At 41.5% G+C, this 144179-nt stretch overlaps 6 protein-coding genes across 12 annotated transcripts; 2 read left to right on the forward strand and 4 right to left on the reverse strand.

Moving 5' to 3' along the window:
- The first annotated feature begins 13820 nt into the window (after window positions 1-13820).
- Window positions 13821-63126, forward strand: gramd1a (GRAM domain containing 1A). 5 transcript variants are annotated; one of them, XM_066719146.1, is made up of 20 exons: window positions 14212-14357; window positions 21472-21733; window positions 46143-46353; window positions 46850-46870; window positions 48502-48586; window positions 49030-49133; window positions 49738-49833; window positions 49982-50062; window positions 50590-50705; window positions 50880-51039; window positions 51445-51628; window positions 52102-52245; window positions 52353-52471; window positions 52803-52945; window positions 53218-53321; window positions 53441-53626; window positions 55644-55719; window positions 56735-56842; window positions 57664-57787; window positions 60042-63126. In XM_066719146.1, exons 1-20 carry the CDS (start codon window positions 14333-14335, stop codon window positions 60138-60140), a joined length of 2448 nt encoding a protein of 815 aa, XP_066575243.1. In that variant the 5' UTR covers window positions 14212-14332; the 3' UTR covers window positions 60141-63126. The 5 variants fall into 5 exon arrangements, with proteins under 5 accessions (XP_066575244.1, XP_066575243.1, XP_066575241.1 ...); XM_066719144.1 differs by having other exon boundaries at window positions 14218-14357; window positions 20155-21733; XM_066719145.1 differs by having other exon boundaries at window positions 14218-14357; window positions 20155-21733; window positions 57667-57787.
- Window positions 63127-65040: 1914 nt separating this feature from the next.
- LOC136764822 (sodium channel subunit beta-1) lies at window positions 65041-83739 on the reverse strand. Its single transcript, XM_066719149.1, has 6 exons — window positions 81902-83739; window positions 68294-68460; window positions 67804-68041; window positions 67236-67377; window positions 66335-66436; window positions 65041-65753 (listed from the first exon to the last, which is right to left on the reverse strand). The coding sequence occupies exons 1-5, from the start codon at window positions 81951-81953 to the stop codon at window positions 66370-66372; spliced, it is 666 nt and encodes a 221-aa protein (XP_066575246.1). The 5' UTR covers window positions 81954-83739; the 3' UTR covers window positions 65041-65753; window positions 66335-66369.
- A 17827-nt stretch (window positions 83740-101566) lies between these two features.
- LOC136764823 (sodium channel subunit beta-1) lies at window positions 101567-106773 on the forward strand. Its single transcript, XM_066719150.1, has 6 exons — window positions 101567-101896; window positions 102457-102623; window positions 103093-103330; window positions 103480-103621; window positions 104333-104401; window positions 106126-106773. The coding sequence occupies exons 1-5, from the start codon at window positions 101845-101847 to the stop codon at window positions 104382-104384; spliced, it is 651 nt and encodes a 216-aa protein (XP_066575247.1). The 5' UTR covers window positions 101567-101844; the 3' UTR covers window positions 104385-104401; window positions 106126-106773.
- Window positions 106774-108061: 1288 nt separating this feature from the next.
- LOC136764826 (apoptosis-associated speck-like protein containing a CARD) lies at window positions 108062-111689 on the reverse strand. 3 transcript variants are annotated; one of them, XM_066719155.1, is made up of 3 exons: window positions 111331-111689; window positions 108959-109066; window positions 108062-108643 (listed from the first exon to the last, which is right to left on the reverse strand). In XM_066719155.1, the coding sequence occupies exons 1-3, from the start codon at window positions 111596-111598 to the stop codon at window positions 108381-108383; spliced, it is 639 nt and encodes a 212-aa protein (XP_066575252.1). In that variant the 5' UTR covers window positions 111599-111689; the 3' UTR covers window positions 108062-108380. The 3 variants fall into 3 exon arrangements, with proteins under 3 accessions (XP_066575252.1, XP_066575253.1, XP_066575251.1); XM_066719156.1 differs by having other exon boundaries at window positions 109010-109066; window positions 111331-111688; XM_066719154.1 differs by having other exon boundaries at window positions 108956-109066; window positions 111331-111687.
- Window positions 111690-119499: 7810 nt separating this feature from the next.
- Window positions 119500-134695, reverse strand: LOC136764824 (lysozyme g). Its single transcript, XM_066719152.1, has 5 exons — window positions 134209-134695; window positions 128266-128349; window positions 121140-121336; window positions 120320-120458; window positions 119500-119835 (listed from the first exon to the last, which is right to left on the reverse strand). Exons 1-5 carry the CDS (start codon window positions 134474-134476, stop codon window positions 119702-119704), a joined length of 822 nt encoding a protein of 273 aa, XP_066575249.1. The 5' UTR covers window positions 134477-134695; the 3' UTR covers window positions 119500-119701.
- Window positions 134696-134828: 133 nt separating this feature from the next.
- LOC136764825 (uncharacterized) lies at window positions 134829-138129 on the reverse strand. Its single transcript, XM_066719153.1, has 3 exons — window positions 137779-138129; window positions 136504-136581; window positions 134829-136129 (listed from the first exon to the last, which is right to left on the reverse strand). The coding sequence occupies exons 1-3, from the start codon at window positions 138044-138046 to the stop codon at window positions 135681-135683; spliced, it is 795 nt and encodes a 264-aa protein (XP_066575250.1). The 5' UTR covers window positions 138047-138129; the 3' UTR covers window positions 134829-135680.
- Between the last annotated feature and the right edge of the window lie 6050 nt (window positions 138130-144179).

The following is a 144179-nucleotide window of genomic DNA, read 5'->3' on the forward strand; positions in this document are numbered from 1 at the left end:
TAAAGACACTGTACACTGTCTTTCCAGTGTGTGAGGACTGGGTTGCCCTCTGGTGCTGGCTGGAGAGGAAGAAAAGTGAATTTAATGAGGAAGCTGTATTGGGCCCGCAATTAATCAAACCGCATACAGATTAGACTTGGGTCCAGCGCTGTACCCAGGGAAGGAGGAACGTTGGAATGGGTGGTGAGAAGGAGGAGTGAATGAGGACCATATAATTGTCATGTAGCTGAGCTGGTTGATTTCCCCCAAGACTGCGCTGTACTCTTTCTCTCTCCAAGCTGGGGATTGCCCTGAAGAGACATTGCGATTTTGCACATTGCTTGGTGGAGGAACTGCTGTGTTAACTGTGATAAGTGGAGACTTTTCTTTCTGTACTCTGGTGGATTGCCGTACCTGTATTTTACTGTCTAAACTGTAATTTAGATTTTAGGGTTAGTTTTCTTTACTTGTTAAATTTATTAGCATTAGAGTTTTATTTGCCCATTTTAATAAAGGTGATTTTAGTGTTAGTTTTCCCTGGCTAATAGGATTGTGAAAGGTGCAGATTTCATGCCTTTGGAATATATGAATATCAATACTTACCACTTTACCCTTGTGCACTCCTTTTTAAACTCTATTGCCTCTTCCGGAGAAGTGAATCTGTTTTGACGTCACTTTCTTGTATTTCTTGTGTAATCGCTGAAGTCAAATATATTTTACTATGTACCCTACCTTTTTGTAATTCCTTCTGAAACAGTTGCATGCTCTTGTTTATTTTTTCAGCTGTTGTAAATGTTCATCATGTTTTTTATTTTTGTTTGCACCTCAGAGCCACCGTAGTTTTAGTATTTTGTCAGGTTTCATCTTTTCTGTGACCATTCCCAATACTGTTTTGGCTTATTATTCAGAGAGTGCAGCACACCTGATTAAAACTGCTCCTTCTGTGTAAAACCAGATGAGGGAGCTACTGCACAGCACTAACAGGAATCAACCGGAAATGCAAGGGAACAGACAAAAACACATCTGCAACCTGGTGCATCTGAATTGGATACATAGACTGTGATGTAAAATGGCAAGTGTTTAGTCTTGCTTGTTTGAAAGCTTGTTTTAAGGTCTTTTATGCGGACAAATCTATTACAAAAAGGCAAACAATTTACAGTTTACACACACACACACACACACACACACCTGGCAGCTTCATTTAATAGTACCCGCAAAACACCAGTTTCATCGTCAACAGTGAAGAGGCAACTCTGGGATGCTGGCCTTCTAGGCAGAGTTGCAAAGAAAAAGCCATATCTCAGACTGGCCAATAAAAAGAAAAGATTAAGATGGGCAAAAGAACACAGACACTGGACAGAGGAAGATTGGAAAAAAGTGTTATGGACAGACAAATCTAAGTTTGAGGTGTACGGATCACAGAAGAACATGCGTGAGACGCAGACGAAATGAAAATGCTGGAAGAGTGCTTGAAGCCATCTTTCAAGCATGGTGGAGGCAATGTGATGGTCTGGGGGTGCTTTGGTGGTGGTAAAGTGGGAGATTTGTACAGGGTAAAATGGATCTTGAAGAAGGAAGGCTATCACTCCATTTTGCAACACCATGCTATACCCTGTGGACGGCGCTTGATTAGAGCCAGTTTCCTCCCACAACAGGACAATGACCCAAAGCACAGCTCCAAACTATGCAAGAACTATTTATGGAAGAAGCAGTCAGCTGGTATTCTGTCTATAATTGAGTGGCCAGCACAGTCACCGGATCTCAACCCTATTGAGCTGTTGTGGGAGCAGCTTGACCATATAGTACATAAGAAGTGTTCATCAAGCCAATCCAACTTGTGGGAGGTGCTTCAGGAAGCATGGGGTGAAATCTCTTCGGATGGTGTGGTGGTTAGTGCTGCTGCCTTGCAGCTCCAGGGTCCTGGGTTCAAGTCCCAGCTGTGGGGTGCCTGTCTGTGTGGGTTTTCTCCGGGCACTCTGGTTTCCTCCCACTGTCCAAAGATATGCAGGTTAGGTTAATCTAAATCTAAATTGCCGTGTGTGTGTTGCACAGCAATGGACTGGTGTTCCTGCTGGGATTGGCTCTAGCTTCCCCACAACCCTTGCCAGGATAAGTGGTTTCAAAAATGTATGGACTTCTCAAAATTATGTTTTATCAGCAAGGCCTGCAGTATGGTTTTGTTTAGTTTTTGATAAGGGTTTTATTCCATGTTGATTCCAAGCAAACACGGACTGCATTAGGGACAAGAAAACCAATGAAACAGCATACAAATAAGGTGAATATTCATGGGTCACTGTTAATGCTGCAAGTGTTCACGTTGGCGACAGGAAATGGGGCGTCTTTGGTCAGGGTTTGTTGACGAGGCACCATTCCACATGACCTCAACAATGGGGTATCCCAGGAAACAGGAGAGATAAAACAAAACAAAAAAGACTCACTCAGTCGTCCTGGTTTCCATTTTGCTCCTGTTGTTTATATTGTCACCTGCATTCTCTGTTATCCCCTGCTTGATTAGTGGGATGAATGAATTAGATCAGCCTGTATAGTAGCTGAAGAAACTTTTTTCTCCATAATGCTGTCAAGCTTTCATGAAAATTATGGTCAACATATCACATGCACAAATGCACCTGCATTTTCTGTGGCAAAAAGACTGAACTCTTAAAGTAAACAACCCTCATTACCTGCACTGTGAATTTCATACACATTAATACATATGACATTTACAGAGATGCTAGTCAGGGAAGTGTACTATGAGAATCCAGTCAAATTTGTACTTCTGAACACACTTTAGTGACCCATATTACCTGCTTGTAGAGACAGAGCTTTGATGATATATACTTTAGATATACATTCCTCTTCCTTTTCTTGAGGAATGTATATCTATATATACACTCACCTAAAGGATTATTAGGAACACCATACTAATACTGTGTTTGACCCCCTTTCGCCTTCAGAACTGCCTTAATTCTACGTGGCATTGATTCAACAAGGTGCTGAAAGCATTCTTTAGAAATGTTGGCCCATATTGATAGGATAGCATCTTGCAGTTGATGGAGATTTGTGGGATGCACATCCAGGGCACAAAGCTCCCGTTCCACCACATCTCAAAGATGCTCTATTGGGTTGAGATCTGGTGACTGTGGGGGCCAGTTTAGTACAGTGAACTCATTGTCATGTTCAAGAAACCAATTTGAAATGATTCGACCTTTGTGACATGGTGCATTATCCTGCTGGAAGTAGCCATCAGAGGATGGGTACATGGTGGTCATAAAGGGATGGACATGGTCAGAAACAATGCTCAGGTAGGCCGTGGCATTTAAACGATGCCCAATTGGCACTAAGGGGCCTAAAGTGTGCCAAGAAAACATCCTCCACACCATTACACCACCACCACCAGCCTGCACAGTGGTAACAAGGCATGATGGATCCATGTTCTCATTCTGTTTACGCCAAATTCTGACTCTACCATCTGAATGTCTCAACAGAAATCGAGACTCATCAGACCAGGCAACATTTTTCCAGTCTTCAACTGTCCAATTTTGGTGAGCTTGTGCAAATTGTAGCCTCTTTTTCCTATTTGTAGTGGAGATGAGTGGTACCCGGTGGGGTCTTCTGCTGTTGTAGCCCATCCGCCTCAAGGTTGTACGTGTTGTGGCTTGGGAACTTGGGAACTTGGGAACATTTAAAAATAGACTGGATAGGATTCTTGGCTCACTTAGTTATTAATGGACACCAAACGAGCATGATGGGTCGAATGGCCTCCTCTCGCTTGTAAACTTTCTGATGTTCTCGTGTTCTTTAAAACCTTCATCCAACCAATTCCACTTCAAGGACACACTGTGGATGAAGATTAGTTGACCATCCTTCTTCCTGGTATATGCACGTTTGAATAAAAGGCTAGATCTTACATGATACTTGGCTGGATTAGTCTGTAGAATCAAAGCTTGACACACTGTTCACACGCCAATAGTGTACAGTTGTGCATGACCTGGGCACTGCTCAGATTGTGATTCAAGGAAGAATAGTTGTCAAAGCCCCAGAGCTGTTATTACGGGTTTTCTAGGGTGATGTAAACTTGCATTTGCATGAATTTGTGTTAGAGGGCTCAACGCAAGGTGTTATTTGACAATATGAAACTTTATAGTCCCTGACTCATTTGCTAACCAAATCCACCGTTGAAACAAACTGGGAGCTTACACACAGTCACCTTTATGTGTTGAAATTGGACATCGCAGTGGCGTTATTATTTTGATTTTCCAGCTGGTCAAGACACAGCAACAACAAGACAAAGTTCAGAACAAATATAATGGTTCGGATATTTAATTTGTGAATGTAAAGGATCTGTGATTTTTCTGTTCATTTCTGCCATATGATCTACTCTTACCACTTGTGGAGCCCTCTCCAAAGCCAGGGCAGCTGTCTAAATCCCACTTCAGGATTTCAGGACGTGGCGTCTCACCTCTTACCTGATACAGGACAGCTGGGCAGACACCTCCGAGAGTGGTTCAGTGGTGCCCTAGCATTAACACCAACACATCCATTCTTTTAGGAAACTGTGATAGTAATCTTTGCAAATACTGAACCTTTTTTCTTATTTGCAAAGTAGCATTATTTGGAAATATGTAAATTGGAGTAAACAATCAGTGAAAATGGCAAACACCATACAAGTACAGGGGGCTATTGTGTTTCATATGCAGGATCATGATCAAGTTTTAAATATTGTTTGTTGGAGTGAGATCTCTGATCACAAAGGATGGGAAATAATTCAGCAGTGTGTGTCCCAGGTCTTAACAAATGGCAAGTGCTTGTTTATGTAACACCACTGTTGTAACTCAGCCTCAGCCGTTGACACGCGTCACATAAAGCACAATATAGGGCATGGCTGAAAGTCACATGGAAACACAGTCGATATGGACAACTGACAGGTGTTTCAGCACTGTACACTCAGATGGCCATGTAGCTGTGAAGGCCTGAGTACTGTGCTCAAGGTGAAACCAGCAGGATTAATTCAAAGAATTTCCAGAGAGCCCAAGGCCGCAGCCATCCACAGAGCCAACAGACTCTGAAACAGCCATTTGTCACGTCTCTTTGTGGCTCTGGTCCAGTGGGCACCGTGCCCACTGCAGGGATTACTACTCAGACATCTTTCACCGACCAACCAGATTTACAGCCTCTAAAGCAACATACACTTCAGTCTTGGCATCATTAAATTGGAGCTGAAGCTCTACCCTCATGCAATGTACACTTTTAAAATGATTTTACCCCACTCTTACAATAAATGGTGCAATATAAAACCAGAATGGCTTCCATGGTTTGCTTCACGTATGGTCCTCAAAAGAGTTCCGTATTGAACCATTTTCGGAAGCTCTCTGGTAGGAACGCTAGAGGTTCCACAGCATGGAAACATGTATGATGCTATTTGTGAAACACCTTTTTCACCCATAAAAGCTGAATTAGAAAGTATATTAGTTTAATTGTACTGCATTATTTTTATGTTATAGTTATTATTGTTGTTGTATATACAACAGTATAAGCTCATAGCTTTAACTCATAGCATCTACAGTATGAAATGAGTGACTGTAAAATGGAAATTGAGAAACACACAAATGTGCGGAATAAAGCACATACAATGGCATATGGCAAGTCAGATTTGTATTGTACCCAATGTGACAGTGACAAATATACAGTGTATTGTTGTCATAAATATTTGATTTTCATTTATGAAATGTACTCCAAGTGATTATGATTGAGAACAAACAAAAATACATTTATAAGATTAACTTTAGCAGGGGCAGAGGATCTTCATCTCTTCAAGCATCAACAATTTGTGTAAATTGGAATTTGTAAATTGCATGCCTTGAACTGCACTGTATTATTGCACTTTGTACTGTTATATTTTGTAAGTCGCTCTGGACAAGGGCGTCTGCTAATAAATAAATAATAATAAAATAATAATAATGAACAACCAGAAAAGGAAGTTTGAAGACAAACAGCTTAATTAAGCAGCTATACACATGAAATATTGTCATTTTAATACAACTTACGACTGTTTTACAATGTCTGCTAATTAGTTCATTAATAATGGCTCCTTGAAGGTTCTTTTCTTCATTCATGGAACTTTTTTTCATAAATGGTTCCAAAAGAACCTTTATTTTGTAGAGTGTAGTTTCACTGTGGGCTCCTGTGGGTTCAGCTCTCATTGACTGTGCTTTACCACACTGAACTGAATACCACGATAAACCATGATAAATATTTGTAAGGCATGTTCACTACCATGGTTTGTTCATGGCCCTGGACCTACTTCATATCTCATATAGGCTATCCAGTAACTGCAACCAGTGTCATGTGGACTATAGTATTGGGCCCATATTGGAGCCAGGGCTGGCTGCAGTTTCGGGCCCAGGCTTGAACTTGCATTCTGGGCTGTAGGATTCAGATTGTAAGCCACACTGAGTGGGGGTCAGATTGGGACCAGCACTGGTCCAAGGGTACCAAGGGATTTGTTTTTGCATAGGACCTCCTTAACACCTCATCTGTAAGACAACCAGTCCCACTGCACAGATCTCAGCTGTCGGGATCCGTTTGTCTGAACAGAGAAAATAGAAACTGTTCATCAGTGTCACATCCCTCTTATCTCTCTCCTTTCAATGCTCTGACCTTGTCTCTGGCAGCCAATCAGCTCTGACGGTTCCAGCGAGCCTTGAAGTGGCACACAGCGGATCAGACAAACTAACCTTTCGCAGGTTTATCTTGATTTCCTTGATGTTGTTTTCTGTAACAAAATCATCTGGAGTTGCTACATTAGATGAATTGGCCAAACTGAATGTAACAAGAACAACAGCTCAACAAGTTTTTAAAATGTCTGATAAAAAACAATAAAAAAAAACACAAAATAGTTTTTGAAAGCATGTGGTATTAACCCCCACTCGCCAAGGGAAATACACGACTGTTTTCCCTGAACTCACAAACATATGATTCACGTCATACCTGTATATAGTATATAACATATGTTCTAATAATACCTATTGTACGCAAAGAATCTTTCAAATCCACAAATAAGTCACAAAGAATAGCATTTTCTTTTTCTGCCCAGGGAAATTAGATTCATTCAGCCTCACAGTTAATCGATTAGAGATCTTGAAAGGTGATTAGTGTTAGTAAGAATGAAAGACAGCAGCTGTTGCAGTCCTCTCTATAGTGACAGTGGCTCAAACAATGCACTCTCACCCACTCCTTGAACCTGCTCAAAGTCAGACAGAAATAGACTGCCCTGTGGAGCTCCTCTGGTGTGGAGGGGTTATTGCATGGGACTTGTTCATCCTAAGACACAGCTGTGCATTTTGGGAAACAATGGACTGGATAAAACATTATTCAATCTTCAGCACATGATTGGAGATGCAAGCTGATGGTATATTGCAGGTCGAAGTCAGCTTGTGTTCAGATTAAAGCATTTTCTCATGGGGTTTAATTGTAGTAGAGTCTGCTTACTGTGATCAGTCTGTATGTGTCAGTGCAGCTTTACTACGGAGGAGTGCAGTGAAGTGTGATAGCGGCACAATTTCATGTTTTAAATATGACCTTTTTGAATCCTGAATTGGCAATACTACACTGACTGTTACTACTTTACTCACCCAGGACGGTTTAAGTAAATGTGCAGAGTAAAATAGTCAGTAAACAACTACCAAATCATGCCTGTGATTTGATAATTTAATTAATGTGTTTTGTAAATATTTCTGTCCATCTCGTTAGCAACCAAACTACAGGAACTGATGTACAACAATGAAATGTTTATCAGCATTCTTCTGTAGACACCACACTTGTCTTCTGATGTTTACATTATTTTGCATATCTGATGAGTTAGCAATATCTCTGCATGGTTTTTGTATAGCAGTACCATGGCTTTTAGTCCGGGTAGGATTTGAATACACAAAGGTAGGCCTGTAGGCATTTTGTGACTCAGTATGTTGTGCAACACCCACTCAAAAACACAAGGTAAGACTTAAATGATACTTCAGGAAAGTTGTTTTCTGCAAGGCCCCTGAACTCAGTCTCAAAGAACACGTCTGGGATGAACTGGGAAGGTGAATCAAGAAGGAACCACATAGTCATAATAATAATAATAACTTTATTTTATAAAATGCCTTTAAAAACAGTATCTGAAAGGACTGTACAAGTTTCAAACACAGGGATATACAGGGAGGAATGCAGAGCACTATACCACAGAGCATGATATAGGCACACACAGACACACACACACGCACACAGTTAGAAGTATATCAGCTTAAAAATAAGCCAGTTTAAACAAATACGTTTTCAGACGAGAATTTAAAAGATGTGAGAACATAATGGCAAGCACTAATTTTCCCAGAGAGAACTGCACACAATTCATCTGCAGTGCCAGAGGTCGAGGATTATCAGGATGCTGAGAAGCCTTTCAAGAGTGTCTTTGCAACCCTGCAGAGATTTAGCTTTGGCCCCAATTTAATTTCCTGTATCTCCCCCCCAAAGCCTTCTGTTATTCAAGGAGTAGTTTGTGGGGCGCAGGAACAGAAAGTATCCCTCGTGGATGATCTCCTTCTTTATATCAATGACCCTGTCAGTGAGACACATGTAGTATTATTCTATATTCAGGTTTAAAAGCATGCTTTTAGGAAGCATTATTAATAGATTCATTATTTAGTGGTATATTTTGGGCCTACTCCCAAACCAACAATATGAACAGTCAAACCCCGTTGCTCATCTTCAAACCCACAGTCTTGGCTTTGGCCTTGTGTGTCTTTTGGTTGTAGGGCTTTGTGAGGCTGTGCAGAGCAGGGTGGCTACCAGATGTCCATGAGAAACAGCTGTCCCAATCCGAGCGGGGGCCCTGACACACGCCACACGAAGCCAAACTGTGTCAACAGGAGAAATGCCTCTTTTCTGTCATTGGCGATATCATTAGAAAGACAGTCTAACGATAATGAAGATCCCACAGATAAAGCAAGATAAAACGTGTTTGTGTGTGTGCGTGCCTGTTTGTAAGTGTGTGTGATACTGAAGTAACGCTGGTGCTGGAGAGCAGAGGCTATTTTTAGCTCCTTATCGGGTTACTCCCCGATCTGCTACAGACTTTTACAAAAAGCCAATCTGTCCTGCAGCCATAAGCACAGCGCCTCCGACACTGCACAATCCACCACTGCCTGCAGGTACCATTTCAATCTTTTAGGCCGGAATGAAAAAGTTGATCACAATGTGCATGTCCTATGATCGTGTATGTAAGTGTCAATGTGTGCTTTCTGTAATGGCTTGCTGTTTCCTGTCACCTGCTTAACTTTAACCAGGGAGGACATCTGTGAAAGTTGCAGAGAACCCCAGTGACACTACTGCTATCAGACATAGTGTCGAAATGGTGGCAAACATGCATTTAATATCATGGGTTGAATGATCAAATCTGGTTGCTCGTGGTTTAGACTGGGGTGCAAATGTGTGGGACCACATCGCTGTCACTTTGCTTTCAAAAAGACGTTTATAATAAGAAATGTTTTACATTATTGTTATTATCATCATTTGTGGACTCTGATGCATAACATTTTTTGGCAGATGACACAGATTATGGACTAAAAGACAACTAATCCAACAAATCCAAGGTTACCCAAACCAGACTTGTGAAATGCACCAGTGTCATTTTGTCATTTGTGTCTCTTTGTTTCCCAGTTTTAAATGAATATGGCATATTGAGGATATCAGCAATACTGAATGATCAGTAAAATAGCTAGAATATTTACAGTATATTGCTATTAATAATCATCATTAGCATAATCTTTTGGGGGTTTGTGGGTGTTCATTTGAATAATTTCTCTATTTTGTTGTTGTTGCTTTGATATGATGTATGTCAGATTCTGGGAAACTTACTTTTGATATAATGAAGTTAATATATATCAGGTATGAACTTGGATCTCAAACGGTATCATTTTTTTCATACATATTGATATCATTTTAAGTCATTGATGAGAAAAAACAATACCTCTAACAATCAGAGGTTAGTTTTAAGTCTAGCAAAATTTCTTAGACTTCACTGAAAATGTACCCCCCCTTCCCCCCCCCCCCCCCCACAGAATAAAAACAAGGCCCTACCCCACACAGTGTGCTGTCGGCTCACCGGGTGGCTGCTGGATGGTATTGTCAGCACTGCTGTCAGATGGGTGGTGTGGCTCCTAATGCGTCTCTCCACACAGCAAGGTGACCTCCCCCCCGCCGCCCCCCGGATTAGAGCCGGAGAGCCCGGAGCGCCGAGTTCCCTGTCCCGCAATGGGCGCAGGTAAGTGTGGATGGCCCGGGGCGGCACACTCAGTGTCCGGGCTGGGAAGCATTGCTCCTGTGGGGGTTTGTGATGGATGTTGGTGTCTGAAGACTTTAATGACTTGGCAGTAGCGGATAGCGATGGAGGCTGGAGACTGGTTTATTGCTAACTCATGGCACTGTTCTTATGCGGCTATGTAAGGGGATAGCAAAACACAGCACAGATGGCATACAGTAATCTATGATCAGAGTAAAGTGTAGAGCTGGCGCTTAGAGCTCTGCGTATATGATTATTATTATTATTATTATTATTATTATTATTATTATTATTATTAGTTCCTGGAGAATTAATAACCGTTTAAATGAAGCGCACAAAGCTATGATATCGGAATGCCAATTCAAATATATATGACGAGATTTGAGGGATCATAGGATGTATACCTGAAAAATAATAATATAAATCAAAACATTATATTCTGGCAATCCCGTATTCAAATCAAACAATCCAAACAATATTGTGATTTTAATAGCAGTTTCTAGGCCGTGGTAGTTTGTTGATTTAACTTAGTTGTTTTATCTCTGTCTGGACATAAATTGGCTCATTTTGCACTTTTTTGCCGTTGCAATCTCTATTCTTATTTATGTTGCTTCCTTTCTCCGTCTTTCCTGCTTGCTCGCTTGGCTTCCGCAATACTAATAGTGAGCTACACTTTATATCTTTTTTGCACATTATTATTATTATTATTATTATTATTATTATTATTATTATTATTATTATTATTATTGTTGCTGTTGTGGTGGTTGGTGTTGTAATGTAGGTTCTTAAGATTGAAGCAAAATCTACCTGTTTAAAATAAATGCATGATTAAAACTGCATATTGTAGAAGGGTCCTGATTGATTTCATTTTACATGAAAGCACTGATACAGCACGATTACATGTAAGCTATAATAATAATAATAATAATAATAATAATAATGAGACATTAACTTTCGTTAGAACACACATCTATTTGCTTAAAGGAACTGACTGTCTTATATGCAGTTCATGACGCTAGATGGCGCCACCACTTGGCATAGGGCAGTCAAAATATGACTAAAACGGTTGAGCTCTAGTTCTTTACATCGACTGGTAGTGCTTTATTGGCAAGCATGTCAATCATGATTGTAAAAACAGATATGTAAATATACATAAATCACATATTCGGTCTCAATTAATATCAAAAGCTAGGTTATCTGGAAAATGTATGGGGTTGTAAATAAAAAAGGATTAATTGGATGGCAGTATGTTTGTAGGGTGGTACATGAAACTGCGTACAATCTGGAGAGTAAGGCTTTGCATTGTACAAGCGTGTATTATTGTAATGTGTGAATGAGACATTTATAAAATACACTCTGATGTGAATATAAGGATCAATATAACGTGTCGCATGTCCGTTTTCAGGGTAATTCGGCGATTGTTCTCATCAATGACGTCAGGGGGCGCCAGAGCATAATTACACCTATACAACTGGTGGGTGTGAAAACTCAGCAACATACTGTATTGAAAGATTTACAGTTTAGTCATTGTATAAGATTTATAACGTCCTTCATGGTACTTTTGACCATAGGACTTGCAAGTTATTTCACAAAACCATAAATGTAATATACCCTTGGTAGGTGGAAATGCCTACATCACAAATGTTCATATCTTCCCGGTGTTGGGGGGTGGTATAAAAGTTCAGTGGGTTGACTGTCTCTTGTGATACAGGAATACAATACAGATAGCATGCAGTAAGGAACATATAATTATATAGTAAAGTGACATGGGTAGTCCAAGTCCAGTGTTAATCTTGATCTGTGAAACCAACCCTATGCTAAGTTATTATTATGAATAATGTTAATTATTGCTACAGCCTGGCCTGGCCAGGATTCAAACCTAAAACTTTCCAAATTAGAAAGCAGTGTCACACCCACTGAGCCTTTCTGATACCCTGTGGCATTAGGAAAGATGCTGACATGTCTATCTACATTCACGATTTTGTTCATCAACTTCCAAGTCCCATGGTCAAATGTAACAGGTCATTAAGGACAGCTTGATATTTAATATCAGTCAGTCCGCAAGCCTGGGAATGATTGTAATACATTTGTTTGCTGAGTTTCACACTACCTACCAACTATACAGTTAGGTCCATAAATATTTGCACAGTGACACAATTGTCATCATTTTGGCTCTGCACGCCACCACAATGGATTTGAAAGGAATCAAAACGCCCCAAGAACAAGCAGGAACTAAAGACGGCTGCAGTGCAGGCCCAGCAGAGCATCACCAGGGAAGAAACCCAGCATCTGGTGATGTCTATGGGTTCCAGACTTCAGGCAGTCATTGACTGCAAAGGATTTGCAACCAAGTATTGAAACTCACAATTGAATTCATGATTATGATAGTTTGTCCAAATACTTTTGAGCCCCTAAAGTTGGGGGGACCTCGTATAAAAATGGGAGTAATTCCTACACCGTTCACCCAATTTGGATGTAACTACCCTCAAATTAAAGATGAAAGTCTACACTTAAAGCACATCTCGTTTCCTTTCAAATCCATTGTGGCGCCGTACAGAGCCAAAATGATGCCAACTGTGTCACAGTCCAAATATTTATAAATATTATATTTATTTAATATTAATAGAATATTAGAAAAAATATTCAAATGTACATGTTTCTTTGTTTATGTTTAAGGGCCAGTGTAAGATCCCATTCAGTCTTAGGGCCTTATGGTGAAAATGGGCTGATCATTTTATAGTTACTAATGATTGCAGGCCTGACATTGACACACAGTCGGTGTCAGTAGCTCCTGCTGTGCAGAACAAGCCCAGATCCAATAGAGTAGCTGATGGTCCCAATCTGTCCACTTAACTAAGCATGTTGGTGCATTTATTTACGAATTGCCTGTTTTTTCAGACCCTGTATGAGATCCCAATTTGTTAGAGTCCATTTCAGGTGTTGAGTCCACCTATTCTTTTCTCAGCTTGGTTTGCACGTATTGGTAGCAACTGGAATATATATTACTTGGGGTGTTGTTATATAGGTAATAAGATCTTATCTTATCAGATAATACAACATTGGGGCTCTGATTAGTTCAGTTGCCTCTCAGTATGGTGGAAACCAAAGATACAGTTCACTGATAACAAAAAGTAACCTTGCGATACTATTCATCAAGGAGTATTTGAAAAAGTTTGATCATTGCTTTAACCCGGCTTGCATGATCCCAGTTCTCAACCAAATGTAGGTTTATGGCTTATCGTTATCTCGCTGAGAGCCTAACTAACACACCAGAAACACACCGCAGACAGCAGCTGAATAATTGTGTTTTCTTGAAAACAAGTAAATCGCCTATCTCGCCCAACAAACACATCAAATGTTATCGCTTCCCAAAATAGCAGGAGGAACACCCTCGCCCGGGCCGACGGCTCTCGCCTCATTGGCTCTCCCCACACCTGTGCCCCGCCCACATGCGAATCCGCGCCCGGGATTGGTGCTCCAGGTGGCCTGCCCGCAGTCCCCGTCCCCCGTTACTTTTTAAGGTTTTCCACGGGACGGGCGAGACCAAAAAGTTTTCGGGAAGGGGTGTGTCAAATGCCGCGGAGGTGGGAGATCCCATTCCCCCGACCCCCAGTCACCCCACTGACCGTGCTGGTCGTGCGCGTCCCGGCTCATTTCCTCACAGCTCCGGGTGGGCGGCGTTGGCGTTGATCGTTTCCCTCGGCGGACGTTTCGGGGGACATCCCCGGCCTGCGAAAGTTGTTCGCCGTCCCGCTTTTGTTGGCCGGGGGAGCGGGCCAGCTGGGAGAAGTGCGCTTTGTGTGGAGAGGCCAGATTTCCATATGAAAAACAAAGCGAGCGAGGGCGCCTGTAGGGGGGACTGCTATTCTCTGCGCGGCTGTGGGGGAGCCCGGCATCTCGACACCGTCCACGTACGGTTGCACGCCGCCAGCGGGAGCAGGACCGGGACGATGCTCATGTGTTCCTGCGACAAAACGGAGCTCATCACCTCCCGAACCGTCACCCGCTTAGTGTACGAGGCCGAGCAGGAGAGCCGCAATGGATGCACGTCTTCGGCCGGGAGGTAGGGCGCACAAAAACGGTTTTGCAAAGTTTTGCGACTGGGCTGTTACGCAAGCGATGACCGATATTGTAAACGCCGCTGTGTTGCAAACCGACACAAAGAGCTGCTTTGCTGCGGCTTTGCGCCTCTCCGTCCGCAGCGCAAGCTCTCTTTCCTCCCCGGGTTACATCAGTGCCCAGAAATGACACGTTTGGTCGCGTTCGTGCTGCGCAGACCTGCGGGTATCTGCGCGGCTCCACCAATGGGGTCGACGGGATTCTGTAGATCTGCGCAGAACTGCGGACGTCTGCGCTACAAAGAACGCGACCTTTTGTGTTTTGGGCCTCTGCCTGGGGAAAAACAGTATAATACTGTACACAGACGCACATTAATACAACTTTGGCTGCCGAGGCGTAATTATTTTAAGCAGCCCTTGAGGGAGCGATTGAGAGAGCCCTCGATTTGTATGCAGGAAAAATTCTAACAATTGGAATAAACCGTAAATAATGCTAATGGGGTAGTTTTTCCCCTTCACTAATAGAGACGGTACTTTCTTGTCTGTCATTCATACCGTCGGTCTTGTCCTTGTCCTGGGCTTCTGTGTATTATTCTGGGAGAGGGAACACTTTCTTTTGGGAAGATAAAGAGTTGTGTTTAGAGAGAGGAAAAAAAAGTCAATTTATGGTAAAGGGAGTTGCATCTGACATAAACCATTGTCTGTGGATATTAGATCATCGCAGATCTGCAGTTTGTTTTTTGGGCAGCCCATACTTCTCCGTGCAAGTCAATGCATGTCTACTGTCTGGCTTGTCTTGGCTTTGTGTCGGTTGTAGGCTGGTCTTGAAAACGTCCTTATTTCCATACAGTAGTTTGGTAGACACTGCTATTCTGAAATCAGTTTTAGCACTGTCTAGTTAAGGGTTAATCCTTTGTGCTGCTACGCAATGATAAAGGGTGGTTTGCAGCGGATGTGCAAACACAGTCTTGACCTTCATGTATACATTTAACCCCTCTGAGCTCTGAGGGAAATCTTTACCAAAAGGCCCAGATTGGTTATGCCTTTTATTTCATTTTGTTGTATTTTCGGGCAATTCTAATTTTACAGATCTGGCTTCCTCCCACAGGCTGTTTAGGGTGATTGGCCGCTGTAGTGTGTGTGAGAGTTGTGTACTTTTTAACATCTCTTGCAATATGCTTTTTAGTCTGTATACAGTATCGACAGAACTCTTTAGGGTGCTGAGAAATGTCTTTCATCCAATCCATCATTGTACGATAACATAAGTAGCTGGAAGAACAGTCATCTATTTAGGATGGACTTGCAGTTGACCCAAAACCACACTACTCCACTCCAGGTGAGACACGAGCTGCTTCTTCCAATTAAAAAAAAAAGCCGGGAGGGAGAGAAACACCTGACTGAAGTGTGCTTGACATGCTTTTATCTTTATTGAGCGGTTATTGGAGATAGAGAGTGCTGCTTTAAATAATCCTGGCTTGAAGAGATTGTGGCTGCTGTGCACTGAGCAAACATAGCTGTGCTCCGATTGCCTTGTTCAATGAGGCAGGGCAAATAAGAGGCCAGGGGGAAAATCAACAATGACAAAACAGGCTTGACCTATGGGTCTCGAACTGCCAGGGAAGGCCGGAAGTCAGAGTATTTGGACACTATGCCACCTGGCACCTGTTAAATTTATGATATTGATTATCTACTGCATTTGTTAAAGTAACTGTGTGCCAGAGGGAAGCAGGAGTAAAAATGGCTGACTGTGCTTTCCCCCACGTGCAGAGATGGACTCTGTTTGAGAAATCACTGGGGGAAAATAATAGGATTGAGGTGGTTTGAATGATGAAGCCAATCTCAGTGAGTTAAGTTGTTTTCTAAAATCCAGATGGTTGGGATGAGCTTTATAATAAATAAATTATTTGAAACCATTGAGTTTATACACCCACCTGTCATTTCTGAGGCTCTGGAAACCATTCCCCCCCTGAATAAAAATGAAAGTATTCCTGTAGTACAAAATCTATTAATATTCCTAGATGTCTGTGAGCACAATGGTTGTCTGTGCTAGAGCTCACAGAGTCCCTTCCTTTTATGCATTTGTTACGTTAAGGAAGAGTGAGTTTGGAAAGCATCTGAAATGACAGGCACATATTGACTTAATACACCGTTTAAAATTGCCCTCTGGGAGGCAAATTAAACAATCAAACCTTATTAAATCATTTGGGGTCCTGACAAGTAAGCAGAATTGTGTAATGTGTTGATAGATTTATATGAACCCTTTAAGGGCTAAGGGAATAGTTTGTCCTTTGCCTTTATCATCGAATCTATTTCTTGTGGTACATGGTCACATTTTCTCTTCATTCTTTCTTGCTGAAGAGAATTTCCACATTCAGAGGTGCGTGTCTATCATGGCATAACATCCTGTCACGAAACTGTGAGCAGTGTTTTTGGATGGTATTTGTTTCTGGAGTAGTACCTATACTAACTACTAACATAATGTAAGAGCAGAACACATGAACACGGCCGAGCTGGGGTAGCAACATGGTCCTGAAATCCAGCAATTCCCACTGGCAGCACAACATTTGGCATGCTGGACTCTCGCACATAATGTTCTCTCTTCAGTTTCAACAAAACATTGGACTTCATTTAAAACCCTTTCAGTTGTAAGCCAGTACCTAGATCTGGGTGAGGGGAATAAAGAAACAAGAAACAGCTGGAATTGTCTTGAAAAGTAAAGCCTCCTCTTCTTGGCAGTACCATCTGTCTCTTGCCCTTTGCCACCCTGCGCTCACAGTTGTGCAGTTGGCTGGCTGGGGGGTATCTGTGCTGGGGTGCCAAGGTGGCTAAGCTTTACACAGCATGGTTGCCTAGCTGGGAACATTGTTCTGCAGCTCTTTGGGATTCTCGGCAAACAGAAGCCACTGTTCCAGAGAGGGAAGTGACCTCATTGGCTTCCTGACAGGGCTTTCAATGGGAACTGGACGTGGGCCTGATCTCGCCATTTTCTCGCCCTCATCTGTGTGGCCTAACCCAGTCAAGGGTGTACCGGCTTTTAAACGGGACAGGGGCCCTTCCAGCAATTTACACAAGCTGTGTATCAGCCAAAGTATGATGCCTTAATCTTCAAGGTGACTGGGCCTTTTTGCTGTAAATAAAGGGAGACATAAAAAATGAAGGTATTTAGTAGCAGATAAAGTTTAGGGAGCTTGACTGAAAACTAGAACATAGATGGAACACAAAAAAAAGTCCATATATGGAATTAATAGAAATAATCAATGAATATATTTTAAATGCTGATTAATACCAGTAATTCTCACAACATGAAATGGGAAATGAAAATGCTTAAACCGTAACCTCTCCTATACTGACTAATTGGAAGTAGCTGAAACTTCACTGATTGGTCCGTTGCCAGCCAGGTGTGCTGCTGACAATCAAGATGTTAAATCTCTAAAAGGAATTTGAACTTACGCAGTATAAAAATATGCAATGTGTCTAGGGGGAGACAGATGGAAGACGTGGCAAAATGTGTGTGTGCATTTTACATAATTTAACAGTTGTGTGGACATCTTTTCAGGTCCTGATCTAGTAGAAAATGGAAACATTATTTTTGTTAACCTATTGGCAGATGCCCTTTTCTAGTGTGGTGTGCTGTTGTCTTACTGGTTTGTACGTGATAATGGGTTGTTTTGTGTAAATACACCTGCAGCTAATGTCTTAATTAGATTAGATCAAGTTTAATCACAGATGAAAATCCCCAGACCGTAGACTGGTAAGTCTCTTGTCCTGATTTTATTTATTAATAGATATTTATTTTACTTTATTTTTTGAGATTAGAATTTTTTTTTTTTGTCCCACTTGCTACTCAACCTCTCCAGAATGTTTTTGCCCTGAATGTAATCTCAATCGCATACCAGGGCAGGTTACAGAACTGCCAAACAGGCGAACAGTCTGATTATATTCCCCCCTGCCCCCCAGTCTGTGGTGAGGAGTGAAAGCACACACTAAGTCTGTCAGGATGAAGAGGCTTGTTCAGCTGTCTTGAAAAGACACTTGGAAACGCATGACCAGCTGCTGTGCTCGTCTGCTGCTTTCTCCTTGTTTCGCAGTCCTCGTGTGCATGTTGGCACTGTTCTCTAACAGCGTGGGCTTCTGGGTGCGCGCAGCAGGATCAGGCTCAATCTTGTACCTTCAGATTTCATTTATTTTGTTTCTGCTACTGCTTTTATATATTTAGTCCCCAAGGATCTGGCTCAATTTGTCTTTCTAACTTCCCCTGCCAGTTAAAAATGTCTTCTAACGGAAAACGCTGGGGCCTTATCGTTGGGGGGGGTGGCGGGAGGAGGAAGTGAACGTCTTACAGGTCAAAGCCGTGTCACTGAAGAGCTATGGACTTTGGTGCTGATTTAAGTTCTCTGTATTTCCTTTCATTCAGCGATCAAGTCCACTTTTTCAGTTCCAATTCCAGTTATTTCTGCCATTGGAATGGATGAATTGGAATGGAAAATCTGCAATTGAGCCCAACCCTGCAAGCAACACTTCAAAATGAGATTTACACTTAGACTGATTTTCCCAACTGAGTGCGGGCAGTATAGGTTACAGTAATTAATAAACATATCTGTGGCCTATTCAAACAAAACAACTACAAAATGTAAGTGATTACATATGTAAACTGCTGGCTTTAAGCTGGAGTAAATCTTTGACCAGCTATGGAAAATCGGGCCTGTTGTAGTGGTATCTGTTCCAAGCATAAGACGATAAAATGTCTGCAAAGCAGCAGTGTGTGGGAGTTTGATTTGTACTGAGATGCCTTTTTTATCAGGTTCTGCTGTGCATATATATATGTATGTATGTATATATATGTGTGTATGTATGTGTATGTATGTATGTGTATATATATATACATACATATATATACATACATACATATATATATATATATATATATATATATATATATATATACATATACATATACATACATATAATATATGTGTGTATGTATATTACTTATTTTGCATTGCCCTTGCATGGTCCTCAGATCTAAAACTCCATCTCTTTGATGTTGAAATTTGCGGAGCAATAACAGCACGCTATTTTGACATGTCAGATATTGAGCTCTCTGTGCTAATCAGATCTCATCTGTACTGGAAGTTACAATGCTTGACAATAATAATAATAATACTAATAATAATAATAATTTTTTTATTAATATTTATTTCTTGGCAGACACCCTTGTCCAAGACTATTTTACTGCACGGGCCAGGAGTGCATTGCAGGGAAGATAACATGTGTCTTGACGATGTTTAGCCCTATTAAATCGAGAAGGTCGCCTTTATTTCAGCATCAGGACAAACTGTTAAAGTTCTGCAGTGCAGAAATTTCCTGATGTTGAAACGGTCTTTCTCAAGGGTTAAGACACCACTGTTAAAAGTTGCGTGTATTGCAAGGCTCACAGATCAGTTTGCTGCAGGATCTGATAGCTGGGCAAGTGCCTTCCTGGACCGAGGCCATCTGATTGTGTTCAGTCGAACCCCTGAATGCATACCGGGTAAGAACAGTGCTGTGGCTTTTGAACTGAGTGTCATCCAAATTAGATATACTATATTGATTATCCAGTGCGTAGAGGTGGGCTGTCCTGTCTCCAAGTTCATGCTGTACTTGTGCAGGTTTGACTAAACATGCTTTGTAAAAATAAATGTATCTCTATAAACATCTGTCTATTTGTGGCCTGAGACATGAGCTGTAGTTGCTACGGAAAAACCAAAAAAACCACTGCTGTGAGCCCAGGCGCTGTCAACAGATCTGTCTTCCCTTTCGCAGTTTGGTGGTGCACCATGGTTCAAACCGTGCAGCTCTCCATACGGCTTTAAGAACAGGAGGATGTCGAGTTCTGCTTTTACAGTGATGAGGCAGCCGCTCAGACCGCCGCCCCACTGAGACACAATCGCAGGAACCTGGCTTGGGGATTCGCTGCACCTTAATGCAGAGTGACCGGAGTCCCCTGCGGGGGACTGGGGAGTGATCCACAGAGAGCTGACTGCCATTTCCGTGCTGGGGGTCTGATTTCTATCTCTGTGGATTTATTTTTTGGGCTGCATATTCCTTGACTTACTGGAACCCTTCTAGGAATGGAAACTTGGATTATGGGAATGAAGATGACAGAGCTGGGGTGGCAAACTCCTCTGTGTTCAGATCTCTCGCATTCCAACCTGGGGCACCAAGATGAAAAGGGTCTTGCTTTCACGTGTGACACTGCTGTGCTGAGAAACTGCTGGGTTCTCTAACACCAAACACAAGTGGAGTCTCGGCTATATGTAGTGCGGTTTTCACACTTGAGTCTTGTAGCTATTTGTGGGGGAAGGAAGCATGCAAAACTTAAAATTTTAAAAAACAAATTAACAACGACAATCTTTAATGTTTGCTCTCACCCTCTGTGCCACGCCAATAAGCAACTCATTGTTCTGGCATTTGTGAAACTGAGGAAAGACTTGGTTGCTTTTTCAACCCGCGAGGTGTTCGGAGGAAACTGCCCCCACCCCCTTCATTGTGGTTTTCCCTCTCGCTTGTGGCCTGGCCCAGGAAAAGCAGCCTGTTTCGCTAACGAAACTCAAGGGCTTGTGAAAGTAACAGTGTTGCGCCGCAGCTGCTGGGGCTCTCCAGATGCCATCTTGGACTGTGACGCTTTTGGTCAACGAGGAGATTTTTTGGAAAAAGGATGAGAAATGAAGCCAGCTCTCTGATAATGAAAACAGTCTCTGAATGAGTATAACAAGCATATCCTGGCGTCTAAAAAGGCAGGGTGGGAGGGGTACCTTGTGCATCCTGGTATTTAGGTCAGAGCTTTTGGAGATTTACCCGTTTGTACACCTGAGTTGCAGCAGAATATAACAGGCTTATCCTGGGAGTATGCAACGGCAAGATAGTGGGCTTTAACTTGGGAGTGATTTGAACTTCTGGAACTTAAATTGTTTGTATAACCTGGGCGTGAGATTTTTATTTATTTATTTATTTATTAGTTAAAAAAAATTATATATTGTTGGGGGAAAATGTCCCAAAAAGAGCTTCGCTTTGCCCATCCAGTGGCTGACTCCCTCCTCATCCCCACTCTCAACGTCCTGCCCCCTTCCTCCGACACAGACGCTTGGTCTCGCTCGCCCAGCCCCAGGCCCCGACGGCTCAGAAAGCCCCGCTCGCCCGCCCGGGATGGCCAGTCGGCCAACCTCCTGCAACTCCCAGTTGCCGACATGGGCCAATCCAGCGAAGAGGAGTCAGTCACCTGGTCCCGCTGCTCCTCCCCCAGCGGCTCCCCGCGACGACGGCGCTCCCTGCTGCGGAAATGGCTGCATCGGGAACGCAAGGAGCTGACCGCAGAAGGAGGAGGAGTTAGCGACGAATGCAGGTTGGTTCCTGGTAGTTGTGGGAGACTATACGTCGTATACAGTGGTATAATTTTAATCCTGAATAAAAATATTTGAATTGTTGGATTAAATAGTTCTTTATTGTTTTTCTCCACAAGCTGATGAATTAGAAATGAAGATCGTTGCAAAGTAGCAGCGCCTTTAAAGCCACGACCAAACAGGCTCGTAGTCCCATTGATTTTCGACGCTGTATGAACTGTAAACATGGGTGCTCTGGTGTAGCTGCAACGCGGAGTATGGCACAAACATTTCAGTTAAGTCATGAATATTGTTAGGCGTGTTCCTTGTTGTGTGTACTTATTGTAAGCTCTCTCTCCCTTGGTTATGATCCTGTTCGCTACTGATTCAGCAGCAGTGTCAATCCTCAGGTCTGTCCCAGGCTGCAGCTGGGTTGAAAACACAGAAAGCACAGGATTCCTGCAGGAGAATCCTGCATGGTTCAACATGCTGTCAGGACTAGGGGTAAGAGTGTACACAACTCATGCAGGTACTAATGTACTGAATAGTCTTGAAACTTTGTCTCCTGCTTTGTCGTGTCGCCGTTTTTATTGTGTTTTGTATCGGCAATCAGTCTTTTTCTTTGGGCTCCTGGTTCTTAAGGTGTGATGTGGCCTTTGTTAGAAGCTACCATCAAACCGGGCATATTGTAAGTTATGTACCCAACAAAATAGACTTGAAGGAAATGTGTCTGAGTGTCGGGAAAAGGAGCTGCTGCAACCTGCTCTCTTCAGTATGACTTCACCAGATCTCGCACCACTATGGCATCTACAGTTCCTCTGTGATCCTCCCCAGTTCTTATCAGTCTTCTCTGTGGTATGCGGTTTCCAAGTCTAGTTTTAGGGTAGCTTATTGATGTGTGCCGATGTATTTTAAGGATGTTGCCCCTTATATTAATAGGATTAATCGGCACCGTTTGGTTTTTTGTTGGTAGTTTCTTGGGCTAAGAAGCAAAGTTCGCTGTGTTTTTAGTGCTGGCCTCTCTGCGATGCGTCTCTGTGGCTTGAGACAAGGGCTGATGACATTTCTATGTTTAGAATGCAGAGGAGGCTGTGCAGAAATGTTATGCTTAGTCGAGTTTAGAGATATGAATCTTAACGGCAGATCGGATATTCTGGGCCTGCTTTTATTTTTGGGTACAATGTCAAGAGTAATTAACAAGGCAAGTTATCACCTGCAAAGTTTCCCAACTGAGTGCTTAACTGAGAAAAAATATTAAATGCGTGGAGTAACCGAGAGCTTCTGTGAATTTAAGGTGCATTTTTTCAGCCCCCCTTTAACTTTTTTATTTTTATTTTTTAAACGACATAGATTATTACCCATTCTACCAGTTGTAATTGGTACTAAATATGCAACCCCTACAGGGTTATTCCATGATATTACATCACAATAAAGACATGTTTATAGAACACTGGGATCACAGTCCTTACAGTTCTGGCAATAAAAATAAAACTTGTGGTGGGCTACTGTGCTAGTCAGTGAGTCCATGTCTCATTTAGAGGGACAGGCTGGTATGCCATTGCTCATGGTGTGATCTGCAGCAGTGACCCGGGTGACAGCAAGTGGCCTTGGAGGCAATAAAAGCACGAACTGTGTACAGTTGCCACTCGTAAAGTTGCCCTCGTGTGGAAAGGGCAGAATAGAAGGAATGTGGGGCCTGTCTAGGGAACAGTCACAGGACGGACAGGTGAATTTCCAAATCTTACAGTACAGTATTGGACAGTGCATTGGAACATCTTGAATCAGACATTTTAAATCACCCGTTTAATATTTAAAGCCCGTACTTCTAAACAGATGCATAACTCACTAAAAGTATGTTACTAACATGTGGTGGGCAGGAACTGTGGCATCTGTGATGAAAGTTTCACTTGCTTAGGAGACTTATGTATGGAAAAATATGAAGGGCTTCTTTATTGATTTGTACATACTGCACATTAGTGCTGTGCCTTTGCTATTGGTGTGTGACTGATCTTGTGTTATGCTTGCTTGATTTAAAGCTAATTAACTTTCCTGTGTTTAAAGCAGTTTGTGCTGTTAGTGCACTGCTTTTCTCCAGTAACTCACTCAGGCGTTTGTAAAGATTTTCTCTGCTAGCTGTTTCATTTATAAAAAACAACACTCAAACTCATTGCTCACTATCTTTTGTAGGGCTATGCCTTAGCAGAAGGTGTTTTATCATTTTTGTCATTTAAATCTGTGCCGGCTGTATTCAGCATTCCTTTGAGGCAGCTATTTGGCTCAGAGGTGCTTATAGAAAACGCAGTGCAATGTGTGTGTCATGCACTTGTCCAAATACTTCCAGAGCACTTTAAACAAACTCGTTCGCACACCGTTGTACACACACTCTCACACCTACACACATGCTCTCTCACACACTTGCACACAAATAAAGATTAGTTCAGTCTAGTTGGAGTACCGAGATGCAGTGATGAAACTTGCTGCCTTTTATAGTCAAGATGGGAGTTATCGATCCTAGAGGTCCGACTGCCCAGAGTTGAGACTCCTCAGCTGTCAGAGTATGCTTTGGGGACTCTTGTTAATTTAGTTCGGCAGCAATGGTCTCTGCATGCTTGGCACAATCAGTCACATCACACTGGGCAGCTCCATAGTGATTTACACGCTCCCATAAAAATTTGTGCCGTTGTTGCAGAACTTCAGTGCAAGCCGGCAAAACATAGGGTTCTGTGTGGAGCGGGCGTGCACTCAGGAACTAACTGAATATAGGAAGAGCCATGGTCTGTTGCTGTCTTGGCTTAGTCTAAAGAAGGTTTTGCAAAATGTGAATTGAAATGCAAGCTCCTCATTTGTTTTCAGCACTGCATACAGTGATTAAAATAAAAAGGTCTAAACACTAAGAGATTATGATATTAATAGGCTTCTGCTTTACAGTGAAATTTGGCATGTAGTTCCTTTTTTGTGACCAAGGTGTGTCCTTGAAAACCTGTCCTGTGCGAATAACAGTTGGAAGTGAATTCGGCGTATTTTCTTCGCTCCACTCCAATGCTTTTCAGCGTGTCTCGATCTCTTCAGCTTTTCACTGTACGAAGCAGTCACCCCCGGTCACTGTACTGCTCACGCACTTTTTCCACACCGGCCGTGAGAGCAGCTCTACAGGGGAGGAGGCCTGTGTGTCCTGGGGCTTATATCAGCCTCGTCAAACCCATACGTTGTGGTCTGAAAAGGGATATGGGATGAGTTCAGTGCTTCGCCTCTCTTGCCCCACTGCGTCCTTTGTTCATAGGAAGTCATCTGTGGAGCTATTCTTTCTATGCTGAAGCTCCCCCCTTTTAATAAGTAAGGATAGAAACATCAGGCAAACTGTGGACATTGTATTCCAAAGCCTCAGTTTCTTATATTAATAATATTTGCAATGTTATGAGTCCAGCTTTACTTAACAGAGGAAAAAGTCCTTCTTTCAATTGAAACATTTGAATTGAACATGATTCACAGTGAGATTTTCTTTGTGTAGTCTCCAGTGTGCTTTGTAATCAAATGAGATGACCGCAATTGTCCGGGGGGGTGGTGGGGAAACCTCATCTCTCTCCACCTTAAACTTTTCACCGAAAACCTGTCCTGGCAGGAATGGATCGACTGACAGATGCATCACAGTGTCCATAGCCTGAGTGTCAATCATGCCTTCAGAACCAGAAATCCATCAGAGATGCATTCCCTTGTTGTAGAACTATGCAGACTTTGTAAAGTGCTCTGAAAAGGCTGAAAAACAGCAATAGCCTACTGTGTTCATACTTGCAAATCTGTGTAGAGACCTCTGGAGCTACTGAGATGCCGACTTACAGACTTGAGCTACAGAGACAGACACAGCAACTATGCACTATTATTGATTGTAGTGCTAAACTGGAATTCGTCCTTGTCTGCTGATTAGGAATCGGTGTATTTTATTTTTGCAGACAGTCTGCTTGTCTTTAAAGCTGTAACTTATACTGGTTAAAAAGGCTGCGGTGTTAACCTTTCCAGACCCCATAAATGTATTATTTTCCCCGCTCTCCACCCCAGCCTCTCAGTCACATCGCAGGTGTGCATGTGTCATGTGAGATAAAAGCTTTCGCTAATGGCAAGAAAAAAAAATCCAGAAGCATTGATTCAGGTTCATCTATAAATCTAGGAGTGACAATCGGTGATCCCTGAGGATTACAGTGGTCTCTGGTTTATGTTGCCAAGTACTCAATTACCAAGTGACTTTAATAGTAGTCTCCATATGTCATCTTTAAGATATTTCTATTGTATTTTGCAGTGGATGGTGTAATATATTATTGCTGACTCAGGATTTGACGACAGACAGCCTGGGGAGAAGTGTACATTTGTACAGTTTTGTTAGCTGAGAGATTGGATTGGAGATGAAAACCACACAACATTTGCCTCCCCCCTCTTCTGGAACTGAGATGGACTCCCCCTGTAATCAGGCTACAAAGGATGAGATTAGGTCACAGATCCAGCTTCGTTCATGAAGTAACTTGGGGAGAGCACCAGACAGGGCGTTTTTCCCTGTTAGAAACCTGGGTGTGTTTTGGCCCCAGCGGATTTGCAAACCAGCCAAACATGCTAGGACCAGAGAGAGGAAACTGCAAAAGGTAGACGGAGAGACAGACGCACACATACAGACACAGAGAGAGAGAGAGAGCAGGGGGATGGGATGGTAATGGTAAGAGGGGAGGTGCTAGGGGGAGTGTCTCCAAGCTCCCTTATTGTGCTTTCTAAAGCATGTCGTCATCAACAGCCAATCAGTGTTCTCCCCACTTTTCTGCAGATGTCATCAGTGGCCTATCAGTGCCAAGTGTTCTGCTGCAGACCCCCCCCCCCCCAGACCCTCCCCCCTAAACTGGTGCAGTTGCTTACTGCTGGTTGAGAGAGAAGCTACCGAAACTCGATTGACTGATTAGGTAACCTTTCAGCCCTGGGTCTGAGGGGTTGCAATGGGATTACAAGTAACAAGAGCAGTAATTTTGGTAAAGCCCCCAGTGCAGGATTACAGCTGTAGGCACCACATTTCAATGCAGAACATTTTCGAGATACTGCATTTCAATGATAGTTAAGCCTGGGTCACTCGCTGTACAGTTCCCAAGCTCCTATGAGCATTAACCTTCAAATGAAAGCCATGCTTCCTTCTCTGTGGTCATGACTTGAAAGATATTAGTCCTCAGGCTTACGAGTATTCTATTGCTTTGTTTTGCAAGCATGTGTAGGGTTTTCTACCTCCATTGTTCAATACAGTATGACTAGAACTTAAATCTCAATTTCCTCATAGATTCTTGCCTGAAAACTTGTTGTTAAGATGCATGCATCCTAATTATGGGAACATTTTCATTTAGATTTCACAGACATTTTCAAAGCAGTACAAAGTGTAGTAAATACAATCTGTACAAAATAAGGATCCATCCATACAAATAAGTTAAGTGCAATGTAGTGGACCTCTGTCTGTGCTAAGGGGTGGGGTAGGCATAGGAGAAAAACAAAAACGACCTGGAGGGGTGACCGTGACCATGACATTTTACTGGTTAACTGTAGTGGCGAGACGAGATCAAAAGCCACATCGAAACACGTGAAGGACAAAGGAAACCAACCATTTATTTTTGTATTCCTGAGTTTTTGGATGATCTCCAAAAACAAAGAGACCTCGTGATCAAAAATAAGCGCCAAATTTGAGCCCTAAATTTAACCTCCTGCTACTTGAATATGAAAATGCCTGCTGTCAGATTATCCAGAATCACCTTTTTTTCCTTTCCTTCTATTCTTTAACCCAAAATTCGGAGAAACTGACTTCTGGGAACATGTCCCAGTTAGATACGTAATGAGCAGATCAGCTCCTGGAGGGAGAGTGGAGGCTGAACCCATGTGTGATTCCAGGTGGGGTCTATGGAGAACAGAGTGAGTTGTCTGTACAGCAGGCTCTCACAGTTGGCTCTCACTCCTGGGCCGAGAAGCCGTCAGTTCAGTTTCCTCGCAGAGCGCACATTGTCTAGAGCACACCTGCCTTGTCTCTTCTCCTCTGAATCCACACACCTGTACTGCATGCTAAGGACTGATGGAAGCAAAGACACATGGGACTCTCTTCGGGTCTTTCGTATTGTGGTGGAGGTCATAAGCTGTTCTCTCCCTTAACCATTGTCAAGCCTTGCCTCAAATGTACTACATCTGGTTTGGGAGCCCGTACTGTCAAGGGTTGAGATCTTTAATGCCTCGGATCACTGTGTGGGCAACATCCGCACAGCACTCACACGAAGGAAATTTTATTTTTTATTAAATTTCAATGGGGATCGACATAGTTTAGTTTTGTCTTTCGGTTTTGGCATAAACCACTGCAATTTTTATGCAAGACTTTCCATTATGGAATATTTGTATGCAAGATATTCTCTGTATTCTCAAGATATTCTCTTATGCAAGACATTGTTCAATCCTCTGGTCAAGCTCACTAGGTTAGGCTCTGGTAATCCTAATCTGCAGACAGTGTTTAACCATCTGTTCAGGTCCCAGGATTGAAAAGACATGCCCCTGCTTGCCTAGCATCCATCGAGTCCTGATACAAGTGGGCAGACCGACTCTTTAATTGCTGTGCCGAGCATATATGTTAAACAGGTTACCCCATAGCTTAGTGCTTGATATCCCAAACAAAAATATATTATCCAGCCAGGTTGCTTTGGCTTTCTAATGGCAGGGCGAGACTCCATGCCCTGGATTGGCCACTATGTTGACTCACTGAGCCTTACTGATTTGGCTAATCTAAAGCTATAGTATCAGAGCATGAAGCAATTAAGGGCCGACGGATGTGGACGTCCTCCGCTCCCTGGCAGACTGTGCTGCCTGACCCTGGTTTGAATACATTGTATATGGTTAGCCCCTTTCACTCTAGCATGCTCTACCTGGGTTGACCACACCAAGGTTATGACACAGTATCCACTGGGTTGGGTACATGCTCTCACAATACAGTTTCAATAAAAGGGTCATATCTATAGCCAATGAAGGAAGTCCAGTTTTATTTTTGGTTTCCAGTCTATTTTTGGTTTCAGTGAGTGTTGGTAAAAGATGTGATCTTTTGGTGCTCAGTCAAGTTCCACTGAATCTCTTGAACCAACCCAGTGCTTTTGCTTCAATCTCATACAGGACTGTAATCGTGTTTTAATGAAAATCTATAATTCTCTTCCACTTACTGGAGGTAGCTGTGCTACAGTTACTGCTGGCTGCCATCGCCACACAACTTTGGGAAGCTACAGTTGTCTTAAATATTTCTGCTCTTCCCCTCTGCTGGGAAGTGAATGATTTTGCTACTGCTTATACACCCTATATAATTAGAAAAAACTAAATCACCTTGTGCTTTGGCTATTCATGTAATCATTTCAGTTGCTTATATTTTCTGGACCGGTCTGGGTTTATTAGGACAAAGTGTGTGGATTAGGGTCGGACACAATTGATTTGAAAGAGGCAACCAAGCAAGAGGTGTATTCAGTCTCCACAGAAGCTTTGCCAGCTGTACTGCATAAATTCATTATTCAACTGGGACACTGCATCTCACAAAGAGGAGAACGTTTTCTAACGTGTTTTGCATTGAGGTCTGTATTTCCCAAATATAGTGCTACTCCTAGTAACAGCTATGTACCATTCAATTTCCTTTTAGGAGTAACTGAAATGGTTCAATGAATAAATAGAATAGTCTTGCATTTCATAATCCACATGAGTCAAAGTTTTCAAACCTGATTCTCAGGGATCCAAGTGTATTTCCATTCAAATGACATCTTAAAACTGAATTTCACTGAGCTAACCATTTCTAACTGCTAAATGTGCAGATTTCAAGTTGTTTTTTGTAGTTGTACAGCTGATGCAATCTGTAGCAATGGGGTGCTGTTCTGTATTACAAGGACTTCATAACTTACAAAATGAAATTTAAATGGAACAAAATGTGGAGTAGGTGTGGGAGATGTGTTCAGAGCTTTTACTCCACAGGTGTGACCTCAGTTTATCTGCAAGATCAGGTCAGACCCAAGAGCCTTTTTTTCCTGACACAAACAAGCATCTGATCTCTGTATCTGATCAGTGCAAGATGCTGTCCATGTAAGGACTTGGTCTCCCGTGGTTTGGAAGGTTCTGGATCTCTTTGAGTCTATAAAAATTGTAATCGAAAAAGGCCAGGGGTCTTTGGAATAAGGGAGCAGCAGTTCATAAGCACACAAAAAGAGATCAGCTCCAAATGGAAAAAAAATTGTACTCTTCTTTGCATAGTCCATTTAATGCAGGTGGAATAACATTAAGCAAACCCAAACGGAACAAAACCAAAGCATTAATCTGCTCAACCACTCTCAAACTCTTCACGTTTTGGATAATCCAATTGCGGGTAAGTATCTCCCCAACCCCCCACCTCTGTTGAAATTGGCAATATAAAATTGCTGCTCTGGATTGGGACAGATTTATAAATCCATTACACCCCCCCCCCCCCCCCTGGCAATTTCACCATTACCCACACAGACCCCCCCCCGACAGACTGAGTGCACTCTATTTTATTTCCTTGCAAAACCTCACCCTTAGATGTATTTTATTTTTGCATCTGCGGATTATTTGAAAATTCACACAGTGCCACTGTGGCTGTAAGGAGATTACATGCCATGTTTAGTGAGGGATCAGATGTGTTTTTGGATTATTGCAGACTAATCTCTGGAGCTGCTCTGGTCTTACTGGACATGTCGTAGTGGACCTGACACGCTAGTTTTCGTTCAGAACATTTTTTCCTTTCCGCCTCCTGAAGTTGAGTATCCCAGTGAACTCTGCAAATTTCCCAGACTCTAACCAGATTTTGGACTCCAACTTTTCCTCCCGTCCTGATACTTGGGGTATAAAATGCAACCAGTGTTTGTAACATTTGAGCATCAGTCTGTTATACATGTATATCATATATAAATAGACCTTCCTGTTCACAGAATTTGGATTTAAACAAACATTTTATTTCTATTTTCATATCTCTATCCTCCCTGCCCGTCTCAGTCACCCAGATCACTGATTGGTGAATAGAGCTTTGCTTACTCTAGCTAAAGCAGGGCTGATAATGATGTACAAAATATTACCACCCCCCTCCATACAGAAATCCATCTCCACTAACAATGTTTGGAGGTGAACCAGTTGGAGCACTTTTTTTCTTGTTTCTTGAGAGGTTGCGATCAAGGTGTTTTTTTCCTTTTGTGGTAGATATGGCCTAGTTCAAGTGTCTTGAGAGTGCAATGATTCCTTTGTACTCTGGCACCCCCTATAACTGTGGGTCCCAGCCCTGATCCTGGAGGACAACCCATGTCTAGTGGCTGGCATGCATTCCAACGCCAGCTGTCGCCTACCTTACGTGACTGATTGTCCACCTGTTTAAGAGCTGAGGACAACTGACAAGGTTGAAATAAGAGTTCAGTTGGAATGAAAACCAGCAGACACAAGCAGCCATGCAGGACCAGGTTTGGGATTAGAGTCTCCTTATCTTGTATGCAAAAAATAACAAGTCTGGCTGTCCATGCATCAATCCCAACCCTCCCCCCTTCCAAACATCCATTGTGGTTTGCCAGGGGGAGTCAGAGATAAGCCTGATACAGCTAGGCTGCAACCACATTGATTTACATTGGTATCTAATCAAGCACCTTACATTGCAATACCTATGTACATAAACTCTCACTCTTACTCACACAGAATTCAAGGAACCTGGAGAAAGTTGTGAACAGGAAGGGAATTTGCAATCCCTTGACTCGTCTGGTTTGTTTGTGGGCTGGTTTTAGAGACTTTTTCCGAGCTATTGTAGAATTGGCCGAAGACTTTCTTGAAAAACACGATATGCAAGACACTTACTGTGAAGAAGGATCACAGTCCCGGTTCATCTGGATTAGCATCTCTTAGCATCTCAAGTTTAGACTGCCAAGTCATAGAAAGTTAATATGTATGACTTAATGTTCTCTGCAATGTGAGGCTACAATAACTGTTTGCATTGCTGTTGTAACCCCTTGTGATGCAATGTGCAGTATAGTATGCATTAGTTTGACATGGGGGTCACCGTGGATAAATAACTCGGGTGCATTACGTTTATAGAGTTAATTTCCACTTGGCCTCCGTTCTTTGTTCAACTTGAAATTGAAATTATCCTTTGCATGAACTCTTTGTATATTTCAACCAAATGCTTTAGTGTGGTGAGAGTGTGAGATGGAGCGAGAGACTTGATAAGAACTGGAGTGGTAGAGAAGCTTTCTTGGAGACATTATTTTAATTCTTAATTCTAGATCTGTTTTATACCCCCTGACATACTCAGTCCACTGACTCGTGTTCAGCTTGAAATGGTTAATTTAAAAAACTGGTTTGTTTACAGTACATGGAGAGAACATGGTGCTGTGGCCAGTAAAAGAACAGCATGTAACATCATATAGCAAAAGGAAAGTGCCTGAAAATACCAATCCTTCAGTATTGTGGGTTGCAGTCATTATTTTAATATGCTGCAAATCTTAAAATATCATTATTGTATGTAATCTGAAAAGAACTAAAATGCTGTGATGTATATCTTTTCAATCTTATTCTAGGGGGTAGGGATAGGGAATTCAATAAAGATGGGATTTAATATAAATGTAATCCTTTTTTTTTTTTTTGGTTCCTTTTGGAATAGCGAGGAGAATGATGCAGAAAACCTGTTTTACATCAACATTCAATTATAAACCATTTGAGTTTTTTTGCTCTAATTAAATCCAGTGTTGTATAGCAGCTATTGTGCCTTGTGGAATCTCTCGGGGAAGCCACTTTGTCTTCCTGGTATGGCTTCCATTTAAGTGGAAAGTTACCACACAGACCAAATAGAAAGGAAACATTTGTATAGTAGCATAAATCCTTACTTTCTTGTAACGTTCACCTTCCACAATTGAAATGTCAAGCTCACTCATTGGGTTATATAAATATCAACACTCCCTGATCCTGGTGTTTGGGTCTGCTCTGCTTGGTGCTTGGCGTTTTATTGCATTGCCTTATAAACATCAAGGCGGCATCAGGGCAGGATATTTGATCGGATCCATCAAATAACTAGGCTGAAGGAGCAGAAGAAGTTGAAAATGTAACAGACGTTGTTACTAATAACTGCTCCGGGCATTATTTTATTTTTTTGTTCGTGTTGTGGTCCATGTTGTGAATCTCTGAACTGGCATTTCTCTTCTGGTTAGATAGGACCGAGATGTGTGCCAAGAGGCCAATGACTGAAGTCACTGACCTGGTCTTCCGCAGAGGGCAGCGAGGTGAACATGGCACAAGGATGGCACCCAGATTGTGATGTCTTAAGCTTTGCTTCTATGACCTGTCACTGATCATTCATTTCTATCAATGACCGCACCATATTAATACTGTCCAGCTCCGCCGTGTGGGGCTTGTTGAATACTAGCCATCTTCTATTCCACACACTAATAATACATTACATCAGTCACTTCATGTAGGAAGTGTGATTGTATAACTACCACGTGTAAAACTGACGCTGTGTATAGGGACGCACACGATATGATCATTTAATGTCAGAATTAAAACCACTCTGTCTCTAGTTGCAAGAGGGGCGACCGGCCGATAGATGGTGGATGAGAGACGTGTGTGTGACGGGGGAGCTGGATTGTAAAGGATGATTTGCTCTGAGACGGAGAAGCGACCGACTGCGCTCACTCGCTCCCCCCCCTCCTCCGTCTCTCTGTAGCGGCTGAAAACTGCCGTTGCTGAGGTCGACCGAAGCAGCCAACTTCTCCATTACCGTCTCCACAACACAAGCCGAAAGCCGGGCTCGCCGTGGGCCGAGCGATTCTCGGTGCCGGGTCGGAACCGGGACAGCGGCGATGCGGGTGTAGATGGTAACAGGCCTTGCGCGGATCGCCGGCTGTGTGAGACGAAGCATTCAGTGTAAGCGAGCTGTGCAAACGGGTTACATCGGAAGACCCCCATGCTATGTTTGAGTAAGTACCAATGGTCTCTCATGCAATTGTAGCTCGCTTGGGTGCTGCATGTCAATTGCTCCTTTCAATTAAAAAAACCGTGATGTGATCAGATTTAAGACTCGGGCTTGTCAAAATCCGTTTGTATTGCGCTGTGGTATAGATGCAGGATGCGTTGAATTTAGGAGACTGTCGATCTTTCTTTTTTGTGCTCGGAAACTGAAACCGACAGAGAAGCTGGCTGGCTTGGTATTTGCGTGTATGTATTTGGTGCATGTGTGATGATATTAATATAGCATGCCCACAGCGTGCAGCACATCCTAGCAGCCGTCCCTCGTGTGGGCACGTAGGCTGCTATATTGTAACGCATTGCTTTTATTGTTTGTATGCGTTTTGCACCACTGTGTCTCTGACAACAAGAAAGGACTTAACGGGAATCCGATCAGATGAATCAGGTCCAAGCTACTAAATGTAGAAATAAAGCCCCTTTTATTGTCTTGTTCCCCTTGCATTTCTGCTCGGGTTTAAATTTCAACACCGTCTCTGAACCGTAAAACATGAAATTCCCTTCCGCTTAATTCAACCGGTTCTCTTTCCGCCTGAGCCGAGAAGACGCGTCGCACAGTGTGCCAGTGTTGGGCGCAAACAAAGAGCGGTCAGACCACCGGGGTGCAGGGGCTGCAAACTCGGTGGCTGGTTTGTGTAACAGCAAATCGGCTGCACATCATATCCACCCCCGGCATTTTTAATCATTTTCGTTTTTAATTGTGTTTATTAGGCCGAATGGTGGAGGTGGTGGGCAGCCACTGCATGTTGCTTAAATGTTTTAGTGATGTCATCGTGTGTGGTTGTTTGCTACCGTTTAATTGAATTAGATTTTTTATACGTGCGTAATTAATGCATACTCTTACAATGACAGGAATCTACAGGATGCTATAGAAAGGTATATGGACTTTTTTTTTTTTTTAAAGTGGATTGTGATTTAATATGTTACGAGCTATAGTGGATTTGAGCTGTGGAGCAGTGCAGACACACCAGGAGGTTATGTAGCCTTGGCACTTAAAACGATGGTGATGATCGTTAACATGGTTTTCTCTCGGTTACTTTATATGATAAGCAGAACAAAGTGCACACGATTATTCAGTTCTGTTTTTTGGGTTTACCAGATATTTATTTGCGTGGCAGTGCTTATGGAGAGACATTAGCTTAAGTGATATTTCAAACTTTACTACAAGAAACATATTTTATTGTTGATTTCCAATGTATCATTTATTTACCCGAGTGGGCGCAGACAACGTGTGGGTTTTGTGTCTGGCGCAAAGTAAGTTATTGTATGACTTTCTTAACCCTGTACTGTCTAGAAAGTATTAGCCACTCTCAAGTCTGACCCTTAGGCACTCGTACAGCATGTTTCCAAAATCACCAACAAGGTGCCAATAATAATAATAATAAACTACCATTTATTACTGTTTAATGTTCCCAAAATTACAAAGGCTTGAGTTTTTCTCGGACATACCTTGTATCTCTGATGAATACAACAGTGTATTCTAGCTCTTGACAACCAATGCTTTAAAAGTCTATTAGAATATTATACGTTTTGTCTTGTTTTCAATGCTTTGTTTATAGGTCATCATTGGTGAAATAATGGCAGCTTCTATGACTGAGTTGCTGCATATCCCTTTGGTAGGGCCTAGGTACTCTAATAAGGGTTATACACTGTTCACTGAATTTTACTCATCTCCACAAGGAAATTACTGTGTTGGCCACAGCATAACATCAATAAAAAAATAAATACCCACAACCCATAAATGTAAAACAAACAAAACCTCAGATTAAAACATTAAAAACTAATGGCTGCAGGCAGGAACGAGCATCTAAATCTCTCAGTGGAGCACTTAAGTAAAATAAAACGTTTACCGAAACCGCTCTGTGCTGCAGTGATGTTTTGTGCAGTGGATGCATCCTTTATTCACGCGTATTATGACCCATCCTGCTCTATACTTGTAACAACATGCTATCGCACGACTTCAAGGACCTGTATTGTTCACTTCATCTGATTCATTGCATGCTTATTCACACCCGTCTCTCTCTCTGGATTTCTGCACTGTGTGGCCGCTTTATTAGGTGTAAGTTGCTGTTCCCTCACAACACTGCCTCAGTAATGGAGCCCTGTAGAAAGTGGGCACTTCTGGATAGCTTGGTTTCTGCAAGGGGCGCAAATGGAACAAGCAACCAGACTAATCCACACTGAACTCTTTAATTCACACACAGCAAAGACACCTCTTAATACAAAAATAAGGTAATCAACATACACTGTTTAGGAGACAGTCCACTGCAACAGACTAACACCTAATCATAGAGAAGAGTGAAGTGGCCATCTTTCTGCTGTAAATTCAGAGCCAGGGGTGTGGCCTTGGCCAGTGCTATGTGAGGGCTTGTATTCTGTGCCTGCTAAGAGCCATTGTGAAGGACTACTGTTTTACTGATGCACGTGACACTACGTCACCAAAGTCTAATCCTGCTTTGCTGACCTTGGAAAGCAGCAATTTTCAGGCAAGGCCAGAACTAGGTCACCGAGGGTCTTTAGGCTTGTTGAGGTCCAGCTGGATCCAGAACTTTGCACTTCCAACTTCCTGATCAGACATCTGTGGTTGTTCAGCTCTTGTCGTGAACCGGTCTCTATAGCCCTGTACTTGCTTTCTTCGGGAAGATTGTGGTGTTCGTGACTGGTTAGTAGGGAATCAAGGGGTGATTGATTTTGTTATCCGTATTCGTCGAGGTCTGGCGTTTCTTTTTGTTAATGATCAAACAAAGCAGACTTTCTCCCTTGTTGTCTTGAGTCACTCTACAGCTCTGGAAAAAATTGAGACCACTGCAATTTTTTCTTAAATCAACATCTCTACATGTATGGCAGCCATTCCATTCCATTCATATTTTTATTTGGCATTTGGGAGAAATGTTGTCAGTAGTTTATAGAATAAAACAATGTTCATTTTTCCCAAACGCGTACCTGTAAATAGTAAACCCAGAGAAACTGATAATTCTGCAGTGGTCTCTCAATTTTTTCCAGAGCTGTATTTTATCACCTTTGGAGTGGACCAATCCCCATTAATTGCTGCCCCTCACCCCTCCTCGTTCTGCGTCTGCTTTTAACACTGCATGTGACTGCTGATTTAAGATTGAATGAATAACATTTACAACTGATATTGATTCTAGCTGTCCATTTGTTATTTTTAGAATTCCACAGAGTTCCAGCTAGCTGCCAAGTACTTAATTTAACCATTTATTACATTCATAAGTTGCTTAATCAGAATTGTAATCGTTTATTATATATGGCACTAAACATTTGGGGGTGGGGGGAAAAACGAATTTAGTGAATGACTAATTCAGTTGGGAGCTTATTTGGAACAAAACCCAGCATAAAGGGCTAGACCTTATTTTATTTGTGTGACATTGTAAGAAAAGGCTCCATAATGGTAATAAGAATAGGTAAAGCAAAAAATAAAACAATCACACAACAAATACTTCAAACACCATATTAAACCTTTGCACTTGTACTAACACAAACCATAATATAGAGGGTTTAGTTTATATAGTGAAATGAAAACACTGCTGCTGGGGATGCCTGATGAGGCCCGTTTAGACAATCAGTGATGTCATTAAGTAACTGGCGGCTCTGGAGGAACAAGAAGTTTTGTAGGGGGGTGGGGAGGGGGGAGATATTTTCTTTACCTTGTTTATATCGTTAATGGATTAATGTTGTTGATTTCAGATTTGTCTACAAAACAATGACCAGTTTGTATTTGCTCCTTTCAGGGGTCTACTTTAATTATTAGTTTCCTGGAGTTGTATTATAGCTATTACCTTTACATCATTCAATCAGCTACTGCCTTCTAGGATATTCAGTCAGCTAAAACAGTATAAAGGTTGTTTGTTTGGGGGCACAGGTATTTGGTTGAGGACATAAAACAATGTATTTTGATAAACATCTGCTGCCTGAAGAATGCTGACCAGCACCAATCAAAACATCAAACAACAGCTACACAAAAACAAATTCAGGCCTGTGTTAATTATAATGCATGTTGTAAATCTCTTCTGTACAACTGTAGTTTAACAAGATGATGTAGTCACCACTGATATACAAAAATAGGTAGCAGTCTTATCTATCTGAAGATATAAAAAGGCTTCTCCAACTCGCATCCCTCCCTTCATGTGAGAGGACAGCTCTGGGTGAACCTGTATGTTATCTTTTTTTGTAATACACTGATGAAGTAGTAACAAGTTTATCATGAGAAGTTCTAAACCCATTACAGCTTCTTTAGCAGTGATCTGCTGCCGACTAGCTCTGTATTGCCCTGAACAAGTCCTCAATCATCCTTATGTCCCTTCAGCAAGCCAGTGTCTTCATTAAAGCAGATTAAATGACCTCTCCAGGACATAGACGACTTGCCACTGGTCTAGTAACCCAAGTAAAATCTGGTTTTCCTCTGTGGCTCTCAGCCCTGCTCCCGGGGGCCAATTCTGCACCAGCGCCACGATCTGTAAAACCACAGGGACGTGCTGTGCAGATAGGTGTATGTGTGGGCGGGGGTGGTCTGTGCAGCACATCTGCATTGCCTCTTTCCTCCAGTTCCACCTTAAATACACAGCCAGCAGCCCCAGGACTCTCTGTGCCCTTGTGAAGGACATCCTAATAGCAGGCGTGGGCTGTAGGGTGGTCCTGGGGAACTGGAGTCTGCCGATGAAAACACTCACTGGGTCTCTGTTGGCACTTATTCGAATGCCTGCTCTTCGCATTGTTGACCTTGACCGTTCTGTTCGCAGTCCCAGATCTAGCCTCTCTTCCCATTGTCGCTTTGTGTATTTGATTTATATTTTTTAGTTATTCAATTTATTTAATTTGGCACAGATCTGGTATAGAAATGCCTGGAGAGAAGTGAGTGTTTGCTTCCATGTGACACTGCATTAATGAGTATTAATCAAGTGCTCATTGATTCTGCCTGCAGGTTTTCAGTTTTGAGATGCATGCTTCACTGTGAAGAGCCATGGCCTGAAAATGAAAATCCTGTGGTTTGAGCTCAGAGTCTCAGCTGCCAAGATCAGATTCTTCAATTGCTTTTCAGACTGGGTTCACCCGTATTGATCAGGGCAAGAGATTTTCATGGCTCCTACCAAGTGCCCTCCCTCCCTCACACTCGCTCCATTCGCACTCACCTGCTCCCGATCTACTCCATCACTGCAGACCTGTCACCTTCACGGGTGGGGAACAAGTGAGCTTTGATAGGATTGAACGGGGATACTTGTGATTCAAAGGATTGCATTGCTGAAAAGGGGCGAACTAAGTCTTCAAAGCATTTGAAGACCATTGCCATTTGATCCCAAGTCTTTCTTTTGAGAGTGGAGGTAAAGGATATTTTAGTTTGGAGCTGTGAGGTGAAGGTTAACGAGAACTGTTGACTGCTGTGAGCTATAGTGCTTTTGAGATTTTGCATCTATCCAAACAGCTTAATTGATTGTGTTATTTTGGCTGCACTGGTCACCACTTCCATGTGTTCAGAGTATTCAGCGATTTGATGGTTTTAGAGAGATCATGAAAAACTGCAGGGTGGTGTCTCTCTCCAGGAATTGTGCTGGGTGCTGCTTACTACTGCTGAATTTCACTGCAATAAGGCTTTGATGGAGTGGAAAGGCCTTGGATTCCCTTGGTTTTGAGTAGTGTAGCTCATTCTGCTTCCCTGTGGAACAGTAGACCATGCAGCCTGGGCAGAGGAGAGTTCATTTTTTTTATAACCCGCTCTCAGAGAGCTGAACATACTGCCCAGTAGAAGGAGAGTGAGAACCTCTCGCCTATTTCAGGCTTTTGACTATAGACTCAGACTTGGTAAACATTGGTCTAATGTTTTCCCACGATGAGCCCCGTACATCTTTTGAGATGTATTACGAAAGCTTTGATTTATAGATCTCATCTGAGGTGATGTGTGTGAAGGTCTTGGCGGACTTGGTTTGCAGATGAGATTACAGTCTCTCTTGCACTTCCTGCCCTTAATATAGCTCAGCAGGCTGTAGCCAAAGAAACCGATCTGCGGTAGGTTTTCATGTCTTCAAATCAGTTTAATCAATCGATTGAGCCCTTCACAGTGTTGCCACGGAGTGCTTTACACACTGAAGCAACACAAGCTTGTGTTAGTAATAGGAAAAGTAAAGTAAACCATCGGGCATGGAGGAGAGAAAAACAAAACTATGCAATATGAAATACCTCTGGCTTGCTGCACAGGATCCCCCACCCCTGATATCTGCTTATGATGCAGTGTTTTTTACCCAGTTCTACTGGGCTATTTTGCATTATTATATTTATGTAAGAAAGCACCTATCATTTCAGTGACTGTTGACACTTGTTGAACAAAATGTTATAGAAAGTGAACCAATGCAATAATTTGGACGACGCTTTGCGTTCTTCCCAGTTCTTCTACACGTGCCGATGTAGGCAAGAAATTTGCATTCAGAAACACAAACATGGAGGAGAGTGAACTTGATACAGAATAACCAAAATAACCAAAAGATACTTTAATGCACAAGTGCACATGTTCCGCCCCGCTCTCGTCGCCCAACTAAACTCGATCTGCAGACACCCCCGACATTACGCCATCGCACCCTCCAGCCCCGCTAATTTAGATGTATTAGATTTTTATACATTTTAAGCAATGCAACCAGATGCAGAAAGTTTCATTTTCTTTTTATTAAGATGAAGTGGTACAACAGTTTTGTTATAATAATACAAAATAGTTGTTATTATTAACACATGCTGTACCAGTAAGTAGAATTGAAACGCGACAGTCAGATAGAAATGTCCCTGTCTAGCAGATGTTAATGCGCCACTATAAACCCGGATGTGGTAAATCTACCTGAATCTATACCATTTTATATTGCATGTTTTGCGTGATTACTTGTTTTATTGTTCTTATGTGGCAGTAAATCATACTGTGTGTTTGTGTGTAATATAGATATAGATGTATATATCTATATCTATATAGATATATATAGATATAGATCTATATCCCATAACAACATAACACACATAATAGTAATCACACAACACTTGCGCTGTAATGTGTTGCATTCTGCATTTTACCATGACAGCCTGCATTTGGTATTTGTTAGTTTTGCATATTTAATGATTAATGAAATACTTGTAGTTTGAATGTCTTTGGTCTTATTTTGTAGCTTGATTGGAAAAACACAAGATATATTGAGATATATATCGTGTATGGCCCAAACTTCTAAAAATAGAGATATTATGTCATAAGTCATATGGCCCAGCCCTAGTCCATAGTGACCGGCACGTGGACATCTATAAACCTTGTTTGTTCTTTGGTGAAATGAGTCCATAGGGGATGCATTGTGCTTTGGGTCTTCTGCAACATAAGTAATTTTAGAAAGTAAACTTTTCCACATGCTGGGCCGAGTTGCGGAGTCTACCTGTCAATCACCCAATACAGCACAGTCCCTCGCAGTCTTCCGAGTCAATCAGAGAAGCTGCAATTCAGTAGTTCATGAGCTTATATTGCCACTCCAGGCAGCAGATGCCATAGCAAAAATAACTAACTATTGGGTATTGGCTATAAACTAGCATTATAACATTGCCACGGATTGCTCATCACCCTGTGCAGTCCAACACACTTAAGTTTATTATTCAAGTTTAATCTCTAGTAAGAATTTAATTAACAGCCCTTCGCTCAACGGCTCAGAGGTAATCAGCTAGCTTATGGGAGTAGAGGATCCCAATCCACAGTTGATCGCCAGGATCCTTTGCCTCCTTACTCTCCCAGCTTGGATCTCCAGAGGTACTTGTTATTCCACAAAAACGAGGGTTTGGACTAGGTTTCGGTTTGTTTGAAAATATAGAAAAGGTAGTCTGTGTCCCATCTATTGGAACATTTTAGAAATAAGTTATTTTTGTTGTCTGGATGATGGATTTTGTTGATGTGAGTGTTCTTTTGGAGTTGGTTTATGTGAGTGTGTTTTCAGATACCTACACTTTTACAATGGATTGATTTCTATCTGGGTTTTTGTTATTGTTTGTGTGTTTTTTTTTTTTTTTTTTTTTTTTTTAATTCAGTGTTTCATGTTGGAAGGAATTTCCTGGACTTGCACCTTGTTTCATAGGATGTTTTGAAGTTTTAACATTAATATTTAAAGTGAGCTAATTCTGATCCCTGCCTTTGTCAATGGAACAGTTACCCAATCACATTAATGCTCCCCTCCACCCATTGTTTACTGGCATTTCATGCTTGGGCTTATCCTGATCTAGTTTCCGATGCATCTCATCTTATTGTTCTCACCTGCTACCTCCTAATTAGGTTGCAGGTGCATCTTAATGATAACGGATTGAAAGATCAAGCAGTGACAAGGATCAGAAAAACTGTTAAAATTCAAGCCTTATTGGCAGTCAGGGTGTTGCAAGTTTAGGTTCTGTGGGAGCTACTATTTATTGCTTGTCTCCTAAGTGCAGCCTAGATTGAATGCTAGTGCATTTCTAGCTGAGGTTATTATATAGGACTGTAGAGATTTGATGACCATTCAGTTCCAGTGAGTAGGGGCAAGAAGGGGGCAATCGTGAGTTTCAAAGTTGTGGGTGAACATGATCTACCCCTAACGTAAGCTGCCCTGACACTTCTGCCCCTCTGTCAGCATATCTGGGCTGGTGTGAAAATGCCCTAGGATAGTTTGCTACTGCAGCCTTGTGTGGATTTTGCTCACTTGGCAGCTCACCCGGTCTGTCTGCCTGCATACCCACCTGCCCAATCACAGCCAAACTTGTTTTATAGCCATACCTGTCCTGAAATGCATGGGGTTGAGCGATTTATACATTCAATAAACAATTTGGTCGTTTTGATCTTATAGTTGATCTATATTATGATGGTTTAAATCTGAAAAGGTTTATTCTTGGTAAGCCCTGCCAGGCTCTGACCGGGACAGCAAAGTTACATTAAATATGATGGGGGGGCATAAGATGAGCACTTCATTGAACTGAGAGACCACTTTCTGTTCACACAAGAACACCGGGGACTCATCCACCTCTGTCCCAGAGTAACCTGTGCGAGAGAGCACTATCCTGATGGCAGCAGAGCCCAGCTTTTAATGAAGCTGTGCCTGCCTCCCAATCCTATTAGCTCTTATCTGAGTGACTAAACGGCCTGTCAGGTCACTCCCTGATTCATTAATCTTCCTGCAGCGCTGAGAGAGACAAATAAGATGTGTGTTTCAAGTTACTGACACTCTTACCTGACCCTGTAGGAGGTTTCTGTGCTTACTCTGAAACTGATGCATCAAATCCCTAAATACCAGTTTGTTTGTAAATGTTGGGCAAACAGTGGGCAGTTTGTTTGTTGTGTTTGTTTTCCAGAAGTCTTCAATGGCTGTTTTTAAATGCTGGTAAATCGGTAATGTAGAGCCGCTGTCATGACTTATTTGAGGTAGTTCTGTCTGGTTACAGGTTTAAGCACTTTTGGTTTAAGTTTAAATGCATTAGGCAAATGTCAACACAACAAAACATAAAGCTCCAAAGCAGGAACTGTGACATGAATACTATTTGAATACCGTTTAAGGCTAATTTTAAATCCAAACCCCTTGAAGAGCTGAAAAGCGAATAAGTCAATTAAGTTTGGTTGTCCTAAGCCCTTAGGTGGGGCACTGGCGGACAGTTAAAATCCTTCTTGGCACTGTTGCTGCTGTGTGCCTTGTATTCCTCGGCCAGTAGCCAACCAGTCAGATGTGTGTGCCCGTTTCATTTCATTGAACGTTGTTATGGCTTTTAAGCTTGATTCCATTGCTTTATACAGCAGACCCCCCAAAAGTGTCTTCTGGAGTTGGGTTCATTTTCACTTGTTTGTAGGAGTAATAGATCCCAGCCTTGACCATGTAGCATTTATTTGTATATAGTAGGGCTGTATTTTTTTTTTATTTTTTATTTTTTTTAATTGACAATGTTTAGATACTAAACCACACTTCAGATGTCCCTCCTAGCCTAAAACATTTGATCTGTATAATGCCCATTACTTAAATAAAAATTGTAAACCGGTCATAAAAAAGCCCTTCAATTGCCACTGTCATTGTGTTAAACTGAAACACTGTATTTTGAATTACATTTTTCTTCTGAAAAGACCCCCTGACCCCCTCCTGCCAGCATGCATGTGGACTACTGTGTTATTCTGCATGGTTATTTCTTTATCCACCATCTTGTGTTGTGCAATATGGAAACATACAACAAAACAAATGTCTCAAACTTGGTATGCTATGTCACAGAGGAACAACGAACCTCTGGGATCATTTGATCAATGTAAGTTTGAATATTATTATTATTAATAATAAAATAATAATATTTATTATATACAGAAAAATATATAATTGACACGTCTGAACTGTTAAGGTTACTTGCGTCTTGTTTACTACTTTCAGTATACTTTTTTAATGTTAACTGAACACCAGGGTATATTCATAATATTTTTTACATGGAATTACTATTTCAGACTTTCTGAATAAAATACAAATTAAAGTTAACATGTTATGTATGTTCCACACAAGTAACCAAATACTTAAACCATGTGCTTGTAAAAAATAAATTAAAACATAACGGTTCGAGATAATGTATTTTAAACTACATGGTGATGTTTTGTTTTGTTTAAATGGATTACCTTAAAAACAATTTTTTTAATAATTCTGTCATCTGCAAATTATGCAAATTGACATCCCTAGTGTATAGAACCCTGGATCACTAGCATCAATAAGCAGATCTGGGCTCCATTATAATTATCAAGATTGATAATTACAGTAGTTTGTGGGAGTTCGGAGTTAGTCACAGTGCTGATGAGTTCAGTTATAGTTGTGATGCAGAAATGCATGGGTGTGAAAACTGACGGACGCAGCCATATAAAGAGGTATATTGTGTATTGTAATGCTTGTTGTTGATCAGAATTGCCCTGCGTAGAGTTTTTGACATTTTAAAATCTTCACCGTGAGAGTGATATTGCAGGACAGATCTGTATCTGATCGATTTATATGAATTCTAAATGAAATGGATGTACTTGCCTCAATGCCTATTGAAAAGCCAACAGGTCACAGATGTGCACAAGGAGATGTTTATAGTAGAAAGCACAGGTTTGGGGAACATCATGATTTGGGGGAAAAAAAAAAAAAAGTTAACTGACTAATCAAGGGCTGGAAGGTTAACAAACATGATGTGGATTTGTTGCGATTTTGATCTGTTTAGTCTAGCAGTGTGTGATTTAAAAAAAAAAAAAAGTCACCTCATTAATGTTTTAGCTTGTTTGAGTGTGGTGAAGCCTAACAAAATAGGGAAAAAGCAGCCAACCCCCCCCCCCCAACTCCCGGGAGCTCCTTGGGCCTGTTGTCAGTTCGAGAACACCTGACACTGGAAGGGGGCTTACTCGGCTCCGCAGCTGCTATGGGTGTGACAGACACGGGCAGACACTGATCGACAGACAGATGCGTAGAGAGAGACGCACAGACCAATCCATAGACACGGGCTCAACCTCAAACAATCACAAGAGTTTTATTTCATAATAATAATTAAAAATGCTAATTCAAACTAAAAATGTGTAGTCCATATTATATTCTTCTGGAAGACCTTTTTAAATTGTTCACAGTAAGAAAACCATGAACCCTTTAAAAATAAAGTTTGCTGCTTATACATGGGTAGGTTATTATTGGTCTTATTTAGAAATGTGATAAAGCACTACAGGATCTTAATAGTGACACGGAAATCGATTGGTTAATATATGTAGACTGCTTCTGCTTTCCTTCTGTGTTGCCCAGCTGTCTCCCTCCCCACCCCCAGCCCCCTCACTCTGCCCCCCCGAATTCAAATCTACTGTATCGATAGGCCAAGTTTCAGTCTCCTTCTCTCTGTAAATTGCTCTCTCGGATCAGTTCACATCAGATCTCAAATACTAGACTGTATCCCTGTGACAAATGTCTTTCCCTCCCTCTGTGAAACTCTTAATTCAAATTCAAATTTAAAATGAGCTTTGTTGCCATGACAAGTTTACACACATGATGCCACTGAATTTATAGACACGGTAAAGAGAGAAAAAATAAGATAGTGTTGAAGGGAAAACTGAAAACTTTAAATGGCTCCAAAGTTTTGCAAATGTATGCGGTGGTATTTGCTGGTGGTCTGGAGACATGGTTGTGTGGTTCCCTGGCCCTGTGGCAGGCTGTGATCACTGCCCACTGTGAGCCGGGCCTCTGTGCTAAGCTGGGGGAAGACGGGTACTCAGCTGGTGACTGGGGAAGGTGGCGCGTCTGACCCATACGTGCATCTCTGTCCGTCTCCCAAGCCCCACATTGGCCTCTCTGTCTTTGTCCTTTTTTCATTATACTGTATTGCCATGACGAATGTTCCTCTGCCTTTATTAAACTCAGATATAATTAACTTTCTCTCTTTCTCTTTCTCCAGTACGGCCAGTAACTCTCCTCGCAGCACCCCGAGCAGCTCTCCAGCAGTTCGACGGAGGCTCCTGGCAGCTGGTCTGTCTGCGCGCTCCTGCGAGGGAGACGGAGTGGGGGTGGCGGCCCAGGACCGGGGCTCTGACCCCAACCTGGCACCCTACCCCCAGGCAACCCCCAACTACCCCCTGTCAGCTCGCAACTTCGCCCGAAACGCAAAGGTCAGATTTGACAGACCCGGTTGTGCAAAAAATGTACTAACTACGAGCCTAACAAGGCACTTAACCAGGGTTGTCAGACTCCAGTCCTGGAGGACCTTGGTGTCTTCTGGTTTTTGCTCCAGCTGAGCTCTTGGCTCCTTAATTGGTCTTAATTGTTTTGTGGATCTGACATCTTTGAGTAAATCCACAGATTTTGAGTCATCGTGTGTAGAAAGTCAACGGTGAAGATGTCGAACGGGCCTAAACAGAACATGATTAAATTGAGTAAATGAGCTCCTGTTGCACCAGAACACTGAAGGCACTGGGACCGTCCTGGGCTATGCCCCCAAGGACTGTTTGAAGAACACTGTTATGTCGATCATGCTGATGCTAGAGAGAGGGTTGTAGCTGAAGGCTGTGTTGTAGGATTGTAGGAGAGAGAGAAATTGGGGGCAGGGTTTTCAATGTATGTTGCAAGAAAGGAACTAACATTTTTCTTCTTCCTCCCCCCCTGCAGAAAATGCAAAGCTGGTACAATGTAAGTATAGCCACATTTTGTTATCTAGTACACCATAATGATGTCTCTTCACCAGCCTTAACAGCAAAGCCTGTCCCGACACATGTACTGCGCTCTGTGGACTTCAAGCAGTGATACTGATGTATAATACGAAAATCTTGGTTGTCCTCAAGCTGTGTCTGCATCCTGTTTGTGAGATTTTGTTGTTGCAGTTGCAAAAACATACGGTGATGCCCCAAGGCAAATTAGGACAAGATCTAGATCAGAAATGTCCGTCTGAAATAGGATCAGGAGCGGAGAGGGGCAGCGATCGAATGTGATTGGCTCACAGAAATCTGCGGCTCAGTTGAGCCATGGAGGGGAGAGAACCCCCTTTTTCCCCAGGTTAATTAATTTAAAAATAAGAATTGCCTCATGCTAGGATCAAAGGGTCAGTGAGTGATCAGAAATAAAACCCAGCCCGCTTCAAAGCCTCTTTCTAATGCCACCTGCTGCGAATGGAGTTTAAGTCTTGGATCGTAATGCACTAGCAATCAGCTCTTACCCAGGGCGACTTAACAGTAGTCATGAAACGGAAGAATGGTTCTCACCCTATGTGGCACACGAAGAGCGATTTTATGTACAATGTGCAGCGCCAGTCTTGTGCTAGAGAAAAAGAACATCGATAGCAAGAGTGCAATGAAGTGCAGTGTACAGCATAGTTACTACTTAAAAGTGAACTATACAATCTGTTAAAACAACAAAACACTACAGATGTCATCGGTTGAAGTAGTCACAGCGTTTAGATCAAAAGATAGTGCTGCTTTAAGTAACTAGTTCACCACAAAGGTTTCAAATGCTTTCAGTTGTAACAGTTTGTGACGTTTGTAGGGGTTTTTATCCAGTTATTCAATGCAGAAGCATATTTTCACAGTGTATCATTATGAGAAGATATTATTAATAATAATATTAATAATTCTTAGCAGACACTAAGGACCATTTCAGTTACTCCAAATGAAGACAATCTGCGCACACCTCATTATTGATTTTACTAGATGTCCCGGTACATAGGGAGTACCTCATTGCAGAACATGTCCGAAAAGCTTTCCCTTTTGTGAAACAACTTGTTCAAAACAAAATCAACAGGATGACAGACTGTTGCAGGAGACTGACAAATCCTCCAGGCAGTGTAACCAAAAACAGGCAGCCAGAAGATCAGACCGTTCTTACATTGCTGCGCTCTGGTCTTCTCACTAGGATGTCCCGTCTGTCCTCAGGGGAGAGGTGCTTGTCTGTGGCTTGTCAGCTGCCTGGGGTTGGTGCCATTCATGCATGAGACCTATATAGAGATCTTGGAAGGTGATGAGAGACTTTCCAGTCCTCATGCAGGACAAAGTCTCGCAGCCACTTTGCCAGCTGTAACTGTGGAAAGTAATTTTTCCACTTGGACACGTCATTTCACAGTGGAGGATACATTGGACATGTTAGGCATTGCGGGCTGTTTTCCTGTAACTGGCACTTATAGTAAACCAATTTGGAGGCATGGTCCATTTTCATTTCACGAGTAGCCAAAATGGTTTCAGAACAACTGTATTGATGTATTTTAATTGTAGTATCTCTTAAAGATGTTCACTGTATCCTGTATTAAGATTTATTTCCATTCCCCTGCCCAGGTCCTCAGTCCCACATACAAGCAACGGAATGAGGACTTCAGGAAGATCTTCAAGAAGCTGCCCGACACAGAGCGTCTGATTGTGGGTGAGTGTTGTTTACATGCACAGTACCATCCCCTTATTGTTCACAAAACACTCAGATATTTGGAATGTCTTCTTCTTTTTACTGGATGAATTGCACCACTCGGCCAGGTAAGGGTAACGACACTAATGACTGCTTTAAAGACTGGCAGCAGACAATGACCAAGCCTACTTAGAAGTCTTTCAAATTCATCTTCACCTCAAACACGCAACCCAGATTCACAGCCCAGCTTTTCTCGGTCTCTGGTGTTATACCTGTGGTTTTCAAACATTAACTCGGTAGGCGTCATGTCCAGTAATCTTAAGCGTTTCCAAAATGTTCCTGACAGTTGCACGTAACGCACATTTAGGGCAGCAGAAGAGTGAAATTGGTTCATTTCAGTTCCCTGCATGATCCATCACTGAGTGTCTGAAATGGGCTGTTTGTCCGTGTGTCTGTCTCCCCAGATTACTCCTGCGCACTCCAGAAAGACATCCTCCTGCAGGGCAGACTGTACCTCTCGGAGAACTGGATCTGTTTCTATAGCAACATATTCCGCTGGGAGACTACAGTGAGTTGGCAGTCCTGGCTCTATACACTATAGGTGCACTGACACACACACACACGCACGCATTCCTACAGGCTCTTCTCATTCTGGTTCTCACATTTACTGTTCACACTCAGTGCTGCTAAATTTTATTTAACTTTGTTCTGCGTTTACTCTGCTAAATTTCTGTCATCTCAAGCTGTTTTATATATATATTTATTATATGTTCCCTGTAACGTGCAACTACATGTATTACTGTTACGCCTTCTAATACCTTGTGGGTATAGTCTAAATCGTATGCGAGAAACCAGCCAATCACAGAACAGCATTTCCAAACATTCCTATACCTCTTATGCAAGTTAATAGATTGTTATGAAAGGTCTCTTGTTGTATAAGAGAGGTTATTATGTGAAGAGGACAGTGAAGCTTACTGGTTCTGGCTGCACAAACTGAGCAAAACATGCAGTTCCGATATGCAGTTCCCAAATTTGGAGTGATTATCACCTGAGAGGAAAATAAGTGTACGTTTCCTTGTTAAGAGTAGTTAAGAACAATTTATTCTGATGCTTTTCTGCTCTGTTTGTGCTTGGTTGTGCTAGGCTGATATTGTTCTGTCCCCCCCTTTCAGATCACTATTCAGCTGAAAGATGTGACCTCTCTGACTAAAGAGAAGACCGCCAAACTCATCCCCAATGCCATTCAGATCAGCACTGAACAAGACAAGGTAAGAGAGATCGAGAGAGATCTCCTAGACCCAAAGAGAATAATCTAAAGAAGCCATATTGTTGAAGGCCGAGTACTTAGGATCACAAACTTTGCAAATCTCATTTAAAACAAAAAAAAGGTATAACTGTTGGTGCGTGTTTCTCCAGCACTTTTTCACTTCGTTCGGAGCGCGAGACCGAAGCTACATGATGGTCTTCAGACTGTGGCAGAACGCGCTCATGGAGAAGGTAAAACTACATGGGGTGCAGAACTATCTACTCGACTCACTATATATTTTCTGTTCCTAGTACAATGAGCGCAATACAGCCAAGCACTAGGGCTGCGCCAACTCCTGCTGTTGAGAGTAACTCCCCAAAATGTGTTTCTGACGCACTTTAGTTGACTAGCATCCATTCCAGCTTTTAAGTCACCCTGATTATTCTGCATAAAGTCTCCTGAGAACTTTATGCTCGGCGATCTGAACTGATTTATAAGTGTAAACATACGTCAGAAGGCGAGGGAGAAGTTGCTGTTCCTAAATGTACTGGAAGTGTCACAGGAAATGACCTTTGACAAGGCCTCTGCCATTCCAATTATACAGTCAGTTAGAATAATACACACTGTATTATTGTTAGCACAGGAATTGTAATTAAGCTAGGGAAATTAATTATATATCCATGGCTTCATTCAACTCCTTAAATGACTAGAGCTCAGCATGTCTGACCCAACTCCACCCCCACCAATCTCTCTCTCTCGCTGTCCGTCTCTCTCTCAGCCTCTATCCCCAAAGGAACTATGGCACATCGTACACCAGTGTTACGGCACAGAGCTGGGGCTGACCAGTGAGGACGACGACTACGTCTCTCCCACGGAGCACATCAATGGCCTCATGTGAGTACCCCGCGCTCTGCTCCTGCACTGCTCAGCAGGCTACTTTACTCCTGTTCACAGCACTGCTGCCGCAAAAGTCTGAATAATCGGAAAGGGCTGCAGTACAGTGTTGGTATTTTGAATGTGTAGTTTGTCCCCGTCCTGTTGTGATGTTGTGTTCTCTCATTGGTCCAGCCCGGGAGAGGACGCTGTGTCGGAGCTGCTGGAGCTCAGCGCTGAGCCCCCCTCCAGGAACAGTGTGGACTTAAAGCTGGACCCCAGCCCCCTGAGCGACCGGCAGCCCAGCAACCGCTCACACACCTCTGTGGAGAGCAGTGATGGAGGGGCGCCCTCGGTGAGGAACAGACACTGGAGAGAGAGAGAGAGAGAGGGGGGGGGGGAGGAGGAGGAGAGGAAGAGAAAGAGGGGCAGAGAGAGAGAGGGAGGGCAAAAAAGTTTAAAATTATAGAAAGGGAGGAGAAAGAAAGGGAAGGAGGGTAGGAAGGAGAAAGTAAGAGCCAGATGGGGAGAGTCAGTGAGAAGAGAGGGTGAAAGAGAGAGAGAGAGACTTAGCAAGCTCTTATTGCCAATGACAGACTTCTTGAATATGGAAATTGCACCTGAAGAACAGCTGGAAAAGGGGAGAGAGGGAGAGAGAGTTGCTTCCATCAGTGAGATTGACCTGCACTCTCTCAGAGGAGCAGATTCTACAATATTGTTTAGAAGCACCAATCCATATTTTTATTAATCTCTCTCTCAGTTCCTGGATGACATGGAGCCTCACTCTGACAGTCAGCTGGAGGGCTCCTCCAATCACACGCTGACGCCAGTCTCTGAGAGGGCCAAGGGGGGCATCGGCCTGGGAAACCTCTCCTCGTTGGACATCGCCAACGACGACGACCTGCCCACTGACCTCAGCAACTCCTCCGACACCCAGGAAGAGAGTAAGGATTGGCCACTCTGTCCATCACTTTTTCCAGTCTCTGTTTTTGTTACAATTTTATATAGACTGTCTGTCTCATTCAAGAAAGTGTTAAAATATTCCTTGTTGATGGGTTTATACTAGACCATTTTTTTGGTAAATTAATTGCGGTTTGTCCTGTGATTTGACCGTTCTGCTGGTCTGGGATTTGCCAGGAACTGTGAAAAAGACTTCATAATAACCTATTTAACAACATCCAACACCTTTGCATATGTGTCAGGATCCCCAAGTGACTGACTAGGATTTAATTTACAAAACAGTGTATTTGATGGGTGTCTATAAACCCTTTCATCTGGACTCCAGTAACAGATGCTCTAGTAGTCCATTTACCAACAACGTTACCTACGTTATTTGATGCGTCTCTGCTTAGCTGGAGTGTCTGACCTCCGTGGGCCGTGACAGTGATCGCTTGTGTGTCTGTGTGCCCGTGTTCAGGTGAAGTGGAGGCCTTTTGCGCCGACCTCAATGGCCGTCTGCACATCAACGCGGTGTACAGGATCGGCGTGGACAGGATGTACGAGCTTCTCTTCACCGACACCCACTTCATCCAGGACCTGTTTGAACAGCGCAGATTCACAGGTGAGAGTGAGAGCACCATTGACAGAGGTCATACTGCATCGCCCTCTTCCTCCGGGTCGGTCCAGTTTTGACGCTTCCTGACGCTCGTCTCTCTCTCCCTGCGTCAGATCTGACCGTGAATGAGTGGAATACGGAGAACAGCGGGAACTCATCCAGAGTGCTGTCCTACACGATCGCCATTAACAACCCCCTGGGACCAAAGACTGCCCCTGTGGTGGAGACGCAGGTGAGACTTCCCTCTGAGCCTCATCCTTTTATGAAGTACTGATTTGAGCCGATCAAAGTGGTTTAGTTCATTGTGGGCAGTGTGTGCACAGCAGGGGTCAGCACTACTGTGGACCACTTACCACTCATTAACCCCAGCCATGGTTACGTCTCCCTGGATACAATAACTGTGTCCATTAGTTAGTGGATTGCACTCCCGCCTCCCTTCTCTCCATTAGTCCAAACTGTAGTGCCCAACACTGCCCACTAGTGTTGTGACCTGCTGACCTGCTCTCTGGCCTGTGATGATGCTTCAGCCCGGTCTGTGTACTCTGTCCCCCTCCTTCCTGCAGACTCTGTACAAGAGCAGTCAGAAGAGCGAGTGCTATGTGGTGGACTCCGAGGTCCTCACCCAGGGCATCCCCTACCAGGACTATTTCTACACCGTGCACCGCTACTGTCTAACCAGCGTCACCCGCAACAAGTGTCGGCTCAGGTAAGCCTGCAGGAAGGCGGGGTTCTGTAAAACATCCATGTATACACCCACACACACACACACTTGCTGTATTTGTAGGCACTTCCCATGGACTCCTGCTACATTTTCGGTACAGTTTCGATTTGCTAGTTAACCAGACCTACACACAGGGTGAAAGTGGACCACCAACCAAATATTGATGTTTTAGTTTTAAGTGTTTTTAGTCCTTAAAATGCCATTTTGGTATTAATCTCTCCCCCTCATGTCCTCCTCCCTTCTCTCGTATCCTTCAGGGTGTCCTCAGACATCCGCTATCGAAAGCAGCCCTGGAGTTTAGTGAAGGCACTAATAGAGAAAAACACCTGGAGTGGCATTGAAGAGTACTACAGGCACCTAGGTAATCAAAACAGTCATGTTCCACCCACCCTGTGTATTTCTAAGAGCTTTCAGCAAGGTTGACTCTTGAATGCACTGGCACTAACAATTACAATGTCTGTGTGTCCATCTGTGTCTCAGAACTGGAGGTGTCTAAACTGGAGACGCTGCTGCAGACAGACGTGGTGGTCGGGGGGGACACTCCCAGCAAAGGTCCAGCGCTGCGCCGCCGGAAACGCAACTCTGGACGGCGGGTGGGGCACCACGAGGGCTTGGGGGTGGCTGGCACCCTCTCTGAAAAGGACCGGCCCTCCCGGGGTGGTACAGGTAAGGGGCACAGGGGTGGGTGGAGCACACTTTCTTCATCTGCGGTCTGTACCAGGTCGTCGTCCATTCCCATCAGTCTCTGCATCAGTCCTAGAAGTGTGACATTGAAGTGACACAGACAAGTCCTTGTCAGTTTTTGTCCCGATAGGGGTCATGTGCTGTTCATAGGACTGCACCGCTGCCACCTGCTCTGTACAGCAAGCCCATCTGGACAAAAACTGTAAGCCCTTGCCTTTGTCACACTGCAGGTGTGATTCAGCCTTTACCCATTTCAGTATGTCACTGAAAGCAGCACTGAAATGTACATAACACAGCCAGTGGCACCAGAAACTGCAGTTGTGGTTTTTGTTTTTATCTTCCCTGCAAATACACAACCCGATCCGCAGTGTACTCATGTCCATGTGTTGTGAAACACTGCCCTCTCCTTGTGAAAAAGGGTGTTGTAGGTCTCGCTTCAAGTTTAAATGGCCTAGGTCTTGATTAAATACAGTCCACCAATCCAAAGTGAGGTTTCCATTCTGCCTCAAGTTAAAGATTGTCCAATAAGGACTGGATTCATCACTTGTTTCAGGATGATCCAATTTCAGTTATATGGAATGAGTATCTGTCGATGCACGTGAGTGTCTGTTGATGGATCTTATAGATGAGTCATGAAGGACACTGCAGTGTTCCCAGGCTCCCTCCAGTAGAAACCAAACTTATAGTTGCCTCTCATCCCTGCTCATGGGGCCCCACTGTCCTGTTCCAACAGACACCCGTTTCTTAATTATCTCATATTTAGCCTGATCAGAGCTAATTAATAATTTTGAATGGTTGGGGATCACGGTTTGTAAAATGAGCCATTGAGATTAAATAATTAAGTATTAGGCCAATTAATGATTTAGTCCAGTAATTAAGAGCTCAGCTGGATCAAAATCCAGGAGGACTGCGAGTCCTCAGGGCCATGGTGGAGAACCACTGATTTAAATATTACATTTGGAATATATTTCAGGTTTCTATTTTTGCCTGCTATATAAACTAGTGTAAGCAAAAGCTCTGTATAAACTGTTGTTCTTAACCTGGCATCACATTTGTGTGTCTGTTCATGTTTTCAAGAAAACAGTTTTATCACATACCAGAGGTGGTGTGTAAACACTAGGATCTAGGGATAGTCAGGTTGACAAAACAGACACTGGCGCCTGGTGACACCGTGCACTGTTCAACCTCAACAAAACCTTTTCTGATTGGTCAAAATTTGTTGGGGGGCACCACCCATTTGGAACGTGAGTGACATAATCCTGTAGTTTGAATTTGATTCAATCCTTCAACTTTTGTGAGAAATTGTACATTTGTAATTAAATAGAGATGCATCTGGTGAAGTTTCTGATTCAAGTCCTTGTGATTGGAGCCTGCTCAGTACTAGACTAGACTTTCCTTTTAAATAAGGCTCTCTTCTCTATAGCAGTACCAAACAAAATGGGTAAAATTGGGCATGCATAGCAGTCCTTCTCAATTTTTCAATTCAGTTGCACTTAGACACTGACCCTTTGCAGAAATGGAGGACATCAGACCTTTACGGTTTCTAATTGCTGGGTTAGCATGAATTCCAGGTTGCATGTTGTGATTTTGGTGGCTGAACGGGCTGTTCTGATATCTTTGACACCATAGGCGTATGTTTGGGGCGGACAAGTCCCCCCTGTCCCCCACTAGTGTTGACAGCGTGCCCCCTGCGCGACGTGAATGTCCCCCCCCCCAATTCTGAAACTAAACCTATGCCCCAGTTTGACACTGTCCTTAGAGGATCTGACACTTTTTTTTCTCTCACTTTCTGCTTCTTTGTCTATCCTTCTCTCATTTTTAATCCTTCTCTACCCTTTATCTCACCTTTACAAAATCTCTCCCTTCTCTCTCCCCTCTTCTCCCTTCTGTCTCACCCCTCCTGTTCCCTCACTCTCTCTCCCTGCTTCCTGTTTCTCCCCCTTTTTGCTCGCTCTACTTGATTCACTGCACTTCACCTCTCTCTCTCTCTGTCCTGCAGGTGCTCAGTTTCTGAAGTTGGGAGAGCGGTCACGAGGAGGAAACATCTCCACAATTCTGCTCATTGTCAGCTTCATGTGAGTGTGACCCACAGTTCTGGTTGTTCCCAGACTAACCGATTACAGCAACCCCCCAGCAATGGATTACCACTAGTGTAACGTGGCCTTAAGATTGTGAATACTTTTGACAGACCTGGGTCAATTATAATTACAGTTACAGATATTTTTGCAAATCTCTCACTTTGACTGCGATTTAAATTGTTCAATCCCAGTTATGCTGTAGAATGAAGATGAGAAAATGATAATGTAACAAAGCAATATAAACAATGAATATACTGTCATTGTCATGAAGCACAATTACACCCCCTGCTGGTCAGATATTTGTCAGACTTAAGCATGACAGAAGTGTAACTGGATTGTAATCGATCACTGACATGAATTTCAAATGTTTAATCCTCGCTAGGTATCTATTATAGGCTGTGAAATTATATATTATCTTTTGATGGTGTCAAATCTTTTCTGCACATGATCTTTTTCTCTCTCTCTTTCCTCTTCCTTTGCTTTCCATTAGGATCTGTGTCAGGTACAGTACACTGTCTCCTGTCAGTAAACTCACTGCGTACAGCCCCCCCCCCCCCCAGTCTTCACAACTGCATGACTGCACCATCTGCTATGTCTCTGTTTTTGTCTTTCGTGTCACTTTATAAGTGCCCAGTGTTATATCGTTGCCTGTGTTTTCATCAGCATTTTAAGTCTTGCCAAACTTAAATAGGTGAGACTGATCTACAATGGTGCAGCTACTTTCACGAGTCCTCACCGCATTTTCTCCAGATGGGCTTGCTGTCATTTTAGGGACTGTTTGGACAACAACTGTGAGGACTTCTGTCTGTACAACAGTGCTGGAGTAATTCAGCAGCACCGTTTCAATGCATCGCTTGTAGCACAACGTTTCGCACGGGTCAGAAGCAGCTGAATTCACAAGCGGTGTCGGGACTAAAGCGCCGAAATGTCTGAGAATGCCACACGACTAGAACTGAACAAAACTTTTGTGTGAATCTAATCTTTTATTTCTCCCTCTCCCTCTCTCTTTCAGCCTGGTGGTGTTGGTGGCGCTGAACATGCTCCTGTTTTATAAGCTGTGGTCGCTGGAGAGGGCAGCTAATACACTGGAGACCTGGCACTCGTACGCACTGGCTGATGGGTAACTGAACTTTGCTCAGTCCACACTCACAGCTTGACCTTTTTCCATGTTTGTTCCTTAGCGCCACCGGTCTATAAATCTCAGTCAGTGGGTGCAGATGCTACTTAATATCAAAAGTCAAATAAAAATCTATTTGAGGTGTAAATATACCACAAGAAAACCTGCCACTTCGGGCACTAAATTAAGCATGAGATGCCACTTAAATTGGAAGGGCAGGGGCGAGTGACATAAGGTGATTGGTGAACTGGTGTTGGAGTGACAAAGGAGAAATCAGTGGCCAAAGGAAGATCTGAAGAAGAAAAGCAGATTTAATTTGTTAATTTATGACATTTAAGAGAGTATGAACTCCAACATGCGATGAAAAGGACATTGTCATCAGAAACATTGAAAAATGTTTAGTGTTTCACGAGGCTAAAGGGGTGTCCACTGGAAAAAGGTGATCATTGATCAGTACAGTGTAATGAACAATGGTGGTTCTGCAGCATGTCCCAGAAGAGTGTGGCATCCCTCCGCACAGGCGGATGGTTGCTGATTTTGCTTTAGACATGCATTCATACAGAGCCAAGAATGTGCCCAAGTACACAACCCCCAAAAGCCAAGCACACGCATGCATACTGACAAACTGACACACACACAAACTCAAACACGAATAGACAGATCCAAAGACCAACCACAGTGAAGCACACACCCACACAGACAGTTGTACCACATACACTGTAGCTCAGCCTCCATATGGAGAGCATTGCCATGTACTACTATTTTGCCTATTTTGTCTGTACTACTCTAACTGTACTTCTCTCTCTCTCTGTGTCCCTCTCCAGTAGTAAGCTCCCTCAGACAGCCTCAGAGTGGGCTCAGATCCTGGAGCTGCAGAAGCAGTTCCACCAGGCCGAGGTGCACAAGTGGCAGCAGATCCTGAAGGCCTCAGTGGGACTCCTGGATGAGGTAGAGACCCAGGGACCGTACATTCAAACACCTACAGCAGTGCTTCTCAAACTCTGCCCCATGAGCTGGACCGAGGTGTTGCATATTATGTGCTAAACCAGATCCCTTCTTTCAATGGATCGTTGGCTGAAGAGTGGCTCACTTAAAGGAGTTCACTCTTCCCACTGCCTCAAACTCGATGAATCAGTGGATGTAGCAGGACTTGCAGTACTTTTAGCATTTGTTTGCTATTTGCATGACAGTGAAGTTCAATAGGAATTTCCTCTTGAAACTAAAAAGTATGCCTGGATTTACAACCCATTTATCAGCACAGACCCTGAATTCCATTGTAAGGAAATGGAGCCGTATATTAACCCTTTCGGTGGTAGGTTCTACAATTCAGTTTCTGCCTCTGTGCACACACTTCGTTCCACATCAGTAACATGGCTACCCGTGTAGGAACAAAACAAAACCACCAAACAGAAAATACAACCAAAAAACTTGATTTCTCATTTGAGAGAAACAGACAGATCAATATACCTAGGTTCATCTGTTTAGTTTGTTCTGTATACAGTTAGGTCCATAAATATTTGGACACTGACAGTTGTCATCATTTTGTCTCTGTACGGCGCCACAATGGATTTGAAAGGAAACGAGATGTCCTTTAAGTGTAGACTTTCATCTTTAATTTGAGGGTAGTTACGTCCAAATTGGGTGAACGGTGTAGGAATTACTCCCATTTTTATACGAGGTCCCCCCAACTTTAGGGGCTCAAAAGTATTTGGACAAACTATCATAATCATTAATTCAATTGAGTTTCAATACTTTGATGCAAATCCTTTGCAGTCAATGACTGCCTGAAGTCTAGAAACCATAGACATCACCAGATGCTGGGTTTCTTCCCTGGTGATGCTCTGCCAGGCCTGCACTGCAGCTGTCTTTAGTTCCTACTTGTTCTTGGGGCGTTTTGCCTTCAGTTTAGCCTTAGAAATCAAAACAAACCAATCGGAGATCGCAAAAACATTAGATATGGCCAAATCAACTATTTGGTACAGTCTTAAAAAGAAGAACGCACTGGTGAGCTCAGGAACACCAAAATTCCTGGAAGACCACGGAAAACAACTGTGGTGGATGACAGAAGAATTATTTCCCTGGTGAAGAAAAACCCCTTCACAACAGTTGGCCAGATCAAGAACACCCTCCAGGAGGTAGGCGTATCTATGTCAAAGTCAACAATCAAGAGAAGACTTCACCAGAGTAAATACAGAGGGTTTACCACAAGATTGGTAAGCCCCAAAAACAGGAAGTCCAGATTGGAGTTTGCCAAAAAGAACCCTGTACAGTTCTGGAACAACATCCTATGGACAGATGAGACAAAGATCAACTTGTACCAGAATGATAGGAAGAGAAGAGTATGGAGAAGGGAAGGAACTGCTGATGATCCAAAGCACCTCATCTGTGAAGCATGGTGGAGGTAGTGTTATGGCATGGGCATGTATTGCTGCCAAGGGAACTGGTTCCCTTGTATTTATTGGTGATGTGTTTACGAAGTGTTTAGGGCTATAATATCTGCTCAGATTCAGCCAAATGCTTCAAAACTCATTGCATGGTGCTGCACAGTACAGATGGACAATGACCCGAAGCATACTGCGAAAGCAACCCAAGACTTTAAGGTGAAGAAGTGGAATGTTCTGCAATGGCCAAGTCAATCACCTGACCTGAATCCAATTTTCCAGTGAAGAATCTGACTGAGTTCTGAGCAAAAGTACTGTGATTTCCCAGCTAAACAAACTCATTCAAACTCTGCCCTCTGCTGCCACCTGTGTGAAACAAAAATAATATAGAAACAAACTGAATGCAGATCCCGAATGTTGGTGTTCCAGAAACAACACCATGACTTCCAGGTACTCCACGACCTGAAAAAGAGCCACTGGCCTACAGTATCGGAGAACATCAGAGCTCTTCCGCTGTGAAGAGAAGCGGGCAACATTATTGACATTATTTTTTTCATTTTGTATTACTGTATGTAGCGCCTTTCATAAAACGAATCCCACAATTCTTCATTTGGCTTTTGCCTTGAACTGACGTTGCTTTCCATGAGTTCTCCGTCTGCATTGTTACTGCACTTTGGGTTGATAATACCACAGTCTACTGTAGTTAAATGCTGTGGGCATTTCTGTTGGGATCAAACATTGTCCTACTTGATTACTACAGCCAATTCAATACCTCCTCCTATTTATTTAATGCATTTACATTTTGTTCTTCTCTGGAATAGATGAAGCTGTCCCTGGAGAAGCTGCACAGAGGGATCGTCACCCCCAAGGGAGCGCAGGACCTCGCCGCCAGCACAGAGGACACCGCCACTCAGCAATGACGTCCCTCCCCCGCCTCCCAGAAGGGGCCCCGCTGGACTACAGAGCACCTTGGGAGAGGGGGATTGGAAGGGGGGTTCAGGAGGCACGATGCCATCTCCTCGCATCTCTCCCTTCCCGCTACCTCCACCTTCCAGCAAGCCGTCCGCTGTCGTTTCCCGACGCGTTTGTGGAGAATGTCCTTTGTTTGTTTTTTTTGTTATTAACCTGTGTTACACTCACAGTATTTATTGAGACTGAGAGATTGAGAATGTTCTTCGATCTGAATATCAAGTAGGATGGACCAAGACATCAGGGCGGTGAGAGTGAGGTCTGTTACTTAAACTTAAGTAGACTGAAAAATGTATCATGACTTGAATGGCACAGGAGACATGCTCCCTTCCTCCACCCCCTTTCCTTTGTTTTCCCCCCCAAAAATCCAAGGAGATTTTCTAAAATTTTTCCCTTCATCAGTGGAGAATCACATCCAGACATTAATTTATACGGAGATGGGACTCGACCACCGAACTCAAATGGTTTAACAGACGAACGTTTCTGTTTCGGCCGCAGACACTATAACCCCACTGGGAAAGGAGGGTCTGACCTCCTTTCAAATCGAGCAGCTGGAGGGACCGAGGTCCCCTGTCGGCACGTTTTCGTTTTCCTTTATCGATCTGAAGCAAAGGCTCTTAGTTTGTCTCTTCGTTGCCAGAGTTTACCACTCGGGGGCGAATCCTGAGGGGCAGACATTGGACTCAAGAGGCCTCTTTGTGACTTTTTGGGCTGCGTCTCGTGGATGAAGAGGCTTGGCGAGAGACTGCGTCTGTGCTGCTGACTCTGTGGAGTGTCGGCCTCCTGGCTAGTTGCCCGGGAGGTTTACAGGATACTTGAGAAAAATTATCACACCGGTTTAATGTCTCACTTTGAGTCTTGCTGCTCCCACTGAGCCACTTTTCTTTTTTTTTTAAAGGGGCAATAAACAATTGATCACTAGATTTGAAAGAATGTAAAGGCCACTTACTGTCAAACCCTTCTCACTCTCTCTTGCATCCCTTTCTCCTCACTCTGTCCTCTATACTTCCCTAATCTCTCCCTCTTCTTCTCTACCTCTGTTCTTCACTCCATCTCCTTTTTATTCCATCCCCTCTCTCTCGACCAGCAATACCTTTCCAAGCTCTAAGCGGTTATTTTACATTCCAGTAGGACCTATGATCAAACATTTTATTATATAATATATATATATATATATATAAATAACGATAGTTGTGCCATAGAAGACGAAGCTGAAGGCTCAATGAGAGAGATTAAACTGGTATCAATGCATTACTGAGCCATCAATCTAACCGTCGTGCAGTTTTGATTCATGCGCCCCTGGGTCACTTCACCCGTCTGTCACCCATCGAACCCAGGGGCGGCCAGCCCAAAGACACTCGCTGTCTTTCCTGCTGGACAATGAAGCCCTTGTTTGTGGTTAAAGAAAGTTAATAAAATCCTTCCCAGTATATACAGAGCACTGCCATTGCTAGACAGAGCAGCCAGGAGTGGAATACAACCGAGGCAAAATGCCAGCCACAGACCGTGCAATCGCCCACCTCCCGGGAAGCTGTCTGTGGGTCTCGAGCGCCACGCAGGGCCTGGTGCAATAGGCTGCTCTTTAGGCGGGGTTGTGGGATTGCTTGACCATTGTACTCACTTTAAAATAGCAGATCTACTAACCAGAGACGCAGTTAGACTCTGTTACTGCCCTTGAAGACTAATTGAGTAACCCTTGTTTTTTATATAGGGAAGACCTGCAGTATTGTATGGGTTGATGTATTTGTAGTTTCTTTTTTTCTTCAAAATCTTTCAGCCCAGTTTAGTTACAGTGGTGGGGGTGCTTCTCCCCTCCATCCCTGTCTCTGTGTTTCTCTTTGTGTCTGTCTCTCTCTCTGTGTCTCTCTTTCTGTCTCTGTATCTCTCTGTCTATAAATAACATTTATTTTTCAATTTAAGGTAGTTTATTGGCACGACTAATAGATCTGCAGTGTTGTCAATTAAACGGTACATATAGGCCGTTTATATGGAAGGGAAAAAAATGACAATGTTTTATGAAATATATTACAGGACAAAAATAAACAAAACAATTATATAAATCTTGATATACATAAACATATTTACTTATTTTGTCCTTTAATCAACGAGAATACATTAGAATAATCATGCCAATAAAGCACCTTAAATTGAAAAGTGTCCCCCTTCTTTTTTTCCTCTCTGTCCCGCTTTCTGGATATGCATCTATAGCTCTGTCTCTCTCTCTCTCTTTCTCTCTTGGTCTCTTTCTCAGTTGCACTGAATGCATGTGTTCTGTTATGTGGGTGAATCTGCTGTGCAGTAATTTGCTCTGATTGTGAACAAAGAGAAGTTTATTTATTTGGGGAGAAATGGGTGGGGGAGGGAGGGAGGGTGAAGACTTGGTGTACTGTAAAGATTGTACAGTTCCTGGAAAAAATCCACAAACCAACAAAAAAAAAAAAAAAAACAGGATTGGATATAATATTAATTGCTCTGACTCTGTGTAATTCTTTTTGTTCTTGGTTTTATGTCTAAACCTGGTAAGTACAAACAGGGCATTCTTCATTCTTCAGTAAGAAAATGGTTAAAAATTGTGTTTTTCTTGAAATTCACAAACTCTCTCTTTAAAAACAAAATTGAAAACCCAAACACACACTTTAATATGTATCCTTCAATTGAAAGAAAAAAGGCCCTGAAAACTGTTTAATGGTAATGTTTTTTTTCCATTTGCAGTAATAACACCCTGTAATTTTTTTTTATTTATTTTTTCCTGGGTAGTAAGTGTTATTTTCTAATTTGCTTATGCCTCAAAAGTATAGAAAATGGCTATTATTCCCCACAAACTTTGCTTTTGTGACCAGGACAGTGATATTTTGAAATGTACCTATTCCAATGAGCAAATGGGGTGAATTTGTGTCTTTTCGTTCACATAAAGTCAGAAAAAAACATGAATCCAAATGAGGGCAGCACTGTGGAGTAGTGATTAGGGCTCTGGACTCATGCCTGGAAGGTTGTATGTTCTAATCTGGGGTGGGGCGGTGTTTTTGTACCCTTGAGCAAGGTACTTCACTTAGATTGCTCCAGTACAATGCCCAGCTCTATAAATGGGTACAAATGTAAGTCGCCCTGGATAAGAGCGTCCGCTAAATGACAAAAATAATAATAATAAAATGAACATGTATTTATACTAAAGTAACACAAAAATGACTACAAAAGATTTAGAAGTGAGTAGTTTTTCGAGGTTTATGATTATACTGTAAATATACTGTAATCGTAAATCTCAACTTATTGGGCAATATTTGAGTGGCATTTGGGAGTTGAATTTTAAGTTGTTGGTTTTTTTGATAGTGTAGTACTATGATATGGATCATGTCTCCAACCGGTCTTGCCTTTGTGAGTCATGTGATCTGGCTAAGCCATTTATCCAAGCCAATTCACAAGTCGTCGCATTCGTAGTTGGTGATGGTACGAGGTGAGTGTTCAGCTCTCTCTGAAGCGGGCATTGCATCAACACGTGTGTGGAGTTGTTACAATGCATAGCAGGTGACAGGGATGCCCTTAAAAGGTGTTCTAACACTACACAAGTGACTTTTCTTCAGGGTCTTACTACGCTATAGATAGATGATTTTTTTCCTGACGCTTTCCCACTCCATTGCTTCCTACTCCCCCCTGCAGTTGGCCACCTTAGTACGACACTGACGGTTTATGAATGTAGGCCAAAATGTAATAAATAACATAAGTTTACAAACGAGAGGAGGCCATTTGACCCATCGTGCTCGTTTGGTGTTTATTCATAATTAAGTGTTCCAAGGATCCTATCCAGTCTATTTTTAAATGTTCCCAAATAGTTGCTTCAGCCACATCGCTGGGGAGTTTGTTCCAGACTGTTTTCTGTCTTGAATGCCTTGAAGCCCAAATTCCATTTGTGTCCCCGGGTGCGTGTGTCCCTGCTGATCTGGTAAAGCTCCTCTGGTTTGATGTGGTCAATGCCCTAATGATTTTAAGGACTTAATTCAAGTCCCCACGTAGTCTCCTCTGTTCCAGGGTGTGAAGGTTCATTCAGTTCCCTCAGTCTCTCTGAGTAGGACATTCCCTTCAGACCTGGAATAAGTCTGGTTGTTCTTGAAAGAAATGCATAAATGCATTCAGAGTACTTCTCCACTCATTTCTACAGAATAAGGCCTACATGTGATGAACTCTCCCTCTGATGAAGATGCATTTGTATCTTGCATTACATGACTGGTGACTGGTGTTCTGGTGTGGCGGGCCTGTAGAGTCTTGACTTGGACTCTGGTGTCTGGAGGGGCTCTATGTGAATCTGAAAACTACAGTGTTACAGGCGCCCCCACCATGGGCACTCTTATGGGTGACTCATTTTGTTGCTGATGTAAGGAGTTTTCTTCCCCCTGTTTTCAAAGTGGCAACTTGCAGTGGGGTTTGGGTGAAGTCCAAGTCTACAGTCTCTGATGTCCCTCACAGGAGCTGGAGGTCTGCCCAGCCCTGCCCAGCCCTGCCCAGCCCAAGTCATTAAGAATTTAGGGAAAGGAGTACCTGTCCTTCCACACAATTCAAGCTCGCATCTATGAGAGAGTGGTGGGGATGGGGGAGGGGGGAACTTAAACTATATACATCGGCTTTCCCAGAACCAGATGAGCACTATTAAACTGACATCATCTGAGATGCATTAGCATTAATCACCATCTTGGAAACCAGCCAGTTAAAACACTTAATGATGTGAGGAGTTAAAAAGGTGGAGGGACGGTGAGGGGCATCCTCAGCCCTGACCGCCTTGTCTGCCGTGACATGAAGGGGCACGGACGTGAATATGGACACGGCTGCATGTTGACAAAGCAGTACACGCATACATAAACGCACTGTTTCCACCATTTTTATTATTGTTTTTTTATTTTTTTATTTAAATGTTTTTTAAGTAAATGTTTAATGCATTTATTTTTGGCAAGCAACATTTCCACGGCTACAATCTCTAACTGCGAACATCTTTAAAAGAAAAAGAGAACTAGAAATCACTTGCATTGCAGCGTTGTGAAGTGTGCGTGCGATTCTTATCCTACACTATTAAAACCAAGGTGATTTTTTTTTTTTTTTTATGTACTTTCATTTGTATTCCTGCAGCATAACTAAGGAAGACATTGTCAAGCTGAACATTGCCAATATAGAATATTATTTTTAAAATACCTTTTTTCTTTAATATACAGTAATCTTTGTGGTACACATATGAACATGCTTTTTTCTCATTTAAAAGTCCAAGTCCATGAGTTTTCTTTGTAACATTCTCTAAAGCAATGTGTAAGTGGTGTTTGAAGAGTGAGTGTTTAATTCACAACAGCAGTCTTCTTTATTTAAAAGTATGTGTGTGTGTGTGTGTGTGTATATATATATATATATATAATTATATAATAATTATATTATTATTATTATATAATTATAATATATAATTATACTTGTTCATTTTAGCAGTGTGAAAAATCCTCTTATCCCAAGCATCGTTTCCTCTTTGGCTGGGGGAGAGGGGGGATTAGTGAGAGTGTGGGAGGGGGTCTCCAAGTCGTGGGACATTGATCATCCTGTAAAGAGAGAGGCAAACCTGGTTACTGCACAGGCTTTGATTTTTCTTGCTTTCATTTTTATGTTGTAAATTTTGATTTTTTGTTTTGTGAGGCTAGGCCTAGTCAGTGGCAGAGGCCTGCAGTACTGTAACTGACCAGTAGAGGGTGACAGGCTAACTTGCAGACTTCAAAATCAACCCTGAGTCAATCAAATGCTAAAGTGGAGTGAAATCCAGATGACCAGATTATAGAAAACAACCTTAAGACTGAAACCTGATAATTCCTTCCTTACCCATTCCAACCCCTGCCCTGTGTGTCTACCTTGAGAAGGGCCCCTCCACAATGAAAACTAGTTCCTGTGATGGGGTGTTTGCATATTTTATTTGAATTGATCATATTTATTCCCCCCCTCCCCAAAGCATTGCACCCTATTTAGGAATGCACCCTCATTTCTAAACTTCACTTTTCCCTTTCCCAAAGCAGGACAACTTTGGGCCCAATTACACAGCCTGCTGTTCACTACCTCTTTTGCAGCTGTTCCACAAACAGATCATGTGTGCGTGTGCATGCGCGTGTGGCAGTGGCACAATGTTACTGACCTGTCCGCTCACCCCCCACACTCATTTCTCCACTGCTATTCCGCCACCTGGACTCCGGCACAGTTGTCTTTGCTCTCTGAGGCGATGGCCAGATACTCCGCTCTGGGGCAGGTGGGGAGAGAGAGAAGGAGGTAGTGAGTGCATTTCATTCTGTACTTCACAAAACAATGTCCTTGAACTGTCTGGATTGGGAAAGCCACAGGTATAAAGGTATTAAAAGAGAGAGAGAGAGAGAGGGAGTTTTAGCCCTTAAGAACCCAGTGTATGCCCAAATATGACGTATGTGTTTTTCCGGGTTGCTAAGGGTTCATTTCAATGGGTAAAACCACAGTAACTCCCGGAGACGTTACTGTGACCTCTGCAGTGTGTGTTCATGATAGTGTGTCCAATCTAGTTTTTTCTGTTATTTCATCACTCGGCAAATCTGAGCTGGAGAGGACTTTTATTTTCTCCCCTCTGTCTCCCAGTGGCTGTAATTTACAAAGGCTGGACTTTGATTGCCCCAAGTTGACTCGAGTAAGTTGCTCTTAGCTGGCTTTCGGCTAGGACATGGTGCAGTCAGACCATGCCTGGTTTTGGTTCGAACAGGAGCTTTACATTCATTCAATTTATTTATTTTCTCAGTCAGGCATATTTAAGACCCCTTTGTATTATTACAGCTGATGTGTTGATTTACTCTAGATTACTGGATCTATGGAAGGGGCGAAGTGTTCAACTGATCCAGGCAATCGCTTAATTAGACCAAGAGAGGGGTGGAGAGCTGGGCTGGAACCAAAGCCAGAGACACCACCACCCTCCAGGACCAGAGTCTGATCCCCCCCACCCTGAACACAGAACACACCAAGGTGTGACCGATGGAATCCAGAAAATAAAATGTTAAAAACAAAACAAAGGGACTCACGCGCTCTCTCTCAGTGCTTCCTCGCCGGCTGCGGCGATCTTCCTGTAACAGTAGATCATCTCCACTAGCAGCCACACCTGCAGGCCTATGATGGACACGTACATCATGACCTCCGAAATGATAGATGCCAACTCCCGGTTAGCTGTATGTGAGAGGGAGAGAGATGCACACAATCACCCTGTGTAAGCACAGAGCAGGAGTCTCGGAGCCAGTCCCTGGAAGGCTTGGCTCTGGTTAGAGTTCTCAGTGTTCACTGTTGGTTTTTTCTCATTACATCTGCTAGGAATGAATTCACACGGGTGGCTCCCTGCCCTGGTAAGGGAGGATTCCCCCTCTATGTGCTGGCTTTCACTCTGACCCTGCATTGATCCCATCGATTTGTCTGATTTCCAGCACGTCAGTTTGTCCCCAGCTCTTAAACCACCACAGTCAAGTAGCTAGGTGAGAACCCCCCGTCCACAAACATACTTCCAATTTTCAACTCCCGTCTCAGTATTCGCGCTACATACGTAGATGGAAACGTGGAACGTGGAGTTCTAGAGAAGAAAACAAAAGTCAACCAACATACCTTTGGCCACCACTAAGAGCTTGATGTGTTTGGTGGTGTTGGTGTGGAAATCGTAGTGCTCGAAGCTCAAGGTGCGGCTGAAGAAGCACTTGTATAGGCCGGTGTCATTAAAGGTGACATTGAGGATGTAGATGGAGCCATCCTGCAGGTCTTTTGTCTTCTTGCTGCCGTTCCAGGCCACCCGGTCCATGAAGCGGTCATCCTCGAAGAAGGCCATCTGGTTCTCATAGCGATAGATCTGTGAGGGAGGGCGGCACAGCGTGTGCGTTAGACTTATTGGATGCATGCGATGGGTCTGCCTGAGCTCTAGGCCCTGGTCTCCTATGGGCCTCCCTCATTAGTGCCTTAAACTCATAGTAACAGCTTTTACTCAGGAGTTCATAACCTACACTTTGAGAGCAGGCTTTTATCAGTTCAGACTCTTGTTCGGCAGCCCCATTTTTACATTGAAGTTTTTTGTTTAACATAAGAGATCAACGGAGGTTCTTACTGGATCAAACTCAAGTTCCCCCTCTGGTCTGAAGAACCAGTACACAACAGCTATAGCTGGAACCTCTCCCCTCCTCTTGCATGAGATACAGCCCAACTTGAAGCCTTTTCCCGCCACCGCTTCTGTGTCCGAGTCCACTTCAACACAGGCTGGCAAAGAGAGGTGCACTGGAGAGAGAGAGAGGGAGAGATGATGAGAGCAAGAAAACTAATAACCAGGGGAAGGAGAGGAAGACCGGATCAATTCAGAGAAAAGGTAGATTGTGAAGGAGGGGGAAAGTGATTGAAAAGAAAATGAGAACGGGAGAGATGCACAGCTGACCAACTACAGAGAAGGTGTACAGAGGTACTTTGAAGAAGAGCAAAAAGAAACCGGTAAAAGGAAAAAGCGCCGAGATGGGAACGGCACAATTTAGACTGTAGTTTAAGGCGATTGATTCCACAATGGATTATTATATTGTGACTGGCTTTACACCCGAATTGTAGTCCAATTTAAAGTGTTAATATTGAAATGTTCAATTGAACCACACTAGATCAACACACAGTAAAATAAGGGGGAAGAATAGAAATCTTAATTCCATTTCCCCTTATTTCCCAGAGAACAAAATCCATTGCACAACTTCCAATACAGATATTTAATTTACTTAAGTGGTAGCCTATGCTTGCAGGTTATACAAATGAATGATCTGGATGTAATATGCGGTTTTGTAATACTTAATGCCTTAAAAAGAAATTAAACTGCAAAAGCAGTTGGCTCAGAATCAGATTCCACTAATCATTCAAGTAACACAAGTACTGGTAAAAATCAATATGGATATTGTAATTGGAGTCTCGATTTTTTATTATTATAGATATTCACTCGAGTGACCAATCTGAGCAACATTTCTATTCATCCAAACGCTGTGCAGCGTGGGGGAGGCGGGCAGCAGGGGGAGCCGCAGTAATAATTGATGACTCTGCAGAGCCATTCTCTCCATCCGCCCCTAATACGCTCCTGCATATTTCATGAAGTGGAAAGATGCTCTTGATTCCTAACTCTACCTTAGCTTTTTTAAACTATGGGTTTTCCTGTGAGTATTAAAATGGCAACAAAAGTCTAATGTTTAATGTTGTTTCCTGGGTATACCTTCCCATGACTGACTGAGAGAGGTTATATCTTCCCTTAGTGTGAGTAACTGCTCAGCTTTACCCACATATATCCTGTTATATTATGTCCTGCATTGTAACCAGTGTCTCTGAAGACACATTTTTTCTAGAATAGTTTGCAAGCACAGTATGTGAAAATGTGCATATTAGACCCAGACAAATGCACAGCCTGCATTGGAGGTAAACATGGTTGGTTGGACCTACAATACAACAGAAGAAAATGGGGAATTAAGATGGCCAAGTGAAAGTTATCCTGGGTTAAATGTTCAAAATGAATGAGTCCAGTATTTGTACTGACTGTAAGGTGAACAGAGACAGGCACTGATCTGTAAAGATAATGCCACAAATGCTTTCCACTCCAGCTCCCTGCCTCTCCTGCCCTGATGTGACAGATTCCACTCCACTGCCACGCACTGCCCTACTTGAGCTTGTGTGTGTGTGTGTTTGAGAGCGAGAGAGTGTGTGTGTGTGTGTTTGAGAGAGTGAGTGTGCAGGTTTTCATGGTTTAAGGGGGCTTCATTTTAGGTTACAAACTGGTAATTACAAGGTTATTATGCTATAAATGACTTCTGGGGACTTGTCTAGAGTCCCCATGAGTCAAATCGCTTAAAAAACATATTACCTGATTGGTGCTTTTGAAGACCCTTATTCCCAATTTGATTTTAATGTTCCTTTGTCTTCATGATGTAGTTTTTTTTTTTAGGAATTGTACTAACCAACTGTGGAACCTCCCAGAGACAGATGTATTTAACCTGAGGTGGTTTCTGCTTTCACCACAGTTCTCGTGATGTTATATTTTGGCGATTCGCCTTTTATATTTTAACATTGAAAGCACAGGGCTGGTCAGTTTGAACGATTTAATTTGGATTACTCTGTTATTCCTGAATACACTATGCATACCTGTTCTTGACTTTTCCTAAATATATGTATTAAACATCCATACGGCATTTTAGCTGCATAAAGGCAAATCAAGTTCAAGTCACTCTCTACCTCACCTGTCTAGTCTTTCACGTGCTTGAAAAACATACATTGTACAGCATTACAAGTGTCTTCTCGCAACTGTAGACAGATTGAGTGGACAGAGTGATTACAACACAAATAAACACTTTCATTTAGTTGTTTTGAATGTGCAGTGTACGTGTTTAGAAAAAGCGCTTGGTTATTTATACCAATTGTTTTAATGTTTTATGTTCATGTTTCCCATTAAATTGCCTATTACAATTGTGCTAGTTTTATACAATGGTTTGCTTTCGTTATTATACCACAGCATTTAAAGAGCTGTCAGTTAAAATGAGCAGTTTTAGCTCTTGTAGGGTAGTTCGAAATCTCTGCGCTTCTAGTGTTAACCAAATAATTGCCAGTCATTATCATAAAAAAAATCTGCTCAATGAAAGAGAAAATATTGATGGTCAATCATTTCATTAGTTAATTAATAGACCCGATTTAATCGAGGCAGTCCTATATATATTATTACTGGGCAGGCTGCAACTCTCAGAAGAAACGCATTGCTCAGTGGAAACAAATGCAATGAAATTAAATCCCTGCCTTGCTACTTCCCAAAACAAGTTGGATGCCATTCATTGTTTGCTTGCGCTCTGATTACTCTTCTACAGGGAATTGCATTAAATGGTGCTCTAAAAATAGGCATTGCAGGGAAATATCTGCACACTTTCAAATCAATATCGTCATCATTATCCTCATTGGCCTTTATTCAAGCTACCTCTTTTCCAGGTCACCCCCACCAAGCTTTTAACATCTGGGATGCATTTATTTGCCTTTCTATCCTTATCGTTCCAAGCCCACCTCTTTCCCTGCTTCTTGTGCTGTTTGGAGGTTCTGCCTATATGTGCACTAAGTGACCAGGCTTCACCCAGTAGGGATTGCTACTCCCTGCCTGAACTGGATGTTGGCAGAATGATAGCCACTGGTGCCACTTTGGCGACAGCAGCCTAGTTGAACAGCCCAAGGCCCTCTGTATCTGTGTGTCTCTGCAAGCCCATTTCACAAGCCAGTGGTGAGAGAACAAGACAGGCCTGTTCCCAAAGTGCTGACAAAGCAGCCAGTGTTTTCCGAATGGCTTGGAAAAAAGGGGGATGATTAATTAATGAGGAGACTGTAGAGGAGAGGAAAGTTCTAGTCCCTCCCAGAGGTGCTCTATGGTTGTGTTTCCCAAGCCTGACCCACACACAGCCCACTCTCTTCTGGTTTTCATTCCAACTAAACTTGTCATTGCTAAAGGCTCAACTGGACTTTATTGGACAACTGTCTCAATTTTAGTTTTCTTGGGTTTAAAAATATTGTGTTAAAGGTGTTTTGTTGCCAAGACATTGCAGACAGATTTCTGTGTTCAGCTTGTTTAGTAAACTGTTCTCTGAAACCTGTCTGAATAGGGAACAACCAAAAGTGCACTGACACAGTTAATTACACTGTCTCAAACTCTCCTTTGGTAGATGCTGTCAGATCTATATGGGGCTCAACTGGTTAAATTCCAGTGAAACCGCTATACTGAACGAGGTTAAAGTAATTACGTGACCTAGCACTTTGGTACATGGTTAATGCTGTTTTCCAGTGCAGAATGATCTGATTAATGGCTGGAAACAGAGCGCTGTATAATGTTCCCATCTACATGACATTTACTCGGACAGCACGTTCTCTCTGCCTGTTGCTCAACTCATTCCATTGCACATAGGGTTTGCACACTGCATACATGGAACAAGTCGGGCTGCAGGGACCAGGAGAAATGGACCACAACTTAAATATCCCCTCTTGGTCCAACTTAAAATCCTACAAGGCTTTTTTTTTTGTTTTATAATGTAACGTTCTGGTTCGTTTAAGCTCAGAATTGGCTTCTGATCTATTTCACCCCAGTCTAATTAACAAAACGTCTGCCAATCTTTTTTTTTTTAATGCAGAAAAAATTTAAGCACCAGTTACTCTGTGTAAAATAGTGCAGAGCATCAGATCCAATGATTGCATCTTCCTAGTTATGAGATCCCCCTTACTTTCACAATTCAGACTGCAGGACTGTTTTTTTTTTTTTTAAAAGCTGGTTGACTTACACTGTCAAGGGCCCTTTATATACCAAGGGGAGACAGCCAGTCCCTACAGAGCAGGGAAATACTGACACTGAGCTGAAGAGGAGACGGCAATGTTGTACACCGGTGTATATCAGTCATGGCTTGTATCCTTTTCTGAAAGTAATAGGCAGATGTGTGTTTTGTGTGGAGCTTCAAAGCAGCCATCTCAGATTCAATTCCCAAAGGGCAACTGTGTCTTGTAGCTTATGTTGCTCAGTTGCTCAGTGCTTTGCTGATTAGCTGGATGAATGTAATAGGTCTCTCTGCTACTATGCGTCACAACTTGAATCAGACCAATAATGTTAAGCCATTAGTTGTATTATTAATATTAAGTAGAAGGAGGAATCTGAAAAAACAGTAAAACAATGTTTATATATACATGTCTAATACTCAAATAACCACATTTGAGTGATTCAGAGAGACCCAGATTGAAGGAAACACAGAAAATGGGAGTTTGAGATGCTTGCTCTAAAGAGATTAGTGCACCAATGGTACCACTTAATAAACATCAGTTTGCATGTCTGTCTGGTGTTCAAGGCTACCCTGCTTCACTGTGTGAAGAGATTTTTTGTTTTGGTAAAATTACAAAATGGCAGTGAATGTTTTAAGGCAGTGATACAGGGAGTAGGGGTTGGATGACACCTGGGAAGCAAGTTTACTACTTGATGCTAAATATGAAAAAAATGTAGACTGCCTCATTGAGGGGCTTGACATGGTGGTAATGTCCAGTAGGTTTCTGAAGCAAAGCAGAGCAGTTGGTAATCTGCTTGCAAGATGTATATTAAGTGCTAACGTAAGCAGGATGCACAGAAAAGCAATTCTCTGGACTCCAATAGTAAGGTCAGAAGAAAATCCATGACTGTGCTTAATGTAGAAACCAATCTGACATCATTGCATCAAGCTAACTTTGATTATAATCTTATAGACAATGGTGAAAATAGAACTTCGCACTATTCAAGCACTGTGTCTAACTAAGCCAATCTCTTCTGATGACTTGGCACCATTTTGGCTGACTGCAGCATCTGTGTGGGGCAGTAGATGGGGAAATGGGATTTCTGGTTGACATTCCACCTCAGGTGAATTAGGAAATGACATTTCAAATCTGTTCCTCAATGAAAGGTACCTATAAAGCGTGCACATAGAACTGCTTAGGAGGGAGGAAGTGAGTGGGCACACGGCTGCCCGACTATAAATGTCTTTCCCAGCGTGGCACGCGTCCAGGACACTTAAGACAAGAGAAAAGTGAGTTACTGCCAAGCTGACAGAACCGTATTCTCCTTTAGTGTAAACATTAGTCGGGAGGATTTTGGTTCCTCCAAATGTAACATGTTCCCGGGTTCTCCAGTTTCTCTTCATGCTCTGACTGCAGCACTTTGGCACCGTGATGTGAATGCCTTGTCACCTGCAGAGCACTCGCTTTCATCTTGGATGCTAATCAAAACCTGAAGAACCAGATCCACAGAGCAGCTGTATATGAAAAAAAGGATTTCTCCTTGGGTAATGTAATCGACTGGGACAACACTGTACAGTGGCTTTTGTATCCAATGACAAGCATCCAGCAGTTAACCCGGCATGTGTAACGCTGAAACCTTTCCCCCTCTGGTTTTCTATCAAAGTAATTGCAGAAGCTTTTCCGTTTCCTGGAACTGTTAATGCAATCCAAGCACATTACGATGAAAAAACAGTAACAATCGAATTAACAGAAAATGGCGACCTGGAGGAACATGCTATGGAATCATCTATGCAATACTGCTGATAGGCTTAAACCATACCCAGTGACACAAATGGAAATTGGGCTTCAAGGCATTCAAGATGGAAAACAGGAGACACTTCTTCACACAGAGAGTTGTCACAATCTGGAACAAACTCCCCAGCAATGTGGTTGAAGCCGATAATTTGGGAACGTTCAAAAATAGACTGGATAGTATCCTTGGATCACTTAGTTATTAATGGATACCAACAGAGCACGATGGGTCGAATGGCCTCCTTTCGTTTGTAAACTTTTTCTTATGCACTGCAGCAGCATTTGTTTTAGAGACAGGTAGCAGACATACACACTTCGCATCAGTGGAGCAGATACGAGAACACTTCCCTTCCCTAATTTAATATACCTCTAATTAAGTTTGGACTTTTGTGCTAGTGCACATACGAAGAACTGTGGAGCTGCTGAAAGTTGATCCTGATCAAATCGCAGTGTAGATGCAACCCCACTGATACGGATCAAATGTACTGATGCAGTTGATCTGGATCAGAAATGGCAGTGTAAACACCCCTATTGACTTGGTGACTTAAACTGGTTTTCTCCTGGTACCACAGCCTAATCCCTAACCACTTGAAATCCACCCACTTACAAGAAAAGGCAGGAATGTGAACCCTATAACCATTTGTGCATTAATTGGGCCTTCTACATTAGCAGGGCCACACACACATCCCAAAGCTCTGGCAACTCTGTAACAAAAGTAATATGATGAAGTGCTATTAATTAAGCCATCTGTGAAAATACCACTGCTAATCCCAGGAAGGCTGGGTGGCCCCACACTGCATTATTAACGTTCCCCCGGGCTAAATTTAGCATTGAAGAGGAAATGGGATGGGTTTTATTTAGCTGCCTTAGGGGGGTCTGGCTAGGACTGGGATGTCATCACCACAATCCAGTGAGTAAACATGGCTTCCTTTCTGTCTCTCTTCTTGTTTTCCTAATGACAAGCCAAGCAGGCTGTGAAATGAAGCGAGATCCTATCACAGTTTGTATGTGGGGGAGTGGGCATGACTAGGGCCTAGGTATTTTTATGTTCAGGGCTGTGGAGAGGTCAAAATCTCTGCGTACACTAACATTAATTGGTCCCTGCAAAAGATTTGGCTCCTCAGAAACATCAACCAAAATGGGGCCCAATCTAGTCTAGTTGTTGTACAAACTCTCTGTGGTTGTTTGATGGTTCCATCTGGAGCAAACTGCCATCCAGTTCAACTCTTCTCTGCTGGAAGTCACAGGACCCAGTCTGCACTCTAATATGCCTGCGGTTATAGCATGCTCTGTCCTGAAGTATTGTAAAGCCCTAAAGTTGGGCAATTCCCCTTTTCATTCCAGGCATAGCACAATTCAGGAAATGCAATATCCGCTCCACACTGCACTGTGATACCAGTGCCTCGGAAACATGTCTGTTTGGTCGGGTCCCTGAGTGTAAAGCAAGCTCAAGCCTGGATGAAGGATAATGGGTAAGTACTGGCAACCAAAACACATGCCTCAGAAAACAAACAAACAAAAAAACAAGATTTATTGTATTCATTATTTATATTGCACAGTGACTTTACAAAGACTAAGAACAGCTTTGTGCAACATGTGTGGTTGCTATGACTAGTGCTGCAGCAGGAGGGCCACAGAGCTGGAACTGCACGCACAGCTGGGAGCTAGGAGCCCTCGGCCTGGGCTTGTGAATAGCATGGTCATAATATTCTGAATGGGGCTATAATAGGATAATAGTCTGTAATGCGAGTTACCTGGGGGATGAAAAGCAAGCATATTTAGACTGATGCTTCCATTCAATTCCAGTGTTGACACTCGGCTAGTAAGTCCATTTACGTTGAACAACAGTACCAGACCTTCTCCAGTAGGGATTTTACAATCGGACGGACTGACTGCCTGGGGACAGGAGTAGCCCTGTAGCTTTTTGACACCCAAGCTCAAATCCCAGACTTGGCCCATGGGGTGGTGGAGCCAAAGCTCTCGGCTACCCGAAGATTACGCCACATCTCGAAGATCATCAGACTGCGATTGCTGTTGTCAAGACCAGGCAGTTGCGAGTGTCGCTGTTGCACAGTGGGACAGACGGGGCTGAGATATTTGATGCCCTGGGTTGACAGGAGAGCAAGTAAGCCAACGGGGTTGTATTTATTCTCTCCCCATTATCCATTATCATGGATGACTATAAAATTATGATCGGACTTTGTTACACAAGAACAGTTGCATAAGAGACTTATACAACATACACACACACCCAGCCCTCTCCAACAGACTGCAGAAATTAATCAGATGATTCCCAGGATGTAGAGGTTAATCTCTGCTGGGCCTGGATGTTCAGACACTGCAGGCAGCCAATTCAGGCTCCCCTTTATCACAGGCAGTGGCTGCTAACACGAACGATACAGGAGACCACTGATGTGAACTCAAGCAAGGCCCACACCGATGGAAACCAATGTGGATTTACTTCCCGTGTTTTTCCCGTGTCAGCATGTTTGGGAGAACTGGGGCAGGTCTAAAAGCCTGCTCCTATTGATTTTTCTGAAGTCGAGGTAATTTTTTTAACACTTCACAGGCTTACAATATTCAGCAACAAATTCCTAGTGCTGCTACTGGCAAAGCTGAGGGCCGTTGAGAAGTCAATGCACATATAGTCCAGCGGACGAGTGAGAAATGACTGTTGTGAACAAGGTCCCTAGTTTTTTATGGTCTGATAAAAAAAAAAAAAAAAAAAAAACACCTGAAAATTGTATTTATTTGTATTCAAACATCAACCATTTTATTAATGCTTGGAGCCAATAGAGAACCATCAGCCTAATTAAAAAAAACAAAAAACAGGCTACATCATTGTAATATTTCAGCAATACAGCGAACAGTACTTACTATTTTCCTTGGGAGAATAAAGTGCCCTGATTTATGTACAAAGAGAAAAGGAAGTGAAAATGACATCTATAGTTTATCCTTACTTCATCATTGTGAACATGTGAACTGCAGAGAAGAACCCCAAGTTTTTCATTATTAAAATATATTTAGGCACTGATCAGGAGAGGATGATGTTGCATGCAATGCAGAAATTACACTCAGTCAATAAACATTAAAAATACATGCATCAGTGTAGTTGATAGATTAAAACAATTAACAATAAACTAAATTCTCAAACTCCTCTACCAAATGAATAATTCAGTCTTTTTCAGTGGCAAACATGTTTCTAGGAACCTTGGTTATGAATAGTGTGATTGGAGCAGAGGGAGAGGGTCCTGAAAGCTATTGTACCAATGGCAAAATAGGAGTAGGTGTATTTGAGTTATGTAATAGGATAAAGTGAACTGCATCAGAAACGGAAAAGATGTAAGCTCTCTCTCTGCGTGGGATCGACATTTACTGCCCTGTATCCAGCAGTACAGTTTTAAAATCCCACAGTAGAAACTAGATCCATTATAAAATACAGCAACCCCCATGCTCTTCCATTAGAACCAGACTGCGATCGTTTTATATATATACACACAAAAATGGTTATATAAGGCACAGCAATCACAACAGCACAGACAAAGGCAGTAGCATGCACTATTTTCAAATCAGATTGCACCAAACCAACCCAGTAAGCACCGTCATACACTACTGTGGTCTTGGGAGGAGAGGAGAGGGGGTGGGAGGAGGACGTTAGAAGGGGCTCCAGGTTTTTCTCTGCCCATTTAACACAATTGGAGTACTAACTAGATATTCAACTGATCATTTATTAAATTTAAAATACTTGCTAATTAAAGTTCTATAGAATGTTAATCTGCCGTAAACATGAGTTTGGGGTTGGAAAAAGTCAAGATGTCTCGGACATCTAAAGTGCAGATATCACACCCATAAGCCAAGGTACATGAAACAATTGGGGCAAGCTTTGATATCTAAACTTTAGATTATCGTTCATGTTGACAGCTTTTTTGGTAGCTCAGATATTCCATAAACGTTCTATTGAACTTCAATGGTCATGTTGTTGAATATGAATTGATTATCAGTTATATTACATTGGGCCACGCAATCTAAAGTGGTACCCAATTTCATACTAATTAATCCTCATAGAAAAATATTAACTGTGCCGTTCATAAAGGGGCGATTTGAAAGGCCAAACCTAGTACTGGACTGATATCGACTGTGTATCTTTCCAGGCAGATCTCATTATGATTATACCTGACTTTTCCTAAATATATTATAGTGATCTCAAGCCTCGCTAAGAGACCCTGGGCCTTTTATTGATGTGGTAAGATCACTGCATTGTGGTGCAGGAGAATGGGGTTAGAGTCCCCATCCCGTGGCCCGAAAACACCAAAAATGTTACAATATATGGATTAAATATGCCTACGGCGTTTTAGCTGCATAAACGCAAATCAAGTTCAGGTCGCAATCTCTGCCTCACCTGTCTAGTCTTTCATGTGCTTGAAAAACATGCATTGTACAGCATTACAAGTGTCTTCTTACAACTGGGGTCAGATTGACTGGACACAGAATGATTACACCACAAATAAACACTTGTTTCATGTATTTGTTTTGACTGTGCAGTGTACGCATTTAGTATAAATAACATCAAAGTGCTTTTTATCTAATCAGGTTAATGTTTTATGTTCATGTTTCCATTTAAATACCCTACTCCATTTGTACTAGTTTTATTCGATCATTTGCCTTTCATTATTATACCACAGCATTTAAAGAGCTATCGGTTAAAATTAGCAATTTTGGTCACGAAATGTCAGTGTTAACGGAATAATCGCCAGTCATTAATTTTTTTTTTATAATAATCTGTTTGATTTTAAATGGATTGAACAACGATCAATATTTTCTCTAGTTGAATACTAGACCCAATTAATCGATTTAGTCATGGCAGCCCTAATTAAAACACTGAGTTTTTCATGGGATGATACAACTTACATTTATAAAGAAACAAGATCAAGTGTATTTTTATTTTATTTTTATTTTTTAACTTGCTTTGGTACTTGTACCTGTTCTGGCAAATGTCTCTTACTGACTTGTAAGGTGGGGGAAGCAAATGAAAGTTACACAGCACCATGTTCCTTTTTCCATTGATGGTACTGCACTGAAATCTTCCCCCTCCTCTCTTTTCTCTGTCTCTCATTTGCCATTTTCAGGGGGAGTGCAGAGGCCAGCCATGTCAAAAAAGAAAGAAAGGAAAAACATCCCACAAATTGTGGGATCTCAGTTTTGTCCCACTTCCATGCAATGTTTTGCAGACATTAGCCTTCCTGGCAGGAGCGTCTGTGTGAATCATGAAGGCCGAGCTAGCGTAGACTCTAGTGTTACAGCATGCTCCGTGTTTGTGCTTAGTGTTGTGTCGCAGAGAGGCTAGTTTTTAATCAAAATCAGGGAATAGCCTGGAACTGCAGGGTTGAGTAACATTTAAGTAAAATGTGAAGTGACATCTATCTGCCACTCCTTTGCACGTTAATGGCTGTGAGGAGTGAGGGGGGGAAAACTAAAACCTGGAGCCTCCATTATTCTAAAGGCTAAGCTTTAACAATAGGCAGCACCATTGCTTTAACAACAGACAGCACTGCACTACACAGAGCACATTTACCCTCTATTTTAACAGTGCCAACAGGACGTAAGGAGGAGGGCTATTTCCATCCATACTGGGCTGCAAATGAAAACAACTGCAGTTAGGAATAGGACTCTGCAAACACCATCCTGCCTAATCCAATGAGCGCTCGAGAAGGTGTGGAGAGAGAGTTGTCACGGACGCGGAGTGAGGGGCACGGGGACAGGTACAGCAGATGGGTGATGGGAAAGTCAGAAAAATGCACAGGAAGAGTGATGGGTGAGGATAAAGGTTCATGTGTAGAGAGAAAGGTAGATGGACACACTGGAGGGAGAAATAAAGGCAGGTGGATTGACCTACATTGAGGTAGACAAAAAGGGATTGTAAAGCTTTGCAATGAAATTGAAAAAAGGGGGAATAAAACGAAGCAGAAAGACATTTTGATCAGCTTATTTTAGTCTCTTTTATATAACCTAGATTAAAATGCAGATCTCAGATCATACTTGCAATGGAATGTATTGGCAGTTGACCCCCCCTCCCCTCTGGACACACACCCTCCCCTTTGACTTAACTCTCCCAGTCAAAGTCAGAGAGCAGACTGGTACACAGCCAGCCCATTATGTAAGCCCCCTCCATCCATAAACTTGTCCTTTGAAGACAATTACAGATCTAAGTGACCCGCCTGTTGTTGTCTGTGAGCAATTGGATGAATACAAGGGTGGCATCAAATGTTCAAAGCCTAAAATAGCCGGGAACAGACCAGATCATTATTGAGTGGAATGCCATCTGGGCACTCAAACAATTCTAGTGGTCTTTTATTCCTGAATTCCACTTTGTCTTCACTCATAGACCCCAATGAAAACAAATACAGAGAATGGACTGTAAAAGTAGATCAGTAGAAGTAGTGTCTGATGTTCCCTGCTGTGTTAAGTTAGCCTCCGGTATAAACTGTGAGTGGTGCAGTGAGAGCCAACCCTGTACCTGGAGAGAGAGAGAGACAATCCAGGTTATGCTATGTCTCTCATTCAATTACCAAAGCCTTACTTAAGCCTAAGAACTCAATCAATTCAGTTTTGGATGAAACGAAAACCGGGAAACACTGAGGCTCTCTGAGATCCGGGGTGTCCAGACATATTTTACAGCACGTGTGGGAGTAGAGGAATCTGAGAGAGGGCCAAGACTTCAAGACTAGAGTTTTCTGATGGTGGAAGCCTGTGACAAAGAATATCGTCCACTGTCTCATGTCCACATTCCTCTATGTTTGAGCTCTGCCCCATTTTTGCTCTGGCCTTGCTATAAGTGTACTGCTCCCCATGGCTTTTGAGTTAAGTCGAAAAGGCCAGCAGCTCTAATGATGTGACCAGGCAGAGATGGCGTAAGGTGATAAATAGGTACTTTCCTAACCAGCGAATCTGGGAGGGGAGTAAAGACATTTGTCAGTTTGAACATAGCTCGAGTAAAGCTGAAGATTTACAACCGCATACACCCAGGCAGGCCCCACATAGCAAAGTCAAGGACACTGCAGTGGAAAATATAATGGGACAAAGAAATGGACACACAAGGAATAAGCAAACTGACAGACTAACCTACACTCTTGAGACCAGGAGGGGACCAACCCCAGAGCCAACAAAGGTTTTGAAACTCCATGACAGAAAGTTAGCTCAACAGAAAACAAAATTTATGGGGGTGCAGGGACTGAATTTTAATACAGCAACCACAGAAACCACAACAGAACTGTAATATTTGGGATGTACCAAAGATATAGGGGAACACATTTAAAAACTAACATTGTGTCATAAAGACAGGAGAGCGAGAGAGAGAGAGGCATAGAGACAGGGGCATTTGGGTGTCTACATTTTAAGTTAGACAAATCTGTTGAAGAAAAGTAAAAGGTGGAATTAGCAGATTCATAGATAGTGTAATTCATGATAATATGACAATAAGGGTATTTAATTAAAGTGGTCAAACTCCTAATAGATCAAACGTGTATTAATTACACATATGACAGACAGGGACGTACACATGGAATGTATAGGTGGTCTAAATGTGTAATTCAGAACTATTTGAATGGTAAGAGCCAGTACTAAATCCTTTAAGTCAATCACTTACCATACATTAAGCAGAGCAGAGCTGGCAGCAGTGGTACCCGTACTGGAGACATCCTGAGCCCCTTCTGTAGGTTATTAGTGTATGTATTTATTGATTTCTTGAACAACCTCAAGCTTCTTTAGTCTCGGGCAGAGAGTGAAATGTGGACACAAGGCAGGCCTCAAGTTTCAACAACTCAGCTGTCTCGGTTCTTCTATTTTTAATCCACAAGCAAGTGTCGACAACAATGTCTCGACGTGATGGTTTTTGTTGTCGTCTCCAAATGTAAGCCCTTTCTGGTTATGAAGGCCTATCCTGACTGTTCAGATTTATTTTCGGTCACAAATGTCAGTTCTGGTCAACAGTCCAGATGTCTGCAGGTTCACAATCCAAGGAAAAGTAGAAAATCTATCGATGCGATTACAGTGTCGGTATAGTAGCCTACTTAGTCAATGTAGCAGTTTGTGTTGGCCTAAACCATTGAACACATTATTTTTCATTTGGGTTGTAAACAGTAAACGGTCTATTACATTCGTAAACATTCCTTGGAAAAATACATTGTTTGGAAATTAGGATTAAATGATGCTGGATTATTTCCACGGTTTAAATCTGTACAATATGTGTTAGAGTACACTGTTTTAAGAGGGGGAAATAGCTTGATTCAAAATGAAGGGAGAAAAAAAATTCTTCCTTCTCAGTGTTTTACAATAATAGCCAATGGAGTAGCTTATTGCTTTTTTTCCCCAGACACTTTATGAATTAAAGTGCTCCTGGTGAGAATTCACCAATACTCCTGAATAGACGCAGCTGCTCAGAGTTGGGTTTTGTGTGCTTGTGTCCATGGACCGGCTCAGATTTTGCTGGGAGAAGAGCAGAGCGCACATGCGTGGAGAGGGAGACGTTTCTGGGACATTCGCTCCTAAATTCGTTTTTTGTTTACTTGGGGGCAACCGTTTCAATTATACTGTTACAGCACAAACAACTGTGCAGGTGGAAACAAAGGCGTCCAAAAGATCCAAGGAAAGGCGCAAACACGGAAAGACGCAGAAAAGCCGCAAACGACAAAGCTCCTACCAGGCTGCTGTCCAGATCTTCGGTAGGGATCCTTAACCGATAGCAATCCAATGCACTACAGACCGCTACACAAAATGAATCAATCTGGGTCTATGCAAAACGTATCGTTTCAACCAACAAACGTGTTCTTGCGTCACAATTCAAATGACAGGGTTGACATTCCTGGTGAATACATTTTGTCTGGATCGCGCCCGTCTCTCTAAGGCTCGGTTAATATTGACGCGCAGCTGAAGAAACAATCGGTCTTTGTGCGCGTTTTGTTTGTAATAAAACAACATTCGAGTGCCGGTGTCGGCATTACAGCGCCCTGCGCCGCTGGGCCAATTAGTCAATCAATCAATCAATCAATCAATCAACACCAAGCGATCAATTCATAATAGATAACGCACCCGCCCGCCTTGCCCTGAAGACAGGCTGGTGAGGTGAAAAGCCGCAAGACTTTACCCCGGCCCTCGGCTGTGCCTCCTCTGGCGCTGAAATGCACTGTTTGTTGTATTCACTGCAGTGGGGGCACCTCCAGGTTTCCCTTTGAAGCCGGTCTTCTGCCACCTAGATCCGCAGCTGTCATAGTGGAAACCGCACAGATCATCGCCAGCGGAGCCCTGGCCAACACAAAACCAAACCTGAGACGAGCGGCCAGCACCGGGTCAACAAGCGCCGGGGATCCGCTTCGGTGGTGAAGAATACGGTTCTTATTAAGATATAATGCCCATCAAAACAACAACCCCTCCTCTCTATCTCGCTGGAGCAATTGTGTGTGCAGTGAGCGGTACTGACTGGAGGTTTTTAGACGAGAGAGAGAGAGAGAGAGAGAGAGAGAGAGAGAGAGAGAGAGAGAGGGAGGGGGAGGGGGCGTGTTGGGTGATGCATTGCAGCAGCTTGAGATCTCGAAAATGTGCATCTGCAAGCAGTTGCGAAGGTAACCCCTCAATAATATTACAGATGCAATGTGGACCATACCCTTTTGTGTCTCACACTCTGTAGCGAAATGACAAGGTGAGAAACGTGTCGGGAACTTCATTATTATAATCATCATAATCGTATTATTGCAACACCGTCAGCCTCAGCCTTGAGAGGGCTTATGCAATTCTCGTTTTAACGAACGGAGGGGTTCCGGGTGACCATGCATTGTGCGACAAACAGCAGCCTCGTCACAGGCGTCAGGGGTGTGTGACATCATAAACAGACACACCGCGGTAACTGAGGTGCAAAGCATCCGTGAATAAAGGCGATACTGAACCGCAAAATGATGTTTTTACCTCGTAACCGCACACGGAGTCGTATTGATTTCTCTTCATGGCTGTATACTGATTTGATATGAATACAGTCCGTTTGTTTTTATTTTTTATTTTATTATGCTCCTGGTGAATTCCACGCACCGTGAATCAAAACCATTCAAGAGTGGTCTCGGATATTTTGTTTCAAACCCGTTGTCATCGAGTAGTGTATTATTTTCGTGCTTTAAAACGATTCGGGTTTATTTGGGTGCATTTGGTTTAAAGCGCAGGCCTGTTGCGACACGCTGGGTGCTTTAATGAGACCTGTGCGGGTTAACCGTGTTGCACTAGAGCTGAAAGAGCGCATGTTTCCAACTGGGACTATGTTGTCGGTCCGCAAAAATGTGCTCAACATTCAGCTTCTCTCTGACTTGTTAACACACTTACCTATTTTTCTAAAATGTCCCACTGTGTTTTCATACAGAGAAATACACATTTTATTTAAGCGTCCAGGCCCAAGACTAGAGTGTGGCAGGACAGGTAAACGACTTTTTCGAAAGGTTTGAGCGACCCAATTTATTTACCTCTGGAGTTTAAACATTAAGGGCTTTTATCAACCTTTAGCACCATGGTGGTCATCCTGCAGCCCAAAGTGCAGCCACTTGCAGCCCACAACCACCCTCCCCACCCCCATCAAAAAACTAAATAATAAAGAACTGCTTATTATCAATGTGTTACTACCTAATACATTGTTGATATGTTTTTATGATATTATATTGTTGTATTTGTAATTAAAATGTAGCATTTGTGGCTTGAAATTTTGGTAAAAGGGCTCTTAAGGTCATAATTACTAACACATGGTACAACATGCTGTGCACAATTCTTATACAGAGGTAATTCGGCTGAAGTGTGAACAGACATGGGGTCATCGTTTCATAAGGGCTACGTACAGACATAATTACCCAACTGGAGAGAAGCAGTGAGAATAAGCCAATCAAAAAGTAAGTAATAAATACATATACAATAAAAGCAACAGTATGGAGTAGCAAGAAAGGGGAGTAGGTAAGACCATGTTCAGAATGTGCCTTCCAGCTGATCAAATACAGCAGGGGTGTCAGACTTCAGTCCTGGGGGGCTGCGGTGTCTGCTGGATTTTGTTCCAACCAGAGCACCCAGTTCATTAATTCATGTTATAATTTACTCGCGTAGGCTTATCTAAAACTTTTGTATTTTATTTTTATAGCTGATACCTGACAGTTGGTTGATGACGTAATACACTGAGTTCACAGGACCTTTCAGAGTCTGAGGAGAAGTGTTCAATTCATCCAGTTCATAGTTTAATTAGACCAATTAAGGAGCCAAGAGCTGGGCTGGAACGAAATCCAGCTGACACTGCAGCTCCACATGACTGGACCTTCACTCCCCTGAACTTAGGTATTACAGATACTGGGGGAATGGGTAAGACTTGATCCCAGTCTGATAAAATGTCTAGTATAAATGAATTGCGGTGATTGACTTAACAAGACTTCAGCAAAGCTATGACATCACTTATTTATTATTGCATTTCTTAGCAGATGCCCTTATGCCCAGATGACTTACAATCGTTACAATATATCCTGTTTTTTTTAAATACAATAACCCATTTATACAGCTGTGTTTTTACTGCCGCAATCTAGTACAGTACCTTGCTCATGGGCACAACAGCATTGTCCCCCCACTTGGGATTGAACTCACGATGCTCTGCGCAGGAGTCTGGCCCTAACCACTACCCCACACTGTTGTCCTGTATTTACCTAATTTATTTAATTTTACTTCACTTGAACAAATCTTTCAGTTCAGTTCCCAAATGCTGTTTCATCTTTAATTATTCACAGTAAATGGTAGTGTGCCATTTTGGGGTTAATGGCTAATAAAAACGTAAAATAATTATGTTAAACCAATCATTCTTCAGGGACTTCATTTTCACTGGAAGGATACATACATCTTGTGTGTTATTTCTTACATATTGAACTCTTGCAATCTCTGCAGTACAATTTATTTTCCAGTCACAATCACAGATGTGAAGACTATTAACCAATTAGACCAGGGCCCTTTAGATTCATTCCTTGAAGTGCCATACCTCCCACCAGACTATGCAGTGGTGGTCTCAACCCCTGCTCCTGTAGGACCCCAGATTTAAACCACTGGTTTGTTGCGTGAGAATTATGTTGAAGTGTCAGGTTATGAGAAAGAGATCAATGTATTTTTAGGTCAGTCATTTTGTAGTGTGAGGTTCCTAACATGTTCTGACAGGGAGCCACTGTGTGAGTGTGTGTTTATTCACACAAGGTCAGCAAATATGTGGTGAGCATGTTTGGGTTTGATTTGAAGCACTGCTGAAATTAGGTCTGACTTTAGGTAACCCGGAACAAAAAATATTTAGATCTTAGTGATATTTTAATAATAATTGTTTCCACATTTCAGTTGATAGTGGTGGTAATATACACAGAAAGCAACATAGCCCACATTTTTAGTCTAGTTTCAATCATGCCACCAAACATCCTGCTTCAACTGACCGATGTAAATGGGTTGAATGACAGCAGTGACGTTGCATAGACAAGTCCATACCATTTGTGTCCAGGTGCATAGGCTATGGACAAAGTTAAAGAAAAAAGTTAAATTGTCACCATGCATTAGTACTATTATGGTTTAATCCCAGGTTTTCCCATTTAATGATCTTTTGTGTAGGCTTTATTTGAAGCATGTCAGATTTAAGTTTCACCTCGGAGTGCAGTATGGCAAGCCCATCTGGACAAAAAGAGTAGGGTTTCATCTTCCCACTGCTCCCACTTCCCACTGCTTACCACTGCTGTTGTAATTAGGACCCATATTCATTCATTCCTTCTTTTCTGCTCTTTAAAATCTCCTTCGCTTGCAGGCCCTACAGTGGCAGAGAGTCTGAAGGATCTGCACCATTAAATCAAGATAGTGACTGCTTTTATTGATTTGGAGAAATGCACTTTCCCTGTATGGAGGAGGGAAGGAGAGGGACAGAAAGAGAGAGTGAGACAGATCAAAAGAGAGACAAACAGACAGAGGGAAGGAGACAAACTGAACTGTCTTACTGACCAATATCTCTCCCATTAGCTTAAAAGCTGTTGGACGAATGCATTGTGTAATCCTGTAAAAACCTTGTTTGATTTCAGTTCAGAACTGATACCAATATATGCAAGCATTGTGCTGACTTTCACTGTTGCTGGCCCACCCAGTCCAGAAGACTTTGAAAGTGCTTTTACTGTATTGCCTCTGCAAGCATCAGTGCAGCCCCTTGGCTAATCTTAATGCAAACTGTACAGCATGCCCTTTGCTTCAGTTATTATCTGAAACTGTACCTCTGAAAATGTAGTTTTCAAGTCGGAAGCACTGCTCAAGGGGAGGGGTTTCTGTGCACTTCCGTAGGAACCCGATGAAAACGTCACTATCAAAGCAGCCATTGGCACCTGCGGTCGTCACTCAGAACAGGTCCCTTCCCACTTCCTGTTCTATAAAACCTGACGTCGGCACAGGTTCGTCCTCTTTTGTGTCTTGTCTGTGCACTAGTCCTTATTATTACCACTGTTTCGGTTGGTTGACTTCACAGCTGTGTTGTTCACCACCATTATTAGAGTGTGTGTGTATGTCTGTTAATCACATTATTTATTGATGGCTAATCCAATTCTGTTCTGTCCACGCACTGGGGCTCCGGCTGCACTTTTCGGTTTCAGTTTCGATGTAAATGGAGCACTTTTAAAAATAATAGTTGTGTTATGCCTCGGTTCCACTGGCTTAAGCGTCGTGCCATGCCATGCCATGCTGGACGTGTCCCAGAGCTCTTTTGTAAAACCAGGCCATTGTGAAGACCGTCCCTCTTATGGGAGGAGCAGAGCGACTGTGGGTTTGTGTTTCAACAGAGAACAACACTACGAGCGATAGAGCCTGACGTGGAAAGGATGTTTGTGCCTATTTTATTCTTTGTTTTACATGATTGTAAACAGCGTAATAAATACACATTTCTGTTAAGAGATATTAGGAAGAGCTAAACCTGTATAGACAACATTATATTCAGACAAGCACGTCCCCATAAGAATATGTTTCCATGTGCAACAATAACAATACATATTTGCTGCTTAGTATCATCTGTGCTAGTATATATGTATTTTAAATGTGGCTCCCTTAACTTATTACTCTATGCAGATTTGTAACTGCAAACAATACTTTTTGCCTTATTATTTATCATTTACTTAGCAGACGCCCTTAGCCAGGGCGAGGTACAGTTGAAACAAAATACACACGTTTCACAATTAATCGTAAAGTAACAGCAGCTAAAAAATAGCAGGTTATAATTTAACTAAAGTGTGCACGTTTCAGTCATGGTGTTTATGGACTTATGGACGCATATATTAAACCAGTCCTTAATGTTTTAGAGCAGGGGTGTCAAACTCAATTTTACCACGGGCCATCTGATCATTTCAAGTTTTATTCGAGGGCCGCATAAATATTTGCTCATCCCTATTTATAATTCACTTGTCAATTGAAAAATGGACAACACTCAATTTAAAATAGGTAGAATTATACTTTTTTTTTTTTTTACATTTACGATTATTCAAAACACACATCTGACCTAATTGCTGCTCTGAGGGGGTTCATTTGTTCAGGAGACCTGACACCTTTTTCGTGAGACTAGCTTGTCAATGTCCGGTGTAATGTCTTGTGCTGAAGTGATCTTCTTCAGTATGCAGTGTAGATGTCATTGTGAGGTTTGGCTGGATTTGTTGAGCTTCAGTGAAACAGCTGTTCGCACAGGTCTGTGCTTCATACACTGAGAGGACTTGTGCAGCCTGCAGGTGCTCTGTGGTAATGGCACTGGTAATAAGGGCTAAACTGCAGCGCCAACATAACTTCTCCTTCAGTGTGTCATTGATACAGGACTGGATCAATTAAAAACAACTTGCATACTGCGTCATCTCCGAAGTTCTTGTTAAGAGTATGCAAGTTCTCCTTTTGTACTTGCACAGCAAGCAGCAATCTTCATCAAACCAAAAGAATAATTGAAAATAGGAGTTTAAACAGAACAAACTAATCACAGTAAAAGACCATAAAATATAACCATATTTGAAACCAAACACCAGTACAAATACAAAAGAACAACGAACCAAATATTGCAAATTAAAAAACAAAACCAGTATTATAATAGAAACAACCCATAGTGTGAAAATAGTGATTGATGCTCGCTAGAATAAAACCAAATGCAATTAACAATTGAAAACATTCAGATCTCTCAAATGCAACTGCTTAACATTACTAAAAGAGAATAAAAACATTGACACGGGGCAACCACAACCAGGATGCGAAATTGTAGCCACCTGCTACACATGGTTTGCTATAGGTTTTTTTTTTTTTTTAATTCAAACACTTTGTGCAGCCTTTGCTCTCTCTCCAAACACTCCTAGTACTTCTCTTTGTGTTTAGTCTCGTAGTGTTGCCATATATTGAATTATTTAATCACGGCTAAAATCTCCTTACAAATAAGGCATGCAGGTTTTAAACTCTGCTCCACAAACAGATAATCCCACTCCCACCTTTCCTAAAACACTCTACCTTTCTTGTTGATTTTTCTTTTCTTGGACATTTTGAGTTGAGTTTATTGCAGATGACTGAAAGAACAGGAGCGCGGACAGTAACTCTATGATTTGGCTGTTAAAACTCTACCTCGTGCCAATGACACTCGCAATGGCTGATGGGAATTGTAGTTTTCACACGCAATTTCCACATTCACAAGCTGTCGTGGGCCTAATTGCTTAATGATACACCACCTTTGCAGGGGCCGGATTAAAACCATTGGGGGGCCGTATTCAGCCTGCAGGCCTTGAGTTTGACACCCCTGATGTATCTGATCTCTTCCCTGTCTGTCTGCAAGTCAAGCACACATCTCCGCTTCTGAAAGAGAAGTATTTCCTCAGTGGGGTTAAGCCTATGGGCCTACGCGGTGCTTGTATCCAGCACCTGATGCTTGGAATATACAGTGTTCTGTCTGGCAACAACAAGGTTGAGTTTGGTTGGTGTTGCAGTGCCTCCATGTCCATAAATGTTGCCGGGAGGAGACGCACTTACAGCGGCGAGCCCGCTAGGCGCTCCACTTGTCATGGCGGGGTTTCAGTTGTTGTGTGCCCCTGGTGCAAACGCTGACCGGCACCCCCGCTGCAAATTTCCCTGGTCACACGCTTGTGCATTCAGAAATTGCGTGCAAAATTGGCACTCTCCTGGAAAAGCGAGCAATCCGCGAAGTTCCCCCTCTGGGGCAGCACGAAGGATTCTATTCCCCATACTTCCTTGTGTCCAAGAAAGATGGTGGTTTCCACCCCATCTTGGATCTGAGGCGCCTGAAACGCCACCTCAAGGTGTTGCGTAGGGTTTTCAAAGCCGGCAGAAAATTCTAGGTACGGGTTTTTGGAGTGTAAAATTCATAAACCCGGGGTCCCCAGGGCACCTGGGCTTGAAGCCAAATGATTTCATAGTTATATAAATAGAAAAAATAATCAATATGGAAACAAAATTAAATAAAAAATACTAAGCTTACTCTAAGCTTTTCCAATCGTCTCTCTCTCTCTCTCAAATGTCATTATACCACACTTTTAGCACAGTGTGCGCACCACGGCACCTTGCAGGCGCACGCCTCATCCTGTCTCACGCTGTTAGACGCATCAAACGTCTGAACTCCTCAAATCTTAGTTTTTCCCTCTTATTTTATTCATTAAACTACAACCCCAAGCCATATCAACAAGGTAATACTACAAAAGAAAAATAATAAATGCCATTTTTGTGTCTGTATTTTATGTGGAGCTGAAATTAAACGCATACTCCAAATAGTTATTATGTAATGATCATTTGTATAAACTGAAGTGACCTTGTAGAGCTCCCAGCAGTTTGCAATACCTTGTTTGGATATGTTTTGAATTTGGCTGATTGGCCGTACTTCTTATAGGAAGTAGAACCAAACCGAGCTTGGATCGGAACATTTTTCGTATTGTGCTCAATTATATTGTAGGTTTTGCCAACTGGTTACTAATGAACATCAATCTTTTCACCGAATGAAAAAATACATGAGACTATACATGAGTACATTGTTGCACTGTGCATGCAAGTATGTTATTTTATTTTCCCTGGGGCCAGGGATGAGAAGGAGCGGCTCTGGAGGAAGGGGAGTGGAGAGGAGGCAGAGTTAGTCTTCTGCAGGCAGGCCGGCAAGGAGGGAGTTGCAGTAGTCCAGGCGGGAGAGGACCAGTGACTGGACGACCAGCAGTTGAGTAGTCAGTGAGGAAGGGACGGATTCAGCATTTGTTGCTTAGGAAGAATCTACAGGTGCATGTCAGCGTGGTGATGTGCTGGGTGTAGGAGAGCGCGGGATCAAGGGTGACTCCTAGATTTTTAACGGAAGAAGGAGAGTGTGTTGTGGATTCCAAGGGGATCGAGATGGGGAGGTCAGCACAAGGTGAGGAAGAGTGGGGGAAAAACGGGAGATCTGATTTGGAGAGTTTGAGCTTGAGGTGGTGCGAGATAGCAGACAAACAGGAAGATATGCGAGAGGAGATGAGAGGGTCAGAAGAGGGAAAAGACAGGAAGATCTGGGCATCATCAGCATAGAAGTGGTAGGAGAAAGCATGGGATGCGATGAGGGGGCCCAGGATGCGGAAGAGAGAACAGGAGGGGGCCCAGGATGGAGCCTTGAGGTACATCTGTGAGGAGAGGTTGAGGTGTGGATGAGGAACCTCACAAGGTCACTTGGTAGGTTCAGTCGCTGAGTTAGGAGGAGAACCAGGTGAGAGCAGTCCCAGAGATTACAAGGTCAGCGAGGCAGGAGAGGAGGATGGAGTGATCGACAGTGTCAAATGCTGCGGAGAGATCAAGGAGGATGAGGACTGAGGAGAGGGAGGCCGCCCAAGCACAGCTGAGGGAGTCGGTGACTGCCAGGAGAGCCGTCTCAGTGGAGTGAGCTGTGTGGAATCCGGATTGCAGAGGATCAAAAATTGAGTGTCGGGACAAAGTATATGCCGATTCTAGACAGATCCTGGTAAGAGCCTGACTGCGGTCCTTACTCCAGGGTGGCCCAGGTGCGGCCCTATGAGATAACTGTCTGAAGTTGTTGCCGAGGTCCCCTAGTGGTACACCTTGGGGCAGGCTCCCTTATCAGCTCGCTGCCTCCTCCCTTGCGATGGTTTTATTATACAGTAACCCCTCCCCCTTGGTCAGTGATTAGGTTGCGAACATAGCCCCCAACTATCATAAACCATAATATATGCAAATACGAGCCAATAAGATAACCAAATCAAAACTGACACAATGCAAAATATAAATCTGTACCCTATCCTGTTTCCATTCATTGTCAGAAGCCACTTTCTACTACTTATAAATCAAAATGCAACAGGGTACATCTGTAATTTATTATTTAGTGGGGGTTAAAGTTCTGATTTGGTCTTGCCCAAAGTGTGGTACAGGATAACAAAGCAGTGTCCTTGGGGTGGAAAAAAGTCACTATACACAACAGGATCTGTTTATGAAAATGAAATGGAGTGATTAATGTTGATAGCGCAGCTTGAGAGCGTGGGCTCTGTGACCCAGCTGCCCCTGTCTGCCAGATGTTGGGTGAACGATTGCCAGCCATCAAATAGATTACACAAAAAGAGCATTTCAGGCCCAGAGGTTGATATCTGCTTTTACTGTGATCTGCAGCCAAAACTGCCCAGCTAATCCCAGCCTCCTTTATGTTTGTGCCTGCTCTTGCTTTCACGTAACACTTTGTCTCCCAATCGCTTCATACACCAGCAATATAGATATAACAGCTGCCCAGAGAAAGTATTTGACAGCATATTGTAGAGCTGGCTGTCTGTCATTGTTTTTCCAGTTGTTTCTGTTGTCCCTGTATCCTATTTGAATTTTGAGCTCTTCTGGATTGTTCGCTGCTCTTTTGGTTATGCTGATCAGTCTTTCCAGTTAGAAATAAGGCATTGAACAGACTTTGATTATTGGAATGGATTTATTTTTATATATTCAGAATTGTGCTAATCAGGAAACCTGCTCATATCACCCCTGTTTTAACCCCTGGTTACTAGTTAGATATACAATTGACTTAGGGATCTTGCTGTTGATTTTCTCAGGCTCTCCCTCTGATCAAAGACTTGCTTTACCATTCTTCTAATTATTATTCACACAGTGATAGTGAGGAAGTGTTTCCAGGGGGAAGATAATTACATTTGCACAATACTCTAAAATACAGGCGCTATGGAAAACCATTATAATTATTTGTGCTCCATAGCTGATGCTTATAAAGTGTTTCTAGGAGGAAGATAATGGCTATGAGGCGCCATTAGGGACATAATTCACCCCGTGGTACATACACTACATACTGAGATGCGTATACACTACATACTGAGATGTATATAGTGTATGCGCATCTCAGTATAGTGTATGTACCACGGGGTGAATTATGTCCCTAACGGCGCCTCAGAAATTGCTGCCATGCAGTTCTCTTAAGCTTGTCGCATTTACAGGGCCTCTGAAAACTCGGAGACAAACATTCTTATCCCCACATCAGATGTATTAACTTGATCTCTCTGGATCAGACTCAACTGAAACAAAAAATCAGATGACATTCTGCTATATCCAGGATGAACACTTAAATCAAATACAAAATTTGCAGAAGCTATACAAACTCAAACACAACAATGCCTGGTGGTTGTGAGTATTATTCTAGATTGCGGTATACATTAATTTAATTTAATTTAATTTAATTTAAACTTCACTAAATAAATGTACCATAATAAATACAGTCCTGTCTCCAGATACAAGGTGATTAGCTCCTCCTTTCAGTTCCTCCTTTCGTGCTCTGGTTTCTCCGGACCCTGTGTTTAGAGTGTACTCCCTCGTTCCCTAGTTGCAGTGCACAGTGTTGGACAGCTAGTTCTCTAGGCTACAATTAAGAGACACTCTAACCCAATTACATGTTGTTTTTTTTAAAGTTTATTTTTAAAAAACTGCATTCGGTGCAGCTGCAGTGACTCACAGTTAATTCGGCAGGACAACAAGACAAGCAATCAAAGGAACTGGGATGAGTGCAGCTGTAAAACAATTACACACACACACACACACACATCAACGCGTGCATTCAGTCCTCCCTGCTTTCAGAATTGCACACCACACACTTTTATCAGCCTTTCTTTATTTGGAACAGCGTGCATCACTGTTCTAGACAGACCATCGTGGGAGGTGTGTCTTGCAGCCAACGTTTGTGATGTCAAAGACAGGTGATCATCGCCTGTTATTTCTGAAATGGGCTGCATGCATTTGCTTTGAAATGTTTCTTTTGAAAACTGAAAGACATTGTGTGCAGGTGCTGCTAAGAGAAGTATTATTAATAATAATAATAATAATAATAATAATAATAATAATAATTAGATGAGGCTCCCTTATATCAATTGAGTGCCATCAAAAATACATTAATGTATTAATTCAGACTACTTAACCTAGTGCTAACTGGAAACTTGCAAAATACAGAGCATTCTTTTGCATCCAGGCCAATGAAATGTAGGAAATGCAACATGCATTACTGGAGCGAAATGAAGTTAATTAGGGTATTGTCTTCAGTGTGTGGAGGTAGCTGCAGGAACACACACACAGACCTGAAGGTCTGTTAGCTTTTGTATATTTCAACTGACATTTTAGGCTGGGTCCCCTTTAACTGTTCATGAACTCATTGCATCAAACATATGGCTTTGCTCTTCATAACCACTAAAGATTTTTAAGCCTCTGAAAAGATAAAGCTTCCTTTAAGACTTGTAAGCCTGTGGCTCTTTAGTACTAGAACTGATTCTTCAGTCTGTGGCCCTTATTTGTTCTACTTCTAGGTCACTGATCCAGGGAGTGTTTTGTGGCATCTGCTGAAGTGTGCACTACGTTGCCATAGCTTAAATTCGAATACGCGTTACATCTCCTCTCTCCTATTCCCCAGATCGCCTCCAGAGGTCATCATCTCCAGAATACTAAATTTGGCTTCAGTCTTTCCACAGTAACGTGCAATCACCCAATTAATATTCCTAGTCACCATGTGAACTTCTTCAATCAACCCTCTGCTTCCATTGGTTCACACTCCCTACCTCTGTTGCCTGCTACCCTCTGCTTCTGTATATACAGCTAGTTCCTAAATATTTGGACGGTGTCACAATTGTCATCATTTTGGCTCTGTACACTACTGCAATGGATTTGAAAGGAAATGATCAATATATTCTTTTAAGTGTAGACTTTCATCTTTAATTTGAGGGTAGTTACTTGGACAAACTATCATAATCATGAATTAAATGTGAGTTTCAATACTTGGTTGCAAATCCTTTGCAGTCAATGACTGCCTGAAGTCTGGAACCCATAGACATCACCAGATGCTGGTTTTCTTCCCTGGTGATGCTCTGCCAGGCCTGCACTGCAGCCGTCTTTAGTTCCTGCTTGTTCTTGGGGCATTTTATTATTTGTGTTTGTTGTTTTTCTAAAGCAGACACAATTACGTCTCACCTGAAAGGCAGAGCACAAGGAAGCTCAGGGTCACAATGAGTCAGCGGCTGAGGTGGGATATGTCACCTTTTGCCTTCAGTTTTGCCTTCAGCAAGTGAAATGCATGATTGACTTGGCCATTGCAGAACATTCCACTTCTTCGCCTTAAAGTCTTGGGTTGCTTTCACATTATGCTTCGGGTCATTGTCCATCTGCACTGTGCAGCACCGTCTAATAAGTTCTGAAGCATTTGTCTGAATCTGAGCAGATAATACAGCCCTAAACACTTCAGAATTCATCCTGCTGCTTTTGGCAGCAGTCCCATCAATAAATACAAGGGAACCAGTTCCCTTGGCAGCCATACATGCCCATGCCATAACATGCTTCACAGATGAGGTGCTTCGGATCATGAGCAGTTCCTTCCCTTCTCCATACTCTTCTCTTCCCATCATTCTGGTACAAGTTGATATTTGTCTCATCTGTCCATAGGATGTTGTTCCAGAACTGTACAGGGTTCTTTTTTGGCAAACTCTAATCTGGTCTTCCTGTTTTTGGGGCTTACCAATCTTGTGGTAAACCCTCTGTATTTACTCTGGTGAAGTCTTCTTTTGATTGTTGACTTTGACATACATACGCCTACCTCCTGGAGGGTGTTCTTGATCTGGCCAACTGTTGTGAAGGGGTTTTTCTTCACCAGGGAAATAATTCTTCTGTCATCCACCACAGTTGTTTTCCGTGGTCCACCGGGCATTTTGGTGTTCCTGAGCTCACCAGTCTGTTCTTTCTTTTTAAGACTGTAGCAAATAGTTGATTTGGCCACACCTAATGTTTTTGATTTCTAAGATAAAACTGAAGGCAAAACGCCCCAAGAACAAGCAGGAACTAAAGACGGCTGCAGTGCAGGCCTGGCAGAGCATCACCAGGGAAGAAACCCAGCATCTGGTGATGTCTATGGGTTCCAGACTTCAGGCAGTCATTGACTGCAAAGGATTTGCAACCCAGTATTGAAACTCACAATTTAATTAATGATTATGTTTGTTTGTCCAAATACTTTTGAGCCCCTAAAATGGGGGGACCACATATAAAAATGGGTGTAATTCCTACACCATTCACCCAATTGGGATGTAACTACAGTCCACACTCAAAGCACACCTTGATTGTTTCCTTTCAAATCCATTGTGGTGGCGTACAGAGCCAAAATGATGACAATTGTGTCACTGTCCAAATATTTATGGACCTAACTGTATATCCCTCAGCTTCACTGACTCATTGTGAAGTTTTGTCTTATATATATCGCAGAGCATTATTATCTAAATAAACCATGGAAGAAGGGACGCACACACAAATCAGTATTACTAACATGTACAGTGGCTCTCAAAAGTATTCACCCCCTTGTACTTTTCCACATTTCATTGTGTTACAGCCGTCAGGTGGGTCATAGAAAAGGGGTGATTACTTATTCATTCAAGTATTTTCTGTTTTGTATTTATAATTAATTTAGAACAATTTGCAGATTCTATTTTTCACTTTGACATTATGGACATTTTCTGTGTTCATCAGTTGCAAAAACTCCTGATTTAAATCCATTCTGATTTCATGTTGGTACACAATTCAAAGGGTGAATACTTTTGAGAGCCGCTGTACATTGTGCAGAATTTCAGAGGAGTTTTTTTAAGCGTGTAACAAGACACCAACCAGTGCACAGAACAGAGCTACATGCACATAAACATGTGACACAGTAGTCTGTTGTTTTATGTCGCTCTGGGCCTCTCGGCTTCTCTCAGCCCCCTGTCAGTTTCAGAAAGGCTGCTCTTGGAACCATTTAATGAGTTTGGCTACTTGGGAGCCTACAGCCTCACAGTACTAAGGGAAAGCATTTTGTAGACGGATCAATATATTCAAAGACAGACTTCTGGAGGGCTGTCTTTAAATTAGACCCACACACTTGAAAAGGAGCAGATGAGATTTCCTTTCTTGGACTGCGATGGCAGCTGTAGAAATGTCCCATTGTCCCCCTGCAGCTCTTGTGCGCTCCTCTTAATGGTCAAAGGCGCTGCGCCGTGTTTGTGATCAGGAATTCTGGGGCTAGCTGACTAACAGTAAGCTTCCCCCCAGGACGTTCATCTGTTCGTGCTTTGTCGGTCTATGCAGTCAGTGGATAAAGGATGAATCTTTAAGATCTTTAATCGCAACCATGTGGGTGTCCTCGAAAAACAAAATGCTTAAACACTCGAGAAATTGTTCACTGTATCTAACCCCGAATCTAAGACATTGCAGTTTTGTTTGTGAGGTTCAGTGGATTACTGTGGTAGGGTTCTAAATAAGCTTTCAATACTTTATGGAGATAAAACGTAACATTAGACTCAGATCATTGCTAAAAATTGTATATTTGGTTGTAACTGCAAAGCAGCGTAATGATAAACTGAACGAAAATATAAACATAAAAAATATAAATATAAACGTTGGGGAGTTTGTTCCAGATTGTGACAACTCTCTGTGTGAAGAAGTGTCTCCTGTTTTCTGTCTTGAATGCCTTGAAGACCAATTTCCATTTGTGTCCCCGGGTGCATGTGTCCCTGCTGATCTGGAAAAGCTTCTCTGGTTTGATGTGGTCGATGCCTTTCATGATTTTGAAGACTTGGATCAAGTCCCCACGTAGTCTCCTCTGTTCCAGGGTGAAAAGGTTCAGTTCCTCAGTCTCTCAGTAGGACATTCCCTTCAGACCTGGAATAAGTCTGGTTGCTCTCCTCTGAACTGCCTCTAGAGCAGCGATATCTTTCTTGAAGTGTGGAGCCCAGAACTGCACACAGTATCCAGATGAGCTCTAACTAGTGCATTGTACAGTCTGAACATTACTGCCCTTGTTCTCAATTCTACACTTTTGACAATATACCCTAACATCCTGTTTGCCTTTTTTATTGCTTCCCCACATTGTTTGGATGGAGAAAGTGAGGAGTCCACATAGACTCCTAGGTCTTTCTCATGCGATACTTCATCTAGTTCTAATCCTCTCATAATGTAATTATAGTGGACATTTTTGTTACCTGCATGTAATACCTTGCACTTGTCCACATTGAATTTCATCTGCCAGGTGTCGGCCCACAACTGAATATTATCTAAGTCCCTTTTTTCTGCAGTCAATTACCAATTGCACGCTCTCTCAAAACTTAAGACATCTGTTCCATTGTTGTGGACAAAACTGCCCATTTTAGAGTGGCCTTTTATTGTTCCCAGCACAAGGTGCACCTGTGCAATGATCATGCTGTTTGATCAGCTTCTTGATATCCCACACCTGTCAGGTGGATGGATTTGTCTTGTCAAAGGAGAAATGCTCACTAACAGAGATGTCAACAAATTTGTTCACAACATTTTAGAGAAATAAACATTTTGTGCACATGGAAAATGTCTGGGATCTTTCATTTCAGCTCATGGAGCATGGGACCAACACTTTACATGTTGCGTTAATGTTTTTGTTTAGTCTTTCCCCAGTTTTTTTTCTTTTATTCTTAATAAAGCCTTTAGAGAGAGTCATCACTATGTCAGTAAAACATCCAGAGGAAAGTGAAGACAAGAGAGCGCTAATTTCCAGTCTATTACTGCGCCTCCGAATTTAAAATAAGGACTGAAACGACGCGGCTTGCAGGCTAATTACACCGAGGGGACAGCGATTGCTATAATGAAGTGTCAACCCGCTATTTTCGCCTTGCTGTCTCTGTTCCCACGCTGCTTCTCCCGCGTCTGAGAGGAAACGGGGATGGGGTGACTGCAACTGCAAGTTTACTTCCTAATGCTTCAGCTCCCTAGTAAGGACGGCTATGCAAAATTGATAAGACATTGTTAATATTATGAATAGTAGTATAATCATAGTACTGTTGATAATCATAATCTCAGGCCGATTGATTGAGCCGAAAATGCTTTCCTTGCTGCTATTTTTGATCGCCGCGGCGTGTCCACAACTGCAACCCAGTTGACGTCAACACACTTCCAGCAGGACAACGCAAGGAACTAGGTACAATAATACTAATAATAATTATTATTATTATTCATAATAAAACAGAACGTAACAAAAACATAGCAATCGGTGTTGCAGGTTTGGAAACTGTTAGCGTATTGTTTTTAATATCTATGTTTTCACCTTTTTTTCACCTTCCACAGTATGTCTGCATAGCCTGTTCCACACACCCACAACTCTCCGTGTAAAAAAAATTTTTTTTTAGTTCAATATTACTACGTCCCCATTGTTTCTCCGCTCATACGGTTTTCGCGATAGTTGAACAATAACTGATACGTCAAACCTTTAAAATATTCAGCATCAGTAAAATGTCTAATTGGCCTAAATATATTATTAACGCAGTCGTTAAAGTTACAATGTATTAGTAGATTAGTCATTCTATAAAGAGTTGCAGTTCGTAGAGGAGAAGATCGGAGTCTCCGGCCCATACTTTTACCCAGTTTTTACTATACATTAGTTTGTATAGTTTTGATTTTACAATATATTTACCACATCTATACTATGCTACACCACACTACACTTGATCATATTTAACCATATTTTGTACCATGGTAAACTATACATTACCACGTGTTTACCATACCACACCTGACTAAGTATTTGTTTCCACAGTTCTCCACACTACAATCTTGTAGGGCTCAGAAGTGCCACAGCCTCATACTGGGTCCATGGTCCAGTATGACATTTCCTGTTCACTTATGACACTTAAGCTGCCTTCTCCCACACTTTCTTGTCCAAATTGGACTCGTATTTGCATTTGATTAAGGGGCTATGATGTAAAAACAGCCTAATTACTGTTGGGGTTATTTCCATTTTATGATCATTAATAATAATAACAATAATAACGTAACGCCCTCTGCTGGTGGCACGGCGTTTGCTGTCCTTTATTAGCATATTGGGGAACAGGTACATGCCTATTAATAATAATATAATATAATCTCATCATTATTTAGTAATGTGATGTGTTGGTGTGCAGCAGAATGCCTGATATTATGAATATTAGGTCTTATTATTAGGGATTATATTTTAATGTAAAGGCCTCGCTGCCTTACTGACTGTAAATCCTCAGTGCTGGTTATACAGACACGATGTGTTATAATGTATCTGTAACCTGGTGTAGCTGGATGTTGTGCTTATCAAATACTTTAAACAATAAAATAGTATCAATTAATCAAATCCCATTTCTACAAGAAAAAAACTTTCTTTTCCACTCGGAAAAAATCGAGTAGGGTCCAATTAAAAAAAAAAAATAATAAATAACCTGAATTTGGTTTAATAACTAAAAATGGGTTACAGTGTTAGCAATACGGGTTTAATAGAGACATTCAACAGACTGAGCTCTTAAACTGAAAATGCGGTGCTCTGTCACTGAGGTTGGACTGCCCCCCGTGGTGGTATCGAGTAATACAGACTCCAGGCGATATATGTGAAATACAAAGGCATCAAACTAATGTCATTTTCTCCATCGATTCTTTACTGTATTCCGGAACCGACTTGCAAATACGTTGCAAATTTAACAATTTACCTTTTTTGTATCGGTTCCTTTATCGTGTGGAATCGACTTCCTTGTTAATATATGTATTTAATCGATTATTGACACAACTTTATATATATAATGTCTGTATTATTCAAAAAATCATTTTTCTTTCGTAAATAGACTCGCAAATAGTGTATATGTGCATCTTAATTTTGTCAATCCTTCTCCACAATCCAACTGGAAGGTGTAGACAACAGCCTATTCCTATAGCAGGCTATGACCCCCTGTAGGCAGCAGACGCAGTATTTGACACTGGTGGGACTGCGCGCTGGATGCGCAAGTATGTCTCGCCTGGCGGTGCAAGGAGCTCCTGGCTGAGAGCAGAGGGGGGTAGAAGTGTGTCTATAAATACCCCTGTCTCGGGAAGGAGGCAGAATATCAAATGGACGCTAGAGAGACTTCGGGTTTGGTCTACAACGACGTTTGAAAAGGACACATTCACTGTGAAACGGGTTTTAAGTCCAAACCTTTAATCAGTGTTTGCAGTTTGCAGCCAGCAGTTGATACTTTTTTCTTCTTCTTCGAGTATCTGGGGCTTGTTTATTTCTCCCTAAGCTAACTGTTGCTCAAGATGTGTTTCCCGGGGGTGCCTGTGCTTCGTGCTTTGACAGCCCTGCTCTTCGGTGAGTGACCGTCGCCTTCGGAAAACTAGGCCGAGAGTAATGCCAACACAGCTGCCTAAACGCCCAAATCCGATTGTTTTTCTATGTCGTTTTTGAAAATGATCTCTGAATCGCTTAATTGTTTAATTGGGCGCTTCTGTGTTTGCGTGCGTCGTTTATTTTGGAATGCGCAGTGTAGTTTCACTTAACAGCTTCTGAGAAGACCTGTAGCTGTCCGGACATACTCAGATGCTGGTTGAGTTAATGATTGTGCGTGACTTTTATACAATCAATGGGCTGAATTTATAAACAATTCGTGTGAATAGTGATGCACCTTAATGTAGTTTTCTCTGTTACATATTCCAATGCAGTGTGTCAAAATGTACATAGTGTGTTGTCCTTATACCTACACAATAATGTGTTTGTGTGTGTTTACCTATATGGGTCATTTTCATAAAAGCATTACCTTTTAATTACATTTTCATTTCAGGGTCAGTGCTTGCTTTGGTTGGGATTCTGGTTGCTGCTGAATCTATTAGGTATCTTTAATTGGGGTAATTCTCTCTCTCTCTCTCACACAGTAAGTCAGTGCTGGGGTGGCTGTGTGGAGGTGGACTCTATGACTGAGGCGGTGGTGGGACAGGGTTTTAAACTGGGCTGCATCTCTTGTAAGAGGAGGGGGGAGGTGCCTGCTGAGGCCCATGTGCAATGGTCCTACCAAGCAAAGGGGGAGACCGAATTCACCGAAGTAAGTGATCTCGATTGAACTGAATAAGACAATGGATGAATGAATTATAGAACAAAAATAATTCCAAAACTTGGAATTTCATTAAAATACACTCGTACTGCCTACGTCCAATGTAATTTGTACTATGTTCAGGAACTTTTACACAATTTCTGAAGCATAACTAGTACAAATAGATAAATACATTGGAAACTATAATTTTAATGTGGGGGAAAATGGTCATGCCCTCAGTCATGAAATGCATCCTTTGTAATATGGGAGAAGTCACATGTGAGGAGAAAAACATTAATGAGTTTCTGGAGAAAAATAGTTGTGACGGTCGGGAAATAACCTGATCTAATGCACTAAGTCATGCTTAATAGGTAGTGAGCCGATAAACTAAGAATATCAAACAAATGAAAGGAGGAAAACCATCTTAATAATACTACTGTCCTCCTCTCTTTCTTCCTCTCTCCGTCTCGGGCTGTGTCAGCTGTACCACTACGAGAACATGATGCCTTACAACATGCACGATCAGTTCAAAGACCGTCTGGCCTGGAATGGGAGCAAGAATACGGTGGACCTCCAAGACGGCTCCCTGTACATCCTCAATGTCAGCCTGAACGACAGCGGCGTCTACCTCTGTCAGTTCTATCGCACCCTGCTCATGTCCAACCACAAATACAACGTCAACGCCAGCAAGCTGATCGAGCTCACCGTGGTGGAAGATGGTACGGCTCTCCATTGTCTCGAGGGCGAGTCAAATTCTTAGGATGTTGGTGGGCAAATCCTGTCTCTGTGTGTCTCCATTCCTCTTCCTGTGTCTCTGTCTCTGTCTCTCTTACTGTGTCTCTCGGTCTTGTCTTCCCCTGCTCCACAGCTAACCGGGAGCTGACATCCATCATCTCGGAGATCATGATGTATGTGACCATCGTGGGGCTGCAGCTCTGGATGATTGTCATCCTAATCTACTGTTACAAGAAAATTACATCCGCCGGGGAAGAAGCCACGAAAGACGGCGAGTGAGTCCCTGATAGCTAAGCTCATTACACCTGCCTTTAACCCCTTAACAAGCTTCTCGTGATCTGGTTGTATTTCAACACCTGCTTAGGATTTCAAGGCAAGTGGAGATGAGGGAACTAAACAGTGATGTGTCAGCCCCAATCCCAGACGGCTGTGTTTTTGATGCATCTGTCAATTGACAACTAATAAACACCTGTAAATGACTGGTGATTGAACTTATCATCCACATAATTAGTTACATTAATCAATTAAATTAGACCCTTCCTTTGGCCCTCAAGGAGTTGCCCCTCCCTGTTTGACACTGTGAGGGAGTATATGTTCCCAAGTTTGAGACTGAGGTGCTTGAAGTAAATCGGGTGGAAGAAAAAACAGTTGCAGCTGCCATTTTGGCTCGACCCAGGCATAGGAGAGAAGGGAAAAAGAAACCGCTCTATTGGGTCATTAACAGAGTTGATTTTAAGAAAGCAGCTCAAAACACAGGGACATCACTTGATTAAAAAGAAACAACTGATAACCAGGCTGCAGGTACACTGTCACAACAAACTGATAAAGATTTGAAGCCTAGAGCCCATAAAGTGTGAACGAGTGTGGTTTTGGATAGACAACCTGATCTGGAGTAATGGTGGGCTACTCTTCCATAGCCACACTTGATTATGAGAGCCAACATCAAACTCCCAATGAAGGCATCATGGCATATTTTATCATTTCAGACCCTTAGACGGCAAAGAAGACAACTGCACTGCTCTGCAGGTGGAGGAGTAGAAGGACTGGCTCTCTAGGTACGTGAATTCTGAATGCATGACTGCCCTGCTTTTTACACTGTCCAGAAAACAACTGTGAGGCCTCTGCTATTGCCTCTGCTGATTTGTGGTTAAATACAAGAAAACTTGCATAAATCAACCCAGTTAGTCCATACTTACAGGCTAATAATCCTGCCAATGGACTCAAAGACTGTTTTGCAGAAAGGGTTTTGATTCATTCTTTATTTGAATTCCTTGCCCTTTTGATCCTGCTTTTTTGTCTGCGAGTTTTGTGAGTTGGCTGTGTTAAGTTGAGTGTGTGACAGTGGGGTCTTCAAAGTAACCATAACATTTAATCATCTTACTGGCCCTAATTAAGGGGTTTGTGTATTTCAGTGGGTAATGAGTTATCGACTTTAATTTAATTGGTTAAAAGTGCTTCACCCACACAATTCACCCAAAAGCTATGAAGGTTGAGTAGGATGTGTACATTACATCAAATCACAATACAGGATTTTGTTGTTTGCAAATAGTTATCAATAATTACAATCTGAAATGTGTATAACACACACACAAGCACAATTCTGATATTAACAATTTTATTTTCCTTTTAACGTGATCGGGCAAGTGATTGATACCCATCAAATAAGCTGTCCACTTATATCCTTATAGATGGCAGATACTGTCATCCATTTCTTTCTTATCTTTATGTTCCATGCAAATTGTAAACAGTGTTCTATTTTTTGCATTGACCCAATTGCTACCTCTTAAAGCTGACATGTTTAATTGTACTACACCGGTGCAGTGAAAGTCATCAGTCAAACCATAAAAAGTCATGATGTCGCTATTTACACATTCAACATCACCAAAAATGTTGCTGCTAATATATTTACGTTTATTTTTTATTTTTATTTTTTTTTTTATTTCTCTGACGTAGCAAAAGCCACAAGATTACACCCTTAAGATATTAATGGCAGGAAAACACGGGCCAATATTAAGGTATTCCTATCTATATCAGGTGCGGTTTACACTGCAGTCACATGTTGTTCCATTGATTTATTTGAATGCTTTGGCAACAGTGTGAATACTTATGTTTTCTTTTTTGGTTGTTATTTTGGGGACTTTAAGCAAGATTAGTAGATATTAACTGAACTACATACGAGAAGAGAGAGGATGTATATGGCTGTAGGAACTATAAAACAAAAGGGAAGTTGATTTAAAGACAGGATCTGTGTTACTTCTTCCTCAAACTCGGTACAGGAGAAGCATGTTAGTGTATTGAGCTTGTGATACAGTTTGGCGCCTTCCTTTTATGAATCTCACTACTGTTGACTCTGAAGGTCTCGAAATTTGTCACTAGTTGCCTTTACATTTTTGTGTCCCTAGGGACAAGTAAGAGTCACTAGATCTAGTGACAGAATCATTGGCAACAGTGCAGAGCACTAGCCTAAATCTTATTGGGACTCGATTGTCTAAGGAAGTGGTTTGAGTTGTGTTGTGAACCAATATATTTAGGTTGGCCCAAAGCCTGTTGTGTTAACATATACAGATAGGCCGGGCCTGGGTCAGCATTTAGAATTTTAGGCCACACCAAAAAGCTGGTTTAAATCTCACCCTGGGCCGGCCTAAACCTCATGTGTGAACGGGGTCTATACCTGTGTTCTCTCACCTCATATCAATTAGCTTCAGACGGACTTCTGACCCTGCAGGCTTTAGGGATTCTCAGTTTGGTTATTGTTGTTTTGTTGTCCTTTGTATCACAGGAGGAGCATTTCCGTAATGGCCCCCTACAATGAAAGAGGTGGTAGGAGGTGGGGGATCTCTGATCACACTGGCTGACTGTCAACCTTGAAAGAAGAAATCTAAGTATCATTGTTTTTTTCTCTCTCAGAAAAGAATTCCAGAACACGTATGCTGCGATCCTGTGTTATATTTTGCAGTGTCTGTTTGGCAATTATTTAAAGATACGTGCCTTTTCCCAATGGCCAAATGCTTTTCAAACCTTGCCAAGTGTGCACTACCTGTATGCTTGTATATGCAAACAACTTTCCTTTAAATTTTTCTTTTTCGTTTCCCTGTTATGGAACTCTCCTAGAATAAAATCTTGAAAATGTGTCACAAAACTGCCAGGCAGGTAGCTGGGGCTTTGTAAGTGATTGAGTTGGAGCCGCTCTAGGGCACTGATTTGAGTACTGCTTTTAAGAGGAATTTCTCTGAACTCTCAATTGAAAAATGTTTAACTCTTAAATCACTCAATTAGCATTTGCTGCATACCGTCTATGGCAGTGCTTCCCAACCTTAGCCCTGGGGGTCTAATGTCCTATCAATCTTTGCCTTAAGAAGTAGAATCTGATTTAATTCAAGGGGAATGCACTGATTTGTACAAACTAAACTAATAAAGTGTGTTTGAAAAGAAAGTTCTGTGTCTGACATTGCTGGTAGCTAAAACAAATTCTGCTATTCTTTTACACACACATCTATATTATGTATGGTGACATTTGGTCTCAAGAGCTGGGATAATGGGGAAACCGTGCACAGAGGTAGCGAAGGTGAAATTCATGTTTTTGTTTTTTCAACAAGTGAATCAATGAATAAGGTTAAACCAAAACTTTATCCGATCTCAACCTTCACTTTTAACACCCCCCTCTATGAAGCTGAGTAGCTAAATTGCTAACCAACACAAACAAACAAACCAAACCGCTGCATGAGGTAAAATTTAAATGTTCCCTCAGTTTTAAGCCTTGTGTGCTCCTGGAGTTTAAGGCTATTGAGTACCTTGAACGCATTGAATTCCATTTAAATAAGGGAACACTAGAGCTGTTTTTTTTGTTTTTTGTTTTTTGTAACGTTGATCCAAATACTCAATTTTCACTCTCTCTCCCACAACATTGGTCTGCATCGCTGTCTTGCCGTTACTGGTACAAACACTCTCTCTCACTCACACAGAGAGATTTGCAGTAGCCTGTTGCAGTAGTAATATTGATTTAATAAGAAAACAAGAATACAAGCACATACTATTGCTCCAGCTGCACATCTGTCACAGAAACAGACTGTAAGAAATGTGATGTGGAAGGAATTCACAGGAACACGGTTTATTGTAAAATGATAAAAAAATAAAATGGAGAAACGGGTGACGGAGATCCATTTCTGTAACATTGTTAATGACTCTCAGAAACAACAGGAAGGTTCGTTATTAATATAGCCATGTTTACCTCATTCACTGAAAGTGTCCAGGCAGGGAAATCAGATGTTTTGAGAACTGAGTGTCTCTGTCTGCTACAGACTTCTCAAGACACAGAAAAAAGGCAGATACACAGATGCCCTGTATGAGCCAAAATGAATGAATTGAAGTCGAATAGAGTTGCTTATCAATACTCAGAAACGTCTTGAAAGAATTTCTAAAGACATAAAGCCTGCACCAAATCAAAACTTATACCAACCAGTGATATTCAAATTATAAACCTGTACACTATCACGTTTTAAAGTTGTAGAAAGTGAATTCTAACAATAAATTAATCCGCGATTGGCTAAAATGTATAATTAAGTTTGGATTTGCATCAGGCCTTAGGTTATAGTTATTCAGACACCAGCAATCAGTATATTACATATTTAATGTAAAACCACAAATCAAGAAATGTATTCTTGTTGCCTACAATTCAGACCTGAGAAATGAAAAGAAAGAAACAGAAGAGACAAATTAAATGCTGCTTGTTTATTGCATAATAAAAATCCTCCCACCATTTGTATGACAAAGTTTATAAAAAATATTGTACAGTTTATTAACCTGTGGTTTCAGTTTGTCTCACTAAAGGACTTTGGCCCAGGCAGCATATTTCCCTGACAGATTATGATAATGATTTAATCAACCAATCAAGACATAGTTAATTAAAATGACAAAGCCCAAGAAGGCACCTCAGCCCACCCCTGCCCTACACAATAATGACCCTGAGCGACAAAAAACATTGAAAAGCCCAATTCAGAGATATTTTGACGTGTGGGGGATGTAGGGAGACGATTTCTATTCTCCCTCCAGATCGACCGTCATGTAGGGCTCCTGTTTCTTTAAAATCCTCCACAGCTCGTCCTTCCCTCTGATGCCGCAAGACACCATTGGGCCGCTGAGCAGCAATCGCATCTTGGACTGGGAGGTGCTTTCCGCTAGGATTTTGCTGTACATTTCATGGTTGAGGATTTTGCTCGCAAGCAGGGCGTCCAGGATCGGCTCCACCTGAGACACTCTCTGTATGAGAGCTGCCCTGTGCTTGTCAACCACATGCTCTCCTATGGAGAAACAACACAGGAAAAAAAACATGTAAACTCTCCATTGCCATGATCTCACCACTGCTTTCTGATATTGTTTCTGTTGCCCTATTGACATTTCTCTACAGATGCAAACAGATTCTTATTCATATTATTATTATTAAGAAGCTGACGAGTAGTTTGGGTGTGCATTTATGTACTACTATTACTAAGACTATTATAAGTTAATAGGTCATGTGTCTTATTATATAAGAGATGTCATGTTGTGCAGTTTGGGTGAAGCTGGGAAATGCTGCTCTGCAATTTGCTGGGTTCTCATGTGATTTATATTACCACTGTTTGAGCAGAGAGCTGTACTGGAGGATGTGCCATTGGAAGAGTCCTCACCGTCCTTCATGAAGCCTGGGCCGCTGGCAGGCTTCGGCGCCCCTACTCCTCCACTGGCTGCAACAGAGGACACACACATGAGACAGGGACACGCGTGGGCAACACATTTACTAACAGCGATTATGTGACTTTCTGGCCATGAACAAATGAAAACCTGAATAAATGCCCACTAACGGCACTAACAAAGACTTTAACTAATCTATCATTCTTTGTACCATTTATGTTAGGCGAGTGACGTCACTCAGCCCCCTCACAACAACACAACCAAACCAAGCGTCTCTCTCGTTTATGCCGGTGAAACCAATGCTTCAGTCATTTTGGTTTGAACATATAACAAAATGAAATTAAGTATTTTCAAAGAAACACATATTCCAGATGAATAACAAACGTTGTTTGGTCCTAGAGGACAATTGGATGCACTGAAGTAGGGCTGTAAGCATGAATGTAATACCTTCTAATCAGAAGTGGAAATATCACGGGGCAATGGGTCATTGGGAGGGGGGGCAAAACCTGGTTAGCATCATTTTAAAAATGTTGACTTTGCTAGTAGGCCTGTGCACATTAAGAAATAGTGTGGTAAACCGCTACATTAAGTTATAAAAGTCATACAATGTTAAGTGTATTAATAATGGACATATAAAGTCTGATTTATTTATTGTAATGAAATGTAGCATTGATTTCACCAGCACAAATGAAAGAAACGCGCTTCACGGAGGTTCAGAGCTAAAACTCAATTTAAACTTTCACCTCCAATCGCAATTGCCAATCTCGTAGCCATCCGCACTTCATTTGATTGATTGCACTTTTACAATTGCATTGCATTGCCCATATGTTACTGTATACTATTACATTGTATAATTGCATTAGTACGTGTGCTGTGTGGTATAATATTGTAAAGATAGTACACTATGTATTATTAATATTGTATCATACTGTTTTGAGCCTGTCACAGTGGGCAATGCCATCTCAGAAAAGCAGAATTATTCACCTATGTGTTTGTTTTATTTACTCAATCATTCATGAATATATAGGCTATTTGTAATACGTTGTAATTAATTTGTTGTTCGCTTTTATTGTGGCTGCTAACATTGCATGTATTTGCTGCTTCAGGTGGCACAAGCAGGATTATGTGTTAATGTATTGTTTTGAGTGTGTGCACTAATTATATATTGTGTTTAATAAGCAATTTGTTTTTGCTTTGCTATACCACGAACATAAACAAAGTTTATTCGTGTTGTGTTAAACGTTTAGGTGGAATTTGGTGTTGTTTTTCAATCAATTATGTTTAATTCAAACCTTTAAGAAGAAACCGTTTAAACGGGTTTCATTTTCCCGCCTGGGACTATAGAGGATCAATTGTGTACCTCTATAAATAAACGAACAGTGTAGATGGTTCATTTATCGATGCATTTAATTTGGTAATTAATATTAATTTTGAACCTGCAGTGATCAAGATTACCTTCCTATATACCCGAAAAAAGAAAATGTATTTTCTGCACGATAAGAAGCGTTTTGATCAAAGGAATTGTTTGTTATAGTCTCGGTGTGGCCAACACACATGGAGTGTCTGACTAGAAAGCCACGAAACATGTTTCTGTATCATTCATTTCCTGTCTTTGCTGACATGATAGCCTTTATTTTTTCGCGAGTGGGCATGCGTAGTGTGCATGTTATAGTGTGTGCCTTTCTATGCGCAGGGTGTGGCTACAGTGTCTGAACTACGTCCTCTGCACACAGCGGATTAACAAGAAGCGCGACGCTTTCAAGTTGATCAAAGCGGGACGATAATTGGTCTCCTATGTGTCTTTATTTTTTCCGTTTGGTATTTTTGACAACTGCTTATACACCAGTCGAACCAACATTTGCCTTGCACTGCAGTTTCACTTTTGACATGCCTGCGGTGTTTGACACTTTGACATGCCAGCTGCCCTGGTCTGATTAAGTCTAGCTATTATACACACCGTATCATCGTCGATTTACACTGTAATGCGATGAAACTTTGGAAGCGGAATATATTAATTTCCCCCACAAACGTGACACTAACGTAAATATAATTAATTCCGCTTAATGAGACATATGAGTGATATAACTTTGTATAAAATACAACATTACCATCTAGAAACGAAATCAAAGACCATCGACATTTGCTAGCGTAATTGTCTGTCTAACTTTAGGGTGCATGGTTGTTGCATAGCCACATGAAAGTGAAAGTAAAAAAACAAACTTTTCCTTTGAATTTTAAATGTACTTCTACGGATACAAGCAGATATGCATTTTATTTCACTTTGAATTGACTAGCTTTCTTGAACTGGGGGACTTACATGTTTTCGTGCCGTTTCTTAGATCAGCAGCTTCTTGCTTTAGACCAATGCTTTCTAGCACCTCGATCGTCACATTCACAGCTCCATTTTCTGTGTAAGTACTAACTAGTTTGTCTGCCAGGTCCACGTAGTCGGCTTTTTGAATCGCTCCCTTGCGGATTTTGGGCTCGTCTGGACGATCGCACAACTTACTCTTAAATTTCTTTAGATCTACGTCCACAAGATTTTCCAGCGTGTCTATAATCCAGTCTTTTGTGGTTTTAGACATTTTTTTTTAACTCCACGTTTTCCTTCTTAAAGCCGACAATGCTGTGCAAAGAACTCGCGAGTGCGACTGCGCACAAATACAAAACTCCTTACGCTGTGCATCATAACTTGTTTTCCATTAGCGCGTCTCAAACGCGAGAAACGTTGGCCCTCCTATTCAAGTTTAATTTGTCTTGTGTAATGGTTAACCCACCTTTCCTTGCAAAGTAGACATTTATCATATATGAAGCCCTTTCTTCGTTTTAAGAATTCATCAAGAAAAAGTGATTAGAGGAGTGCTGAACAGCTCAAGCGATTTAGCCGCTACAAAGTGTCCTTCCACCAGGGTGCAAATGAGCGGCTCCGGGGGAAGGGGAGCGGAGGGGGTGCAAAGTTAGGCTGGGATTAAATCAAAACTTTGACCCACCCGCTAATAGAAAACTGCAGAACTTCGTTTTCATTAAGATGCCACTTTCTTCTAACCATAGCGGCTATAATGTACAGGTTTGTTTGCTATTAGCGGGTGGGTCAAAGTTTTGATTTAATCCGGCTCTTAGTCTGCTATATAAAGTGCTATATATGTACATGTATTCATTGATAATGATACCGGCTGTGATCCCACTGCCCAAAACACCCATGTAACTAGGGCTCTGGATTTAGTTTTCATTTTAAACAGGACCTGTGCTGTGAATTGTGCATAAGGTCGTCTGTATACGGAGACCAATTAAACAATGGAATAGTAATTATAATACAAACGTATTATCAACGTTTGTATTATTATTATTATTATTATTATTATTATTAATAATAATAATAATAATAATAATAATAGTCCACAGAAAAGCGTGTCGTGGATGAAATTAATACAGCTATGAAAATAAGAAACAATCTGAATTGTAACAAACTGTAATTCTCCCAGTAGGGGTTGCATTCTGTGGTCCGTGGTCCGGACAACTCGGACCATATCGACCGAGTGGTCCGGGTGTCCCTGCAGTTGTCCTTGCACTGGTCCGGGTGTCCCTGCAGTGGTCCTTGCACTGGTCCGGGTGTCCCTGCAGTGGTCCTTGCACTGGTCCGGGTGTCCCTGCAGTTGTCCTTGCACTGGTCCGGGTGTCCCTGCAGTGGTCCTTGCACTGGTCCGGGTGTCCCTGCAGTGGTCCTTGCACTGGTCCGGGTGTCCCTGCAGTGGTCCTTGCACTGGTCCGGGTGTCCCTGCAGTGGTTCTTGCACTGGTCCGGGTGTCCCTGCAGTGGTCCTTGCACTGGTCCGGGTGTCCCTGCAGTGGTCCTTGCACTGGTCCGGGTGTCCCTGCAGTGGTCCTTGCACTGGTCCGGGTGTCCCTGCAGTGGTTCTTGCACTGGTCCGGGTGTCCCTGCAGTGGTTCTTGCACTGGTCCGGGTGTCCCTGCAGTGGTTCTTGCACTGGTCCGGGTGTCCCTGCAGTGGTCCTTGCACTGGTCCGGGTGTCCCTGCAGTGGTCCTTGCACTGGTCCGGGTGTCCCTGCAGTGGTCCTTGCACTGGTCCGGGTGTCCCTGCAGTGGTTCCAGGACTGGTGCGGACCCCTGCGGAGTGGTGTCTGTTGTTCCCCGGACTCCTTTTACGGTGATTGCTGTGCTTTGAATTGCGAGTTCAGTCAGTCCTTTGAGGAAGGCTATTCTTATCGCTGTTCGGTTTTAGTTGGCATTAGTACGTTATGTTTATATATGTTACTTCATAATCGTATTTTTTTAGGTGGGCTGACAAAATACAGGGGGGCTGAAGCCCCTCTAAATAGGGTCTAGCGGCGCCACTGGGCTGTATGTGAGGCAGCCAAAGCACAATAACATCACAATCAATGGTTTCGAATATAATGTACATTATATTTATATTTATCGATATTACCAACAAGGACAGTAATACAAACTTATATCAGCTCGTATTAATATTTATTAATTCATTAAAGTAAAGTTTGCCACGATATCATACTGTGTTTCTCTGGTGGCTGCTGACTGGTGTATAGCCGGTGGTCCGAGTGGTCCCTGCACTGGTCCCTGCACTGGTCCCTATTGCCGGCGCTGTAATTGCGGTCTCTGTGTGCTGTGAATTGCGAGTTCCTACACTACACTGAAGACTGCTTTATCTGTTATACTCGTTAGTGTTTAGTTGGTGTTAGAATATCACGTTTTTGTTTCAGTAGTTATAATCTTGTCATGCCATTATTTTTCAAATATACTTATCGTAATAATCATTTTTGTCTGTTACGAATATGCGGTTTGTCTGTGGATATTCTTGTGTATTAACCACAACAACAAAATGGCAATAATAGATGTGGTCCGGCACTTCTGAGTGGTCTCTGTGGTATATATTATTTCTTGTCTTGGGTATACAGTGAGTTGTAATCTTTTACGAGTTTGTCAATTTGGTGTTATAAGTTAATGTTATTATTAATATGATAATAAAAATAAAAATAATTATGAATAATAATAGTAATACATTATAATTATTATGAGGAGGATAACGATGATAAAAATATATTTGGACGTATTTGCTTGTTATTTCACAGCCTGGCTGCTACTGTAAAGTACAATGTATGCTGTTCTGCTGTGTTTTTTCTATCATTCAGTATTTTGCATTAAGAACCAACAATGTTTGTGTTCCCTGGACCACTGTTGAGTGGTCTGTGTACTGGTCCGCACCAGTTGTGCCACGTCGAGTGGTGTTATCACTAGTTTGATTCAAACTACTACTGATGATGATGATGATGATGATGATGATACATACACGATGTATCAACATTAGTTTTCAAATTATTTGGTTAGCCCTTCCATTTTCTCACATCAGTTGAGAATATTTTATCAAATCTTTTACACTGATTGCTGTTCACACCTTGCACCAGGTTACTTAAACAAGTCTCGGGCACTACGCAAAGTATCAAATAGTTTGTGTCTGACTTTTTCTCGCCAATACACACTGTCGCCGGAGACACTGACCAGCTGATTAATGGTTTTGAACGCAAACAATGCATCCTTGGCGCAGGTAAGTCTGGAGTGGCAGGACTCGGATCACAAAAGACGTCAATCACAGGCCGAGTATATTTTTAAGTCCGAATCAAAGATCACGTCAGATTCTTTCCATCAACGCATCTGAAAAGATCGCAGATCAACGTCCTTATGGCAGGTATGATATTTGAAACATTTTGCCACTTCTGTGTACTAACATAAAACTGGTGTCATTAGTTTTATTTTTCAAACAGGTCCAAAAACCTTTGCATCTTTTGAGGACGTATGCAAGATATCAAAAGATGAAGATTGTCCATTTTGCAAGACACCGTTTGCTTGTACAGAGCACCACCTCTTAAAAAAACACTGGGGATTTTCCATTTGTTTTGAAGATGAAGGTGTTATTCGTTTATTCTTATGTTACGGTTTCAGATTTTTTTTTGTTCTTGGTAAGAAATAAAGGAGACACCGCGCTTGGAAAAAAATAAATCAATACAATATATAGTATAATATCTGCAGATCAAACATCTATTTTTTATGGCTGGGCATTGTATATAATGTACTGTGATCATTGTCTTAATTACAAGTTTAAATGTATCATATTTATATAATATGCATGTATGTTTTGACTTTCAAACATTGTATTTAACTTACATGTTCAAAGTTTGTCCTACCATTGTATTCTGAATTGCCCAATAATCATTTTCTTATGAATATGTCAATATTTATGTTGATATAATCTAAGTTGTGTGGTATGTATATTTTCACAGATAAATGTATCATTCCTTGTTACTGTGCTGAGCATGGATGCTCTGCAAACAGAAGCCACTGGCACTGTCATAAGTGCAAAACTGTTGTGCAGAGAAAGCATAATTTCAAGAAACACCTTGAAAAACATGGTAATACAAATATTTAAGCCATTGTATTTTAAGAATTTCATACCATTACAAATGAGTAAAATTGTTTTTACATAATTAATTGTAACTCTTTGAAATGCCTAAGAATAAGTGCTCTACTTTTGTATATTTTCATAGTCAGTCTTATGCTCCACTTTCTTCCATACTGATACATTTTATTGTCAAATGTACATCATACTAGCCTATTCTGCTTTAAAATCTGTGAACTTTGAAAAACATTCCCAAAACTATATATGTCCTTCTTACTACAGATTGCAAAATTAAAAGTGGAAACTGTGGAACAGGTAAGGACTCTTTTATTAACACATTCTAACTTGCTTTTTAAATGATTCTACTATCGAAGGCTGATCCTAATATTTTACCACTGTTGTATTTTTGTTAACAAGTTACATTCCTCAACAGTTCTAAAAATGCTATACAGGCAAATCAAAAGAAATAAGAAAACCACTGATCTCAAAACCCTTTCGTGTGAGTAGAGCACCCTAACGTACACTATACTGACATATGTGTTTTTCATTAAACATCATTTGTTTTATTAGAAACACTGGCTGAAAGGAGAAAGAGATTCCTCTAGACATCCAAACCAGTCCTGGAGGAAGGATTAAACTTAAATCATTGCAATGTAATACCTGCAATGCCAGTTTTGGAAGTCATGCTTCCTTGCAACGACACGCTGTGCATGTGTTGATGTTAAAAGTGGTATTTATTTCACTCCCAAAGACAAAAGTGGTCAAAGGGCACCATTACATATCTGCAAATCTTTCACTGCACAAGTGACTAACTGTGAATCAGAGAAGTGTAGGGAGTTTATGGCTCTTGCTAGCAGAAGTGGGAATCCACCTTAGAAATGTATTAATTTCACTCCACCATCTACAGCTCTTGAAAATATGTGAGATAATGGTCTTATTTCAAAGTTTAGGAAAGATGAATGTCTTACATTACAAACACAAACATCCATTAAAGAGGTGTGTAGTGTTTACCCATTTTTTTTTAATGATCATGGATTCTCTGACAGATTTGTGTACTTTTCTGTGTACACTGGGAAGAAAGATTATTGGTGTTATTTTGGAAGGACAAGAGTTACTTTTGACACCAAGACAGGTCAGTGGTGCTGCCAATGCAAATGAAGTAGGAAAATGTCAAGATGTGTTCACAGGTATCTCTCAATGTGGGGGCTATATCAAGAATGAAAGGCTTTGTTAGTTAGAATGGAGAGAAATGAGAATGATGAAGAAGCCACAGAAGTTGTGAGTGAGATATGCATGGATATTGAACAGGAACCTTCTTTTGAAGTACATGAATACCCACCAGACAGAGAACACCTTATCAAGATGGTTAATTACTTGTGGAATAATAAACGGATACCCAAAGAATTATCAGAAGACATAGCAAAGCAGGAAAAAGTTGTACCTGGACAGTTTATCCCACATGAAACAATGTCTATCCCGGACCAACCCCACCACTGCTCTCAGATACTAAACCGGTGACAAAGAATACTGTTGTTTATGGACTTTTCTAGGTTCACAAAGGTAAGTATTTTCTATTTAAGCAGTTATTAATATTTATTTTGAATGATTGTATTCATGTTCTTTAAGTATTGTTTATGCTTTTATACACAGGCATCCAAGTGTATGTAAAGAAGTGCCCAGTCTGTGAAACACCAGTCTGATTTCAAGAATACACATCAGGATTTCATAATTTCAATGACCAGATTGTCTTTACCATTCCACTGTGTATGATTTTAACAGCAGCATTGCAAGTAAGTAGTATTTTTTAAGTTACTATTATTGTACATAGGGTTACATTCTCAAGTAATCTTATTGTGCATTACTTTAAGTTATTATACTTACATGGAATAAAGCACATATCTACAGTTTATATAAAACACTGAAATAAATGTAATGCATAGGAAAGTAATAATGCTATTTAAAGTTAAAATTTATATTATTAATTGGAGAGAGGACCTGATAAAAATGTGATATTGATATACTGTTTATCAAACAGAAACTGGTGCATGACTTAATGAGAGGCAAAAATAAATCAAACAGGATGTTTTTGTTCCAAAACCCTTCTTTTGCCAAAACTGAAACAGGCACTAAAAATGAGGATATCAATACTTGACGAAAAAGAGGCAAGTACATTTACACAGAATATTTCACTGTCATTGATGTTGATTGCAGTCAGCAGTGTTGATACTATGTTATGTGATTTCCCTTTCTTTTGCATACATATACCCCTTTGAAACAATTGGCCAGATCAAGAACACCCTCCAGGAGGTAGGCGTATCTGTGTCAAAGTCAACAATCAAGAGAAGACTTCACCAGAGTACATACAGAGGGTTTACCACAAGATGTAAACCATTGGTAAGCCCCAAAATCAGGAAGACCAGATTAGAGTTTGCCAAAAAGCATGTAAAGAACCCTGTACAGTTCTGGAACAACATCCTATGGACAGATGAGACAAAGATCAACTTGTACCAGAATGATGGGAAGAGAAGAGTATGGAGAAGGGAAGGAACTGCTCATGATCCGAAGCACCTCATCTGTGAAGCATGGTGGAGGTAGTGTTATGGCATGGGCATGTATGGCTGCCAAGGGAACTGGTTCCCTTGTATTTATTGATGATGAAGTGTTTAGGACTATATTATCTGCTCAGATTCAGCCAAATGCTTAAAAGACTGCTGCAGTGCAGGCCTGGCAGAGCATCACCAGGGAAGAAACCCAGCATCTGGTGATGTCTATGGGTTCCAGACTTCAGGCAGTCATTGACTGTAAAGGATTTGCAACCAATTATTGAAACTCACAATTTGATTAATGATTATGATAGTTTGTCCAATTACATTTGAGCCCCTAAAATTGTAATTGATACACTGTTCACCCAATTTGGATGTAACTACCCTCAAATTTAAGATGAAAGTCTACACTTAAAGCACATATTAATTGTTTCCTTTCAAATCCACTGTGGTGGCATACAGAGCCAAAATGATGATAATTGTGTCACTGTCCAAATATTGATGGACCTAACTGTATTTATGATGATGTATTGTTTTTGTTATTATTGCTAAAATATAATTGTAGAAATAGTCTCAAAGACTAATGAAGTCATCATGTATGCAAATACTATAATGAAACAACAGACGAAGTGTGGTACAGGACAACCCATTTGGAAACAAAAACATCTCGTATACCATCCACAGTGTGACATATGCGACCAAAAAGTACCATAGGCAAGCAGAAAAGTATCTTCAGATACAATTAACCCCTAGATTAAAATGATTTCATAAAAAAAAAAAAATCCTGTCATTTGAATTTGGAATGATTGATACAAATTTAGATATAAATATTACCAGGAGAATCCACAATTTTTGAGTACTGCTTTCAGCCACTCTGCTTCTTAATACTTTTAGTCTTCACATGATATCAGGGGAGAGGCAGCACCAGGGTGTGCAACATAGATATAGAATCAATAGGACACTTCTATCAAGCTCTCCGAGTGGCCCGCCATATTGCACAGGGAAGGAAGAACAGATAGATTCCGTAACAATAGGGTGGAACTATTAATATATTCTATTTATATGAGTAGACCAATGGTCATTCTTATTAATGATAGTCCAATTCTGGAGAGGTTGGCCATCCAAGAAGAGAATAGTATAATAACATTGAGAAAATATTTATAGAACTACATGTAATCATTTTTCAATTATTCCTGGGAAAGACTGAAGTAATGCATGTTTAAGAGAAAAATGCAAAAACAAAAGTAAAAACTGAATGTTTGGATTTTATTTACTAGATGTAAGCTGGTATATCTGGATTGACACAGAGCAAATTTTTCAATTCAAAAATATGTTAATTTTTTTATTAAACTTATTGTGTCAGTCCTTAGTTTGTGTGACAATAAAATAACAATCATGAACTTTGTTATTTGTATAGCTTATTTACTTCATAAAATTGTTCAGAAATGTATTTTTTTGGTATCAAATATTTTTATTGATGACAAAACATTGATGCAAATACATTATTGTTATATAGACAAATTGCTCCCCTGCCCCCAGACCCACCCAGCTATGACTTCTTTCCCCCTACAAGGAAGAAATGTATTTTAATAGTCCAATAATAGTTTAATAGTCCCCAATACAATTTTAACAAAAACGTTGTATCTAATGAAATGTAAATGCATTAGTTTTTCAGAATTGCCACTTTACATTCCAGAGGCCTAAGATCTATCATTATTTCAAAATCCATTCTTCTTGTACCACTGGGCTCTGGCAACAACATCGTTAGCAAAGTCCTTTCCAGGGGTGTGATCATCCACCTTTTCATACGACTCCACATTTCCATCTCCAGCACAGTAGGCTGCTATCCCCCCTGAAACACATTCAATTATTCAATTCAGGTTTCTTCTATTTCTGGCTCCTATTCTGTAATTAAAAATAAAATCTATTTATTTTAATAACTTGCAATTTACCTTAGCAAATAAATAAAAACATTAACAGTATTATTGTAGAGCACTTAATGGTTTAGAAGCCTCTTAATTTTGCAGTAAGATCTTGGTTTCTTCATTTTTTGGTGAGCTTAAGCATCCATGAGAAGCATGTTTACCATGTCATTTGGTTTACTTTGCAACTGTTAAGGTACTATGTTAACTAGATGCATCTGTATGTAGGGGAAATGTGACATAAACCTAACAATAACTATCACAAACAGAACCTCCTTTGCTGTGGGATGCAACAAACAGTTTCTAATAGCAAACATAGTATGTTCCTGTGTATACATTGCATAGGATCTCATATTGAAATCAAGATTAACTGTCTATCTTTTTGTTCACTTTGCAATGTGTGACAGCAGCTACCTTTAAACCAATGCTCCTTAGGCCAGTTTGGGAACTTTCTCTTAATCTTGTTGATGAAGTCAATCAGGATCTGGGTGCCTTGAGCAACATGTTCCTCACTGTTCCACTCGCCTTCTGGTGTGTAGTAGAGCTTATTAACCTAAAATTCAATTAACAAAAATGTCTTTCAGTAACTGTGACAGAACTGCCTTCATCCAATTTGTGCATTGAATTCAGACTTGTTCATTTTCACTAATTTTTCTCATTTTCTTTTAAGCATGACACTAAAAGGTAAATTCAATATATACTAAAAGCTTAATTCATCAATGGGTCTCACTAACTAGTTTCATGCAAAAATAAATCTCCTGTAATTAAAATGTTTTACTGTTGCACAGCTGTTCGTAGACTTTTATTCTCCAATGATGATTCATCAACCAAATATAGTTGCATATATAGCAAGTCTAGCAAAATGTGAACAGTTTGGGATGTTTGCCTTGTATGCTATGAAGAATAAAATGTTTCTTCCCTGGTGTTTTAAAGTAACGTTTGGCATATTTTGGCTGCCCTTACTTTGAAAAGCATCTCCAAATGCCAATGAGAATTTTAGTATTTTCTGTTGGTCTTACACCCATGTAACCTCAAAAATACATTAAAGAAAATTCACAGTTAGTTGAAATACAGTTAGTTCTACTTCTTGTAGAATGACCCATTAAAAGCCAGCCAGCAACACTGACAAAGGTATAGATACAAATTTGTATTTCTCTATTTTTATTTTACATAGATCCCTTCTAAAAATGTATAGGCTAAACCACAATAAAAGTGTCTATTTATTTTGTCCCACCTGCATAAGTCCAAATGCATTTCCACAGTCTCCCCAGCCATTCTCCAGTGCTGCCCCAGCCCGAGACTGGCGAGAAATGATGGCACTAATGACAGCAGGGTCCATTTGTTTACTTTTGCCCACATGGATTATGATATCCTTGTAATCATTTAGTCTGCTCAAGTCCTGCTCTGCCAACTTATAAGAAGCACTAACCCCTGTTGAGGATACACAGTAGACAAAATGTCAAACAAAACAATTCTGTTATTCACCTTAGTTGTATCTCATGCCTGTAACCAGGGTGGGAGTAATGGAATACAAGTAGTGGCGTTACTGTAAGATTACAGAATTTTGAAATTTCCGTTATGTTACTCCTGTCAGATGAGTATTCTGATTACCGATACTTTTATTAAAGAGTAAGAGATTACTGATTACTTATAGATAATTTACATTAAAGTGTACAAATCTAAGGGAATCCGAAGACGCCCATGTGTAGTATTTTTGCAACACTGTTTTTATTTACGTCTCTAGGCAAAGAAAGGGTGATTCAGCACCATTCTACAATAAGCAGCAGAATGGAGCTGCTAGTCAGCATCGCAGCTAGTAACACACAGATCTACAACTGGTATGGCAAGCCATTGTGACATTTAATCCATAATTGCTCATATCAAGAATACAATTGCTGATATCAGCAATTCATGGTACGCCGTTTAATCCTTAACCGGATGTTAATTAGTATGCATTTTTGATATCAAGAATACAATTGCTGATATAAAGAATTAACCACAATTGTATTTTTGATATCAGAAATTGTATTTTGGATATCAGAAATTGTATTCTTGATATCAAAAATGCATACTAATTAACATCCAGTTCTATTTTTGATATCAAAAATGCATTCTAATTAACAAGCTTTTATATTATATTTTATTTTATTATATATATTTTGATAAACGTATTTGATACATGTATTTACAATTATCTGAAAATAATGGGACAGAGTGTAAAGGGTTAAGTTACACGTCAACAGATGTTAATTAGTATGCATTTTTGATATCAAAAATAGAACCAGATGCTATTTAGTATGCATTTTTGATATCAAAAATAAAACCGGAAGCTAATTAGTATGTATTTTTTATATCAAAAATAGAACCGGGTGCTAATTAGTTTGCATTTTTGATATCAAAAATTAAATCTCTGATATACAAAATACAATTTCTGATATCAAAAATACCAGATCATTCTTGATATCAGAAATTGAATTCTTGATATCAAGAATTTAATTCTTGATATCAGCAATTATGGATTAAATGTCACAACGGCTTGCCATACTACTGTGGCCGTTGTGGCAACATTGTGTGTGAGTGGGGATTTAACTTGTGGAAGTACAGGCAACTGTTAACTTCCAAAGAAAGAAAATTGAACAAATATTAAAGTGCAATACAAGATGTACCGACAATGTACTGTCTGCTTCCAAGTACTAAACTTAAAATCTAAAAAAAACATCTGGAGGTAAGATTTTATTTTTTAAATGTGTGCAGCTGTGAAACTATTATGCTTGATATGCAAGTAGAAAATACGCATTTTAATAACAATTATAATAAATAAGATATAATAATTACATATTTTTATGAAAGCATAATAATAAGCTAAACGGCAGCACAGAAATAGTATAACCAAAAACGTTATCGATAATTTGTATTTTCAGTTATAAGTTATCCTATCTCAGTAGTTCCTGTGCATCCTAGCTGGTTCTGTGATCTTAACATTGAAATAATATAACACCAAAATAACCACATACAACATGTTTATAGCCTAAAACGAAACAAATCACACAAACTGAATAACCTGTCACACATGTCAAACCTTTAAACTTTTACAAACCGATATATATCACTTAAGACATCAGTAATGTGTTAATTGCAATAATAAGATGCATAACATTCCTCACTTGTTGATACTTAGAAATAACGTCCTAATTGCATTGATTTCAAACTGTGTTTTCGGTGCAGGTGAATTGAAACTGGTGATAATAATAACATGGATAACAATACATGCGTTTTAAATCCCCTTTATTATAGCAAGTTGCTTGATCTGTGTATCCTCACAGATCGAACAAAATAAACGGTAGTACACTGCGCTAAAAAATTAAGGGAACGTAATCATCACAGTATAACACCAAGTCCATTAAATTTTAGGGATATCAATCTGTCCAGTTAGGAAGCCTAAGTGATTGTGAATCAATGTCACCTGTTTTGGTGCAAATGAAAGTGACAACAGGTGCACTGGAGAGGCAACAGCAAGACAACCCGCAAAAAGGAAATGGTTTTGCAGGTGGTGGCCATAGACAATTGCTCTCTCCTTATCCTTCCTGACTGATTCTTCTCTAGGTTTGCGTTTTGCTAGTGTCCGTGTCACTACTGGTAGCATGAGGCGGTATCTGCAGCCCATTCAAGTTGCACAGGTAGTCCAGCTCCTCCAGGATGGCATATCCATATGTGCCTTCGCAAGAAGGTTTACTGTGTCTCCCAGTACAGTCTTACACGTGGAGAACTGGACAGGGCCGTAGAAGGGCATCAACGAAGCAGCAGGACCGGTATCTGCTCCTTTTTGCGAGGAGGAACAGGAGGAGCACTGCCAGAGCCCTACAAAATGACCTCCAGTGGGCTACTGGTGTGCATGTTTCTAACCAAACTGTCACAAACAGACTCCATGAGGGTGACATGAGGGCCCGACATCCTCTAGTGGGACCTGTGCTCACAGCCCAGCACCGTGCAGCTCGATTGGCATTCGCCAGAGAACACCAGAATTGGCAGGTCTGCCATTGGCGCCCCGTTCTCTTCACAGATGAGAGCAGGTTCACACTGAGCGTGTGACAGACGTGAAAGAATCTGGAGACGCCGTGGTGAATGTTATGCTGCCTGCAACATCATCCAGCATGACCGGTTTGGCGGTGGGTCAGTGATGGTCTGGGGAGGAATGTCCTTGGAGGGTTAGCCAACGGTACCCTGACTGCTGTTACAGTGAGGGAAAAAAGTATTTGATCCCCTGCTGATTTTGTACGTTTGCCCACTGACAAAGAAATGATCAGTCTATAATTTTAATGGTAGGCGTATTTTAACAGTGAGAGACAGAATAACAACAAAAAAATCCAGAAAAAAGCATTTAAAAAAAGTTATAAATTGATTTGCATGTTAATGAGTGAAATAAGTATTTGATCTCCTATCAATCAGCAAGATTTCTGGCTCCCAGGTGTCTCTCTCTTAAAGGGAGTGCTCCTAATCTCAGCTCATTACCTGTATAAAAGACACCTGTCCACAGAAGCAATCAATCAATCAAATTCCAAACTCTCCACCATGGCCAAGACCAAAGAGCTGTCCAAAGATGTCAGGGACAAGATTGTAGACCTACACAAGGCTGGAATGGGCTACAAGACCATCGCCAAGCAGCTTGGTGAGAAGGTGACAACAGTTACAGATTATTCGCAAATGGAAGATACACAAAATAACTGTCAGTCTCCCTCGGTCTGGGGCTCCATGCAAGATCTCACCTCGTGGAGTTTCAATGATCATGAGAACGGTGACGAATCAGCCCAGAACTACATGGGAGGATCTTGTTAATGATCTCAAGGCAGCTGGGACCATAGTTACCAAGAAAACAATTGGTAACGCACTACACCATGAAGGAATGAAATCCTGCAGCGCCCGCAAGGTCCCCCTGCTCAAGAAAGTACATGTACAGGCCCGTCTGAAGTTTTCCAATGAACATCTGAATGATTCAGAGGAGAACTGGGTGAAAGTGTTGTGGTCAGATGAGACCAAAATCGAGCTCTTTGGCATCAACTCAACTCGCCATGTTTGGAGGAGGAGGAATGACCACAAGAACACCATCCCCACCGTCAAACATGGAGGTGGAAACATTATGCTTTCGGGGTGTTTTTCTGCTAAGGGGACAGGACAACTGCACCGCATCAAAGGGACGATGGATGGGGCCATGTACCGTCAAATCTTGGGTGAGAACCTCCTTCCCTCAGCCAGGGCATTGAAAATGGGTCGTGGATGGGTATTCCAGCATGACAATGACCCAAAACACACAGCTAAGGCAACAAAGGAGTGGCTCAAGAAGAAGCACATTAAGGTCCTGGAGTGGCCTAGCCAGTCTCCAGACCTTAATCCCATAGAAAATCTGTGGAGGGAGCTGAAGGTTCGAGTTGCCAAACGTCAGCCTCGAAACCTTAATGAGATTGTGTGCAAACCTGGTGGCCAACTACAAGAAACGTCTGACCTCTGTGATTGCCAACAAGGGTTTTGCCACCAAGTACTAAATTGAAGGGGTCAAATACTTATTTCACTCTTTAACATGCAAATCAATTTATAACTTTTTTGAAATGCGTTTTTCTGGATTTTGTTGTTGTTATTCTATCTCTCACTGTTAAAATACACCTACCATTAAAATTATAGACTGATCATTTCTTTGTCAGTGGGCAAACGTACAAAATCAGCAGGGGATCAAATACTTTTTTCCCTCACTGTAGGTACCGGGATGAAATTCTCAGACCCATCGTCAGACTTTACACTGGTGCAGTGGGTCTGGGTTCCTCTTGGTGCAGGACAATGCCCGGCCTCATGTGACCAGAGTGTGTAGGCAGTTCCTGGATGACGAAGGCATTGATGCAATTGACTGGCCCTCACATTCCCCAGACCTGAATCCAATTGAGAACCTTTGGGACATTATGTATCGGTGCATCCGATGACGCCAAGTAGCACCACAGACTGTCCAGGAGCTCACTGATGCCCTGATCCGGGTCTGGGAGGAGATCCCCCAGGACACCATCCGCCGTCTCATGAGGAGCATGCCCAGACGTTGTCGGGAGTGCATACAGGCACATGGGGACATGAACACTACTGAGTCACATTATGAGTTGCCGTGATGAAATTCACGCAAGTTGGAACAGCCTGTGATTTCAATTGTTTACTTTGATTTTCAGTGTGAGTTTGAATCCAGCCCTCAATCGGTTGGTGATTTTGGTTTCCATTGACCGTTGTTACATCATTTTGTTCTCAGTGAATTACACAATGTACAGTAAAGATTTTGATCTTTAATACATTTCGTTCATCGAGATCCGATGTTTGATTTAAGTGTTCCCTTAATTTATTTGAGCAGTGTATTTATAAGCATTAAACGTACTTACAAAGTACCTTTTTCAGTTTTCAAGAAAATAGGTTTTGCATTATCAGTGATTAGCAGAAAACTGAAACCAGCTCCAGCATTAAATTGAATGAACGTGATTCACCTTCTTTGACATTAACACATTATTGATATGTCTGATTTATGTCAGTTTGTAAAATATTAAGCATATCATTTCACTAAAAATGAATACACTACTACAAAATGCAAAGTATAAATATGCAGGATAATTAAACTGATGCAAATCTTAATTACAATTTTCATTGTTTGAACTGTGGATACAAATAAACAATTTCAATCCATCATCCATATTAGAATGTGTATTACATTTTGTTTCACTTCTTGAACTCAGCTGCTTTTGTTTTTAATAAAGAAAAAGAAAAACATTCCAAAAGTAATATAAAAGTATTCTGATGATGAGTAATGCATTGGATTAGGTTACAGATTATTTTAAAAACAAGGTAATCAGTATTCTGTAACGGAATACTTTTTAAAAGTAACCCTCCCAGATCTGCCTGTAACGAAGAACCAAAATAAATACTGCCAACAGATGCACCCAAATTCAATTACCAGTTGACCCCCCCTCTCTCTCGCTCTCTCTCTCTGTTATATACACTCAACTAAAGGATTATTAGGAACACCTGTTCAATTTCTCATTAATGCAATTATCTAACCAACCAATCACATGGCAGTTGCTTCAATGCATTTAGGGGTGTGGTCCTGGTCAAGACAATCTCCTGAACTCCAAACTCAATGTCTGAATGGGAAAGAAAGGTGATTTAAGCAATTTTGAGCGTGGCATGGTTGTTGGTGCCAGACGGGCCGGTTGAGTATTTCACAATCTGCTCAGTTACTGGGATTTTCACGCACAACCATTTCTAGGGTTTACAAAGAATGGTGTGAAAAGGGAAAAACATCCAGTATGCGGCAGTCCTGTGGGCGAAAATGCCTTGTTGATGCTAGAGGTCAGAGGAGAATGGGCCGACTGATTCAAGCTGATAGAAGAGCAACTTTGACTGAAATAACCACTCGTTACAACCCAGGTATGCAGCAAAGCATTTGTGAAGCCACAACACGTACAACCTTGAGGCGGATGGGCTACAACAGCAGAAGACCCCACCGGGTACCACTCATCTCCACTACAAATAGGAAAAAGAGGCTACAATTTGCACAAGCTCACCAAAATTGGACAGTTGAAGACTGGAAAAATGTTGCCTGGTCTGATGAGTCTCGATTTCTGTTGAGACATTCAGATGGTAGAGTCAGAATTTGGCGTAAACAGAATGAGAACATGGATCCATCATGCCTTGTTACCACTGTGCAGGCTGGTGGTGGTGGTGTAATGGTGTGGGGGATGTTCTCTTGGCACACTTTAGGCCCCTTAGTGCCAATTGGGCATCGTTTAAATGCCACGGCCTACCTGAGCATTGTTTCTGACCATGTCCATCCCTTTATGACCACCATGTACCCATCCTCTGATGGCTACTTCCAGCAGGATAATGCACCATGTCACAAAGGTCGAATCATTTCAAATTGGTTTCTTGAACATGACAATGAGTTCACTGTACTAAACTGGCCCCCACAGTCACCAGATCTCAACCCAATAGAGCATCTTTGGGATGTGGTGGAACGGGAGCTTCATGCCCTGGATGTGCATCCCACAAATCTCCATCAACTGCAAGATGCTATCCTATCAATATGGGCCAACATTTCTAAAGAATGCTTTCAGCACCTTGTTGAATCAATGCCACGTAGAATTAAGGCAGTTCTGAAGGCGAAAGGGGGTCAAACACAGTATTAGTATGGTGTTCCTAATAATCTTTTAGGTGAGTGTATATATAATGAGAGTCTGAGTTAAAGTCAGATGACTTTACAATATTTACCAGTTAATTTTACATTTGCCAATCTCTTAATGTACTGTAGCCGTATTTATTATTTTATTATGAATATTTGTTCATACCGTTCACAGTTAAATTATCCTGTTTGGCTGTTTCTTCCGATGCACCGGTAGTGTCAATCTTCATGACATCACCATAAATACAGTCTAAAAAGGCAAAAAGAATATGAATCATTACTCACCCATTCAGAAAACATTATATTGGAAGTGTCATACTGCGTCCACCCAGATTAGAAACTTTGAAATTATTCCACTTACAATAGCAGAGACAAAATACACAGAACCCAATATCTAATGGCTGTACTACAGAGACTATTAATATCACATTATACAGCCAAAAGTCTTTATTTGGTTGTTTTAGGTTCTGAAAACAAACAATGAAAAATAAATTCACAATGGCAACATTGTAAAAGCGGATGGTCATATTCATAATTATGTTCATAATCTTGTTCATGTACACAATCATGTTCTTGATCATGTTCATAATCATAATCACGTTAATCTTAATTTTGGCACTGGTCACCCTCCATAGTTAATATAATTATTTCCATATTGTTGAATGTACAGTATAACACTACCTTACACCGATGTCTTTTTCCCATAACGTGTTTGTAATATATATATATATATACACACACACACACACATACACTATACTATATGTAAGCACTCGGGTCACAGGAGCTGTGGAGGGGACTGGAGGACTCCGGTGCGGGCCAAAGACAGGTCGAAAACAGGCGTGCGTCGGATACCGGTGAATGGGGCAATGTAGGCAAAACGAGAGAACGTGGTCGAAGTATCAGGTGTAAGGTTGGTTGATCGGGCAGACAGAATAACAAAGGGAATCTGGAAAGGGTGGTCTCAAAAAAACAGGCAAGGGTTGAGTTTTCAAGTGTATGTTTTAAATGACATGTGCCAGCAAAGTTTAGCTGTGCTGTGTATACACCACACCCTCCACACTATAAAGATACATTTTAAACCCATAAGGGCTACAAAGCAGTGTGTGCTCTTAAGGAATCCAGCTATGTAAAACATGTGTTGATGACTATCAGCAAGCAATTGCAGTTATAATATGTGTCTTTTGTTAAATAATTATGATGACTTACCAGGGTTATGCAATACCTCTCAAAACACATTATACCAAGAAGTGATTTACCATATCATAATTATAATAGAATAGGAGCAAAACAAAATGATTAAAAAGACAGTTAGTATGCAATTTGTAAGTAAATATGCAAATTGGTGAGTAATTGTTTGTGCTGAAATATGTGATGAAATGTCCGTGATGAAATGCCTGTAATGAAATGTCGTAGATCCAATTTAAACATATTTCACTTTAAGAGTGACTTCAAGGATCTGTCCTTTGTATAAGTATTATAGCCACTGTGTGAGCAGGTGAGAGCTGTACTGGAGGATGTGCTATTGGAAGAGTCCTCACCGTCCTTCATGAAGCCCGGGCCGCTGGCAGCCTTCGGCGCCCCTACTCCTCCACTGGCAGGAGGACACGCACATGAGACAGGGACACGCGTGGGCAGTTCAAGGCATGAAACTTACCAAAAGTCTTTATGTGACTTTCTGGCCAAGAGCAAATTAAGACTCTAATATACCCTCCCCTCCCCTCACCCACTAACAGCACATAGATAACTTGTGTATCATTCATTTGTGCTACGTTTCTGCCATTAACATTTTTTTTTGTGCTATTACGATTTTGAATATATGAACATTTATTTATGTTAGGCGAGTGACGTCACTCACAACAACAGAACCAAACCAAATGTGTCGCTCTAGTTTGTGCCGGTGTGTGCTGGTGAAACCCATGCTTGAGCTGTTTGGTTTTAAAGATATAACAAAATGAAATTAAAATGAAATTATTATTTTTTTCTGAAACTCCTATTGCGTATGAATAACAAACACTGTACGTAAAGACTCTTGGATGCACTGAAGTTGGTCTGTAGGGATGTGTGTACCAGAGTTCTAACCAAGTCAGTAAAACTGTGACTCGAGTAGAGTCATTACATAGTAAAGACTTGAGACACTTGAGTCAAGTTGAGTCACTGATTTTGTTGAGTCGAGTCACTTATCTGGCTCACTTTGAATCATTAGTTCTGACTGTTCAAGACAATCAGCAATATGAATAATAATGAATAATACCAAAATAAATATTTTCCCACTTTTTCTCATGTGCCACTACCCTATAATTGTTTCAGACAATACATGAAAGGAAATTTGGTGGGATTTAATTTCATATGGAGACAAGAAACTGAGGCCAAGAGAAAAATAAAAAACATGGTTGTAATATACTTGCAGATGTAATTAACATAGAATGCATGTTTTCTTTTTTCTCTCAAACATCTTCCCCATTATTAACTTTTCTATGTACAAGTCTGTCAGCATGTGTGTCTGTTACTATGCATGTGTATCAGTATGTATGTCTGTTAATATTATTTATTTATTATTTATTTATTGGCAGGGCGACTTGCAGGATACAAGATCAATACAAAAGTGCAATACAACAGGTTCAAAATTACAGAAGTACAGGAAACATATAGTTAATCGAAAATAGAAAAATAGAAAATAGAAAAAGTATATTAATATGTGTGTGTATTAGGGTTGGCAGTGCTCCGGGTTACATTTTACAAAACCTTTACAAGGTTTCCAGGAGCCAGGGAGAGAGACTTCAGATGACAGCGTTACAGCCACGGCAGGACCAGTTGTCAACCTTGTTGCCAGCAGCACCAGTATAGGGGACAGTGGCAAGCATTGTCCAGTTACCTCAGTGATGGCAGAAGACCATATCAGCCACACCCAGAATTTATAAAACCATAAATTCTTGCAAACAGAGTGTTAACGTTTCAAGAGATATGGTTTCACAATTTCCCCTGGCTACATTATAATCCATCAATAAAAGAAGTGTTGTGTTTTCACTGTAGCCAAGGGTTTTCGCGCAAGCCTTTTTTTGTCCAAAGAGCGGATGCTGCTTTCATTAGTGCAGAATTTAGGAACTGGAGAAAAGCCATTGTAAAATTCACAGCACTTCAAAACTGCCAAACCCACCGCCACTTTGTAACTGTAACAGCACACCAGCTAAATCCAATCAGTGCCCAGTGATCCAGCACATGGGGTAAACAGCAGAAGGATGCAAGGCATTGCTTGATGAAAATTGTTAGTTCGGTGCGGCATGTAGCAAGGGACAAGCCTTTAGAGGCCACACGGACGACAGTGGGAATTTATACCAGCTTTTGAAACTTAGGGCAGAAGAGGATGATCCCATTTACTGAAGTGGTTAACAGAGCGTACCACAATGAACACAGGCCCCAAAATACACAATGAAATTTTGAACATCATGGCCAATACAGTCATTCGAGGCATTGCAGCTGAGATTAGGTCTCTTCCGATTGTACAATTTTCAGTAATTGTTGATGGTACTCAAGATGTCTCTGGTGCTGAACAGGAGAGTGTCTGCTTGCATTATGTTGACCATGACCTTGTTCCTCATGAGGAGTTTATTGGGTGTCAGAGACAACAGGCGAGGGTATTGCGAAAGTGGCAACTGATGTGTTGTTGATCTGATTACACACGCTGGCTGCTCAGCCTCCCCGCTGATCCTGGATTCCCTTTCTTGGGTGCATCAGTTAGGTGTCCTCTATGGCCAGTGAGGAAAGTTTAAGAGCATGTTTGAATCAATTGCCATGTCTGAAGATACACATCTGACTGCCCAGAAACCCCTATGTCCAACAAGGTGCACTGTGCAGAATACTGCTATTAGAGCTGTGCTAGGGCAGTATGAGCGGGTACTGAGCAGCCTAGAGGAGATGGCAAAAACTGCATCCAAGACAGCTTCAACTGCCAGTGGCTTATTTGAGCACTTCAGCAAAGGCAAGACTGTGTTGGGCCTCACACTTGCCTCTGCTGTTCTTGGAGAGCTTGAATGCCTAAACATTTCACTGCAGAAGAAGACTGTCCCTGGTATGGAGGCTGCAGTCTAGTGTGTGCGGTCATCTCTTAGGGGCAAGAGGAATGATGAAAGCTATCTTGCACTGTATGAGAAAGCAACAACATTAATTGACTACATTGAATCCGTTGAGACACATTCTAGACGATTTTCTGGCAAAGCAGTGGATCACTATAGAGCAGAATTTTTTTAAGTGTTGGATGGTGTGGAGGTTCAGTTTGGCGACCGTTTTAACCAGGACAGTCTAAACGTCCTGCAAAAGTTGGAAAGAGTGCTTCTCATGGGGGAGTTGGATGAGTCTCTAGATCAGTACCCTGAGCTGAACATAGATTCTCTTTCAGTGCAGTTGCCTCTCTTTCACAACAAGCAGTGCTGCTGTAGCAGCAGTGGAGAGGCAGCAGAGGTCTTCAGGAGGCTTCCAGTGGAGGTCCGGGGGCTGTTTGACCAAGTTGAGGTGCTGATTAGAATTTTTTTTGTGGTGCCAGTGTCTTCATGTGACGCTGAGAGGAGTTTCAGTGCACTCCACGGGTTGAAGACTTGGCTACGGGCTAACATGGGCAAAGAGAGACTGAACGGCGTAGTTGTCTGTAATGTACATAAAGACAGGCTGGACAGTCTCAAGATGGAAAATATCAATTTGTTGGATCCATTGAAACCCGCAAACATATGTTCGGTTCTTTTGTTCATTAGTTCAGTAGTTTGCATAGCAGTGGTTCTCAACCTTTTTTGGGTTCTGGAACCCCTCCATATTTTGAGGCAAGGCAGGCAAGGTTTTGAGCGGTCCTCAGGGAGCCCCACCCCCTCTATATTATATGTAAAGTTACTGGAAACCTTGTGGTACTGAATACGTTCATTGCACTTTTTTATGTCACCGACCCCTTGCAATTACACCAGGGATGCCTGTTTGAGAACCCCTGGTGTATAGTATGATATTCTTTTGTTTAGTCGTTTTCAGTTTTTAGTACATGACAGTATGCTTACACATTTTTTATTTTATGTTATTTGTTTTACAATTGCATACTTTTTGGTTGACATACTTGTCTATAGCTGTTGTTTGAAGAGTTGAGACACTGTCTGAATAATAAATAAGTATTTTTGAAGGATATTGTGGTTGATTTATTTGGGTTATTCATTGAAGTAGTTCTTTCACTTTTAGAACTATACTTATTTTGAGCTTTTTGTTCTTGTAAACCTATTGTAGTACTAAGGCCAGTAGCACATATTTAATGACTATATAAATGCATCAGAAAAAGTAAAATAAAAAGGTCAATTCAATACTGAGACCAACTTTGTGATGGTTCTCAGTGGAGATTCTTTTAGATGGGATCGCACCATGCTCATTGTATTTACGAAAACTGCACCCATACACAGTGTACAGTATAATTTCTTGGTATTGCTGGTTGTAAATACAAATACCTGCATACATACTGGACTGATAAGGAACACTGCTATAACTATTACTAGTAGTAGTATTATAATGATTTAAACATTTGAACAAATTGGGATAACCCTTCAGTTAACTACCTATCAATTATCCAGTAGTAGTAATTATGGTTCCTCAATATACATTTAACATATTACAACTTAGGCTATGTATTACAGCAGTAATTTTGGTGTCCCCCTCAATAATTGCTCTTGAGAAAATATCATGTAAGGTGCTAACGCTGTTTCGTTCACGCTATCCGAGGGGTGGGGGGGCACTGGCGGGGCAAGCCACAGTTCACACCAGCACCCCCCCATCCCCCCTGGGGGCGCCCGCGCTTATCCCGCCCACCGTTTTAAACTCTGGAAGTGGAATAGATTCCTCTCGCCCCCCAAACATTCCTCTAACATTAATATAATGAATACAGCTTAATGATAAATATGAGTGATATAACTATGAAATAATGCAAAATGACATTTAGAAACTAAATCAAAGACCATAGATATTTGTGACCGTTATTTTATTTGTCTAGCATTAATGTGCACCGTTGTTTGTATTGCCACATGAAAGTGAAAGTAAAAAAAACTTTTCCTTTGAATTGTACGTCCTTCTACCTAAACGGGCTACTTACCCAACTTCGTGCCGTTTCTTAGATCAGCAGCTTCTTGCTTTAGACCAATGCTTTCTAGCACCTCGATCGTCACATTCACAGCTCCATTTTCTGTGTAAGTACTAACTAGTTTGTCTGCCAGGTCCACGTAGTCGGCGTTTTGAATCGCTCCCTTGCGGATTTTGGGCTCGTCTGGACGATCGCACAACTTACTCTTAAATTTCTTTAGATCTACGTCCACAAGATTTTCAAGCGTGTCTATAATCCAGTCTTTTGTGGTTTTAGACATTTTTTAGCTCCACGTTTTCCTTCTTACAGCCGACAATGCTGTGCAAAGAACTCGCGAGTGCGACTGCGCCTTTTCTCTCTCTAGCCCTGAATGCATCAGTTGCTCACACACTTGACATTTGCCCGTGTCTCTGTCTGATCAGACACAATGGCCCTTCTATTCAAGTCCACTTTGTCTGGTATAATGGCACAGCTAAGACGATAAACCTTTCCTTGAAAAGTAGAGGTGTTCTGGGAAGGGGAGCGGAGAGTCTGCTCTTTAAGCTGCGTTGTTACATGTACATGTATTGTATTCCTTGATAATGACAGCTGCTGTGATCCCACTGCACAAAACACCGATGTCACTACGGCTCTGCATTTAGATTTGAATTTAATCAGGATTTGTGCTGTAAAATATGTTGTAAGTACCCATGGCTGAGGTCCTCTGCTACGGAAAACATACATCAGTAATAATAATAATACATTGATCTTCTTATATAAGAAATCAATCAATTAAATACTAATTATCATAAAACAAACATTTTTTGTCCACAGAAATGCGTGTTCTGGATTACATTAGTACGGGTTTGAGAGAGACAAGAGAGACATATTCTTTAATTCTTGTTCATCACTTAAAGTAATTATGAGTTAGTGATGTAACGTATAAGCAATACAGAAATATATGGAGCAAACATAATTAATCGTAGAATATTTGTAATTCAAACAGAAATTATTAAGATATGAATCGGACACGACTCACTTTTGATCGAACAGACACAATAGCATTGCAGGATTTGCAGGATTATAATAGCGATGACTTTTCCCAATTTTTTGCGCCTGCTAAAGTTGACCCCTAAACAAAGGGGTGTCCAACCGTAGTCATAGAGAGCCCCTATCCAGCAGGTTTTAGTGATCAACCATGTAGCTCCAATTTATAAACACCTGGATGTAGCCTATTCTGGTCAATAAAGCAGGTGGTGTGGTAAATTAAGTCCTTTAGAAACTACTGGAGCAATTATCTGAATACCTGCACCCTCCTGAGGGAAGAATTCCTTTGATTGATTGGTTAATTGATTAATAACTCACATGTTGTCACTATTTTGAGATTGGTGATTTAGGGTGACCTATACGATTAAGTGAATTGGGGCTCTCCATTACCAGGGTTGGACACCCCTGCCATTCACTGTATTTGATGGGGGAAATATATTTTTCAAGCTACACTGATGTTAGCGATGGATGTTTCCCAAGTCATCTTCCCAGCAACTAGCACCATACTTCTGGAACTTAATGTTGAGGTTGGCCGTCACAATGATTGATCTGTCTGAGGGGACCTGAAAGTTGGCTTGGATGGTCTCCACATAGCTGTTTTCCTCATCCACGTCTTCCACAAAGACAGAGATGTAGAAAGTCCCTTGCCCTTGGATTTTGATGTAGTCATTGATGGGAAGACGTACGGATGGGATTGGCGAACGTGGATTAAATAGTTTTTTCTTGTGGCCGGAGCCATCGCTGGAGGCATCCTTTCCCACCTCTACCACCACATCATCCAGTCTCATCAGGTCTCGCTGGTAGAAGATGCGCAGTGGCTTCCCCGTCGCATTGGCTATGTGGGAATTTGAGTTTCTATTTAGGTTGAAGCCAAAGAGGGAGGAGATGGTATCTGCCAGAAGGTCACCTGAAAAATAGAAATACAAAATCGAGACCAATTTTGATCTTCAGTGAGTATCCTAGCTAACACACAATGCTGCCACACTGTGTGTTAGCAGGGTTTAGGCCTAGTACTGCACAAGGCGATAAGATAACTTAAAAGGAAATCAACATCTTGACTTTGGAACTGCGAACTATTTAATTATGGGGTTGGCTGATGAAAAGTAACCTAATGGGTTTTAATATACCTGGCTGGAGTACATATAGATTACAGATTCAATTTTCTCTGATTGTTCATTATCTCTGATAAGCCTACCTGAGTGAATAATTACATTAAGTAATTGGGAGCTCCTTTGGGAACAAACACCAGCAAACAATTTTCAAATTAGACAAATGACTTACCATTCAGCAGGAAGGTTGGCCTGGTGGCATTGGTTCCAGTTGCTGCTGCCAGTCCTGCAGTCACCGAGTTCCCAGTCACTGTGAAAATGAAGGGCACACTGTGAGAAACTTGGGGACAATAGGACATTTACATGGAGATCTTACAAACAGGGTTTAAACGCCTTGCCAATGTTTTTTTTTTTTAAGCTTAAATTGGCTGGGGATTAACATACTGGACAATGCTAAGACCCAGATCTGAGTATTGACTGACATCTTATAATAACAAATTATAATTGTGTTCGTACTTTATCCACATGTCCAGTAGTAGTAATGCACCCGTCTCAGATAACGTTTCCTATATCTACCTTGCCAGGTTCATTTTCATGCACTCTGCAGCAGGTGCAAAGGAATACCTTTGCCCCTATTGGTTATGCTAGGGTATGTTTAAAGATTAGCCAGATCTGTGTCAACATAAGGGGAACATTTATTCTGCACTGTGTTGTCCGTCTCACTGTTTAACATGAAATACACGAGGCCAGCACTTTTGACCGAATACACACACCTCCATCTGCTGTGGATCGTTTCTTCAACAGCAGCCAGTTCAATCAGTCATTCAATCAATTGTGATATAGTATATCGCCTTAATGGTTGATAAACATACAAAAAATTAAAATAAGCAATCAAATTAACCTAACTACAATAAGCTAAAATAAACTAAAATTAAACAGCAGACTGATCAGTGTTCAGGTTACAATGACACCGCCACCCGTTTTGAAAAAGCGTTTGAACTGATCATCTTGAATATATTAGCATGGGGAGAAAAATCTACTGGAGCTATTCGTATTACAGTAACATTTAACTTTCGATTAATGAGGGGGAAGGGCGGTGCTGACACTGACAAAACGTTACTTTCTCTAAAAGACGTAACGATTATTTGTATATAGTAGGAAAACTCCACTTACAAATTAACGTGTACGTCTGTTATTCTGCTATTAGTTGTATTTTACTTTAAAAAAATAAGCTAAATGGCACAATTTGGCTAATGTGAAAGTAAAACTGCTTTCTCGAAGTTAACTTCTTCCTATACTTTTACATTAAATGTTTTAATGTTTGTATCCACTGCAACTTTTACAGGTTACTGTAACAAACATATTCTGCATATGGAGTGCAAAGTAAAGGTCACCATGCCATCATGCACATGACAATTGGGCAGCAGTTATATATATATATATATATATATATATATATATATATATATATATATATATATATTAATGCTTTTCTCCCATTACTTACATGCAATCGTATTCTGTCTTAGTTCTTCGGCTATTTGGTTTTCATCGATGGCTTGCAGCACCTCGACCGTTACTGGGGCCGCCTTACACTCTGTGTAAGTGCGCACTATTTTATGCGCCAGGTCCGCCGGCTCTGCTGTCTCGATTACTCCCTTGCGGATCTTCGGTTCCCCAAGACGGTCGCATAATTTGGTCTTAAATTTCTTCAGGTCTCTCTCCGTGAGCTCCTCCAGGGCGTCTGTGATATGATCTTGGATGGTTTTCGACATTATTTATCTATTGATTTCAAACAATACGCAGTGCTAAGAGGTCCTGCAGTCAGCGCAGAAATGTGTAGGTCACAAATGCTCATATCCTTTAAAGTGAAAGAAAAAATTTGGGGGGGTGGGCCTTAGATTTCGAGTCCGCATTATTGCTGACCGGGGATCGGATTCCTCATCATTCATATCTAGCAGATGTTAACACAGAAATAAGATGACTAGTTTCACATTAATGAAGTAAATCATACTTTTATTATCTGAACATTAAAATGTTACAGTTCACATAATACTGTGTGTGTTCCCCTGTTGATAGCTTGATAATCGTTTCAGACCAGGTCAATTTGCTTTTCAATCAAACTAGCCTTAGCCCAGCTACTCCATCATCGTAATGCCACGGACCCATCTGATTGTAAAAATAATTTATAAAAGCCCTCTGATTGTACAAATAACATACAAACCCTGTGTGCTTGTAAATATAGCATGCTACTTTATAAGCAGTTGCATCTCCTTATTAACGACATCAAAACTCTGGTCTGAAATTTGCGACTTAAGTAACGAAAAGCAAAATTTATAGAATTGTAAACAAAAAAAAAAAAATATATATATATATCAAAAGCAAAATAATAATTGAAAGGAAATTATGTTTGAGTGACAGTTCTTCCTAACCCAATCAGTGAGCAGATGAGCTGGTCTGACAGTCACCACTCTGCAACAAATCTTTGACTTCACCACTGATTGCAACCGCACGACTGAGTGGGTGCAACTACATGGCTTCAGAATGTAATTATACACTCACCTAAAGGATTATTGGGAACACCTGTTCAATTTCTCATTAATGCAATTATCTAACCAACCAATCACATGGCAGTTGCTTCAATGCATTTAGGGGTGTGATCCTGATTAAGACAATCTCCTGAACTCCAAACTGAATGTCTGAATGGGAAAGAAAGGTGATTTAAGCAATTTTGAGCGTGGCATGGTTGTTGGTGCCAGACGGGCCGGTCTGAGTATTTCACAATCTGCTCAGTTACTGGGATTTTCACGCACAACCATTTCTAGGGTTTACAAAGAATGGTGTGAAAAGGGAAAAACATCCAGTATGCAGCAGTCCTGTGGGCGAAAATGCCTTGTTGATGCTAGAGGTCAGAGGAGAATGGGCCGACTGATTCAAGCTGATAGAAGAGCAACTTTGACTGAAATAACCACTCGTTACAACCCAGGTATGCAGCAAAGCATTTGTGAAGCCACAACACGTACAACCTTGAGGCGGATGGGCTACAACAGCAGAAGACCCCACCGGGTACCACTCATCTCCACTACAAATAGGAAAAAGAGGCTACAATTTGCACAAGCTCACCAAAATTGGACAGTTGAAGACTGGAAAAATGTTGCCTGGTCTGATGAGTCTCGATTTCTGTTGAAACATTCAGATGGTAGAGTCAGAATTTGGCGTAAACAGAATGAGAACATGGATCCATCATGCCTTGTTACCACTGTGCAGGCTGGTGGTGGTGGTGTAATGGTGTGGGGGATGTTTTCTTGGCACACGTTAGGCCCCTTAGTGCCAATTGGGCATCGTTTAAATGCCACGGCCTACCTGAGCATTGTTTCTGACCATGTCCATCCCTTTATGACCACCATGTACCCATCCGCTGATGGATACTTCCAGCAGGATAATGCACCATGCCACAAAGGTCGAATCATTTCAAATTGGTTTCTTGAACATGACAATGAGTTCACTGTACTAAACTGGCCCCCACAGTCACCAGATCTCAACCCAATAGAGCATCTTTGGGATGTGGTGGAACGGGAGCTTCGTGCCCTGGATGTGCATCCCACAAATCTCCATCAACTGCAAGATGCTATCCTATCAATATGGGCCAACATTTCTAAAGAATGCTTTCAGCACCTTGTTGAATCAATGCCACGTAGAATTAAGGCAGTTCTGAAGGCGAAAGAGGGTCAAACACAGTATTAGTATGGTGTTCCTAATAATCCTTTAGGTGAGTGTATACTTTTAGAAGTGTATTGAGGCTGATTATTATTATTACTATTATTAAGATTAATCTATCCATCTGTTTTTATTAACCACTACACAGTAAAAGGCCGGCTACACCCTGGCAGGTTATTAGGATTTATGTGTAAATAAATACATTTAAATTGTCTCAAAATATATGCAGAATACAGTAAAATAAAAGTTTTGTATTCTATATGCAAGACCCACCCTAGCTTTTGGGCCCCCTTTAACATACACTGTACAATTTGAAAAAATAAATGTAGTGATAAATACAAAAGTAAATAGTGCACTGTTCAGATTTATTGTATTGAATTGTATTGCACTTGCACTATATTGTACAGTATGCATTAATATACAAAATAATACATACTAATTGAAATTGAAATACAGTGGATAATTGCTTAGGCTTGGGACCGTTGTGATGTTATTCACTTAACCAGAGTATGCATTAATCCAGAGCAAGTTATAAAAACCTAAAATCCCATAAAAGCCTACATTTATAAATCAGTTATTGTAGGCTTATGGTACCAGAAGCACAATAAACAGAAATCAGGAAAATCTGTTATCGCATGTAAAGCATGCAACAACTCAATCAATGTGGGATATAGTACACAATAATGTATCTGCTTCTACCAAAAATAGCTTAGACCAAGCTCTCAATTACTACACTTAACCCTTAATTGAACTAATAATTTCCTAAGTCAGAACCTTTTAATCATTTTAAGCAGTAGGGGTTAATTTAAGCATATAATTAAATAAATAACATGTTAAAGAACCAACTGTTTTACTACACAATTTAAAAAGTCAACTCTAAGCAGATTGCTATTTCAATTAAGGTTCAATTAAGTAATTGAGAGCTCGGTTGGGAAAAAAGCTAGCAGGGCAGGAGGTCCAGGACCAGGGTTGGGAACCCCAGGGTTGGGAACTTCACAAAATATACAGTATTTTCTCTAAATTGTTTTAATTTCACTCTTTGTCATATCTATAGCCATATGTCCTCAAGTGTATTCATTAATTTATCTAGCTCACATCTTCACTGAAAAGGTAATGATGAGTTATAATGAAAACAGTTCAAACTACTCTATGGTAAATGAAAATAAAGTTCATAGCTGGTAAACACTCTTTGATTGTTTTTCTTCTTCTTCTGCAGCTTGCTACATATATGGTCCTCAGAAAGGTTCCATATAAATCCATTTTCTGCAGCTCTCTGGTAGGAACCCTAGACATTCACAGTATAGAACCAAATTGTTAAAGATTTAAGGGGGAGAGAATGGCGCAGTATGAGAGTGAGGTGAACAGGTGGGCCTCGGTCAGTGGGCGGCACTGATGGACTGCACCGCTGCGGAAGCCGTGGCCATGCAGCTGAGACTGCAGAGTGCGGGAGCCCCGCTTACATCAGTAACCGGAGGGAAACCCCACCAATTCTCCCCTGTTATCACCTCCGCTCTGGAAATAGGAAGAAATAGGAACTATTAAGTGAAACATTGAACAATCTTGTTTGTTTTAAATAACTGAATGTAATGCAATGGTGAATGAATTATGATTGTGCAAATCTTGATAAATGCAATAAGGAACAAAAAAAATCTACCTTCAACTGAGGCAGTTGCTTCTTTCACATTTTTTGAGGCATCTGAAAGACAACATTTTTTTGAAGTTAGACCACAAAGCCTTAACTAAATTAGACCATGTCTGACCAATTAAATGAAACACTACAAATGAATTAAGCTTTAATATTATAAAACCTTTAAGTTTAAGACGATAAGTTTTGCACCAGCTGAAAGCAAAAGGGAAATACTCATGTATAAAATCATAAATAACATATTAATCTGTTTAATGCTTCATAATTGACAAATCTACAAATAACACTTACTAAGTATTAACGACCTTGATCATCTGAAAGTGTGCCTTATTGCATGTTTACCATATAGTCCAAAACTGGAGTGCACACACTGGGACAGATTCATGTATGAAGACTAATATACAGAATTCAGCCCTCCAGCATTGTCAAACGATTAACTGGGATCTAATTAAAACAATACAAATTAAAGTAGAAATGAAAATGAGCTGTACACAGTTTACACATCTCTAGCAATAAAAGTACATGAATTGTTTAATTATCTAGATGGCAGATGGAAAATGTTTAAATACTACAATCACTGCTGCAAAACATTCTGCCTGCTGTGATGTATTCTCCAATACGTCTGTATAATATATGATTGTATTTGTAGGTATAGTATTGTTGGCCTGTACATCTGTTTAATTAGCACTTGCATAGCATAGTCTGCCTGTTGTTTAACCCGCTGGAAGTTGAGCTTTGTATGTTCACAATCTTGTCACTGTAGAAGATGTAATTACAGGGGCAACGACAGTACCCCCCCCCCCACACCCAATCAGCCTGCACAGACTGACTAATTGACCCTGCAAACACAAGTTATGTAATTCATTTAAAATAATTTTGAAAACATAATTCATGCATTTACATATAAGACAATGCTGGAATCCCATAAATGGCATTTGGACATTCCTCTATATAAATTAGTACAGTGACATTATTCTGTACAAAAGATAAATGTTCATTTTAGTTTGTTTTAATACATACATACATACATACATACATACATACATACATACATACATATACATATTCCGTACTAGCTAGTACGCAACTTAGTACAGAGCTCCGTACTAACTCTGCGAGTTCGATGCAATTGACCCAACAGGCCTAATATTTATTGTTAATTACCTATGTGTTTGTTTGTTTGCTTTATTAAACCATTCAGTCATCATTTTTCACTTTCATTGTGGTATTAAGGCTGCTTTATATAACATTTAAATAATTTGCTGCTTGAGATGGCCCAGACAGGATTCTGTGTGTTTGTGTATTAGATATTTTGTGTGTGTATACATTCATCATCTTATGTTTTAGGCCGAAGCACTGATGAAAATACTGAAGCCAGAAATACAATTGTCCTTTTCCTAAACCCCTCTCTGCCCTCACTCGGGGTGAAGTGTTGTCAGTTCACCCTACTTCACTAAGCCTTGCCTCTCGCTCCCAGTCCTGCCTCTAACTGCCTACTGGATCGTGACCTTTGCCTGTGACCTTGACTACGTCTTTGACTAGCCCTTTATTGCCCTTATCAGCCACCTCTACAAGTACTGCACTTTTCCTGTGCCCTGCGGTCTTTTTGATCATGACAGTAGGCCTATGCATTTAATTGTAATTTTTTGTGCACACATTAAACTCCAGTGATCAAGATTATTGTTTGCGATTAGAAACGTTCTGTAACAATTGTTTTTTTCGGGGCATTAAATAGGGTACTTCAGAAAACAGGGCAGAGGAATGAAAATGTGCTGTGGCCCCCCTTTCTGCACGTCCCTGCAACCATATATAAAAACACTGACAGCCCCACACTGCTCACTGTGGACTGTGTGCTGGAATTTAGCTGCCGCTGGAATGGTGCTGTGCGCGGAGTAAATGCCGTCATTCTGCGTTTGGCGCACACCTACGAATATAGCAGGAATCACGCTTAATTTCAACCACTCCCCCATATTGCGCCATGCATAAAAAAACGCCACAGGATGGATTGCGCAGCGCAAATGGGGGTTTGAATATGGCAAATAATGCGTAGTGTGCTGATGCTGATTTATCACTTTAATCGGAACATACTGGATTTACATAATCTCCTGATTGGCGAATCTTAGAAACGTGGCTTCTTGCACCTCGTCACGTGTTGAGGTTTGTTCTATGGATTTGTGGCAGGTTCAACTTCTTCAGACCTTTGTAACATTGAGATATTATTGTAACACTGTAAAATTGGGGCTTGATTTTGGCAAATGTTTTTGTTCTTTGTTAACACGAACACCGCAGCCTCATTGATTTAAACTCGGTGTTTGAGTGTGTGCACGGACTCGTCATATTCTCACCGTCCGTGTCCTTGTAGCTGGTCCCCATCGAGGATGTCACTTCTGTTGTAATTCACTGTCACTGCGAAATTAAAGGACTCGCGTTAGGACACCATACTATGGAGCACAGTGGGAAAATAAATTGGCATCTGTCTGGCAGCCTGTGTGGACTTCACGTGTTGTCCTTGGTTGATTTGTGTGCCCCGGGTGCTCAGGTTTCAT

This window comes from Amia ocellicauda, chromosome 12, assembly GCF_036373705.1.
Source record: "Amia ocellicauda isolate fAmiCal2 chromosome 12, fAmiCal2.hap1, whole genome shotgun sequence".
NCBI classification, from domain to species: domain Eukaryota; kingdom Metazoa; phylum Chordata; class Actinopteri; order Amiiformes; family Amiidae; genus Amia; species Amia ocellicauda.

Coding starts and splice junctions, on each gene's coding strand:
- LOC136764824 (XM_066719152.1), bottom strand. CDS start 134,476: ATGTCTAAAACCACAAAAGACTGGATTATAGACACGCTTGAAAATCTT. Junction 128,350..134,208: donor AAGAAACGGCACGAAGTTGG/GTAAGTAGCCCG, acceptor TTGCCTTTTTAG/ACTGTATTTATGGTGATGTC. Junction 121,337..128,265: donor GGATAATTTAACTGTGAACG/GTATGAACAAAT, acceptor TATCCTCAACAG/GGGTTAGTGCTTCTTATAAG.
- LOC136764822 (XM_066719149.1), bottom strand. CDS start 81,953: ATGTCTCCAGTACGGGTACCACTGCTGCCAGCTCTGCTCTGCTTAATG. Junction 68,461..81,901: donor TCTGCTCTGCTTAATGTATG/GTAAGTGATTGA, acceptor CTCTCTCTCCAG/TGCACCTCTCTTTGCCAGCC. Junction 66,437..67,235: donor GAAGCACTGAGAGAGAGCGC/GTGAGTCCCTTT, acceptor CACCTGCCCCAG/AGCGGAGTATCTGGCCATCG.
- gramd1a (XM_066719144.1), top strand. CDS start 21,381: ATGTCCCAAAAAGAGCTTCGCTTTGCCCATCCAGTGGCTGACTCCCTC. Junction 21,734..46,142: donor GGAGTTAGCGACGAATGCAG/GTTGGTTCCTGG, acceptor CTCTTTCTCCAG/TACGGCCAGTAACTCTCCTC. Junction 53,627..55,643: donor GCCCTCCCGGGGTGGTACAG/GTAAGGGGCACA, acceptor TCTGTCCTGCAG/GTGCTCAGTTTCTGAAGTTG.
- LOC136764825 (XM_066719153.1), bottom strand. CDS start 138,046: ATGTCGAAAACCATCCAAGATCATATCACAGACGCCCTGGAGGAGCTC. Junction 136,582..137,778: donor AAGACAGAATACGATTGCAT/GTAAGTAATGGG, acceptor TCATTTTCACAG/TGACTGGGAACTCGGTGACT. Junction 136,130..136,503: donor GCCAACCTTCCTGCTGAATG/GTAAGTCATTTG, acceptor TCTATTTTTCAG/GTGACCTTCTGGCAGATACC.
- LOC136764823 (XM_066719150.1), top strand. CDS start 101,845: ATGTGTTTCCCGGGGGTGCCTGTGCTTCGTGCTTTGACAGCCCTGCTC. Junction 103,331..103,479: donor GCTCACCGTGGTGGAAGATG/GTACGGCTCTCC, acceptor CCTGCTCCACAG/CTAACCGGGAGCTGACATCC. Junction 103,622..104,332: donor GAAGCCACGAAAGACGGCGA/GTGAGTCCCTGA, acceptor TTATCATTTCAG/ACCCTTAGACGGCAAAGAAG.
- LOC136764826 (XM_066719154.1), bottom strand. CDS start 111,598: ATGTCTAAAACCACAAAAGACTGGATTATAGACACGCTGGAAAATCTT. Junction 109,067..111,330: donor AAGAAACGGCACGAAAACAT/GTAAGTCCCCCA, acceptor CCTCTGTTGCAG/CCAGTGGAGGAGTAGGGGCG. Junction 108,644..108,955: donor AGCTCTCTGCTCAAACAGTG/GTAATATAAATC, acceptor GTTTCTCCATAG/GAGAGCATGTGGTTGACAAG.